A 144,179-nucleotide genomic window follows, 5' to 3' on the forward strand; every position below is an offset into this window, starting at 1 on the left:
CTTGATACAGTATATAAAGCAGAGAGAGTCTCTTTCTATCATTCCCTCAGTGAAATCTGCTGGTGGTGAAAGTTTTACCTCAGCCATTGATATTAATAATGCCTTTAAAGTGTTCTATCTTGATCTTTATAGTTCCACGTCTTCGTCTACTGATGAAGATATTAGAAACTTTGTGGAACCATTAGATCTTCCTAAACTGACGATTAAGCAAAAAACCTTTTTTTATGAGATAACCTTGGAGGAGCTTGACGAGGCAATTAAGTCCCTACCTACTGGCAAGGCTCCGGGGACAGATGGTTTTGCTGCAGAATTATTTAGATCCTATGCTACAGAACTGGCTCCACTTCTGTTAAAAGTTTATACTGAATCATTAAAGAATGGAAAGCTTCCTCCAACCATGACACAAGCCCGGATCAGTCTGATTCTTAAAAAGGACAAAGATCCAAGCGAGTGTAAAAGTTACCGTCCAATCTCCCTGATCCAACTAGATGTAAAAATATTGTCAAAAATTTTGGCTAACCGATTAAGTAAGGTTATGACATCTCTTATGCATATAGATCAGGTGGGATTTATTCGGGGGCGTAGCTCTTCTGATAACATCAGGCGTCTCATCAATATCATGTGGTCAGTAGTGAATGATCAATCTCCGGTCGCTGCCATCTCATTTGACGCCAAAAAGGCATTTGATATGGTAGAATGGGATTATCTTTTCAAGATTTTGGAAATGTATGGGTTCGGGAGTACATTTATTGTTTGGATTAAGTTACTTTATAGACACCCTGTAGCAGCGGTACAAACAAATGGATTAATTTCATATTATTTTACTCTGGATAGGGGCACTTGGCAGGGCTGCCCTCTTTCCCCTTTATTGTTCTGTCTTGCCCTGGAACCATTAGCAGCTGCGATAAGTGGGGAGGATGGTTTTCCAGGGGTGGTGGCGGGAGGTGTGGCACATAAGCTTCTGCTTTACACAGATGATATTTTATTATTTGTCTCTGAACATTCTAGATCTATGCCTTGCCTCCACAGAATTATTAATTCCTTTTCCAAGTTCTCAGGATACAAAGTTAATTGGGCTAAATCCAAAGCTTTGGCTCTGACAGCGTACTGTCCAGTAACGGCTTTCCAGCTGGACGCCTTCCAATGGCCCAAACAGGGCATTAAGTATTTGGGGATTTTATTCCCAGCAAATTTGTCTGATTTAGTTATTGTTCATTTTGACCCTTTAATAAAAATATTTTCGAGCGATGTGGGCAGGTAGGCTTCATTACATTTATCGATGATTGGGAAGGTTAATGTTATTAAAATGAATTGTATTCCAAAATGTAATCTGCTACAACCTCTCCCTGTAGATGTCCTCCTCTCTTATTTCAAGCAATTTGATAGCATAGCAAAGTCCTTCATTTGGAATGGTAAGCGTCCCAGATTGCATTTTAATAAGTTACATAGGCCGATTGACAAAGGAGGGCTAGGCCTACCCAAGATTTTGTTTTATTACTATGCGTTCAGTCTCAGACATTTGGCTCATTGGTCACTTTCACCTGAGAGAGCCCCTCCAAGGTTTGTTATTGAACAGGCAGTTCTTGCCCCTATTTCACCATTAGAAAGCATCTCTGTCAAACTAATTGGAAAAGTTAAGTTAAACCCCGTTATTTCGCATTTACACTCGGAATGGACTAAAGTGTCCAGATTGTTTAAATTGTACACTTATTTAAATGTTGCCTTGAGCATATTGCAGAACCCGAGATTATGTATTGGCAAGTCCCCTTTCTGTTGGCCAGAGTGGATTGTGAGGTGGGTTGCTACACTCGGTGACCTATATGAAAATGGAGTGTTGAGATCGTTTGAAAACTTGGTCCAACATTTTGGGATCCCCAGACCTCAGTTTTATAGGTATTTACAATTGCACCACCTGCTTTGTACTATTTTTGGAAGTAGCACACACCCCACTAAGGAGGCAGATGCTTTGGGAGAGGTGATTGTGGCTTTTGGAAAAGGTCATGAGGCATCAGTGTACTACTCCCTGTTAATTCAGAGTATGGGGGATGGAGCTTTAACTTCTATTAAGAGATTATGGGAGAAAGATTTGAATTTGGTATTGGAGGATGGAGTGTGGACTAAGATTCTGAAAAATGTCAAGTCTGTATCTAGAGATGCAAGGGTTCATCTTATGTAATTTATGATTTTACAAAGATTTTATTGGACCCCCTCTAGATTATATAGGCTTGGTCTTAAAGACACACCCACCTGCTGGCGATGCCAATCAGAAGTTGGAGACACAACCCATGTTTTTTGCGGATGCGTTAAGATCCAAGATTTTTGGTTAAAGATTCAGAATTATTTGCGTGACATTCTGGGCACTCAAATTTTACTTTGCCCCAGACTTTGCATTTTGGGCAATGGGAAAGTTATAAATTCGGGGGACAAATATATAAAAAATTGGGTTCTGACTGACATGATGATTGGCAGACAAATTTTTTTAAGGGGATGGAAGTCAGACGGAGCACCACCATTTCTGGAGTGGTGCGCGGAGATGGGGAGGGTGGCGGCTTATGAGAAGATGATAGATGGAAGGCTGGGGCAGGAGGACTTATTTTTCAGGAAGTGGAGTAGGTATTTGGCAGTTTTGGAGGACTCTAGGGTAAGGGATGAGGAGGGAGACGTTTAGTTTAATTATGCAGTTTATTATATATTTTATTTATTTTTATTTATTTATTTTTTATTTTATTGTTTGTGTGTATTATTTTATGTGACCACAGGGGTGTTCTTTGGGGTAGGGTGGGGTTGTTGTTTGGGGAGGGATGTTAATGAGGGTTAAAAGTTAAATGTTGATTCGGTGTGTATATGCTGTGTTTTTCTCTGTTGTGTTTTTTCTTTTAATCAATGAAAAATGTTAATTACAAAAAAAGAAAACCTCTTCCAGAACTTTCAACCTTCTTCTATCAGTTACTTCAGCTAGTAACTAGAACCTTCAAATCTTTAATAAAACACAAACTTTGCCTTTCTTTTTCGACATTCTCTTTACATTCAATAAAACTTACTTTAGCCTTCTGTTCAAGCAGAGCTTTAAATTTACAACACCTATCTTGTACACCTGCCATCTTATTATTAATATAATCCCCTCTTTTTTTCTTTTTTTTTAAGTTGAATAACTCTCTTATGATTACTTTCTCCCTTTCCTTACTCTTTCTCAGGAGAAGGAACTTCCATTCTATCAAATGAAACAACATAAATCACCTTTTTTAAACTAACAGAAAAGTAAGTAAAAGTTTAAACAGAAGAAAGTAGTAAAGAGGCACAATGGAAATTCAAACAAATCTCTTTTCTTGTGTTTTGAAATAACTGATCAGTAAAATACACTATGACCTTTTAATTTCTCATGTCTCTTATTTTTTTTTAATATCCTAATGTTTCAGCATCTTTTAACAATAAGATTTCTTTTTTCAGTTATTATTCTCTTATATTTATCAGAATTTCCTGACAAATTATTCAGTTAAATAGCAAAACCATACGTCACAGTGCAGAAACGGTATACCTCTAAATTGAGACTTTTATGGATTAATATCAAACTTGAAATAGTAGTACTAGAAAAGACACCCAGTCCTTCTTTGTAGCACCCACTAACCTTTATTTAAAGTGAGGGTACTCTCTGGAAAATTTGGGGGAGTAACCAATCCAATAGGTAACTCTAACTTTGCCATCAAGCTTGCAATATTTACTCTTCAAATCAATAAATCAGCAGTAAGATGCTGGATTTAAATTTAGACCCTCAGAACAATTTAGACATGGGTATTGAACCCCTGGATGGCAGTCTGGAAAATTATAAACCCAATTGGTGGTATAAGACTGAAATCAACTTATCCAGAGAAATTTGAATCCACAATAGAAATGGCAAATCAGTAATGATTACCAGCAGTAATGAGAGTGGGAGGACCAGAGTCTGGACTTCCTCCTGCAGTATTAGCAGCTTCAATAAATCATCTGGTCCAGCCATCTGCAATGGTGAGAGACTGGTTCCAGAATGAGTTAATGAAACAACATACACACAATGATGACAAAAGAAAGGGTAAAACATAGTTAGTATCAAAGACACACACAGAATAGATGCATGAATAAGTTGAAGAAGTAATGATGTTCAATTTAATCTTAATGTTTCTCCATGGGTTTCACTTACTACCAATGACCAATTTTTCCTTAGCATTATCAATAATTTATTACAATCAAATACGTCCAAGATATTTCTTAAATCTTCAAATCAGAGCTTCTAGCATGAATAACATTTTCTGTTTTATGCACTTCCAAAAGAAGAAAACTTAAATTTTATTAGATATCAGAGCATATGAGCAAAACTGTTTACAACGTTTGCTTAGTTCTGCCTCCTTATTGGAGGTTGGGACTTTATTTTCCATTTTATGTGGCATGATTGGTCACAGATCAAACCCAAGGAAAAAGCATCATAATAATGGCAAGGCTGCAACATAAAAATCAGAAAACCAGATATTAAAAGCACAACTTCAGCAAATTGGAATGGCAGAGAACATGAAATGATCCAAATCATTCTTAAATTATTTTCCTTTCATTTTAGTCTCAAAGGCAGATCTCAGTGTACCCATGATCAACCAATGCCTACACTGTGTATATAAAACAAGAAAATAAAATAAAAATAAACATCTATCTAAACTAAAAGAATCTGCTATCTATCCTTCCAAAATTTGGGGCGTCCCAGTCTGAGTGGAGACACCAAGTGAGACGAGTTCTCCCACAAGTCTGCAGACTATCATTTGCGCACCATCCTCACAGAGTACGGGATGTAACCCCTCCCGCTCATTCTCCTTACAGGGCACGGGGTGTCTTAGCTCTCTTTTTATTCAGGGCACTATAAGTGTCTCACTTAATTGATCAAGTTTACACTGATAAAGTTGCAACTCACATGTAAATTTGTTCTCCAGACATACTTAAACACATAGGAAATCAAAAACAAAACTAATAATCATGGGTTCTTTCATTTAGATATCAAGACTTGACAGTGTTTAATTTAATATTGTTCAAAATTGTATTCTCTCATAAACTGGACCAGACAAAACTTAAAACAGACACATGAATGTGAAGTTTTCACATTTAAGGTTTGCTTTTCATACTTAAGGTACAAAATAGAATTTGGTTTTGGAAACATTTTCCTTATTAGTCAGTATCACCTTTTTTTCTTTTTTTTAAACTAATTTCTCTTTCCCATTTCTTTGAGATTTTATCAATCAATTCTCTACACAGTGGATTTCTAGATTTTAGTATTTCCACTGTAGTTTTTGCTATGATTATACCTTATCATAACAATTATCTTTAATAAAACCTTTGTTTAAAATCCAATTATTTAGTTGACTTTAGTTTGAAGTAATACACTGGACTCAAAGCTTTATTGTTTGTCCAAATAATGTGATTTCCCAAATGAAATTCAATCACTTTAAAGTTCTTTATAATTTCAATATAATTACTTGTCACTGTGATATGAACTTTAACTCTAAGCACTGTTATACAAATTGAATGTATAAATTCTCTGTATGTAGTCAAATACATTTCTATGCTACAGTCTAGTTTAGGAGTTATGATCTGGCTCACGTCCAAAAATCACAACAGCTGCTCTTTCTCAGTTTAGTTAATCTTATATCACGCTTCCTTCATGGCATGAAAAGAACAGCCCAAGGCTAAATTTTGTCCAGCCAGCTAAGTTAACTTTTTGCTTTCCTGCACATTTAGTTTCATGGGATACAGCTGTGTTGTCTCACTGTTTTTATTCTTTTTCCTATTGTCAATTTATACTGTATTACATTTACCCATCCGTATTCTCCACTATTATACAACCAAGATTTTTTAAGTGCCCTCTTTGCCACTAATGATCGGATTTCTTCTACCTCATATATTGATGGAAGGTCGAGAATAGGTCTAAATAAATTTTCATATATACTCCTTATTAGTTACACAGCAAAGGTTGAGTATCTCTATCTGTAACACAAATCCTAGTCAGGAAAATGTCCAAACAACTTACAAAGCCAATATCTCAGAAAGTTTTTAGTTTTCGCTGTGTTTACAAAGAAAGTACCTTTCCAAATTTTCAGACAGGCTTTCATTCCCAACATCCGTTCAACATATAAAAGCTAACTTTGTTAGACAACATTTACTCCATTCAGTGTGTCCCTCATGAAAAATGCACTCTGTGTTCCTTATTTTTAAGGACTCATCATACATTTGATCTTCTTCTTTTGTCCCTTTATTTTTTAGGGCTCATATTTGTACTCCATACACAATCGCACTTCAGTCACACTTCACACACATTCAGACACAGATACATATACTCTCACAAACACAGAAATGTTCACACTTTTTTACAAACACAAGGCCTTTTTACACACAGAGCTCTAAATAAAAAAACTACAATAAAATTCTAAAACAAAACCATTCTACTGCCTCACTTAGATGACCTACCAAGCAGCCCTTCTCACCGATTCACTTCCTCGACACGACGAAAAGCGGAATTAGTAGGATTTTTGCCTACCCGTGCAGCACTCTTGCTAATATAGCAGAGCGGTATCCGAAGGACTTTTTTTTCCTGCCTACCCGTGCAGACCTCTTATCACTACGCAATAGAGCAGTATCCATAGGACTTTCTTTTCCTGTCTACACGTGCAGACCTCTTATCGCTACGCAATAGAGCGGTAGCCGTAGGACTTTCTTTTTCTGCCAACCTGTGCAGACCTCTTATCACTACGCAATAGAGCGGTATCCATAGGACTTTCTACACATTAATTTATCTTAAATTTTCACTGTTATCCATCAAGGCCCACTTAACAGTAAAACACTTAATTTATCTTAAATTTTCACTGTTATCCATCAAGGCCCACTTAACAGTAAAAAGAAATTTTTGCATGCAAGTAAATTCTTTTTGAATCAGAAATGTGTCTGTTCTTTAATTTGGAGAAGCCTTTTTAAGAATTCTCTTACCACTACAGGTAGACCTGTGGTGAACTACATAAACAATTTATACTAAAAGCAAAATTGCTTACCTCAAGTGGCCATCTGTTTATGCAGCTCGGCCCCCGCCAGCCCAACATAGCAGCCTGCATACCGCTCCTGTTCCAATCCCACTTCTCCGACACCAAGTAATTATGTCGTGGCAGATTCCCCAAAACAGCCATCAAAGCTCAGTCGATGGCTGTTCAATTTCTCAGAGGCGCCAAGTTCTGATTCCAAAAATAGACTTTTATTACTGAGTAACAAAGCTGAGGTGTTCCATGGAGCATGTGAAATTACACTTTTGAACATGCCTTTTTATACAGTTTCTGTTCTCTTTGAGGATGGCCTCTTCGTCCAATAAAATGAACCCATAATATCATCCAATAATATCATCCAATGAAATCTTATGCCTCGATTATTTACGTCATCACTCCTTCTAACAGAACATCCTGGCTTAACTTACTTCAGTGGTGGCAAAAGCATAGCTATTGCATTTTATTGCATAAAACACACTGTAATCACTTCATATGGTTACATATTTTATATTAACTTACATTCATTACTTTCTGCATTCATTTAATTAGTATATTTAATGATTTCCCTTATTTCAGTTTATTGGTCACACACAACACATCCCTGTGAGATGGAGAAGTGTGTGTGCTGCCACAGGTGTTCTTTTTTATCCTTGAGACTCCCTATTCCTCTTGACACATGCATTCCGATTCATCCCAATACTCCCTATTCCACATATTGTCTGCATCAAATCATGCATTGTCTGATTCTATTCTGTTAAAAGCATTCACAGAAAGGGCCTTACAAGGAGACACAGAGAGAGACTGTGACTCTCTAAACTGTATTTTTCCATTGTTCTGCACCTGGATTATCAAAATAATAAAAAAGTAAATAATAATTAAATCAATAAACAAATGATTAAATATGTAACATATTGAATAACATTCATAATGCAGTTTATCATAGTACATGATTATACATTGTCATTTTTAGATCATTGTATATTGCATACATGTTAATGCAATCATCAAAATGGATTAACTGAATGATTAAATGAAAATATACCATACCAGCAGCCACCTTTGGCAGATGTCATGGAGCTGTTGAGCGAATGTGAATGGGTGGCTGAGCGTTGTAGAGCATCAGCGAGAGGAAGTGTTGGCATTGTTACTCTGGGCTTCGGCCGACCTGTTGCAGGATGGCTTTCTTCAGATCTTTGTACACCAGCAGGTTGGACACAGGTAATTGGTGGGCCACGAGTTGGGCTTCCCCGGACAACAGCGGCACAAGGCGGGCCCTAACTGAGTGCTGGGCCAGTTCCATGCTCCCACCATCCGCTCAAAGAGCTCAAGGAATTGAGGGCCCATCTTCGTCAGCATGACATGCGGTATGGCCATAGGTGGGTCTGGGGTCACAGCGGAAGACCCCTCCTGGAAGCTCCGTAGCACCTGCCGGTCCTCCGCTTGAGCCTGGAAGAGCGCCTGGAACTGCTGCTCCTGTTCCAGACACAGCTCAAGCAGAGACTGATGTTGGGCTTGGTGGTTACTGGCGAGGGTCTTGAATACTTCGGTCAGCGGTGAGGACTCCATGACAGTGTTTTCTTCCTCCTAATTCATGGGTTTCAGCACCACTGTGAAAGATCTCTTGCTGGGTTGTGAAGGAGGAAGCGGGAGTCGGTCAAACAATTCACCATGAGTCTTTCATTCACACACTTTTCAGTATATACACACACAGATGGCTTTTCAGCACAACCGATCACACACACAGTCAGGTTTGTGTGTCACTCTCTCTCCCCTCTGGTGATCTGGATTGCCATTTTATCCCTCTCCACTCCAACTGCAAACACAAAACAGCTGTAAGAGGTGATTTCCCACAGGTGTCAATCATTAACGTTCTGTCTCTCCCAGCCTTGCTCTCTGCAAACGTCGCTCAGCCACGCCCCCATCACCACAACATGTATTCAAAACATGAAAACATGAACAAAAACCACACAAATGCGTGACATAATCCCCCCTCTAAGGGCGGCTTCCGACACCCAACAAAAAACAAATCAGGAGTTCAGTTGGGAGCTGGGTGGGGGGGAGACTAGAGGACGCTGGAGAACGCTGCTGTCCAGGCGACCGGGGTGGAGCTGGCGGAGGACCCGGAGACCAGGGCGGAGCAGGCAGAGGACCCAGAGACCAGAGCGGTTTGGGTGACCAGGGCAGAGCTTTCAGAGGGCCTGGAGACTGCTGTGGACCAGGAGAACAGGGTGGAGCTGGTGAGAGGCCAAGAGACCAGGGCGGGTCCGACAGATGGCCAGGAGCATGGCCAGACAAGACATACATTGGCCGGGGAGTAGGGCCTGAAGAGGTAGTGTGGCATGGTGAGGCAGCATGGCCATGGCAACTCAGAGTTAAAGGCGGCAGGGGACTTAGAGGGCTTGGAGGTCAAGGTGGCCAGGAACTCATGCGCTGACTCTGGGACAGACGAGGCTTCAGGCGCGGGCTCTGGGACGGGCGAGGCTTCAGGCGCAGGCTCTGGGATGGACGAGGCTTCAGGCATGGGCTCTGGGACGGATGTGACTTCAGGCACGGACTCTAGGACGGAAGAGGCTTCAGGCATGGACTCTGAGACGGGCAAGGCTTCAGGCGTGGGCTCTGGGATGGACGAGGCTTCAGGCACGGGCTCTGGGATGGACGAGGCTTCAGGCGCAGGCTCTGGGACAGACAAGGCTTCAGTTGCGGGCTCTGGGAAGGACGAGGCTTCAGATGCAGGCTCTGGGACAGACGAGGCTTCAGGCACGGGCTCTAGGACAGATGAGGCTTCAGACTCTAGTTCTTTGACCGTGACAGGTGTGGGTGCTGGCTCGTTGACCGTGACATGCGTGGGCGCTGGCTCGTTGACCGTGGCAGGCGTGGCCACTGGCTCGTGGACCGTGGCAGCCATGACAGGGGACTCAGGCGTGGAGGCCATGAAGGTGGACTCAGGCGTGGCGGCCGTGACGGTGGACTCAGGCGTGGCGGCCGTGACGGTGGACTCAGGCGTGGCGGCCGTGACGGTGGACTCAGGCGTGGCGGCCGTGACGGTGGACTCAGGCGTGCGGCCATGACGGGGGACTCAGGCATGGTGGCTACAGAAGGAGAGTTGGCATCCTCATCTGCCACTCCCACAGTAAACGGTGAACCACTAAGACAAAGGGCAAAGTCAATGTACTGTTCCAAAGTCCAAGAAAGTCCAGCTCCTGGTAGAATGAAATATAAAGACTCATTTATGCCCACATGGAAAAAGTCCTTCAGAGCCACATCATTAAAATCCACCTTTCTGGCCAGTCTTCCACATATTCCTCTATGGAACGGTTTCCCTGGCGTAATCACATGAGGCAAACTGCTGGGTTCATGTTGTGGTTGAGTATTCTGTAACGTGTAGGCAGGCAGGACAGGCAGACAGGAACAAGCAAGGACGAGACGATGATGTGTGAGAACCCAAGTACAGTTATTTTACTGAATCCAAAGTGAAAACAAAAAGAAACCAAAAACTAAAAGATTAAAAATCTAGACTAGATTTGACTTGACTAAAAAATAATACAGACTGGGCTAGATTACAATGTCACAATAACAATAATTGACAAAGGACAATGGCAAACATGAGGGCTTAAATACACAGAGTAAGGGGTAACAACATTACAAAACAACCAATGTCAAGACTGAACTGATAACAATATAACCAATGACCAAATAGATAACAAGACTATAAATAAGAACCAATCAAAAGACAAGACTAATAAACATGGTGGAACATGAGGGTCACATGACAAACAGGGAAATCACATGACAAACAAGGAACAGGAACAAGGATGAGAATCTAAACTTTCAAAATAAAAGACATGTAATCAAAACCTGAAAACATGAACAAAAACACACCGATGCGTGACAATACATCCCAGTGCTACAGAGAACGGTCTGGAAGAGATGAGTATGCTCGCATCACACATTTCTGTGCTCCCTCAACAAACTCTGTGCAACCGCTCCCACGACAGCAGCTTTACTCAGTTGTATGATGCAAGGTATCAGGACATTTTAACAAGTACATGAGTAAAGTATCTAACCTGATACCAATCCTTTAATAAATGCATCATTCTTTCTGCGTGGCACTTCACCCTTGGAAATAAGGAGTATTCCAAACTCCTGTTGAACTCTGCCAATGGATAAAGCTAATGGCGATAGCACAGAACGCACTAGTGGAGATGATGTGCTGTCCAATGTCCAGAATATGAATTTCATATAATTAACCATAGCAGCCCTAATTCTGTTCTATTTCTAAAATCTCTCGCGCTGCATCAGAGCAGTAGGAGGGCCGCAGATGGCCCTCGGGCCGGACTTTGGACACCCTTGTTGTAGTAAGTTGCCAGTGTGATGACTGACTTCTACAGGTGCTATCTTTCCAATGTGTCTAATCAAAAGCCATTCTAAAAGCCTTTAGAATGTGAGAATGTTATTTAGGTGAATTTTAGTGACCTTTTTCCTTAATAAAAAACTCCGGCCATGGCAGAGGAAAACACAGGAGGAGAACGAAAACACACAGTCACACAGAAATAAGCCTGTAACCCGGCGGAGTCAGTGACACTAATAAACTAATAAAATCATTTTGGTGAAATTTTGTGATTTTTTTATGCATGATATTTTCAAACTGTATCCGTATATTTGAACATGCTGGCAAAATTTTACCTATAGTAAGTAAGTCATGCCACTGGGAGCCTATATTCAGAATCTGACAAAAAATAAAATAAAAATAATAATAATAATTTAAAAAAATAAAATAAATTGGGTGAATTTTAGGTTAAAAAAAAAAAAACTAAAATAATTGAGTACTGTATTGAGTACATATAATTTGACATGCTGGAAATATAGCAACTGAAGTAATTCATGCATGCTACTAGAAGCCTACTACCACCTTTGGAAAGTGAAAGTAACATTTTGATAAAATTCTGTTATTTTCATTTAATACTGTATGTGTATGGTTACACATAATTTAAAAATGGCACCTGTAGTAAGTCCACTGGGAACCTTCTACAATTTTTGGAATAAGAAAATAAAAACGTATCGGTGAATTTTAGTTTATTTTTTCTTAAATAATGTAATACTTTATACGTATAATTACACATATTGAGAAAATTACACCTGCAGGAAGTCATGCATCGCACAAGGAGCCTCCTACAACCTTTGAAACATGAAAACATAATTTTGCCGAATTTTAGTGTGTGTGTGTGTGTGTGTGTGTGTGTGTGTGTGTTTAACTAATTGAACATTGCATATCTCGATCTCATGTTGTCAGTCAGCAGAATTACTGCAGCACAAATTGCGCATGCGTGATCCATTCTGAGCCGTGCGAGCTGATCTCAAGAAGCTTGTGTGTGCTGCGTGTGTCTCTTTTCATTTCATCTCTTCTACAATACGAAACACAGAAGGGCTCTCGGCTACAGTAGGATATGCGCGATTCCTCACCGCGGTCACCGGTGCCCCACCTGTGGATGTCGGCTTTGCATCTCTCCGGCGTATGAATGGACCCGGCATGGAGGAAACGCCGTTTCAGAAAGTCAAGACGCGGCGCAAGAGGAACCACTGTCCGCCCGGGGTCATCGCGTGCGAGGATGAGTTCGATTGCAAGGAGCTCGAGTGCCTCTTCCACAATTATAACCTGAAGCTGGACCAGACCTCCACATTGAAAGCGCTGGCAGTGCTGCTGCTGCTCTCCTCCGGTCTCAGTCTGCTCGAGCTGCTGTCCGGACCGAGCCTCACCGTCTCCAAGGGCTCTTACCCCGTGCATTTCATCATCTTCATCTCGCTCTTCATCGTCACCAATGTCAAGTACCTGCAGGTATTTAAGTGTAGTTCTATAAAACAATCTTAATGAAATACCCAATATGTTGTCGTACACACAACATATGTGGGGTATATATCCAAAAACATGGGATTATGTTAATAATCAATATTTAAAATGCCACCTATATACATTTGTATTAAATTTATATATACAGTGGAGTCCAAAAGTCTGAGACCTTAATTAGACACCAAAATCAACAAGTTTTGATTTATTATTTTTTTTTTTTTTTTGGATTTTGAACATTTGAAACAAATAAACATTGCTTAAATAAGAAATATTTTAGATTTTGTCTACTATTTTTTTTTAGGTCACCAATCATGCTTGATAAAATAGGTCATTGACAAATGGGTCATTGTTAAATAAAGTTGTTTGAAGTGATAAAAATTAGAAATCTTTAAAAAATCTAGCTTAAAACATGCATGTCAAGTTTGTAGAAATGTAATCTTTGTGTCCATGTTTGTTTCACAAAGTAAAAACAACAAAAAAAAACCACATTTATAGCATTTTAAAAATAAAATTGACTTGAAAACATCATGTAGTGTAACCATCAAGTAAAAGGCATTAAAATACTTTCCTTGCACCTGAATAGAGTGTATGCAATTTAATCATTATTTTCAAAAAGGTTTTCAAACATATAAAAATTATATATATTTTTAGAAATATTAGTATTTTTTGACAAGCATATCAAGAATTTTGACATGACCTGAACAAAATGTACCTGCTCATAACAATGTCAAAATATTAATATTTAATTATGTTTTTTATTTTTTATATATATCACATTCGTGAGGGTCAAAAGGGCTCCTCTCTGTTTAGTTGGCTACTTTTCTTGTTACATGGGAACAAAATTGCCACATACTTGTTGGTTACACCACATGTCTTTGATCTGGTGGACCAAAGTTTTTATAATATTAATAGTCTTATTTTAAAGTGAAATTGTTTCACCACTTATTTTCTAAATAATGTTTATATATTATTCTGTACAACTCATGCCAACATTTATTTTTTCAAGAATTTCAGCTTTTAGTGTGACTAATTATCTTTTACTTTCTCTGGAAGGTTACACCACATAACATTTTGGACTCCGTAATTGGCCAATTCAGGTCAATTTCATACTTGAGGCAACTGTTAAGTTCAGAATTTTGCCAATTACTCCTGCAGGTGACGCAGCTGCAGCAGATCGTTCACCTGACCCTGCTCTTCAGCTTTACCTTCTCCATCCTCTGCTGTCCGTTCCCTCTCGTCTCTGGCACTTCTGGTCCCAATCAGGGTGTGTGGCAGCTTGTTCTGCTCACGTTTGTAGCCTATTCCCTCCTGCCCGTCCGGACGCTGCTGGCGCTGCTGTTCGGGATCATGGTCAGCATATCGCACATGATCATCACTGCAACGTCAGTCACTGTTAAAACGCACAAACTGTGGAGAACGGTAAGAGTTTCATGGTTAATTGCTTTTTTTATTGAGGTTTAAGAGATGTGCTCAAACGTTCAGTCCTTTATTGTGTTTGCTGTTCCATTTCAGAACCAGAGTGATGGACAGCGGCACACGCTCTGAGTCAGCGTTGATTAATTCATGCATGTTTACTCTCAGAATTAGTTGTAGTGAATTACACTCAAACAATTAGCCTACTTCTGCTGCTTGCTCAATTTACTTAATGGAATGATTTAATGCAACATGCAATTTCTGAAAATTTTTTCATAACTTAATTTCATTGTGTGATATCCATTTTAAATGTGTAGAATTTAGGAAGTTTACTTAATTAATTTGCACTGGCACTGTATGAATAATTATCATTGTGTTGGGGTTTCTAGTTCTCAGATTGGATTGAGAGAGTAAATGTTGAAATTAAGTATTATTTGTGTTTAGGAGCTAGGATGAGACTTTTTAAGCTCATTGAACTATGTAATCAGTTTATGTCGCTAGTCCCTGTACTGTATGTCGCTGCTAGTGAAACATTAAAATTGTTCACAGAAACTTTAACTTCTCGATCTTCGCTGCACTCGACACCATTATCTCACAGGGAACCTATGACAGGAGGTCCACTGACTCCACCTTTATTAAAAGTCGCTGGACACGCCCACATCTAGTCGCCAATGTTCGCTGTCGCCAGAAGTCCCCAGCTCCCATTGAAAATTAATGAGATCATACCACTTTGTCGCTTTGCTTTTTTCTACCCAATTTATCTCAGTAAATATCAGTAAATTATCGGACACTTTCACTCATGGAACAAATGAATTGTATCTGACTTAGAGTAGTGCATTTTTTTTATGACGTCAGTCATCAAAAACTATTGTTTTTACATGATGCTGCATCCACGCTGATGATTGTTAGTGTAAATATCCTTAGAAAGTAAGGCCATGTCCACACTAATCTGTTTTAGTTTGAGAACACGTTTTTGCTATGTTTACGCCTCTCGTCCAAACTGGAACATCATTTTCCTCCACTGAATACAGAGGCTCCACATGAAAACACTCTCCATAACCATATATTTTGGAAATCAATGATGTAAGGAAACTGAAAACAGAGACAGAAAAGTGTGGACATGGCCTTAATCATTCAGGTTTGGAACTCGCAATCGTTTTTGAGTGAACTATTTCTTTAATTTTTTTAATCTGGTCCTCCTTTTTGCACATTATATAGTAGGTAAGTATGCATATTTGGATGCGGAGCGAACCAACCCTGTTCTTGGAAGAACCCTCTGCCCATTTGGGATGTGTCCTCAATTTAACACACCTGATTCAACTCATCAGCACATTACTATAAACTACATGACTAGAAAAATTGGGGCATATATTATGTGGAGTGTTGAAAAGAAAGAAAGTTCAAGTCATTTATAGAGGTGTTTACGGTCAGCAATTCTGTCAGGTGGACACTGACAAGCTTACAGCAGACTGCTTGTTTCATGGTGCTGTACACCCAGTATAATGGACAAATTTGTTTAAAATGTTCTTGCTCTATGGAAACAGTTCTTCTGGATGTTCAGATTTCTACACCAGGGGTCTTCAAACATTTTCAGGCCAAAGACCCCTTGGTATGTAGAGAGACAGAGCAGGGACCCCAACTGAATATTGTCTGACAATTGAGTGTTGCATTTTATGCCTATAAAAACGTGTATCACTTCACTTCACTTTTATTGTCACACAACCATATACACAAGAGCAATAGTGGGTGAAAGTCTTGGGTGCAGTTCCGAGAAACATAGCAGTCATGACAGTGATGAGACATAGATGGGAAGCTCACCTCCCATGATGTGTCTGGCCGTACCAGGCAGTGATACAGCCAGTCAGGATGCTCTCTACAATGCTGGTGTAGAACCGTGTGAGGATGTGGCGGTTCATTCCAAACTTCCTCAGCTGTCTCAGGAAGAAGAGGTGCTGATGAGCCTTCTTCACAATGGCCACAGCTTGGACGGACCATGTGAGTTCCTCAGTGATGTGGACACCGAGGAACTTGAAGCTGCTGACTCTCTCCACCGGTGTTCCATTGATGGTGATGGGACTGTGTTCTCTGTCTTTTCTCCTGAAGTCCACCACAAGCTCCTTTGTCTTGCTGACGTTGAGGGAGAGGTTGTGCTCCTGACACCAGCGTGTCAGAGTGAGCACATCCTCTCTGTAGGCCGTTTCATCATTGTCAGTGATCAGACCTACCACCGTTGTATCATCTGCAAACTTAATGATGGCATTGGAGCTATGTGTTGCCACACAGTCATGTGTACAGGGAATACAGGAGTGGGCTGAGAACACAGCCCTGCGGGGCTCCAGTGTTGAGGGTCAGTGATGAGATGTTGCTGCCCATTCTAACCACCTGGCGTCTGCTTGACAGGAAGTCCAGGATCCAGCTGCACAGCGAGCTGTTTAAGCCCAGAGCCCGGAGTTTCACATAAAGCTTGGAGGGCACTATGGTGTTGAATGCTGAGCTGTAGTCTACAAACAACATTCTCACATAAGTGTTCCTTTTTTCCAGGTGGGAGAGAGCAGTGTGTATTGTAGATGGAATGGCATCATCAGTGGTGCGGTTGTTGTGGTAAGCAGACTGCAATGGGTCCAGTGATGGAGGCAGCACAGAGCAGATGTAATCTCTGATTAGTCTCTCAAAGCATTTGCTGATGATGGGGGTCAGAGCAACAGGATGCCAGTCATTTAAGCAAGTGATTTTGGATTGCTTTGGTACAGGCACAATGGTGGACATTTTAAAGCATGTGGGGACCACAGACAAGGAGAAGGAAAGGTTGAAAATTTCTGTAAAAACACCAGCCAGTTGGTTCGCGCATGCTCTGAAGATGCGGCCCAGAATGCCGTCTGGACCCGCGGCTTTACAGATATTCACCCATCGGAAGGATCAGGTTACATCCGCTACAGAGATGGAGAGTGAACTAACCTCTGTAGCTTCGGCCGCGAGCGCTCTCTCCATGAGGGCGGTGTTATTTCCCTCGAAACGAGCAAAAAAAGTATTTCGCTCATCCGGGAGAGAGGCAGCGGTGTTCATGACGGTAGTCCGTGATGGTATTAATTCCCTGCCACATGCTTCTAGAGTTGGTGGTGTTAAACTGTACTTCAATCTCGTCCCTGTACTGGCTGCTCTGATAGTTTTGCGGAGTGCATAACTGGCTTGTTTATGCTCCTCCGCATTCCCGGAATTAAAAGTGGATGTCCGTGCATCAGTTGCAGCGCGAACATCGCTATTTATCCATGGCTTCTGGTTGGGGTAGATCCGTATTGTTTTGATCGGAACAACATCCTCTACGCAATTTCTGATGAAACACGTAACGCTATTAGCGTACACCTCAATGTTGTCATCAGAGGCAGACCGGAACATCTCCCAGTCCGCATGATCAAAACAGTCTTGTAGCATAGAATCTGATTGGTCCGACCAGCACTGGATCATTCTGAGGGTGGGTGCTTCCTGTTTCAGTTTCTGCCTGTAAGCGGGCAGAGGCAGAATGGAAGAGTGGTCTGATTTGCCAAATGGTGGGCAGGGGAGGGATTTGTAGCCATCCCGGAAGGGAGAGTAGCAATGGTCCAAAACCCGGTCCCCTCGTGTGTTGAAACTGATATGTTGATGGTATTTTGGTGCGATTGATTTAAAATTGGCTTTGTTAAAGTCCCCGGTCACAATGAATGCGCCTCAGGGTGCATGGTTTCCTGCTTGCTTATAATCCTGTACAGTTCCTTGAGTGCCCGGTCTGTGTCGGCTTGTGGGGGGATGTACACAGCTGTGATAATGACCGCTGTGATTTCCCTCAGTAGCCAGCATGGTCGACACAGAGGCATGAGAAATTCCAGATCAGGAGAGCAGAAAGACTTGATAGAATGAACGTTCCTCTGATCACACCAGGATTTGTTGACCATAAAACATACTCCACCACCTCTGCTTTTACCTGAGAGGTCTTTCGCTCTGTCTGCTCGGTGCACGGAGAACCCCGCGGGTTCGATGGCTGAATCTGGAATCTCAGCAGACATCCAAGTTTCTGTAAGGCAGATAATGTAGCAGTCCCTCGTCTCTTGTTGGAAAGAGATCCGCACTTTCAGCTCACAGAGCTTGTTGTCCAGAGACTGAACATTTGCCAGTAGAATACTGGGTAGTGGGGGTCGATTTGCACGACGTCTTACTCTGATGAGAACGCCGGCTCTATTTCCCCTTCTGCGTTTCTGCGGCCGGGCTGCCCAGACAAAAGGCTCCGCTGGCGTGTTTGTAAACAGCGGGTCGGCATTGAGGAATTTAAAGTCCGGGTTTCAGTATGCTATTGCAGAACCAATGTCCAAAAGTGTTTGTCTGTCTTAGACAATAAGGCAGACAACATCCAAGATAAAAAAACATAGAATTGTGAACAAAACAAACAAAAAACTGCAGTGTTGTGTCGGAGCTCGCAATGCAGCAGCCATACTCGGCACCATCTTGAGTCAACAATGATACCTTATTATTGTATGTACATATTTAATGATGTTTACATTGCAAAGCTATTAAAATAAGAATTAAATTAACTATAGCAGAGGTCTGCAACCTTTTTGACATGAAGTGCTATTTTTTTATTTCCCTTTTTAATCACTGTGCCACACCCCCTCCAAAAAATAGACAGACAGACCCTGTCCATGCAGAATAATAAAACTTTTATTAGGTTACTGATAGGCCTATACCTGGAGTCTTCATCTCATTTTAGTGATCAATTTTATACATACTATGTTTCAAAATTACTGTTAATTTCTGTAGGAGTAAAACTTTGTAATGAGGAAAAAATTACTGCAGCATGTTATCCGCACACCACGAAAAACGCAAAGCAGATGTAAATGTAAACTTACTTATGCAACCCTCTACTTCAGCGCTGCTTAACCTGATATGCATTGTGTTATAAGCGGCTCGTAATGAGCATGGGCGATGGGCTAATTTCATCAAACTTTAACAATGTTCAGCATTCCATTTTAGTTCATAACTAAATAAAACGGAATGCATGAAAATGAGGAAGGATTACTGCAAGAGGAAGTCTTGGCATCCCGTTTCGAGTGCTCTCGCCAGGGACGTGCGAGCATGAGGAGAAAGCGCAAGTGCGAGGCGGTCGTCTGTGTTCCGTGACTGCTACTGGGTGCTTGAATAACTTATAACGTGCGATTAAGGGCAGTGGTTAAGTATCTGGTTCCCCCCTACGGTAAGATAGTGCCCCCTTGGGAGTTGATGCCCTACGCAGACTGCATAATATGCGTATAGAGAGCGGTGGTACTGTCTCTTGCTCACGCGTGAGTGATTATTACGAGTGACGGTAATAATAATTTGCGGACCCCCTGCGGTACCACCGTGGACCCCCTAAGGGACCCCATGTTGAAGACCCTTGTTCTGAGTTCATATTTATAGATTTTCTTTGATCAGCTTAAAAATAAAAGCAAAACTGGTGTTTTGTATGCATATTGTTATAATTTTGATAGATTAGAATGAATGTATTTTGTGATTTAAAGAGGTCATGAAGTGGAAAATCTAATTTTCCTTGATATTTAGACATGTAAGAGGTAACTGTACTATAAAAACATACTGTAAATTTCGGAACTCAAAGCTTCCTCCCCAGTCTAAAAAGAGCATTTGTAGTTCCCACTCTATTGAAGTGTCTAATTTTCAAAATTGTGTGTTCGTGATGTCACGAGACATTGCTCAACTGTATTTACACACCCACAACATGTTATCGCATCCTTGGCCCCGCCCACTGGTGTTCAGTTCGTATCGTAAACAGAGAAGGAGAGAGACAGGTCTAGTGTGACCAATTTTTCTTGTCATGTTTATCGTGCCACTTTTAAAAGACACAGTGTCAAGTTACAGTTCAGAAATGGAGATGCCATTCAGTTCCATTCAGCTGCTCTGCATCTTGCTGTTCTTGCTCCTATCTGTGCTATTTTTAATCAATGGTGTATGTAAACAAGTACTAGCTGCACTGTAAAAAATAATCTTGTAAAAAAACAGTAAACTACTGGCAGCTGTGGTTGCCAGCATTATACTGTAAAAATATGGTGTTACCGTTCTTGAAATTAACAGCAAGATACTGTTTTTGACAGCTACAGTATACAACTGCAATTTAGCAGCATATTGCTGTTAAATTACATACTGTCTACTGTTGTTGAAATTAACAGCTATGTTCCCAGCATGCACTGCGGCATGAAGAATTTACTTCGATTTTTTTTTTTTTTTTTACTATTTGCTGGTTTATTTTGACATTGTTTTTGTTGTAGTCTAAGTTATTTGTATTTTAATGTTCTGCTTTTACTTTTTTCGTAAAAGTATGTTTGTTAATTGCCACCATTGTTGCGTTTTGTATGCCGAGAGTTGATTTCTGTGTGTGACTTGCAGTGGCGCAAAAAAAGTTATGCAATGCATAGGGGCGCACCAGCAACTCACTAAAGGTGGTGCAATCGTCCTCCTTGACCCATCCAACATCAACCCCCCTCAAACACAAAATATGCTGATATCATTTTGCTCTAATATCCTTTAGTGTTATTGCTTTTGTGTGTAATGCATTACTATTACCACATATAGTGCCATTTATAAGGTAGGATCAGATATTCAGTCTGACCTTATGTTTTGTCTTCCAAGTAGCACAGTGCAACAACTTGTGTTTTACTTGTGTAACTGACTGGCTGGAAGAACATAATATAATAATAAAGAAGGTCCAAGGTGCCAGCTCAAGAGAACCCTAATCACCATAATGGTGACTTCAAACAAAACACAACTACTGATAACAAAGACTTCTGTTAAGTCTGAATAAAAACTTTTGTAAATTTTGTTTTTTCATAGCCCCAATGCATTGCCAAAGCATACATACTTATTCGAGCGCAAAGGCTTATGGGTATTTCACCATTATAACCCACAATGCAGTGCTATACTGTTATTTTACTGTATACAGCTTGTAGTTTTTTCATAAAAATAAAAATAAAAATACACTGTTCAATCCTGGCAAAATTGTACATTTAAAATGTACATTGCTTCAAAGGTTGATTATTTTTTTTATTTATTTATTTTTTATTTGACTTCTCATTAGACAGACAAGTGAAGGCTGATGTGAGATGATAAAAAACAGAGGTGTTGGTCAGAAACATCATGAACACTAACCATGTGCCACAAACAAAAATTTTCATTGGGGGATAAAATATATGTTTCAAAATGTCACTATAGCTTTCACCAAGATGATATCATGATTTTAAATGTTCATTTTCCCTTAATGCCTTGCATAGAACAGCTATTTACCATAAAACTAGTCACTTCACAGTGAGCCTGCTCTTGATCTCCCAGAATGCAACATTTTTAACAGCAAACTACTGTATTTAAGAATCACAGTAGATTGCTGTAGGAATTTGGCCGTAAATTTACAGTAATTATTTACAATGTGGACGTCTTTGACCGTTTGTATGTGTTTATGGCAATCTGCGCCTGTGTGTGCATATTTTTCACCGTGCTATGGACTGTGTATGTGCAAATATCAGCGTGGACTGCTTGTGAACCAGTCATAATATGATTCAAGTGTTGCAAAAGAACTGTTATTGAAGAATTGGACAGTTAAAAACACTTGGACTTGACTGCAAAATTGTGAGTAAACAGTTTCGTTCATGGATATTTTACATGTCATGAATGTTTGAGAGTTATGGTGCTGATGTGCTTGAGTGAACATTTTATATATATATAATATACAGTTGTGCTCAAAAGTTTGCATACCCTGGCAGAAATTGTGAAATTTTGGCATTGATTTTGAAAATATGTCTTTTATTTAAGGATAGTGATCATATGAAGCCATTTATCATCACATAGTTGTTTGGCTCCTTTTTAAATCATAATGATAACAGAAATCACCCAAATGGCCCTGATCAAAAGTTTACATACCCTTGAATGTTTGGCCTTGTTACAGATACACAAGGTGACACACACAGGTTTAAATGTCAATTAAAGGTTAGTTTCCCACACCTGTGGCTTTTTAAATTGCAATTAGTGTGTGTATAAATAGTCAATGAGTTTGTTAGCTCTCACATGGATGCACTAAGCAGGCTAGATACTGAGCCACGGGGAGCAGAAAAGAACTGTCAAAAGACCTGCGGAACAAGGTAATGGAACTTTATAAAGATGGAAAAGGATATAAAAAGATATCCAAAGCCTTGAATATGCCAGTCAGTACTGTTCAATCACTTATTAAGCAGTGGAAAATTCGGGGATCTCTTGATACCAAGCCAAGGTCAGGTAGACCAAGAAAGATTTCAGCCACAACTGCCAGAAGAATTGTTCGGGATACAAAGAAAAACCCACAGGTCACATCTGAAAAAAGACAGTGTGGTTGTTTCAAGGAGCACAATACGACGATACTTGAACAAAAATGAGCTGCATGGTCGAGTTGCCAGAAAGAAGCCTTTACTGCGCCAATGCCACAAAAAAGCCCGGTTACAATATGCCCAACAACACCTTGACACGCCTCACAGCTTCTGGCACACTGTAATTTGGAGTGACGAGACCAAAATAGAGCTTTATGGTCACAACCATAAGCGCTATGTTTGGAGAAGGGTCAACAAGTCCTATAGTGAAAAGAATACCATCCCCACTGTGAAGCATGGTGGCTGCTCACTGATGTTTTGGGGGTGTGTGAGCTCTAAAGGCATGGGGAATCTTGTGAAAATTGATGGCAAGATGAATGCAGCATGTTATCAGAAAATACTGGCAGACAATTTGCATTCTTCTGCACGAAAGCTGCGCATGGGACGCTCTTGGACTTTCCAGCACGACAATGACCCTAAGCACAAGGCCAAGTTGACCCTCCAGTGGTTATAGCAGAAAAAGGTGAAGGTCCTGGAGTGGCCATCAGTCACCTGACCTTAATATCATCGAGTCACTCTGGGGAGATCTCAAACTTGCGGTTCATGCAAGACGACCAAAGACTTTGCATGACCTGGAGGCATTTTGCCAAGACGAATGGGCAGCTATACCACCTGCAAGAATTTGGGGCCACATAGACAACTATTATAAAAGACTGCAAGCTGTCATTGATGCTAAAGGGGGCAATACACAGTATTAAGAACTAAAGGTATGCAGACTTTTGAACTGGTCATTTAAATTTTTTTCTTTGTTGCCATGTTTTGTTTTATGATTGTGCCATTCTGTTATAACCTACAGTTGAATATGAATCCCATAAGAAATAAAATAAATGTGTTTTAAATGCTCACTCATGTTTTCTTTAAAAATGGTACATATATTACCAATTCTCCAAGAGTATGCAAACTTTTGAGCACAACTGTATAGAGTCTCTTCTGTGAATTCTGAAAGACCTGAAACTCCACACATGATCTGCCTTTACTGGAAAATACAGATAGACTTGGTCAATTACAACACTCTCTCTCGTGGTTTCTCTGGTGTGGGTGTTTGTGTGTGTGTGTATACTGACAATCTCTCTGATTTAAGCAATAAGGAGATGTTTTAATGAATATTTGTGTCCTTAATATTTTCATTTTATAAAAACAATAAGGCACTGGAGACTATGCTATGGATTGTGAATGTAGTCACTTTGCTGGGTGTAGTCTTTCAACACTCTAGCTGTAACTGTGTTCACAAGGCAGAATGGCCTCAAGTGTTTTATTTTTTTTAATCATTTTGTTACTACACAATACAAATATTAAGGGCATACTGTACATTATCATTAAAGCGGTACTACTAATAATTTCTTGGTTAAAAATTAAGAAAAGTCCATTATTGAGGGAGGACAAAAACCCTGTCCTTGCCTTACCCCGATTCACTACGGTAAGCCTAAAAAAGCTGTCAGGTCAGAATTTGCGAGGAATTTCAGGATTTTGTCATTTGTCCTTGCGTGTTTCCGTCATGTCCATAAGCACAGAAAAGATGGCCCGGCTGCTGTGTTGCAGCAGTTTCAGCAGCAGCATGGCAGAAGTTTCCAGATGGATGTTCAACTGTTAACTGTTTGGCGAAGTTGTTGACCTGCTATAATGCATGTGTAACAGGAGCCAGCTGGTAGGTAGCTGTGCAAGGTGTAACCTCACTCCCCTGGCCTCAAGAGGCACACTAGCGACTGCCGCTAGAGGCTGTAGCCTTTAGCCTCCTTGTTAGCGCACCCGCCTCCCATGCTGGAGACGCCGGTTCGAGTCCCGTACGGAGCGGGTAGAACAGGAGTGTCACAGTGGTATGGCACCAGGATAGGACCAGGATAGGAGTGAGGTTTAGGTGGGTGAGTGTAACAGTAGCCAGCTGGTAGGTTGCTGTGCAAGGTGTAAACCTCACTCCCCTGGCCTCAAGAGGTGCACTAGCGGCTGACATAAAGGCTGTAGCCTTTAGAGTCCTTGTTAGCGCACCCCCCCCCCCCCCCCCATGCCGGAGATGCCGGTTCGAGTCCCGTACGGAGCATGTAGAACAGGAGTGTCACACTTGGATGTTTTCTAGTAGGGTTGTTGAAGCTCATATTGGTTGTCATGCTTTATAAATAAAACATTACTTAATGTCTGGTAAACAAAGTATCCCTTAAGTGTTTAATAGGCTACATTTCCTGTGACGTTGCTGTAACATTTTTGCTAATATTTATTACGTAGGAGTATTTTATAACATCGCTGCAGTATCAAGGTTTTGAGGACACTTCCATAAGTCTTTGTGTGCCATTTATTTTCTCATTTCTTTTATCCCAGTCATAGAAATGCAAAGGTTGTTGTCACTTTCCATTCAAAAAATCAAATCAAATCACTTTGTCACACAGCCATATACACAAGTGCAATGGTGTGTATACGGCTGCAGTTCCGATCAACATAGCAGTCGTGACAGTGATGAGACATATACCAATTTACAATAACATCAAATTAACACAACACAATTTAAACATCTGTTATACACATAATTACACTCAACAATATACAAATAATAACATACACTGTACAGTATACAATTTTTTAAATTTTTTTTTTACTATACACATTATTCAATAAAATTAAAAATAAAAATATATAAAAAAAAGTGTGTATATATATATATATATATATATATATATATATATATATATATATATATAGAATGTACAGTATTGTACTGTATTGACATTCAGGCTGTCGATTGATAGTCAGTTGTTAAGAGAGAACATAATATAATAATAATAATAATATAATTTATGACAGTCCGGTGTGAGATATAAGAGTAAGGGTAATAAAGTGCAGTGCTGATGTATTTGATCGTGGGAGATCAAGAGTTCAGAAGTCTGATTGCTTGGGGGAAGAAGCTGTCATGGAGTCGGCTGGTGCGGGTCCTGATGCTGCGATACCGCCTACCTGATGGTAGCAGTGAGAACAGCCCATGGCTCGGGTGGCTGGAGTCTCTGACGATCCTCCGAGCTTTTTTCACACACCGCCTTGTATATATGTCCTGGAGGGAGGGAAGCTCACCTCCGATGATGTGTCTGGCAGTTCGCACCACCCTTTGCAGTGCTTTGCGGTTGTGGGCGGTGCTATTGCCGTACCAGGCGGAGATACAGCCAGTCAGGATGCTCTCCACAGTGCAGGTGTAGAACCGTGTGAGGATGTGGCGGCTCATTCCAAACTTCCTCAGCCGTCTCAGGAAGAAGAGGCGCTGATGAGCCTTCTTCACAACGACTTCAGTGTGGACGGACCATGTGAGTTCCTCAGTGATGTGGACACCCAGGAACTTGAAGCTGCTGACTCTCTCCACTGGTGCTCCATTGATGGTGATGGGACTGTGTTCTCTGTCTTTTCTTCTGAAGTCCACCACAAGCTCCTTTGTCTTACTGACGTTGAGGGAGAGGTTGTGCTCCTGACACCAGTGTGTCAGAGTGTGCACCTCCTCTCTGTAGGCTGTTTCATCATTGTCAGTGATCAGACCTACCACCGTCGTGTCATCAGCAAACTTAATGATGGCATTGGAGCTATGTGTTGCCACACAGTCATGTGTGTACAAGGAATACAGTAGTGGGCTGAGAACACAGCCCTGCGGGGCTCCAGTGTTGAGGGTTAGTGATGAGGAGATGTTGCTGCCTATTCTAACCACCTGGCGTCTGCTTGACAGGAAGTCCAGGATCCAGCTGCACAGCGAGCTGTTTAAGCCCAGAGCCCGGAGTTTCTCATCTAGCTTGGAGGGCACTATGGTGTTGAATGCTGAGCTGTAGTCTACAAACAGAATTCTCACATAAGTGTTCTTTTTTTCCAGGTGGGAGAGAGCAGTGTGTATTGTAGATGCAATGGCATCATCAGTGGAGCGGTTGTTGCGGTAAGCAAACTGCAGCGGGTCAAGATTGAGTGGCAATACAGAGCAGATGTAATCTCTGATTAGTCTCTTAAAACATTTGCTGATGATGGGGGTCAGAGCAACAGGACGCCAGTCATTTAAACAAGTTATTTTTGATTGTTTTGGTACAGGCACAATGCTGGATGTTTTAAAGCATGTGGGGACTACAGACAAAGAGAGGGAAAGGTTGAAAATGTCCGTAAAAACACCAGCTAGTTGGTTCGCACACGCTCTGATGACGCGGCCCGGAATGCCGTCTGGGCCAGTGCTTTGCGGATATTCACCCGTCGGAAGGATCGGGTTACATCCGCTACAGAGACGGAGAGTGAACTAACCTCTGTAGCTTCGGCCGCGAGAGCTCTCTCCACGAGGGCGGTGTTATTTCCCTCGAAACGAGCATAAAAAGTATTTAGCTCATCCGGTAGAGAGGCAGCGGTGTTCATGGCGGAGTTTTTATTCCCTTTAAAGTCCGTGATGATGTTAATTCCCTGCCACATGCTTCTAGAGTTGGTGGTGTTAAACTCTCCTTCAATTTTGCTCCTGTACTGGCGTTTTGCTGTTTTGATAGTTTTTCGGAGGGCATGACTTGCTTGTTTATGCTCCTCCGTGTTCCTGGAATTAAAAGCGGAGGTCCGCACATTAAGTGCCGCGCGAACATCGCTATTGATCCATGGCTTCTGATTTGGATAGATTTGTACAGTTCTGGTCGGAATCACTTTCTCTACGCACGTTCTGATGAAACTCATTACGCTATCAGCATAAAGATTGATGTCATCATCAGAGGCGGACCGGAACATCTCCCAGTCCGTGTGATCAAAACAGTCTTGTAGCATAGAGTCTGATTGGTCTGACCAGCACTGGATCGTTCTGAGGGTGGGTGCTTCCTGTTTCAATTTCTGCCTGTAAGCGGGCAGAAGCAGAATGGAAGAGTGGTCCAATTTGCCAAATGGTGGGCGGGGGAGGGATTTGTAGCCATCCCGGAACGGAGAGTAGCAATGGTCCAAAACCCGGTCCCCTCGTGTGTTGAAACTAATGTGCTGGTGATATTTTGGTGCGACTGATTTTAAACTGGCTTTATTAAAGTCCCCGGTCACAATGAACGCGGCCTCAGGGTGCGCGGTTTCCTGCTCACTTATAATCCCATACAGTTCCTTGAGTGCCCGGTCTGTGTCGGCTTGTGGGGGAATGTACACAGCAGTGATAATGACCGCTGTGAATTCCCTCGGTAGCCAGAATGGTCGACACAGAAGCATAAGAAATTCCAGATCAGGAGAACAGAAAGACTTGATGGAATGTATGTTCCTCTGATCACACCAGGATTTGTTGATCATAAAACATACACCGCCTCCTCTAGTTTTACCTGAGAGGTCTTTCGCTCTGTCCGCACGGAGAACCCCGCGGGTTCAATGGCTGAGTCTGGAATCTCCGCAGACATCCAAGTTTCTGCTAGGCAGATAATGCAGCAGTCCCTCGTCTCTCGTTGGAAAGAGATCCGCGCTTTCAGCTCGCAGAGCTTGTTATCCAGAGACTGAACATTTGCCAGTAGAATAGTGGGTAGCGGGGGTCGATTTGCGCGGCGTCTTACTCTGATGAGAACACCGGCTGTTTCCCCTTTTCCTCCTGCGTTTCCGCGGCCGTGCTGCCCAGACAAAGGGCTCCGCTTGCGTGTTTGTAAACAGCGGGTCGGCACTGAGGAATGTGAAGTCCGGTTTTCGGTGTGAGATCACTGAACCAATGTCCAAAAGTGTTTGTCTGTCGTAGACAATAAGGCAGACAACATCCAAGACAAAAAACATAAGAATTGTGAACAAAACAAACAAAACATTGCTATGTTGTGTCGGAGCTCGCAACGCAGCAGCCATACTTGGCGCCATCTTGAGTCCTAAATATGCCCTTTTAGCAGATAGTCTGTTTAAACAGAGTTGACATTTTAAAATTACATCTAAAAGTCTAGATACAAGATACTACAAAGGTAGTTTCCCATGAATGTAAACTCATCTTAAGTTGTTTACAATGTACGTATTTCATAGCACAGTAATGTTATGACTGTGGCTATGTCTGTTATAAATATGATCCTGTCTTTTATGACTGTGCCCTTGTTTGTTTTGACACTTAGTCTGTCTGTTTATGACCTTGACTCTGTCTGTTATGACTGTGACTCTGTACTGTATGTTGTGACTGTCTTTTATGACTGTGACCTTGTCTGTTCTGAAATGACCCCGTCTGTTATGACTCTGATCCTGTCTGTTATGACCATGACTTAGGGCTGGGCGATTAATCGAATTTTATTTTCAATTTACGATTTTGGCTTCTAACTATTATGAAAACAAGATAATCAAGATAAAACTATTATTGTGCCGCATTCCGTTTCGCAATGAAACACCCCAGTGTTATATCTTTAAAGAATCCTTCAAATAATAAGGAAGCGGGTTATGAAAATAAACTCTGAAACTAGCATTTCTTTGTGCGGCCAGCAGTCTATGATTTGCGTGAAGTGACCGGGGGAAGAGACTGAATCTTCTCCTGGCTGATGCACACTCTGGCATGGGGACGCTCATCACTCGTGCACGTTTGCTGCAGCTAGATTATAACGTGATGGCTCATGACAAAGTGAATCATAATATATTGTATGTGTCACGTTCATTCTTTCAAAATTACGCCAAAATGCCCATCTTGGTGAGGTATTCATATAAACACAGAGTGATGTCTAAAGTGAATTTAAATAGCGGAGAAAAAAGCAGATTTGTATTAACGTCAGACTTGAAATTATAAATGTAAGCTAATAGACCTGCTGCCATCTAGTATGTCATTATAATAATCAAACAACCATAACAAGAAAATTAGAAAACCACTCACTGCTCTTGATTATTAATGTAGTATTAGTAGTAATCTAGTATTAATGTATTATAATCATACAGTGCAGACCAGTAGTAGTTTTATGTTGCATTTCATTCTGAATGTTTACTTGAATACTTGATACTGCTGTAAAAAACTTTTAAAGCTGTTAAAAAAAAAAAAGCACTGAATTTTCTTAATTTGTATTTTTTGTTCTGTTATTTTTAATCCATTTCTATTCATTGCTGTTTTTTATTGTTATTTTATTACTTACTGTTTAGTGGTCTTGAATAATTACTTAACTTGAAACCATTGGTATTGAAAATCGTCAAATTTCACTACCGACTACTGAAATTTTGGTATTGTGATCAGGGCCGGCCCAGGCTCTGTTGCGCCCTAGGTGAGATTTTAGATTGGCGCCCCCCCAACCCCAGTCCGGTTCCAGATCAAAATCACTGAGGATGCTTCTGAAAATAGTGGGGGTGCTCTGTATAAAGTGGAGATGTATCATAATTGCAAATTTTTTAATAGATTAAATCATGTTTAAATGCTACTAAAACAACATAAAGAACCGTTTTTCATGTACAGAACATTTATTGCTTGTTTTTTTTTTTTTTACATGATCTGTTGCTGAAAATGACAGCAAAATGCTGCACCTGCAGATTAGAACATGCATTGATGCAGCATTTTGTGTGTTCACAAAATACAGGGATTTTTGTATGTTTGCTGGGATTCAAGGAAATCTGCTTGCTAATTTACAGTATTAGTCTTACATATTTTATTGAGCAGGTGTGTGTGATTATTTTGGTACAGGGGCCATATCAGCCGTTAAGTAGAAAATAGAAGAGAGAAGATGAAAAGTTCTACATAGTTGTATCTTTTAAGCCCAGAAGTGCACTCATGTACTCATTCACCGGTTTAATAGTAAAATAAAATATTCAGAAATTTTAGATTCGAAAAGCTTATTTTACCGTTTACTTGTTTTATTCTGAAAACATCAACCCTTTTACACACTCATGGGTCATTATGTGGGTCTCGTCAATGGTTTGTTTGGCACCCCATTCAGCACACCACTGAATAAAACAGGCTTCACAACACTGATAAATGATTACTGCCAGAGTGTAACGAACTGGCCATGGAGACGGTGTTAGGATCCATGTGCAGGAAGTTTATTAAAAGAGACACAAGCAAACAATCCAAAACAGCAGACAGAGAGACGTAGTCGTAAAGCAGGCAGATAAATCCAATAAACCAAATAGACAGTCCAACCATGGAAGCAAAACAAAGGGTAATCCAAAAAGCAGTAAATCCAAAAAAACAGGCAATGGTCATAACATGAATCAATAAACAATGGCAATGGAAAAACGCTCGGTAAGGCAGGGTAAACTGCCAATACTTCACAATGAACAATGAAACCGCGTGGCTATATACATGTGGTAAACAGGAAATGAGCATTGAAGAAATAGGTGAAGATCAGTATTCGGGAGAGGGCTCCCTCTGGTGGTTGGTAGGATGGGTAACAACCTCAGATGTTACACAGTAACATTCGCATACAGGTGTGAGGGACTTCAGCATTTTACAAATAACACAAAGAATAAATATATTCCTCTCTCACTTGGTTTTGCTCGCGTGTCCCCTCCGTGTGCAAATGATGCAAATATCTATTGGGATTTTACTAATGTTTATCACTGAAAAGGTTTGCTCGCAGACTTGGCACTAAACAGCACATGCAGCCTCACGAATAGACACGGAGTGGCTGAATCACACTTTTCTTTGAGCAAAATATTGCACTATTGAGCGCTGTTTTTCATTTTATTTTATTTTCAAAAAGAGAGAAAGCGCACGCTCGCATGCATGGTTGCCATGTTGCATAAATTAAGTATGATATAAGGCGAAATATTTCCTATTTGTGCATGTATAAATTAAAAGCACATTAAAAGCATGTGGATGCGCGATAAGTCCCAAAGCCAGATAAATGAAAGATATAATAAAAAACATTCATGATAAATCGACCCGTGGGCAGTAGTTTGCCCTGGTCTGCAATTGATGGTGCTCTAAAAGTCCGTTTGAGGGCGCTTAGCATGAATGCTTTAGACTACAGTCCTAATCATGGTCTCTTTTAAAAGAAGACACTTAGGATTTTTTTGGTGAAGTGAAAGCAAGCAGCAATATAACTGAAATTAAAACAACATTATAGAAGCTCAAGTTTATTTTAAAGAAAATACACTGCACTTAACATGCACTAAACTTCAATAAAACAAGCAAAATGGCCACAGTATTTGTGCCAGTTAAGAGGTTCTAAATAAGGTATTTCAAAGTAGTAAATAAACATCAGTGGCTGACATGAACAGTCATTAACTTGTGATTCTTACCTTTATATTGCTCTTTTTTTTTCTGTCCCTCTTCTTTGTACCGCTTCCTGCCTTGTGCACCTGATAATTTGGTTCTTTTTTTCACTCATTTTGTCCACATATGATAAAGATTCGATTATAATATAATCGTGTAGCGCTAGTGCTCAATATATGGGTAGAGAGGCGCACAGTCATCACGAGAGGGTGCACTTCCGACAAAAAACAAAAAAAAAATCTTGTGCGGCACCTCTCCGTCATTTTGCGCCCTAGGTAACCGCCTATGTCTCCTGTGCCACGGGCTGGCCCTGATTGTGATAATGTATAGCCTTTATTGTACATGGTAGATCTTGCTGCAATAACATGATGAAAAAGTAGATCTCATTCCACAGAATTGTGAGCATCCCTGCTGTAAATGATGGTGATGGAGGCTTTCCTTTATTTGATAACCATGCGTAACATAAAATAATTATCATATGACAATAGCCTCCTCCCCTAACCAGTGTAGTTTGCTTTTCAAGTTCAAGGAAATCCAATGTTAAAAAGACAAGTTTAAAAAAAAAAAAGTTCAGTAAATGTGAGTAATCGTGTTAATGAATTGTGATCTCAATATTAACCAAAATAATTGTGATTATGATTTTTGCCATAATCGAGCAGCCCTAACATGACTGTCTGTTATAGCTGTGACTGTGTCTGTTGTGACTGTGATCCTGTCTGTTATGACTGTGACTCTCTGTTATGAATGTGATCTGCACTGTTATGACTGTGTCTATGACTGTTAAGACTGTTATCCTTTCTGTTATGATTGAGATCCTGTCTGTTATGACAGTGACTCTTTCTGTTGGGACAGCGAGCCTGTCTTTTATTACTGTGACCCCATCTGTTATGACAGTGACCCTGTCTGTTATGACTGTGACTCTGTACTCTATGTTGTGATTGTGACTGTGTTTTATGACCATGACCTTGTCTGTTCTGACAGTGACCCCAGTGTGATTCTTTTATAAAATTCCTCTTATTACAACAACTCTCATGTAGCTTTAATTATACATTGTCATACTAGTCAGTAACTGCACTGCTTGACTTAAGTCTCACAGCTGATCATTAAATATACAGTCACAGTTCCAGAGACAGTTTAGACTGTGTTTTGTAGCCTAATGTTGTACTTCAGGCTTGTGAGATTTCAACAGTTCTTATTTAATTTCGAGTTGGACATTCATGACTTGCACATTAGTATAAAGATTACTTGTATACTGGACTATAAATAGAAGCGCTGTATGTTTTGCGCTGTAGATTCAAAAGAACCGGCTCATTAGCAGGGAAGGATTAACCACCGGGCTGATTGTCCTTCATGCATTTAATGTTTAATGATAAAGCAAAAGATGCCTTAATACCCTAAATATGTGCATGGTAACCTTTTGTAATATTTGGTTAACCGCAAGAGTTCACGAATGGTTATTCTGTTATTTTTCAGGAGTTGGGACTCTGGAATAAAGAACGTTTATTGCCATGGATGCATCAAACACAATCTCAGATTAGCAGGGAATAAAGTGCACAGTGAGTTAAGAGCCTAAATAGCACAATACATAGATCTTCAAATGATAAAATCACATTAAAGTCGAACAAAAATAATCTCTCTCTCTCTGCCTGCAACATAGTAGGCCTATTCATAATCAATGGAAAATGCGTAATTCTGCCTGGGCAGGTTCACTTTCCATGAGGCAGCGCACACTACAGTTTATAAACCTCTTCAGGATGCTTTGACTTTTAAATGATTCAGCATTTAACTTGTGTAATTATTGGCTGCACACCAGAGCAAAAAGGGGGAAAAACATTGGCTCACCGTTTATCAAGCGCTGAAACTTTGCCAGGTGAAAAACTTATCTGGAATCATGTGTAACAGTCACATTAAGTCCTCTTTCCAAACTGAAATTCATCAGAATGACGATTTGTGACACCTGAGTTGAAAAAGCTTGATGTAGCAGGACAAAGGTGTCTTGGGGTGCGTTTTATAAATATTGAAATTATTTTTAAGTTAACAGTGTCTAAAAAAAACACGATGGTCCTGCACAACAAATTGTAAAACAGAACACAGGTGACTTGAGATGCGTTTATAAACATTAAAGTTCTTTTAAACTTAACACAGTGTCTAAGAAAATGCAACCATCCCGTTAGGTAGCCTATGGTACAACGATCAAAAATGTTTGTCCAGTGCGTGTATACATGGCATCGACACACGTGACACGTGTTTACATGACACTCGCCCTATAGCTTTCTTGAAAAACTGACCTGAACCTGGCCCAAAACCTGTAGGCTTGTCAGGTACCGTTGGACTCAGATCGGGTTGAAGACCTCTAAACACGTGCAGAATAACAGAATAGTGATTTTGGTAGGCTATTTGAATACCGTGCACATCCCTATTAATAACGCATGATTTTGGATCGGTTCATAATTAAAAAGTACATATAATTGGCTGTGAAAGACATTGCTCCAAACTTTTCTTCCGTCAATTTGAAAAATCCAACCAAATCTGGCAAGTGTCCTGCAGCACATAAAGGTGAACATAGTCACGTGACACGTCATGGGGGGCCTCCATGGTCTCTCAGTTCTTAATCCGTCCTTGATGATTCTTTTGGGAATGAAATTATACCAGAAGCACTGTATGTTTTGGGCTGTAGATTCAAAAGAACTGGCTCGAGATCAGGAATCAAATCAGTCTGGTTGTGTGCGTTCATATGCCTTTTAATCAGATATCATCTTGTGAGTTATTGAATATATTTTTAGACCGTGCACTAGTGTGTCTCGTGTCGCTTTTCACCTGTTCTGTTTCTGACAAGCTCGCTGCACCACACGCAACAACAAACCCAGCGCGAGAGAGTCATGGACAAATTACATTTGAACTGGGACTTTTTCATGAATCACCCGAAAAGAACTGAGGATTTGAATTCAGGTTAGCAGTTTGAATCAGATTCACTTTCTCAGCAAATCAGTCGTCAGTGAGCTCAAAAATGGGAGTGCAGACATTTCAAAATAAGGGTGCTTTCAACTTGGTCCAATCACTTGAACCGAACCCGAGTTCATTTCCTCCCCCTCCCGCTGTCCACGCTGGTCTGTCTGTGTTCACATCATATTATTTGTGTCCGAACCGCGGTCCGATTACATCATCAACGTGAGTACAAGCAGCAGCTGTTTACCACTGTAACTAGGTAACAACTTGAAAAGACGTCACTCTGTTAAGTGCAGTATTAAATTTTGTCTCTTTGGATTTACCTCGAAAACTTGACATGCACAGATCAACACTTGTGTTTGCCTCTGGCTGATGCATTGAATGTGCAATGATGTGATGAGTATTAGCTTTTGTCTGCTGCGATCACACGAATGCGTTGCAAGAGATGTGAAGAATGTGAGCTGCTCTCTGAAGGCGGTGTATTTGGACACAAGCAGGCAGGAGAAATGCAGTTGTAGAAGATTCAACAATAAGGAAGCGGGAAGCGGGGTGGCAGTCCAGGTAAATCAAGCTTTAATGGTCTTTCCCAGTCTAACAAACAGTTGTTGGCTTTTCAGCTTCACAGCAGGGCATTTACTCTTCAGCTTCACAACAAGGTATCTACTTTAGCTTTAGGCATAAGGGACAACATGAACTCCTAAATATTTAAGTTCAGCTGCTTTGCAGCGTTTAGTTTCACGGAATGTAAGGTCTGTGTGACTGGGACTCTCTCTCCCTCACTGGCCTCTCGGCGGCCTTTTCAAGCCCATCTCCGTCATCACTGTAACGAGACACAGGTGTTACGCATCATTAATCACCAGGTGATGGCCCTTACCGCTTCCTCTCTCCCCAGTGACAGACAAATGACCACGTCCCGCTCCACAGCAGTATACCATAATTGCGATCGTGAGCCTGCAAAGATTCTAATTATTCCCTAAGGGTGCTTTCACACTAGCATTTTTGGTGCACACCCGGGGTCGAATAACATCAAAGTTAGGTTTGTTTGGATAATGTGAACACTGTTTTCTGAACTCTGGTGCTCACTCGAGAACCGCACCCGAGTCCGCTTGAAAAGGTGGTCTGGGGTACGTTTCATTTGAACTCTGGTACGGTTCACTGCTAATATGAACGCAATCGTACCAAACTGCGGAAGTAAACCGCTTGTGATGACGTATAATTTGCGTCTTTGCAGGCTTGCGATAGCAATTATTATGGTATAATGCAGTTCTCATTCTTGCATGTGTCCAGATACACCGCCTTCAGAGAGCAGCTCACATTCTTCACATCTCTTGCAACGCATCCGCAGGCTCGTGGCAGACAAACGCTAATTCATCACATACTTGCACATTCAATGTATCTGCGAGAGACAAACACAAGTATTGTTTGTGCATGGCCAGTTTTTGTGGTAAATCCAAAGAGATAAAATTTAATACTGCACCTAACTCAGTGACATCTTCGAGTTGTTACCTAGTTACAGTGGTAAACAGCTGCCGCTTGTACTTACATTGATTATGTAATCGGACCGCAGTTCGGACACAAATAAAATGATGTGAACACAGACCAACGTGGGCAGCGGGAGGGGGAGGAAACAAACTCTGGTTCGGTTCAAGCAATTGAACCAAGTATGAAAGCACCCTAAGATTCCCATTTGTATTTCGGGCTTCTTTATAATTAAAAGTCCTGTATTGTGTTTAATATATATATAATCAAGCTTTTGACACGTAGGACAATTGAGGGACAACTATTACACAAGGTTCAAACATTCATTGATGCTCAAGAAGAAAACACACTACTATATACATACCATACTTTATGTAAATATCTGTAATGTAGATTCTGAAGAGCAGTACTAAATAAAAAAAAATATTTTATCTCTTATATTTGTATAAATTATGAAAGGGTTGTGAACATTTATGAGACAAAAGGGAATGCAAACTGATCTTGTCAACTATATATACTGTTTATTAAACCTTCAATGAATGGGTAATCACCTGACTTCCTTTTCTTTGGCTATCTATCTTGTTTCTGAACAGCAGTCTCAATCGAGTGATTTGGCTACTAAAAACAGCCATTTGGCTCCTTAATGTTTCAGTTTAGCAACCAGTTGCTCCTAAGTAATTTTTTTTTGTCTGGAGCCCTGTACATACATTTGATATATTTTAAATTAGTTGGCCGATATTAGCCTTTCACAGATATATCGGTATCTGCGTATTTATTTACTGATATGCACAAATATTTTTTCAGAACATTCAGAACACAATGCAGAAACAATGCTTTAGAATTGGGGTCATAACGTAGTTTGTCCAGCATTGCGCGCTCCGACTCCATTGTTTACAGAGCTGAGCTGACGGTGGTTCTGGTGATTGTGGTTCTGCAGACAGTGCAGAGTTAAGCGGTGTGTTTACGGTAAGGTGCTAACTAGTTTGTTTATTAACTTTCCAGTATGTATTTCACAATGACCCCATCATTTTCCCTTTTCAATATAACTAATATAACATTAACCCTGTCCCTGACAACCATGTCACTCATGTTTATCACATATGTTTGCTATGTTAGCCAGCTATAGTTTGTCAGAGCATCTTTTTGCAGCTTAGCAGACAATGGTGCAGTGGTGGATTGTGTCTGTTGAGTGTTGATTTCACACTACGTTGTTACCTAGTTGGTGAGATGCAATGACGGAAAGTAAATTTTTTACTCTCCGTGACAATGAGCTTTTAGCTAACTAGCTAACCACGTAGCTACTTTCATACCTGGTCAGCTGAGTGGAAGCTAATGTGTAAATATGTATTCACCGAACTGTTTTGTTCAGGATTCACAGTTTGGTACCCCCTTCAACCGAAAAATTCCAGTCGTTGCATTTACAAAATGTAATATTTAAAAGTCTGGTTTTCCACCGTTGAAAGTTTCCCCTGAACTTGTATAGCAGAATATGGTGTAACACCGCTGCCTCTGTTTATCTCTTGACTTGGCAGGTGTAAATGCTTGTTTTACAACCTGCCCCTAATTGACTGGCAGTGTTAAAATAATCAGCATTAGACTGATACTAAACAGTACTATTAATGTTTATTTAGCTATTTATTGTATTTTTATTTATTCTTTATTTAAATGGTCAGCCATTGACTGATACTAAACTTACAGTACTGATTTTTATTTAGCTATTTATTGTATTTTTATTCTTTTATTTTCTCAGTGTTCATTTCTAGAATTTGTTGACAATGTATAAAAATAATGTCAAATATTATTTGATAAAAATATTTGTTTAAGAAAGCAGCCTTCTGAGTACCTTTGCATAGTCATATCGGTGCAAAATCAGTGCACAATCCACATAGAAAAGGTCTGTTTTTATTCCAGCTTAACAATTAGCTATATCGGCCACCATATTGGTAATCTGTGAATTTTCCCCTCTAAAATCGATATCGTCTCAAAAATCCCATATCGGTCGGGCTCTATTTTTAATTAAAACAGGATTTTTTAAAATATTATTGTCTCTGATTACATCTTAATATTGTTTTTCAAAAATGCATAATGGAAGTTTCCCGGTCCTGTCACCTTGTCAAGTTGGGTTTCTGTCTGACAGGACCGTAGCATCATCGTCCCAGTCTGTCTCATGTTTCGTGTATGTTCTTTGTGTGAGCACACCGGTCTGGTTGTGAGGTAACCACCGTGCGCGAGTTACCGCTGTGCGCTCTCCGGTGATGTCAAGGTCCTGTCACCTTGTCAGGTTGGGTTTTTGTCTGACGAGGACCGTGGCATCATCGTTCCCTGTCTGTCTTGTGTTTCGTATCCGGGGCATGGTGTCTGGATCCTGACTTTCTGCCTGGTTTGATTTTGGTCTGTGTCGGGATCCGGACACTCATACTCCATGTTCTGTTTGTTTTGTTCCAAGCATGTTGACGTTTTCGTCCTCATTTGTTTCAGGTGACGCTGGCACTTGGAATCAGCGTTTCCATGGGAACCCTGATTGTTTCCATGGGAACACTGATCATGCCAACCTTTATCTGCGAGCGGCACCTGCCCCTTGTTTGTTCATGCCTATATTATTCCCCTCGTGTGTCATGTCCTTGGCTGGATTGTCTGATTTAATGTTAAATGTAGTTCAGTGTTGACTGAATGTCTCGCTAGATTGTTGTTTGGTGTGAAGTAACTAACCTCACTCTCTCTGCCTAGTTGGTCCTGTCTCATGTATCTGTTGGTTGCCCGTGTGTCGGGTGTGTGGTTGCCTTCCAGTTTGCTGCCTGTCAGCTGGGTTTACACGGAGGATACCTCGTCTTTGCCTGTGTGTCGGGAGTTAGACCATCTTACGCTGCTGGCCGTCATTCTGCACCTCACTTCCCTCACTTCACTCACACCTGACTTCCACAATGCACACACTCATTCTACGAACACTCCACAGCACACACGCTTCTCTGTCGTCTCTCACGAGCCGGTGCCGGGATTCTAGATATCCAAAGTGACTGCTCACATTTGTTGTAAATAAATCCTTTGAACTGGTGATTAAAATCATTACGATACTTACAATATTGCTTAATTTTATATCGTCAGCAAAATCATCACGTTTATATTGTGAAAATTATTAAAGTTATGAATGTGATCCTGTGTGTTATGACTGTGATTGTTATGACTGAAGACCCCATCTATTATGACTATGGATACACCTGTCACGCTTCAGTTTAGTGAAGTTTAGCGTGGATCCAGATGCAGTAGATTTATTCACAAAGAAAACGAGAGAAGATTATGAAACAAACACTTCGCTAAGGAAGAACACTATACGTCACAGCAGTAAGCTGGAGAAATAACATAACTTGTAGACTCACAACCATACAAACATGAACCGACAAGAGGAAAGAGAACAAGAGGACTATATATACCCATGGGGACTGAAGACATTACAATGAACAGCTGGGAACAATGATCAGAGGGAATGGGGAACAGGTGTGTGTGATGATGTCTGGAAGGTGCATGATGGGAAATGTAGTTGGGGGGAAAAACTTCAAGTCTCAGAACACAAAAGGATGATGACAACTTGATAGCACCTATATGGAATTTCTGGGCCGATATGATAACCGATAATTCACTGCTTATTTTGGCCGATACCAATATGGATATTTAAAAAAAATAAATACAAAAAAGTTTTGATTTTTAATCCTTTAACATGGAACTGCTAGCTAATTCATTAAAAGCTTCTCATTTGAAAAATAGGTGTCATGTAAACTTGGAATTTACATTTGCTGCTCTTTAGCCTAAGGTTTGGCGGATGTAACATAAACCAGAAATGTGCCTATATTACAGATGTATGCTGATTTGAATGAGATATAAATGGCAAAACACTTGCATACATTATATGGTGCTCAATCATGTGAGTATTTATGGTAATCCTGATGGATCACTAACAGAGAGAGAATAATGAATTTCTAACAGCTGTTATAATGCATTAAACCTAAATGAGGCGATAAATTAACAGCATTTAACGAACTGTATACATGGTGTAATATTTATGCTAGCAGCCAGACTGGCGGCACTGGTTTGTGTTATGTATGTGCGCACATTGTGGACATGCGCGTCTCATTCACAAACGCTTGTTACAGTGCTCATCTGTGACAGTTCCATTGTATCACTTATGAAATGTGAACAGCAATCATAATTGGAGTGGGTAACATCAGATAGATCGAATAATCATGAGTCACAAGTCTCAACTTGTAAAATAAAACAAGCACATTAGTTTCACTCACAAACTAGTGTCTTTAGCCACCTCACTTCACTGTGAGGATTATTTCAAGATCTATGCACTGGCTTATTTTAATTGCGATGCTGAGCTGCAAATATTGATGTGCTATTCTCCATATTCTGTTCATGTTTCATGAAGTAATGAGCGAAAATGATTGCCCCCAAGTAACATACATTGATTCATACGTTTCGTTTATTGCCCCATTAAACATAAACAGAATATGGGAAATGGCATGTCGTTACCTACAGTAGATGATCTCGATTAAAACCGGACCCAAAGCAACGCAACAAGGTGCAGAGATGTTGTTGTAATCCTAACTGAAGGATCTGAGTTTAGCTTGCAACACCAGCCTGGCTCTCACTGACACTGACACAAGCTGTGTGTGCATACATGCACTGTTGCTTGAGAATGCCTGAGTCTCTGCCTGAAGGAGAGAAGTCGCAGGCAGTCTGAAATTCTCTGCCACAAGCAAATAAACCGCAACAAATTATCTGCGAAAATGTCGCTATAGCTGCTATAATAATATTTTGATTTTCCCGGTTATCGGCCAATAATGTATCGGCCACCAATAAATAATGCATCCCTAGTTATGACTGTGACCCTGTCTTATATGACCATTAGTCTGTCTGATATGACTGTGTCCCCATCTGTTAAGACTGTGACTATGACTGTTATGAATGTGATCCTGTCTGTTATGACTGTGAGTGTCTGTTATGAGTTATGACTGTGATCTTGTCTGTTTTAACCGAGGTCCTGTCTGTTATGACCGTGACTCTGTCTGTAATGAACGTGACCCTGTCTGATGAATGTGATACTGTCTGTTTTGACCTTGACCCTGTCTGTAATGACCTTGAGGGCTAGGGCTGGGAATTGCCACAGACCACCCGATTCAATATTACAATGATATTTACTTGCCGATTCGATATGTATTGCATTTTTTAAGTATTGCGATTTTTATGTTTTGATATATTTAGCTGAGTTAACTCCTTTTTCTCGGAAAGAAATGTGTATTGAAGAACAGCTGTGTTTAAAATGACATTTGTTTCACCTTGTAATACAGAATTTGCAGGTAAAAGGTAGGGATGTGCAAAACTACTAATTTAAAACTACTAATTGACAGTCAATGCATTGTCTGAGCTATTAGTCGATTTATCAGTGTTAAGGATCCCATATATAAGGCTGCATTATGTCAATCAGTTGTGTTTCATAGGGAAATATAAATGCAAAACACAGCCATTTAAAAGGGTAATTAACAGATATTCAACAATTAAATAGGCTAAATAACTATAACCTCATCCCACAATACTAATAAAGAAAAGTAAGAAACACGAAAAGCTCCAATACAGAGCAGCACAAAACTGCTTATGCGCATATCAGACTCTGAATGACGCGCTTCAATGCGCTTTTGCGCATCTTGGAGACAGATGACGCGCTTCAAGTAATCAGAGTGCTTGAAGTCACATGCCGAACGGCTACGCATTCAGAAGTACACAACTGTTAGATTATAAATATTGTGAGGGCGCAACATGTAGTTCACGGCATCCAACAGTTTGATGATACTTTTTACAGCTAAGCTATTTATTAAAGCTGTGTCAGACAGAGTCTGTAGAATGACTCTTCACAACACCTCACAAATAAACCTGTGGATTATGCATAGTAACAGGGACATTACCCAAAGCAGAGGATTTGACGTCCAACAGTTAATAACAAGCGGCGCTTTGATGGCTGCAACAGCAGTGAATTAAAGGACTGAACATAAAGGATTAGAGACGAAACGTCTCAGAGAGAAAACCTGTTAGTGTTGAACTCTGCACAAATATAGCTTCCTATATTTATCTATCAATCATTGTATTAATATTAAGCTAAATGTGTAATTTTTTAAAATTCAATTAGAAATCGATTTTTCATCAGTGAGATGATTTTAAAATCGTTTGTTTCAAGAATCAAGATTTGTAACAATAGTTTTTTTTCCACATCCCTAGTGTGTTATGACTGTGACTCTGTCTGTTGTGACTATGACTTTGTCTGTTGTACCTGTGATCTTGTCTGTTATGACTGTGACTTTGTCTGTTATGAATGTGGACCTGTCTGTTATGACCATGACTCTGTCTGTTATAACAGTGACCCTTTCTGTTATGACTGTGACTCCGCCTGTTATGAATGTGATCCCATCTGTTATGACTGTAACCCTGTCTGTTATGACCATGACCCTGACGTCATCCTGTCTTACGACTGTGACCCTGTCTGTTATGACTGTGACTCTTTCTGTTATGACTTTGATCCTGTTTGTTATGTTGGTGACACTGTTTGTTATGATCATGACTTTGTCTGTTATGACTGTGACCCTGTCGTGATCCTGTCTGTTATGACTGTGACCCTGACCGTGACCGTGACCATGTCTTTTATTACTGTGACCCTTTCTGTTATACTTTTGACACTTTCTGTTATGAATTTGACTCTGTCTGTTATGAATGTGATCTTGTCTGGTATGACTGTGACACTGTCTGGTATGACTGTGACTCTGTCTAGTATGACTGTGACTCTGTCTATTGTAACTGTGACCTTGTCTGTTTTGATTGTGATTCTGTCTGTTATGAAGGTGAATGTCTGTTTTGAATGTAATCCTGTCTGTTATGACTGTGACCCCATCTGTTTTGACTGTTACTCTGTCTGTAATGACTGTAACTATGTCTGTTATAACTAGTGGTCGACCGATATATCGCAGAGTCCGATAAATTGTCCCGTTTGGCCGATTTGTTTCTTGAGGGCGCCGAGAATCACCTGCTTGCATGTGAAGCGACTGAGATATGTAAACAACCAGTCACGGTTTGTTTTCTTGTTACGTGCCATCGTGTTACTACAGTAACAGACCAGTGTGCAACACCGTGTCATTCAAACTGTCCGCATATCAGAGCCGCAACAAATGCATTTGAGCTCATAATGTTAAAGGGCTCGCCTTTTTCATTCTCCCTCTTTCTTCTCAACAGTTCCCTGTAACTTTTCTGTCTTGTCTAATGATAAAAAGGCAAATATTAATAAAAATAATATCATATCATCTGCAAATATGCACATATTTCATTTAAACAGATGTAATAAACCAACCTCACAACTTGAGCAGATCCAGTGTGGAGTGCTCATTTATTTCCTCTAAAGCTCGTATTCTAACAGCCTCTCCTCAACAGTTCCCCCTCACTTTTAACTTTTCTTATGATAAAAGGCAAACATCAATAAAACTTGTATTATATACTGTTTGCAAATATGCAGATATCTCATTTAAATCAAAATCAATCAAATCAAATCGCTTTATTGTCACACAGCCATATACACAAGTGCAATGGTGTGTGAAATTCTTGGGTGCAGTTCCGATCAACATAGCAGTCGTGACAGTGACGAGACAGTACCAATTTACAATAACATCAAATTAACACAACACAATTTAAACATCTGATATACACATAATTACGCTCAACAATATACAAATAATAACATACACTGTACAGTATACAATACGCACTATATAGATACACATTATTCAATAAAAATACAAAATAAAAATATATAAAAAAGTATATATAGTATATATAGAATGTACAATATTGTACTGTATTGACATTCAGCTGTCGGTTGATAGTCAGTTGTTAATAGAGAATATAATATAATAATAATATAATTTATGACAGTCCGGTGTGAGATATAAGAGTGAGGGTAATAAAGTGCAGTAAACGGATGTCATTCACGAACCTCACGAAAATCCAGCGTTTTCTTCCCATCGAGTGCTCATCTAATATCTTCCTCTGAAGCGCGTATTCTATCAGCCAGAATCAAAACTTCAGTTCCTCTGATTCACAAATCATGATGGTCAGTGGTCACAATCCAAGCAGGCAATCCAGGCCATTTAAACTGTCAGGATATTGCTACTGCTCGCTGGATCCGCACGAGCGTGTGAGTGCAACCAAAGTCTTTCTAGCAAGTCAATCCACTGTCGGCCATGTTTGGAACTCTCTCGGCAGGCTATTTCCAGTCATGACAGTACAGCTCCTATCTACTTAAATGGGGAAAGACCGAAATCTCCAAAACGGTTGGTCAAGATTACAATCAAAGAACATATTTCAAATCAACAGTAAAATTTGACAACACTGGTATTTTAAATGGTGCTTCTTTACCTCAGATTATGCTAAAAAAAAATACATTTTCCCAGCTTTTATAGCTAATGCGCATGAACGTTCTCGAGTTGATTGACAAGTGATGTCTGTATCTAAAAGGTGATTGGCTCTTTTACCTGTAAGGCGGGACTTCCTATCTACATCCGTTGACCGTTGGGTGCGAGAGCTTCCTGGTTGAGCGTTCCAATTTCTCCCATTAATTTTAATACAAGTGGCCCATCTCTGCTTAATAGTCTCTGGTGCAACTTCAAGGTAAAAGCACGTCACGTGTGCTATAAGTAAATGTCTTATTCACTGTGCACTATATGGTTTGATTCAGTATTTTTTGAGGAAATGCGATTGCTAACATGGACATGCCATCCATGGTTGCTGGACTACTGTGTGTGCTGTTGTTTCCTTCATCCTACTATATTAACAATTTCTTCATGTGCAAATAATGACTAAAATTTGATGACTAAACAGAAATCAGAAGAAACTGCTATCTACCATTTAAAATACAATATTATTTTTTTTAGATTCTTTTTTTACAAAGTTTTGTGTGAAATTGAGTATAGTGCTAAATAAGAGTTTATAATTTTTTTTAATAAGTTTTATGTTTATGTTATTTACTATATTAAATTGTGATATATCGGCCTATCAGCCACCCTGCTCTCTTGATGTCTGCATCGGCCATTAAAAAATCCATATCGGTCGACCACTAGTTATGACTGTGACTTTGTCTTTTATGACATTGTCTCTGTCTGTAATGACAAGAGCCTATCTGTTATGACTGTGATCATGTATTTTATGACTGTAGTCCTGTCTTTTTTTACTGTGACCCTGTCTGTTATGACCATGACTCTATCTATGACTGTGACCCTGTCTGTTTTGAATGTGACCCTGTGTTTTATGAGTATGATCCTGTCTGTTGTGAATGTGACCCAGTCTGTTATGATTGTGACAGTAGCTGGGTTTCCATCGAAATCTTTCACTTTTTTTTTTTTTAAGCACATTTAAAAAAAAAAATGGACTTAAGAAAATATGAATCATTGTACGTTTCCATCCGTAATGCGCATTAACTTGAGGGATCTTGCCTTGTCATGATGGAGCAGCTGAATGTCCTCCCTTTTATTTACAGCATTGGAGCAATTGTACCTCATTTTATTAAATGCTGCCAGGAGACGTTGCAGAATAGGTGTAATAGCTGATGTAATGGGGCTGAAATAGGTGTGATGCCCATACGCCGCCAGTCTCCGCATTCCTAATGGTGCCCGCTCTCAAAACTGTTCTGGTGGATTGTGAGGACTCACTTCCTGTGAAGTCTGTGGGTTAAACACTTCCGAAAGTCGAACTCTGTGTTCAAAGAATTGTGTACCAAGGTCGGACTTTTCGTTGGGCCAGTCACGTCAAGCTATCGCACACTCATAACACATGCATGTATGGTCAAAATATGTCATTGTTTTGCGAATAAACATAATCATCTTAATGCACATTTTAACTAATGCGAAACTCTAGAAAATTGACCTCCTCCTAGCGCATTACATTTTTATGCAAATTTAGAAAGTTTATTAGCATATCAAGCGTTTTCATTCAGGATTACTTATGCGCAATTTCAAAATGCGCATAAAAATAGGATGGAAACCCAGCTTAAGTCTGTTATGAATGTGCTCCTGTCTGTTATTACTGTGACTTTGTCTGTTATGACTGTGGCCTTGTTTGTTATGACTGTAGCTCTGTCTGTTATAGGGATGTTACCGTATGAGGTTTTTTGGTATGATACCATCACAAAAATGCCACGGTATTACAGTATCACGGTATTTAGGTACAGGAAACTGCTAATATTAGCAGTTTAATGGTTAGTTTTATATTACATGGCGCTCTGGAATACTCTATTCTGATTGGTCAGTGGTGCCATTTACTGGTCTGATATCTCTGACAACCACATATCTGGGGATTAAGACGTATCTGACCGGTCATCCAGGTATTGCGAGTCATTTTTCCTGCTTCTCGGATCACTGTGCGATCTCGACAAGTAAGCTAATAAAACTATTTCAAGTCAAATCAATGTTTCACATCCCTTTATTTATGTATTTGGCAAGTAGTCTTAATAAGATGCATAATGAGCAGTCAGATGGCCATTACTTGTATGAAAAAAAAAACATCAACTGAACTCCGACACAAACCAGAGGTGGATTTCATCTGTTCAGCGATTTATGACTGCTTACATAATTTCAAAGCAAATCAATCTTTTATGTCCATTTATTTGTTTAGTAGCCATGTAATAAGCAGCAAAATGTACAGTCAGCTGGATGTTATCGCAAAATAAACCCAGATAGGGTGTTCGGGGTCTTGATCAGCCTTTATGGGTTTATTTTAGGATAACAACCAACTGATTTTACATTTTCCCTTACATAGCTAAATGTAGATTAGAAAAAAAGACATTCCCTTATGCAATTTAATTGTATGCCATGCTGTCAATCATAATTTTTGAATTCTTATTTTAAGATTTATAAAATTTAATTTAGCAAAAACAAACAAACAAACAAAATGCATATAGGCGCTTAAATCCGTTTGCTGCATTAGTGAGTGTCAGAAAGCACAAACATTTCATTAGTCTACCTAAAAAGCCTACCAATGTCTCATTGCAAATCATGTAAAACTGTACATGTAAAAATCTGGTGTTTTTTAAAAGAAGGTCTAGAATTTATTATTATATATAGGCCTAATGTATTTTCACTTACATTCCTCTCCATAAATTCTGTGGGATGATGCTCACGGAGATGGTGGCTTAGGTTTGAAGTGTTTCCTGCCTGAGACGACGCTTTCTTGAAACAAACCTTACGAACTGGGTAACTGAGAAACATTGATGGTGCCTCGTAGGTCTTTAACAACTGAAGTATTCCCACACCACCGATTTCAACTGCTTTGGTCGAGGAAATAAAGGTTCAGGCTCAGACATGAATGTGTGCTGCTGTTTAAAATAGAGTGACGGTTGAATGTTAAATGAGGAAGTCAGTCTTATTTTATCCTAAATTTAGAAAAATGTCAGTGAGAATTTTTTATTAATCATTTCAGTGTTAAAATTTACCCACAGGTTTTATGCACAAATAATTGTGTACACACAGTCAGTGAATGAAACCCAATGTCTTTCTCTCAGAAAAGCGGAAATGTAAATAAAAAATAGGCTTACGTAATTTTCACTTGTAATGTAATAATTAAATACTGTTTAATATTTAGTTTCCTTTGTGATGTTACACTTTTCATTTAATTTAAAATGTTTGTGTGTGTGTTTGTGTGTGTGTGACAGCTGGTTGCGAACACAGTGCTCTTCACTGGTATGAATCTGTCGGGTCTGTTTGTGCGGATCCTGACGGAGCGAGCGCAGAGGAAAGCTTTTCTACAGGCCAGAAACTGCATTGAGGAGAGACTGCATATGGAGGACGAGAACGAGAAACAGGCACTAACCTTGCATTATATCTTATTATATAACAATAATCAATAAATACTGTCTATAAAAAAATAACAAACTTAATTTGCATATAATTATAATATTAATTAATAAAGAGTCTTGTTGTAAATATTGTAATATTAAAATTGAGAAAAAATACATTTTACAGTTGAAGTGTTTCATTTTTTGGATGTTAAAACAATCGGCTTCCTGTAGCATCTGCCAAATGCATAAATGTAAATGTAATGTAATTTCTTGTATACCAGAGTCAACTATTAGTATGCCATTTCAAAGGTAGATTTCACAGAAAAGTTGAAACTCTGTGGTACTATGAAATCACTGCTCTTGACTCAACCAGTGACCTGAGTTTGGGGTGGGGCTCTCTGTTTGTAACCAACCAATGGCAACATAGACAGTGTTCAAGAAACCTGTTTGAAAATGATAATTATTTTTTTGGTTCCGTTGGGTGACACTAGTGGCACAGAAATGATACACGTCTCCTTTAAAGATAAAAACCAACACTCTCCTTTATCGCTCTCGTATCATGTCTCTCCCATCAACACTCAATAAATACAACATGCAAACCCATCTTCCACATACACAGGAGCGTCTCTTGATGAGTCTGTTGCCGAGGAATGTTGCAATGGAAATGAAGGAAGATTTTCTTAAACCGCCAGAGAGGATCTTTCACAAGATTTACATCCAACGGCATGACAACGTAAGGTAAGACTGCAGGTGACAGCTTATGCTTTTTAGTCCAGCATTTTGTTTCTGAGCAGCTGTGTGTAAGCTGTGCATATGTGGGTCAAAAATGTCCTTGCGTGTAGTTTTTAGGACATTGTTATATGAAGTGGTCTTTTGATCTGCTACTCCAGGTATTCCTCATTTAAGGTGTCTTCTATCATGTAAAGTGACTTTTTTTTAACATTTTAGTTGAACATTTTTTTCACCAGATTTCACCTGAGTTTTTTTTTTTTACCCACATATGCATTGAATGGGGGTGAAGTTACATATGCATTCTTGGGTTAAACCGTCCTAATGTAGTATCTCAAGGCTTTGATGGACTTAGCACTGTTTATCTCAAGCAAGAATGACTGATTCACAGATGTCACAGTAGATCAGTTGTTTTCAGTCTGTGGACTTCAGAGGTACTGTACTGAAACAAAGTGCAAATAATCCTTAAAATGTATTAGTCACAGCTAAATAGATATGTTTTAGTGTGCACTTGAGCTTGACTGAGCCTGTTTTCTCCTGTTTGTGGGGGCCACAAACAGGAGAAAGGTGATGTTTACATTTTTCGATGTTAAAATACTTTCTTTTATTGCCGCTCAATATGCAGAGACAACTATAATTTAATAATTTGTAGGCTGAATTTGGGATTTTTGTCATTCAATAGTATATAGTATAGTCTTTAAAAATCCATGTTATAAAAGTTGCTTTGTGATTTGCCAGACGAACACATTTAATTTCAGTGGGTTAGGGTCAAACACATGAAAGGCAGTTTCTGGCAGAGAACTAAATCCAAGTGGCATTACATTGATCATCTTCAGATGCTTTCTTGTCATATGCAGTGAAAAGTATTTTATGAACTAACTCCTTCAAAATGTCATTGATGCCTAGCACAGCCATGCTGCATCAATCAGAAAATATTCACTTTCCATCACCTGATGCACTGCACTGTAAAACCCTCTTTGCAAAATTATATTACATGGTTCTTGACACGCATCGCGGCAGTTCTGATGTGAAATGTCCACTGTATGGCACTAAAAGCAAAAGAAATGTTCTCTCAAGAAGGGCTACATTTCCCAAAATCATCGTTAGCCAACTATGGTCGCAAGTTCCATCGTTACCAACATAGTTAAACTATTTGGTGTTTCCCGAAACCGTAGTTCTGATGAACATTTGCATACAGCATGGCAAAGTTGTGAGGTTGGAACTATAGCTCTTTACCTGTAGCATAGTTTCTTGTTAGTTTGCTGTATGGACATCATTTGACTTTGAGGCTTCAATATATTTTTTTATGTGTTCATGTTAACGCATAAGTGCTGTATATGTTTTTGAAGAGCGCGCATGTGCTCAAGTGCTTTAGGGGAACCCCAAAGTGTAATGTAGAGGCAAACCCATCTCTTGCAGCGTATGTATCTGTCGCATTACGCAGAGCTTTCCTTTCTTCAGCAGCTTTCTCGCATTAAACGGCTTTCTGGTATACGTGTAAACTGAGATTTTATATTTAATATTCGCAGAAGTTATTACTCCACCCCCTGTGTAATGTCATTAACGACTGCTCTATGTTGTTGAACCAACGTGATACGAACGATGGATGTGTGACAGTTACTACAGTTTCAGAAAACAATCTTGACTAGCTAGTTAATGTCTCCAACTATGCATCATACTATGGTGGTTAAGCATGAGTGAGTTGCATCGTTGTACAGGAAACGCACCCCAGATGTGAATGGTTTTTAAGGTTCATGCTCTATCAAGTTTTAAATCAACAAAACTGACCCCCCTACCCTCAACCTTAAACCTAAATAGTGTCAGAAAAACAAATGTGACATAAAAAATGCAATTGCTAAAGCCTCAACGTAATTTTTGGCGCTTCTATGACACTTTGGACTCACATGTTTCCCCTGGTCCTTTGTATCACAAGTGCAATGCTCTATCACTCCTTACAAATCATGTGCTATAGTAGAAGTGTGGAACAGGGCGAAAAGTACATGTTTTAAAGTTATGAATCGTTCATCAATGTTCTTAAAATTATAATTTTTTTTTTTTTTCAGAGGAACACAACCATTGGTGTTAGCCCTGCTCTCGCAACCTTCATGTGTGACTTACATTTCATAGCATGTTTTGATTTCAAGGCATATTTCATGTCACATTTCCGATACTATGTTTAAATATTGATATATTTATTTAATTTTGTCTGTTACATCCCCCTTTAATTGTATTGAACTCTTAGTCATATGTACACCACTGCATTGTGAGTATTTATTAGGCATCTTTAGTTTCCACTAAAAAGAAGCTTGTATTCATCCGTTTTGACTGACTGAAATCATCATTGTGATTTTGAAAGCTGCAGTGTTGAATGCTGTGTGTGTTGTTAAGGAAATAAAAATGCTGTGGTTTATTGCAGGCAGAGCAACACTGATGAACAGTTCATCAGTGTACCTTCTCTAAAGAGGAAAATGCTTGTCTTCATAATCTTGTATCAAAATGTAGTAACTTGCTCTGCTTTTGGAACGACTTTTCTTTTTTTGGCTGACATCACCAAGCCTTCATATTTTCCGACAACTTGTCATATGCTCCACCAGTTTTCACCACCCAATAATTTTTCATGGATGAAATCAAGTCCTTGTGACTGCTGTCTGGTTTCACTCTGAAATATGCCAGAATATGTTTGTATAATGGGCTGTGAACACTGTTTCATGTTGACTTTGTGGATATATGACTGATTAAGGATAGTTCTTGTGAGATGTCTCAGACGGGTACGGAAGTTATTGCATCATCATTGTAATGAACTGTAATACTTTCTCATCGGTGATAGATTTAATAATACGCAATACTACAGGAGTGTTGAGTTCTGGTGGAGGTGAAGCACTGACGCTGCCATCGTTTCATTCTCAAAGTAGGTTAAGATGCCCTCAGAGTTCAATGAAATGAGAGGAGGACCTGGAGAATAATTTGCCTGAGATTGTGAAGTAGAAATTAAATCTGACATCAGAGAGTGTATGAAGTGTCAATGAGAATTTCAGTTATTTAACCATAAAACATTGGTGGAATCTGATTGTCGACTGTGTGGGTTTGATTTTAAATTAGTGCGAAGGCTACTGTGACCGTCCACTACATGCGTGAACTACGTATGTTAAAACATGGTGTAAAACACAAAACACTCATGAACACTCAAGTTATTCAAGTAAAGCTGCATTTTAAAACATGGGTCATAACAGATTATATTTAAAACTGTATTGATTTTATTGATTCAGTCAAAGTAGTGCCTTCCAGCCTATCTACACTCTACGCAAGCGATGCTTCTAAAGTAAATGACACCAATTATAATCAATGGGGAAAGTGTACCAGAGGGTGGAACAACAGAAATGAATGAATTCTTCAATACAAAATGTGTTTTATTTGTAGCTGTAAAGTTTTCGAAATCCTCCTTTTGTGGTGGGACTACTGTTCTAGGTGGATGCACTTCTGGTTATGTGCTACTGATCATCATGTGAGTGAATTTTACTAAACTGCTCAGCATACTTGCACGTACTGTAACGATACATTACTCAACATGCAATACACACAAATAATGGATTAAACTTTTATGGTCTTTTCTTTTGTCTCACATCCTGATTCTGATCCATAGTACGCAGAAGACAATTCTTTTTTTTTTTTTTTTATCATTACTCGTATTTGAAACCCAGCAGATATTTGTTTACATTATGCTTTCTTAATTCAAGCATTTTGATTTAAATTTAATTTTTAATATTTTAGTTTTAATTTAAATTATTTTTATGATAGCCTACACTTGCATTTAAACCTCTTAAATTGACAGTTCATTTGCACCATAATTTGTATGCGCAAGATCTGTCAATTGTCCTGTCATTACAATATTGATCACATTACTAAAAGCAACATAGACTTACATTTCTGATTAAAGTAAGAAACCAATGCCTACCTTACAGTGAAAAGTTCAACCTCCTGGTCCCTGACACAACAAATTAATTTAGAACTCGCTCTGTTTATTCCAAAGTCTTTGTTAATGTTCATTAGTGCCAATGTGAGGAGCGTCTCCAGTATGCAGGTCCGTAAATATGCAGGATTTATGTATGCTAAAAAGGTCAGAAATTGTATGCTGCTTGCTTTTATTATGTTTTTAAACACCAGTTGGGTTTCAGTCCAACTATTTGTATAAAAATTTTTAAATTGTGCATAATAAATGCTGAATGGAAACGCTTGATATGGGAATGAACTCTCAAAATCCGCTTTAAATTTAGTGTGTTAGGCAGAGGTGGATTTTCTAGAGTTTGGCATTAGTTAAAATGTGCATTAAGGTAATGGAAACAGTTCATTCACAAAACGATGACATGCTTTGACCATTTGTGCACATGATATGAGTGTGCGATTGCTTGATGTGACTGGCCCAACGAAATGTCCGACCTTGGCACACAATTCTTTGAACAAAGCTCTTGACATTTGGAAACGTTTAACCCAAAATGGGTTCTCACAATGAAAAGTTTTCCGTAGTGCAGCTGACTCAAAGCAGACAATTTTACTTAGCTGACTCAATGAAAGTGAAGCGGTTGCTCTTCTGTTGACTATCGCAGTTTTATCTAAATTTAATAGCTCATAACTACATAAAACCCGCAGCATGATTGTGAGGAAGGATTACGATGTAGATTGGCATGCAGGTGCAAGGGACTTCATATAAATAAAATACAAAATCCTCTCACTCACTGTTGCTTGCCTGCCATCGATTACCACTTTGCATGCAACCCATGGTGCCATAGGTTGCAGACCCCTAGAGTATATACTGTATTTCCCTCTATATCGCTCATCTTTCTGTGCTGGTGAACTATTGAGACGCGCAGGCTTTACTTGCCTTCAGATCAAACCGCTGCAGGGATTTACTGCAATGGACAATGAAGACTCTTGCGTAATGCTCACAGTGCTTAAAGATGGACACACAGAGCTTTCCCTTCAGTCTACAGGCTGCCAGAGATATTTATAAAGCAGAGTTACAGTAACTGTCGGCCAGGTTCTATATAGTTGCCACTGCTCCATCAGTGAAACTGTGTTTTGCGTGGTTGTTGTATTGAAAGATGAATCATCACAATGTCGATTGCATTTTTTTCTCCATCAGTTTTTTCAAAGGTTTTGGTCTTGATGTGGATTGGATTGGAAACCAGATGAGATATGATTTGTGTTTTTCTCTTGCCACCCTTCTGTGCAGTCAGATCCATGAAGCTTCTTCTGCAGTTTCCGTCATGTACTTGGGCACTTCAGTATGTTCATAACAGCATACCATACTACATTACTGCAGTATACTGTATGTGTACTGTACGCAGTATGTGAATTGTCTGTATGTCTGGAATACCCAGATGACCTACTACTGTTTAAAATGCTTATTGTTGTATAATGCAGACTGTTTTATATACTATTTTGAAACAATAGTAGGGAGTAATCAGTGTAATGCTAACAACAGTTTTTAGTAGTACTAGTTTTCTAAAGTAGTGTTTTTACTATAGTGAATGACTATCAGTGTTGGGTAAGTTACTCAAAAAGTAATCCACAACAGCTTACTTCTCTAAAAATTTTAATGAGGTAACTTTACTGATTACTTCATAGAAAAATTTATCACATTACTATTTACTTTGTTACTTTCTAAAAGACTTTTCACAGACAATATTAGTTTTTCCTTGTTTTCTTCCATTGTGTTGCACACCTTTCAACTGTCACAAAAACACAAACGGACGTACATACAGTATGAACATGCACAAATGTGCAAGTATTATTTTTGAAGTGTAAACAAAGTAATGTACTGAAACGTAATACCTAAATTGAAAGTTGGTAATTGTAATTTGATTACAAGAATTTAAAATGTAATGTGTTAAGGCCTGTTCACGTCAAATCTGTGACAATTTTGCGAGACGAACCTCTGACAGAAGGTCTATTAATACCGAGTCCATAAAAAATGTAATGAAAAACTTCTTCACCCCTGTACAGTAGGCGGCGCTGTTGCTGTTCTACAAACATTTATACCAGTCTCCTGGTCACACCTTCAACTGTTAGAGATTAATATATTGAATGCTGTTAAAGCATTTATTTACCTTATTTGGTATAACTGTTTCATTATGTTCTTTTCATGGTGTTGATGCATTTTTAGGAGTATATTACCTGTGCTTATGCAAATGAGATGAGAAAAGAGCATTGTTGGATATGTATTTGCACATGTATTTTGCTATGAGTATACTCCACTGAACCATATTCTCTTTTTATAATGCCTGGGTAATATAACACAAGGTACAGTGATATTAATACAAGTGGAATAATGTATGTTGAGAGACAGGTATATTATAAAATATGATGCATAATATTAAAAATATAAGAAAACATTGGCTCACAGTCTTTATTTAAATTATTGCAATACTTGGTTATATTATCCTTGCAATAAAAATAACAGTTTATCTGCAGTAAAGTATTGCATTTAAAGAGTCTTTTTATGGGATTTTACTACGAGCTTAGTGCAAACAAATTGCCAGACCTCGCTGGTATTTTTAATGCCATGAGAATATAACAGGCACTTTGATATATGTTACATATTAAATAATGTACATAAAGACAAAACACCACAAGCAGACTTTAAGAAACAGACCAGGTTTATGTTTGCAGTACAAAGGCTCATCGTTCATGAACTGCAACTATTTTTAAGCATATAATTTACCAGCTGCACGTCCAGTGCCGGTGTTTGCCAGTTGATTGGCGCCACCAACGCGCTGGATTGAGCAGCTGCAATGACTCTGGAAAAATTTCAAAAAGCTCTTATCTCATTGTTCCGTCAGTTTTCATTGCATTCTGAAGAAAAAAAATCTGACCACTTTCTGTAAAAAAAAAAAAGCAAAAAAAAAAACTTTGGATTGTCGGCGGAAGATTTGTCGGACTCGATGTGAATAGCGCCATAGGAATGCATTGTTGCCATTCAAAAGCTTGTATGGAACGAACAATGTGAAAAGGCCTGTACACTACTTTTTGACTTAATGTATTCGATTACAGTAACTGATTACATTGTAATCAGATTACACCAACACTGATTACCATAGCACATAATTTGTAAGGTGATATATTTTAACATTTGCATTACTTCACCAACTACATTTACAAGCTTGTTCGAGTGCAATCAAATTGCGTGTTAGTTCAACTGATCAAGCATTGCACTTGCGATGTAAAGGACTGCATGCGTGTCTTAAAGAGCACGTGAGTCAACACGTGAACCGAAAGTGCCACAATATGATTTGGTTGCTTCATAAATTGTGTTTTCAACTCACATTTGCTTTGTATGATGCTATCGGTAGGTTTAGGTTTAGGGTAGGGAGGTTGGTTTTGTTGATTTAAAAATTGTTTGAGCATTAACCTTAAAAACCTCATCTGTTTGGGAGAACATTTAACTCAGCTTTAGTGCCACACAGTGGACATTTCACCTCAGAACTGTAATAAACAACATAATTAAATTTTGCAAACATTTTGCCAAGTAGTTTTCATAAGATCAGGCTGATCATGGTTGTATGGTGTAATGTGATCAAATCTGAATTAATTGTTTGATGAAGTGTACTAGTTTGTGATAACAAAATATCATGTTTTCAAGTTACTCTTCCCTAAAAGGCCTGAATTGATGTATCATCCAGTATTCTCTACATTGGTTATGTGCTTGAGAATCTCTGGTGTTTAGTGAAATGGTCTCTCCCCTTGTTTTCATGTCACAGATGGACTTGCTTTTAAAATATTCACAGCAAACTGAATTTATCACACCCATCTTATGCTGACATCTGCGATATGACAAAATGGCATTTTAGCCACAGTGTTCTACAGCACACACACATACGCCACGGGACGCTCAAACTCCTCTTTCTCAGAGTGTTTGCGTGGTTGTGTTTGAGAAATGTCAGGTCACAGTCCAGATGTATATGTACGTCAGTGTTAATGTGTTTCTGGACTGCTGGTGTATGTACATACAGTATATCATCATCAGTTATTGACAGTGGGTGAAACGGGGATGTTTTATTGGTTCCAGATTTATTAACAGAGTGTCCTTGATGGATTCAAAAGAACCAGCAAGACTGGAGTTTCAGCTTTTTCATCTGAAGGAATAGTGCCGATTCAGATTTGATGTCTTTAACTGGCACCACAGTAGCTGATTTTTCCAGTGATTTTCAGGTGTGAGCTTCATTTACATACAGTTGAAATCAGAAGTTTATATACACCTTAGTCAAATACATACAAGTCAGTTAGGACCACTACTTTATTTAAAGAATGTGAAATGTCAGAATAATAGTAGAGAGTGATTTATTTCAGCTTTTATTTCTTTCATCACATTCCCAGTGGGTCAGAAGTTTACTTGCACTTTGTTACTATTTGGTAGCATTGTCTTTAAATTGTTTAACTTGGGTCAAACTTTTTGGGTAGTTTTAATGACTTCAACCTAATTGTATATAAACTTCTGACTTCAACTGTAATTAACGGTCAGGCGGAGGGAGAAGTGATGTTGGGGACATTGGTGAAAAAAAACAACTAAAATTGATTACAGATGAAAATAATAGTTCTGAGAAGGAAAAGTTCTCATTTGATTAGACAAAGGAAAGCAAATAGATCACCAGTTAAATCACCAGTTATTTTAGACATGAGCAGCAAAAGTGACAACATCCACTTAAAGTAGTGAAATTAATTAACTTTCACTCCTGTGATCACTTAAGTGTTAGATTATGATAAAAGAAACTAATGATTTCCATCTTGACAAAATTGGGAGTTTAATATTTTATCTAATATATTATTAAGACATATATGATGAGGGCATGAAAGTGTACTGCATATCAGGAATAACCCATCTAGCACATCTCACCTGTTTTTGCTCAGTGTTTGGCATTAGCCCCATATGAATTCTCTCTGTCATGTTATTTCAAGTAAAGATGCAGGTGGACAGATACAAGCTATAATCCCTCTGTGCATTAACTGTAAACACACCATAGCTCAAATTTTCTGCCACCTGATATGCAATAATTTGACAACATCTGGATGGGACTGAACAGTCCATAAAACTGTGTCACCCAGGAAGTAACATTATACATTTTTACACAAATATTAGGCTAGATGGTATTTGTCAAGCTAAAAAATTCATCCCCGTTACAAATGTTGGTTTAAGTTAAAAGATTTTCTTAACTTATGGGAAACATATGTTTATCAATAACTAAATACATACGTTCTGTCCCAGACTAGCTAACCCCTACTAAGTGATTGCTTAATTTGGGTTAAATCTGCCACCCTGTTACTTGCAGCCCTGTTACATATTTACGTATTTATTAAAAAAATAATTATATTGTGTAAATTTTGTGTAAACATAGGGAATTTAAACTCTGTATAGTACATCATAAATTGTAGCAACAGGGTTGAAAAATGGTGAACATCATAAAATATTTGAGTTTGAGTAGGATGAAATCTTTTTTTCTAAAGGTTAATCGTCTCCTTTTCCTCTCCATTTGTTGAAAAAGGGCAAATCTCTGACTTAGTGTTTTATGCCCTGTTTTTTTATCCTATACATGGAAAGTGTGAATAATAATAATCAATATTTAGATACTGTAATTATTAAATACTCCCCTTCCTCTCTTTTCTAGCATCCTGTTTGCGGATATAGTGGGCTTCACGAGTCTGGCATCACAGTGCACGGCTCAGGAGTTGGTGAAACTGCTTAATGAGCTCTTCGGCAAGTTTGATGAGTTGGCCACGGTGAGTCACACCTCAAACTCTCTTATGATTGGTCTATTTCTGTTGCTACAGTAACTTCACACCGCTACAATAGCAACAGGAGGACAGGTGGCAAAGTTATCCAAGTTATATATTCATTAAAATGTGGTATACGTGAAATTAGAAAGGTGTTGGCCATGTGTCTTGACTATACAGTATACTGTGTTTTGCTCTTTCTAGCACACACACTGGTTAAATGTCTGTCATCATTAGCTTTGTGATGTTAATTAGGTTTATGTAAAGGTAGGTTTTTATTGTGAAGGTTATATGCCACAAAGTATTTTCATTCTCTTTAATTTGCAATCCTTTCAAATACTGTAAACACTTACATGTATCTGATTTAAGTGTAATCTAGGCACAATTACTTGAATTCGCATGTGCCTATGAAATCCTTTAATCCAGGGATTACACTAACATGTTTTTTTTCCAGCTTCAGAAAGTCTTGCAGGGGAACATTCTCTGGAAATGCTTTTTAGTAACAGCAGTGTGGAGTAGACTCTGCAGTTTACACTTACATTTATTCATTTAGCAGATTCCTTTATCAAAAACTATTTATAAATGAGGAGAAACATAAGGCATAACATTTCATTTATTACAAAGTAGCCAACAACATTAATAGTGCAGAAAATCCGAATTCCAACTGTAAACCAGAATAGCACAAAGCTAACGGGAGATTGCAGAATGGAAGTAGAGAAAAGGAAATGCCCGAAGGAGTGCCTTTATTTATGGTTATTAATCGGTTAACATGCTACACTCTGCGGGCCCGGCGCACAGTTGGAGTGATTATCAAAGAATCAAGAAGTAAAATATGATCTCTGTAAAACAACAAAGAAAAGAAATTATAATATCTGCTTCGATCACTGCTTCTGTAAGCTCTAAGCTGCAAACTCTTATTTCAGGTCTTACTATAGGCTGTTTTCTTCAAAATGAGACATTTTCTACATGACTGTGAGCTTGATGGGTAAATACAGTTGTCTATGTCACAGATGTCCAGAACAAAATATGCAGGCCAGTAGAAAAATCATGATAAGCAAATAATTTGCAAAAGATCTTCTCAACTATTGATGATAGAATAATATATATCTGGAGGATCTCAGCTTTCTAGCAACATCTAAATTAAGTGTCTAGTCCACTCAGAGGCCGAGATATTCAATAAAACTGAGGCAAAGGTGCGTGGGATCACAAAATAGACTAATGCTGCGTTCCATTCAAATTCGGATGTGGGATATTCCTTCTCCGATATCCAATCTCAGACCATAAAGGCATTCCATTGCCAGATGCCTGGAAGATGATGTTAAAGGAAACAAAACTGCAACACTCCCGTTAGCTTAGCAGCTGTTCCAACTGTCACCAGAGACATCTCCTAGCAACCCACTTGATAAACAGTGCTACAACGCTAGCATTGTGCTACTGGTGTACGATGATCAAAAGGGAGTAAAATGTAAAAAAATGTGTACATCTGTCCTTGCATTATCACTAACTATGTATATCTCCCTGGGTGCCGACTTGTTTGTGTGACGTAACGCGCCTGCATCTCAGCGAAATCGTAGTTGAAGATTTCTACACTAGTTTATAAATTGGAATTCCGAATTCTGGTGGCCTTCCACTAGCATATGGTGCGTTAGTGCGCCACCTGCATTTCAGATTTGTATATTGTATTGGAATGTGATAAGTTATGCCCCTGGATTTACAGTATCTTGTGTGTGTGTACTGTGTGTGCCCCTGGTTCCTCTTTCTTTCCTCATAGAATGCCCTCAGCCACTGCTAACGACTTTTAATCATTCTTCTTTGTTATAATATAATTTCTCTTTCTGAGTACTTGCTGCCATTTAGTAGAATGGGGGAGAGGGGAATGTTCTGTAAAATTAGAACTAGTATTATGCAATTAGTCTGCTGTGTGTGTTGTGTGTAAGATGAACTTTCAAATTTGGGTGTGAAGAATTGCAGGCAGCAGCCAAAATAGTCGTCATTTTTATTTGTATAGCGCTTTTCACAACATGCATCCTTTTAAAGCAGCTTTACAGAAAGTTATACTTTAAAAGAAATTGAAGCTGTAATGTATGTAGTGTCTTAAAGTCTTCGTTCTTTGGTTTGATAAAAAAAAAAAAAAAAAAAAAATGATTGTAGATTATGCCTTAAAAAAAGAAAAAATTGCGGAAGTGCACGTAGATGCATCCTTGTGTCCTTCATAATTTGGCTGATGAAGGCTTTGGTTGCCAATTTATTTATTGTCTTTGTATTGCATTTTAGAGATTGTAGTCCATCCTATGACCAGAATGATGTAGGCAGAGGTCAGTGAGGGGCATCGCTGTCTGGCTGGAAGCTTGTGGCAGTTCATTTCCGGTGACGTCCAAGGTTCAGGCAGTGGCATGTGAAGTATCCCATGTTTTACGGTTGGAGTTGGCAGCAGTTATCCTCTGTGAAGTCCATCATCGTAGACTGAAGTGATGTCTGGCTTGCATTAGCTGCAGTTTGTCATAAACGAATTAATTACATTTCAGCATCAGAAACAAAGAGCATGTGTCATAGCTTAGCAATATTTCTGAGGTGGAAGAATGCTGTTCTACAAACATTGGAAATGTGATTTTCAAAGGACAGATTGCTATCAAATATAACACCAACAGATGACGTCTTCTACGTCTATCGAGAGTCAAATTATATTTTAGCAGCTCTCAATTGGTCAGAATTGTGTAGAAGGAAATTTCTAGTCATCCAATCTTTGACATCATTGATACACTCCGCCAACTTGGAGAATTGGGAAATTTTATCAGGTTTCATGGAAATATACATTTGGGTATTATCGCAGTAACAGTGAAAATTAATTCCATGGTTTCTGATAATGTATCCCAGGGGAAGCATAATGTATTTAAAGAGAAAAGTAGAGACCCTATAACTGATTACTGTGGCACTCCATACTTAACTTTAGGTTGATCTGAGATTTCCTCGTTTACACAAGCAAAGTGGTAGCGGTCAGATAAATAGGGCCTAAACCAAGCTAATGCCTATCTAAGACAATGTTGTGATCTGTGGTGTCGAAAGCAGCACTAAGATCTAAATGCAGCCATGATCAGATGATGAGAGAAAGTCATTTGTAACTGATAAGTGCACTCTCTGTATTTTCAGATACCATTTGATATGATAACAATGGTTAGGAAGACACTACCTTTTCTAGTATTTTCAACAAATAGGAGATTTGAAATCAGTCTTTAATTCGCAAACTCTCCAGGATCAAACTGTGGTTTCTTGATAAGGGGTTTGATAACTGCCTGCTTAAAATTTCTTGGGACATGCTCTAAGGTTATGGAGGAGTTAATAATATTAAGAAAAGGGGCTAAGATTACAGGAAACACCTCTTTCAGGAGCTTAGTAGATATGGGGTCTAACATACTGTACATGCTGTAGCTTTTGATGTTTTAATAAGTTTTGTTAGCTCTTCTTGACCTATAACAGAGAAGGACTGAAGTTGCTTGTAGGGAATACTATGAGACACTGTCTTCTAAGGTGCTGTGGGCGACGTTGCATAATTGTAATTTTGTTTCTGATGGTTTCAATTTTATCAATAAAGAAATTCATAAAGTTATTACTACTGTGCTACGATCGAATATCTGTTTCGGTTGAAGCTTTGTTTCTTGTCAATATAGCCACTGTAATGATAAAAACATAGGATTGTTGTGGTTATTTTCTATGAGTTCAAATATGCAGACCTGGCAGCTTTTAGAGCCTGTCTGGAGCTAGGACACTGTCATTCCATGCACTGCAAAATATGTCTAATTTTGAACTCTACCCCTTGCGTTCCATTTTCCAAGCTACTCTCTGAAGAGCACGAGTATAATCATTGTACCATGGGGGATTTTCTCTTTAAATTTCTTTAATCGAAGGCGGGAGAGAAGATTGTATCCATATTTTCTGTGAATACATCAAGTTCTTAACTGTTTCACATACTGTGTATTTGAGACAGATCTGGAAGATTATTAGTGAAGCTGATTTGATTAGTTGAAAGAATAGTCCTACCTGATCGATAATGCAATGAAGATTGAGTGACCTTAGCTAAGCGCATTATACAAGAGACAAGGAAATTATCTGAGATGTCATCGCTCTGCAGCAGAATTGCTATATTATCAACATCCATATGACAGAATTAAGTCTAGCATATGATTATGGCGATGATTTGGTCCTTTCACATTTTGTCTGATTACAACAGAGTTGAGAAAATCCATAAATGCTAATCCCAGTGTATCATTTCCATTATCTACAGTATGTGAATGTTGAAGTCAACAACAATTAAATCTCTATCCACAGTAACTAATAGATCTGACAGAAAATCTGCAATTTCATTAAGGAAATCAGAATATGGGTTGTCAGTATACTGTAAGAACAAAAGATGGCCATGATTTTTTTTATTTATATCATAAAATACTGTATGTTGCATAGTTTAAGGGATTAATCAGATCTGGTTGAGGCTGGAAGCCTCCTGGAAAGGATCTACCCTTGAGGTAGGACTCGAGCTAGCGACATGCAATTCCCCTGAGGCCCAGTTTTGTGAAAGAAAGGAATGTCGATTTAAAAACATTTCACTTGAAGGTTTTGGAAGAAATGTTAGAAGAGAGATTGGTCTGTACTTTCCTATTGATGTACAGCTAAGTGTAGGATTTTTTCAGCAGTGGGGTTACCCAGCCAGCTTTAGAGTGGTGGGAAAGATAAGGCCTGTCACGATATTTACGTTATCGACTTATCGTACGATATATGGACATGACCTTGATAATTTTTGCTGACCTCGATATTGCCCATTGTGTTTACATGCGTGTTTGTTTACATAGGAATTGACGTCATCAACATTTTAGCCAGTCGCTCTGCTTTTGTCCTCTCGTCCGCTCTCTGTGTCGGAGGCGGGGCTCAGGCAGCTCCTCCACACACACACACAGAGCGGACAGCAACAGGAGAAAATTACTAAAATTAATTAGTGTTACTCGAGGCTAATAGGTGTTTTAATTGGTGTTTTTCCCGACAACTGCATAATTCCAGCCAAAAGTGACAAGAATATGTTTGGAAGAATAAGGTTTCAAATCTGCATTCCACAGCTCCGGTGAGGGAACATTTTGGCTTTAAGCCGAATGAGAGAGGAGAGCCCATTAACGTGAATGAGCTGGTATGAAGAATTTGTTTAAAAACAGTGGCAACGAAAAGTGGCAATACAACTAACTAGGGCTGGGCGACGCATCGAGTACCCACAATATAATCTTGATGATTTTGCTGACGATATAAAATTCAACAATATCGTGAATATTGCGATGATTTTAAGGAGCCATTTATTTGGCCATTAAGTTTCATAGAGTGCATCAGTAGACTAATTTAATGATCCTTCAGGGCTGTATAATTAATCAAAATAAAATAAAAATGGAGATGCAGTATGATCATATGTGATTATTTAACAGCCAAAGTCTGCAATTAAAGACAGATAAACATGGTCTGTGAGCACTTCAGTATGAACCGGTGACGCGCTGATCTGTGTGCACGCGCGGGGGCTTGTGTATGTAGTGCAGTTCACGTGCTTTGTGAAGTACTGCAGGTTCAAGCATTCGAGCAATTCCAAACATTAGTAACCGCTATAAAGTTATTATACAAATCTACATACGCGGAACAGTAAAGGAGAGTTTGACAGCGGTTCACAAGATGCGAAACTCATAACTGTCAAAAACACTGAACTTCCTGTTTCATAATAAAAGCTCCTGGTGAATGTGAAATAAACATAACTGCACATGCATTGTCAAAATAAAAACCCCAGTTCAGGGTGAATTGGACAGAAATATATTAATTTATCTTTAACAAATCTTATCCTGAAAATAATAATAATTCAGTATTATATTATAATAATAAACTTGACTGTTCCACAGTAATAATTTAGTATGATACAATAATTATCTGGTTTAAAACAAATAAGTAGTTTTTGCACACCTTGTTCATTCACAAAGAAAAATGTTTTAGGAAAAATATATGAAGGTAAATAAGATTTTTATTAAGGTTCCATGTATGATTGTTTGTTAAACATAAGTATAAACATGCAAATCAATGAAAATGATTACATTTTACTCTTCCTTGTGTTAATTTAGTAAAAAACTGTGGAAAAAAAAAAAAAAAAAAAAATGTATTTAATACCTTTGAAATATGAATTCTACTTGGCTACAATGGTTTAGATGAAATGATGGTTCCTCTGATTGAAAAAAAAAAACACATGCTATTTCAGAGCAAAAACATTATTATCGAAATATATATTGAATTTCACCAATTTGCTGTAAAATATCGAGTTATAATTTCTAAAGCCATATCGCCCAGCCCTACAACTAACCTAAAAGCTCATCTAAAACATAACCATCCCAGCCAGTTTTCCGAGCTGGGAACAAAAAAATGCAGCTGGAGATGGATTTTTTTCTTTTTTGGACATTCGAATTCCAATGTCTGAATATTCTTAAGAATTAAAAGTTAATTGCTCTTTGAAAGGGTGTACTTGCATTAGTATGCTGTTATATTATCATTATATCAGTGGCATAAAATGGTCTTAAAATGACAATGATATCGCAATTATTTTTGGGACAATATATCATCCAACAAAAGTAGTTATCATGACAGGCCTAGGAAAGATGACAGTAGCAAGAGTTTTGAGAGGATTATAGTAAGGAGTGCTTCTCATGGGGCAAACCAACTTGTTTAGTTTAATCCAATTAAGTGTTTATATAGTGTGAAGTGCAGCCTCACTGGCTCAGCACTGTGAAAAAGTCATTTTGATTGTAGCTGACCTTGGATCAGTTATGCTTTCTTGATCACAGTGGTTTGGATAAGGATTATAGTGAGGATGCGTTTAATGAGAGCAGTTTAGTAAGGCATGTATTACCATGATAAATAGTGAATGTTTAGTTGAGTGGCCATGTGTTGTGCCTTTAATTGGACTCCGACATATGAGTTCACAATACTGCAGTTTCTTGTAATCTTACAGTCTCAGAGTCTTTTATTATCAGAATATTTTCAGACAGACACTTCCTGGTTCTATTTTATATTTTGCATTGATGTAGGGTGACCTGATCCTATATTAGCATTTCTCAGTGATATATAGAGCTATGGGCCCAGTTGCAAGCCCTTAATCATAATTGAATGGCAATCCTAAGAGTTTTCTTAACTTCTTGCAAACAGATGCTGGCCCGTATCTGTGAATTTTATGCTCACATTTCTCTTTTAAATCTTTTGTGTATTTTGTGCTGGAAATTAATCCTGGACTAGACTAGTAACTAACAGTTAACTAACTGGTAACTAGACAAGTAAAAATGTAATGAGGAGTTAAATTGATATTTGAGGAGATGGAACCCCAAAATCAGGTGGTTCTAGTGTCTTAAGCTTGATATGTTGTGACATAACATCTAAGGCCTTGTACTGTGGTTTGAATGGTGTCACTGTACAATGGCACCATCCATGACCCTCAGCTCCTGCATTAGAGCAGATTAGGATAACGTGAATCTATGAAGATTAGAGGAAGGTGGCATTCATTACGAGTGGATACTACAGGTATTTAATGATGCCCTAAGGGTCGACAAATGCAACAGTTGATGAATTGATGACATTCTGCTCAATTTAGTTAGTCTTGAACTAGGGCTGCATTTTGATTATCAATTAATCTTTGATTATTCGGATAAAAAAAAAAAAAGACATTTTATTTCATGTATTTTATTAAAATATGATTTATTTTAAAAACAGAAATGATAAAGGGCATAAGAATTTGGTTCAATTTACAGTACTGAATTCATGATTCTATACTCTGACAAAATGTTTAACAAATCCTGAATCATGAAAAGTTAAGTTTGAATTTATTATTATTATTACTTTCAGGACATATGCAAAGCAGTTCCTTTCATTACTTGTATAACTTTGTAGAACAAAAAGTACTGTTCATTAAAGAGTAAAATTATCCATCAGCGATGGAGTGGGACAAAATATCAACCCTGCAGAGGGCAATGGTGACACCAGAATAGAAATATTAATAATTCTGCCCAGCTGAAAAATTCATAATTATGTTAAATACATATGCTTGAACACTGTCACTGATTACATACATTTTAAGTATTTTAAATGAATATTGTTGGTTTTAAAATAGTATTGTTGCTGATTACATTTTTCTAAACTATTCTTTTCAAAAATGTGTATGTTTATCCAGTAAAATAATGTTTGCCAAGGTATAAATTCACTGGTGGAATCAGACATTACATTTGGCATTACCAGGAGGACTATCAAATATCAGGACCTTTAGCATTATTATACATTATATTCAGCATTTATATACAGTTTAACATAGTACAATCATCTGTAAATGCAGTGCAGATTCACTCTTGCGCTGAAAGTCTCATCCCGATGCTCATTGTATTACATGCACTTGCATGATGAGAAACTATCTAGCACACTTTGACCTCTGAGACATCAGCGTGACATCAATGAACGCTGCACAAATGATTACCTTGAAACTGAAAGCACGGCATGATGTTGCACGAGTTTAATCAAAATGATTGCGCTCCCTTTCTCCATTGCGATTGGTTTGATTGAAGTGGACGTGCGCGCGCGCTTGCTCAGTGAAGTTTAACGGAGACTCGCATGTGTAGGGTGACAATACGTCCTCTTTTTCCCGGACATGTCCTCTTTTTCGGACCTTAAAAAAGTGTCCGGCCGGGATTTCTACATTTGCGAAAATGTCCGGGATTCGGCTTTAGTTGCATTATGATGTGCATCTGGTCTAATACTTCATTGTGTGCGCGCACATATTTGCATTGCTTTTACCCCTCTTTGTAAGTCCCGCCTTCTCGCACACCAATTGGTCGATTATAAGATGCTTGCAGCAACTATTGGCCAAATTCCTACCTGTTGATCTCTCCGCGAACGCGTGAAGTGCTGTTGTGTTCGGCATCAAACAGTTTCTTGACAGTAGCAGCAAATGACAGCTGAGTGGAAACAATGCCCAAACGAAAGTGCAAATTTACAGAAGATTTCATCCAGGTCGAGATTCGTGGGAAGCAGAATGTAAATGTAAAGCAGACATGTAAAGCTGGCACTTATGTGTCAGTTGCTAATAAAGGTGCAAGTGATTTAGAAGCACACATTAGCTCTGCGAAGCATAAAAGGTCAGCAAAAGGTGAAAGTTCATCAGGTAAATGAACGGACTACTTTTTGCGACCAGGTAAAATTATCACATTGCTTCATTTTCTATGGCCATTCAAAATAATAGTAATAGTAAATGAAGGTACACTCATGGCATCAAATATTTTCTTTTAGTACATGGACATTCAAAAGAATGTTGGAAATTGTATTTATTTATATATATTTATGTTATGCTAACAGAGTGTCTTTTTCACTGTATTAAAGTTTTCATTCATAGTACAACTGTTTTGAACCCTATTCAAACAAGTTTTATCATGCAACACATTTTTCACTGGGATGTAAAAAGTGATGTCACTGATGGAGCTTCTCCGTGCTTGCGGCATATATCCAAATAATCGATAATGAAATTCGTTGTCGATGATTTCCATTATCGATAATAATCTATTTTATCAATTAGTTGTTTCAGCCCTATCTTGAACGCATCCACCATTCTTGTCATGTCTGAATGCACAGAAATACATTTTTTTTTTAAATACCACAAGTTTAAATCTTGTTTCTTGTATCTGATAAGGAATCAAAATACGTCACGTGTGAGAGCTATAGTGATTTTTTTTTGTTTTTTTGTTCTGCCAGTGGTTCATATAAGATTTTGAGACAGTTGTAGCACCACATACTACCTTCCTGAGCCTGAACAGTTGGAGTTTGGCTGGACCTTCAACAGGTCATTCATGCAGGTCAATCAACAGGTATGTGCTCTCCGAGAGTTTGTGGAGTTCTTCAGAGTTCTTGTAGAACTCCTGCTAGTTTTTCACCAACAAAGGTATCTTAAGCCAAGCAAACACCACAAGACTCGATGTTGTCTCCCTGCGCACACTTAAAACTCAGTTTTGTGTTTTGTCGTGTTGGTGTGCACACCCTGACTGAAGCTACGATCCCAAAATTGTTTTAACACAAAGTCTCGCACATAGCTATTGGAGAGTTTATTCATGATAACATAAACGGTCAACATGGAATGAGGGCTTGTGGTCATTTTCTGCACTCAAAACATATCATAATCTCTTTTTTTTGTTTTTTGTTATATAAATGGACTCTCTCTTGGGTTCAGTTGGAACACTTTGTCTCCTAAAGTGGAAAGAATGTAAAGTTATACAGTGTTTGTCATGGTGATATACTTTTAATGTGATTAGTGCTTTTTGTGTTCCTCTGTTTTCATGGCACACACACTGTCTCTCTCTGTTCATCTGCCTTTCATGCTTCTTTTTTTCACCTGCACTCTTACACACTTTCCCTGCATTTGCTTTGACTCACAGTAGTTTTAGTTTTTGCACACCTTCTATCTCTGATCTTCTCTTTCTTTTCTTTTTTTCTTTAATCATCAATTCAAAAAAATTTTTTATTTAAAATATATATTCTCTGAAAATGAATAAAAAACATTGACGAAGAAGGTGATTATTTGCGGTGTAGGCTGTCTTGGAATACTGTCTAGGAAGTGTGCTCCTCTCCAGGCAGTCAGGGTTTGACAGACGGACATTGACAGTTAGGTGCAGAATACAGAGAGAGCGGCTCAAGGCTTACTGTGCTGATGATGGAGTCTGTCAAGACATCAATTAATCTAGTAAGCTCGCCTCATCCATTATGTCTGAGCTGTATTCATCTGTGGCTTTGCTTTAATGCACTTTGTGTTATCGTAGGCACGGGGGACTGAGGGTTTTCAACATGTGTGATTTAATTTGTCATATAATGGACACTTCAGTGGAGGGTTATTTAAGGGAGAAGAGAAAAAGTTGTGCCACTAGACCATAATGTACGTCAAACTGTCAACATCCATGTTATTTTGTGCATTAAGAAAGTGTGTCCAGTTTGTTTTCGAGCCTTACAATATAATTTATGCAAAAAAAAAAAAAAACATTTTCTATATTATTTATTGTTCTTGAGGTGTTAATGTTTTGTTTTTTCTATAGACTTTGTCCATTCTCTTCCTCAGTCTTTGCCATGATCGTGTCCTACTTGGCAAAATCATGGCCACTTTACAAACTTACACTTGTAGTTGTTTTTGTTGGTTTGTCGCAATAACATTGTGGTTATTCCTGCAACACACTCTACAACACAGAGCTTTAACCCTCAAAAATCTAGGGTAGCAGAATTACAGTGTTTGTGCACCCACATGCATGGACCTTGTATTTTGGCTTCGCTATATGCAGCACATAATTTAAATAAATTTAAACCAACTGAATACTGTTCACAACACTTAAGTCTGTCAATTAAGGGTTAAAATTCTCGTGACGTTGATTTCTGTGATGTGATTTTACAGGCACAGAGCCAACCAATGTGCCTCTGATAAGAAACCTCTTTAATTTTTTTAAGAGGTTTGAACAGTTTAGTTGTAAAGAGTAGCATCTCTAGTTTCATTTGATATGCCACTAATAAAATCCATTCATTTTTCACACGTCAGCAAGCTGATAAACGTGATGCCCACATATGTGGATTTTAGGACATTATTCCCTCAAAAGTTTAAATACATATTAGTTATTTTGAATAACTTTCAACATTAACACATCTGTGGGTCATTTTGCTTCTTTTTAATTTAAATGTGGTTATATTTTATTATAACTGTACAATATGGTTCTATTCATTAACATTAGTAGTAGATGCATTCCTAAATATTTTCACATTGAAAATCAATGGGTTCATCCAAAAGCTGAAAAATGTTGCTTTCAGAGGCTTTATATGGAGTTAGGATAAAAATAAGGTGCATTTCTAACTGTTCTGAGACCAGTGCAGACAGACAGCACACTGGAGGTTAAGTCATTCACTCAACAGGGAGTGAGGGAGCATTGGATAACTTTCTATGCGGCCAAGTGTATTCACTCCAAAAATCCGACGAAAAGTTCAGTTTCAGGCTGCAGATGATTTTTGGACCACTTAACATGTTTGGTAGACATGGGACAATGATAATCAGTACATAGATTCAGAATTTATAATGCAAAATGTGATTTTAGCATGGTTGCCAGTGATCGGATGATGTTGGCCATTACTTTTAATTAGAATTATTTTTTCAGCTTTACAGAATATCAGTTGTAATGTATATAACATCTCAAAAACATGAATAACCAACATTCCTGGAAACATAATAAAAAAAATTGCTGAAAAAAACGGACTTTCGATAGCTTGGTATTACTTAAAATTTCACAACTTAGTCCCGCTGTCCACATATGTGGACATACGTTTTTAGGAAACCTATTTGCTCTGATTTTTATTTATTTTTTCTTGTTTATTAGGTGCTTCTAGTTACCAGTGTTGGGGAGTAGATAACTACATGTAGCGACACTACTAACTTAAGTAAATTTTTCAGTAGCTTGACAGTAGCTCAGCTGCTTTTAAAACAGTGTAGATTTTCCAGTAGCGAACTACTTTTTCCAGCAAGTAGCGGTGTAGCGTGACTAAACGCTACATTATGTTGGTCATATTATAACTAATAGCCGTCTTTATTGCGAAGAAGCCAAACTTCTACCGGCAAAACATCTGATGAACTTGAAGTGCATTCTGGCTACTGCTCAGAATCAGGCAGCATCTTTCTTCTTCTTTTGTAACGACAGATAACAAACTAAAATAGTGCATTACTGCCATCTCTGTCACTTTATTACGGCTCACTTGGATAAGAAGAGGCTCTCTGATACTTTATTAATAGACAACACAACAGCATATTTACCTTTATTTTTTAAATAAAATAATTCAATGAGTCATTGCCTTTTGAGGGATTTATTTTCTGTTCTAAATATTTTTATTTCATTTCTAATTATCTGTGCATTATTGGGAGCAGTGACAGAAATAATTCCTATCATGCATAACTATTTCTTAGCATTTAATGAACTATGATGTTTATGTTAAATACATAAAATTACTGGTAAAAGAAATGTGGCATGGAAAATCATGGCATATTATTGCTAGCATGTATTCTATTTCTATCTATCTATAGGGTGACCATATGTCCTCTTTTTCCCAGAAATGTCCTCCTTTTTGTGGACCTGAAAAAAAAACATCCGGCCAGGATTTCAACCTTTAAATGACCGGCTTCATCTTCATATTAATGTGCCCTCTACAATTAGGACTATCATAAATTCTATATTTTTGATATGCATACCAGTTTTCATGCATATATATGTCCTTATGTAATTATTATGGCATGGAGCGTATAAAAAACAATTCACTATTGTTTTTTTTATACATTGGTCGAATACGTTGCCTTTGTGAGTATAATTTTCTGAACGCAAACGAATAGGAACGCGTTCGACGCACGCGCACTACAACTGCTTTGTGATCAGTGTTGGGTGTAATGCATTACTAATTAATACATTTCTGTAATTAAATTACTTTTTCCTTGAAAAAAGGGATTACTCTTCATTAGTAATTTAATTAGTTACTTCTGATGTAATTGCATTAAATACTGTACAGTCTATAGAACAATTCCATTAAAAAACAATAGTGAATTTAAAATTGGAATTTAAAGTCTAATGTTAAAATGTATGTTTTCTAATTTAACGCTGCCCCCTTAAATTCTTTGGCCAGTTCAAGAATAATTTATTTGATTTTAAATTATTTATTTGAAAGAATTAAAAGAACAATACAAGGATAGACATGAAACTGTTCATCTGGTCGAGGTTGATTTGGGATTTAGAAAGTAATTAGTAATACTTCATGAAATTACGTTTCAGACAGAATAATTAGTACAGTACAATTACACTGTAAAAGATGTAATTAGTAGTTAGTAATTAATTACTTTTTTAGAGTAACTTACCCAACACTGTTTGTGACACTCTTTTAATACAGTCAATGGCCAGCGCATCCGGTCCCGTCTGTGCAAGGTAAGAAAATCTAGGTGCCGTGTGGTCAAGCTGCGTGGCTGTGCTGATGATGGAATTTGCGTCACACATACTGTACACATACGCACACTTGAAGTATACTTTGGCCTTTAAGGAACATCAATAACCTAAGTACTCTTTTAAAAGTACGTTCCCCAACTCTGCAAATTATTAAATAGAGCACCAGACTCACGCTTACTACACAAAGCCATTTTATCTGAAAATGTTGACTATTTCGAGACAACATCAAATATACTACCAAATATTAGGGATATTTAAATTAATATGACCATGATGGAAATTTTAAATTTGTAGGCAATCTCAATGCTGTGCTATTTCAATTTCCCTATTTCAATATATTTATTGATTTTAATTATTATATGTATTAATTAATAAATGTTATTTGTGTATAATAAATTATTATTGGTTTGATAGTAACATTGTAAAAACATATTGACTAATTAAGTAGCTTCAAAGTAGCTAGCTACTTTTTGAAAGTAGCTTGTAGTGTAGCTAACTACTTTTTCAAATGAGTAGCTTGACTGTAGCTTAACTACTTTAAATTATGAGTAGCTTGTAACTTGTCAAACTACAGTTTCAAAGTAGCTTTCCCAACACTGTACAAATCAAAAAGGGAAATGGAAAATGAACAAAGCATTAGCACTTGGTCTCAGGAGGTTAAAGAAACTAAATAATATCTCATTTTCATTCAGTTTGGGTAAAAACTACACAAAACAACTGTTTTGGGACAAAATTTGCATGTTAACTGTTACAGCTTGCTGAATTCACACCAAAAGGTTACGGCTAGTTGTTAGCACAATTGCTTTCATTAGGAAAATTGCTAAATTTGTTCCAAAAGTAAGCATTTGACTTTCCAACATGTTTACTGATTGAAAAATTATTACACGATTACCCCTGAAAATATCAACATAAATTTTAGACAATTTTTTTTAAGGGCATTAGTGCTCAAACTGTTTCTTTATTCACACAATGGAGTCTGTTCAGTAAATCATAGATAAATTATTCAAAATGATTTTCAGCTGTTTTCTGTCATTCTGTCATAAAAATCTGTTTTATGGTGTTTATTGTATATTAGATGTACTTCATTACATAGAGATTGGTATTTTATTTTTTTTATACACATTTATTAACGGTTCTTGAATTTACCATTACTACTTGCATGAATTCATTTTTACTTTTATGTTTATTTGTGTTGTGAATTCAGTACTTCTGCTTATTGTCTAAAACAACAATGCTGAAATTTTGCAACCCAAATTCACCCCGAATCAAAATATGCATGAAAATATATAATTTTCATGCATATTTTGATTTGGGGTGAATTTGGGTTGCAAAATTTCAGCATTGTTGTTTTAGACAATTAGGCAGGTGGTTTTATTGTTGTGGTATATACTGTATGTGTGTGTGTATAATAATATATATATATAATATATCTCAGTATATCCCACAACAATAAAACCACCTGCCTAATATTGTGTAGGTCCCCCTTGTGCCGCCAAACTCTAAAGAAACTCTAGAGACTGTTCTGCATGAAAATCCCAGGAGATCAGCAGTTACAGAAATACTCAAACCAGCCCATCTGGCCCAACAATCGTGCCACGGTCCAAATCACTGAGATCACATTTTTCCCCATTCTGATGGTTGATGTGAACATTAACTGAAGCTCCTGACCCATATCTGCATGATTTTATGCACTGCACTGCTGCCACACGATTGGCTGATTACATTATCGCATGGATGATTGTTGGCACCAGTATTTCTGTAACTGCTGATCTCCTGAGATTTTCACGCAGTCTCTAGAATTTACTCCAAATAGTGCCAAAAACAAAAAACATCCAGTGAGTGGCAGTTCTGTGGACGGATTGCCTTGTTGATGAGAGAGGTCAACAGAGCATGGCCAGACTGATTCGAACTGACAAAGTCTACGGTAACTCAGATAACTGCTCTGTACAATTGTGGTGAGAAGAATAGCATCTCAGAATGCTATTCTGAGTGTGTGAATGCTATTTAGTGTACTGTTACAGTCAGAAGATGTTTGACTGAAGCTAAGCTATCAGCAAGAAGCCCCCTTAAAGCACCATTGTTGAAAAAAATGGCATGTGCAGAATCGGTTAAAATTTGCCAAAGAACACATCGATTGGCCCAAAGAGAAATGGCGTAACATTCTGTGGACTGATGAGACTTTTCGGGTCTAGTGGTCATCGACGGTACGTCAGGCGACCCCCCGGGTACTGAATTCAAGCCACAGTACTCTGTGAAGACAGTGAAGCATGGTGGCGCAAAAATCATGGTATGGGGATGTTTTTCATACTACAGAGTTTGGCCTATTTATCATATACCAGGGATCATGGATCAGTTTGAATACATCAGAATACTTGAAGAGATTATGTTGCCCTATGCCGAAGAGGAAATGCCCCTAAAATGGGTGTTTCAATAAGACAATGACCCCAAACACACAAGTAAGTGAGCAACATCTTGGTTCCAGACAAAAAGGATTGAGGTAATGGAGTGGCCAGCTCAATCCCCTGACCTCAGCCCCATTGAAAACTTGTGGGGTGACATTAAAAATGCAGTTTCTGAAGCAAAACCCAAAAATTCACAGGAACTGTGGAATGTAGTTTGTTCATCCTGGGCTAAAATACTTGTTTCTAGGTGCCAGAAGTTGGTTGACTCGATGCAATGCAGATGCTCAGCAGTTATCAAAAACAATGGTTATGCAAATAAATATTGAGTTTGAAGAGAAAAATGTCAACACTGCTATTTTTTTGAACAGATTAATATTCATTTTCTTTGCTTCCTGTAAAAGAATAACGCAGACTTGATCAAATTTGTTAATGCTTTGATTTGGAATTGAATATGTAATGTTTCCACTACATTTGAAATATGTAATATGTAAAAGCTATTAAGAAATATTTGCACTTTATTCACTCTTATTAACACACTGCTATTTATTTGAACACACACAGTATGTATAACCAGTAGCTTTTAAGGAGGAGCACAATTTTCAGAATCAGTGCTTGGGTATGAGAGGTTAAGTTTGTTCTTGATTTAGTGTTAGTGTTTACCTCTTAAAACTGTTGTAGGTTCCTGAAGTGACTGTGCTAGTTCAGAAGTGTCCCAGCCCAGCTGCCTAGTGTAGAGGAAGATCAGTGTGATCTGCTGCACATTTGGGCCTGTATCCCCTGAATCGCATATGAAGGGTTTCTTCTAACGGTTTATCTTTTTTTTTTTGATAGTATAAGAAATACACACAAGATTTTTACATTTTCAGAAGAAAATATGAATGGTTTTACCTTTGCAAAAAACACTGGTTGCCTGGGTGTTTTGGGTGGTTGCAATGCAGCTGCTAAGGTGTTCTGAGTGGTTTTTAGCTTAATTGGAGCTATAATAAAAGTTACATAGTGATGGTCAAGATTTACGGTTAGAAGTTTGTTAAATAAATTACGTTTTTTAAAAAGGTATTTAGATGTGAGAACGTTTATTAAATGCTTTGTGTAGTTGCAATGGAAAAACTTTTGGGAAGTTGACGCATGCTCCTCCTTAAAATATTTTAAGCAGCATTTGGCTAATTCTTGGTGAAAATATTAGTGAGTGCACCTTCAATTGTTTACCCTTCTCTCCTCTTTTCATTGGTAGGAGAATCACTGTAGGCGAATCAAGATTCTTGGCGACTGCTACTACTGTGTTTCAGGACTAACTCAACCCAAAACTGACCACGCTCATTGCTGTGTGGAGATGGGTCTGGACATGATCGACACCATCACGTGAGTCCTATCTTAAAATAAGGCCAAGACTAAACTGCAAAAGGTCTGGTCCTTATTGCAGCTTATTCTAGCCTAGACCCGCCCACTCCGGTTGCCTTTTCACTGCATCCGACAGATAATAGACAGGGAAGTCATTTATTTCCAATGGAGAGTTGCACTGAGGCTACACGGAGTTCCGATCATATGCAGAAGTGGACTTTTCTGATCGATTTGAGCTTCAGATGCATTTAAATGTTTCAATTCGTGTGACTAGACCGTATGCGATCCGAAGTAAGAAATATCAACGTTTTTCTAAACTTCATTCTGTATGTCTGCTACTCTGGCAGATTGGACAGTTATGAATGAGGAAGTCAGAAATTATTATTTACGTTGCAAATATATCACAAAACGCTTTTGTAATTAAATGTGTACATGTGTCACATTTGATGAAGTAATATCATAATTATATCATAACAACACAAGTGATGACATTCAGTCTTTTGTAGTGTGCACTAGGCTTTACAGTGGTTATGAATGAGACACCAGGAGCGAAGGGGTTTTATAACCTCTGGAGTTACCTGTGCTGAAGTGTCGAGCTCAACAGCTCTGTGATGATGACTTTCCTCTATAAATCTACACTTCACTCACAGGCGGATTAAATCCGCAGTATTGCATTCCCAGTCCAGAGTCTGAACTATACTACAGCCAGCATTATTTTAGCTGTTTCTCAAGTGTATCTCAAAGCAGTTCACTATTGCTTCCTACCGATGTTCGTGTCTTTCTTGTGCACAAACTGATCGGAACAGCACTGTGTCTGCCGAAGACAGGTCTGGCTTATTTTCTTCTCTTAAATTGACGGTAAGGATTTGCTGATGACAAAAGAGAACCTGTTGCCCTTCCTTAAGGTTAGAATGCCTCCCAAAGATCTCATCCTAGTACCTGCCTTGGATCTGAGTGAGTTTTTTAAAGCATAATTTAAATGATTATACTTCAAATTGTAAAGGCAAGAAAAATAAATCAAAATGTAAGGACAATGTGCGGGGGGTTCCTAATCTGGGTCATTTCCTACATATATTAAACATACAGTATATAGATTAGTTTTGCATCATTGTTAGGGAGTTGCTACATTTTTCAGTAGCTTGACAGTAGCACAGCTATATTCGGTGTAGTATAGCTTTTCCAGTAATGAGCTAATTATTCCAACGAGCAGCGCTGTAGCATCACAAAATGCTTCACTTGTCACATTGTATTGTGAAAGCAGTAATGGAACCGAGGGAGAAATCAAACTCACTCACCTGAAACATCATCTCTGTCTCATGTAGCGCTGGGAAAACCAAATAATTTAAGTGACAGTTCATGTAAATAAACCGGTTAAAACAAACAATTATATGTAGCGTACTAGCGTGGGGAACTTTGATTCATTTTTTTGAATGGTTTATGTAAATGAAATAGTTCACATAAATGATTAACTGATTTACTATAGCCCTACGTAGCCTTAAAGGGAATTTGCCATCTTTTTTTAGGTTTATGTATTGCTGCTATTTATCACAATATTTGGACTCAGTTTTATTTAATAGGGTGCTTTCTAGTTTTATTAGTTATTCACCCTACTTGAAATACATCAGGTGATATTGATGAATTATATTGAATTAACCTCCTGAGACCCGAGCGCGACTGCTGTTTGCATTTTTTATTTCCCTTTTTGATTTGTAACTAATAGCACCTAATAAACATGCAAAAAGAAAAACACATTTAAGAGCAAATAGTTTTCTTTAAAAATGTATGTCTTCAAATGGGGGCAGGGGGCCTAAATTTTAAATAATAACAAGCTATAAAAGTAGAGGTTGACCGATTAATTGGGCAGATAGTTGTGTTTTTTAACCATCGGCTAAAAACTGGAGTTTGTTTTGTGGAGTATTTCTTGCAAGATATTGGAGTGATTAGGTCATTCGTTGCACTCATGTAGCAGCCAAATGAGCCGGCTCACTGAACATTTGTTTGACTGTTCAAGGAAACTGAGTGTTTTTTAATTTTTGTGTGTGCTGGTTCCGCCTAATGGAAAAAATAAACTGATAATTTCCGATAGATATTTTTAGTTTCATTTCTTTGTGGCCGACGCTGGAGGGTTCTACAGTCTGTACAGTCTACAGTTTGGTTCAACAATATAATTGCGCCCTCTAGAGATAAAAAAAAATAAATAATAATCACTGACTCCGCATGGAGTATGTTGTGCAATGTGACTACACTATTTATAGAGATGGACACTTCAAAAGCAGATTTAAAACATCTACAGAGAAATGCCAAGGTATGAATATAACTCACTTTATTATTATTGTCATTTTACAAAGAAATCTGTCATTTAACACAACCATAATTAATTTGTTTATAACTAATCACTGCACTGAAGAGCTGCATTGCCGACAAGGTGGAGAGGGCACTAGCTGTTTGAATGGTTAGAACAATGTTACAAATTCAAGCATGGTAACTGCTTACCCTTCCCCTTAATTTGCTGTTTTGAAAAAAAAAAAAATTGTCTTATGAATTTGTGCAGATCCGTTGAGATTTTATTTTCCGGGGTTGACTGGCATCCAATTTGTTCCAGTCAGATTATAAGAGGTTTTGTTGCCAAGTAGATTAATAAATTAATCATCAGTAATAAATCAATTTCATGTTAATGAAAACCTTATGTGAAATGCTGCCTGAGTTTTTGCTTTTGCTAAGCCATTTTCTTGCTTGAGAAGGTCAAGCACGAGCATGGTCCATCGCGTGAATGCACACAGGAACAGTTTTATAGCTTTCCGTTTTATAGTTTTTTGACTGTAAAGTTTCCTGAACTTTTCTCTGTTCTGACAAAATAAACTTCAGTTCTTCAAAAAGAATGCTCAAAAGAAACAGAGCATGGTCTAATATATAAATCTAAATTATAAATTTGATGTTCATGTGAGGGCACATGGATATATAATTGTATGTAGCAGAGGTTGAGGATTTGGATCCAAGTGCAGATTTATTACACAAAAGGAAAAATACAAAACATAACAAAGCAAGGTACAGACTAGGCAAAAACCAGAACTGAAAACACGCTACAAAACATCCAGTAAAACGACAAGAACCGACAAAGACTAACAAGGCTAACAAGACACACCAGGGATAAATCAAGGGGTGCACAGAGAACAGAGACAAGACCAGGAGCTAAAACAATTTCAAAATAAGAGTTCATAAACAGTACTATGAAAAATTGAGTTTGTAAACATAAGACAGCATATACATTACCAAGCCCCCCTTCCTCCCCCTTAATGGTGGCTCCTGATGCCCAAAACATGAACTTGAGAGAGTCTGGATAGGCAAGAAGCAGGAGACCATGGGTGGGTCAATAGAGGAGCGGGAAACAACTAAGGGTCAGGACTGGGCAGAGACCACAGGGAACAAGAGTGGGCAGAGGCCACAGGGAATCAGGACATGCCTGCGGGTGACCAGGAAGCCAAAGTGGAGTAGACGAGTGACCAGGAGACCAGGGTGGCATAGATGAACTAGGCGGTCAGCCAGGAGGTGAGGGATGACCAGGCAGATGGTCCTGATGTGTGGAACAATCAGGCGGATGGCCAGGAGACCAGGGCGGACCAGGCGGACGGCCAGGAGACCAGAGCGGACCAGGCGGACGGCCAGGAAACTAGGGCGGACCAGGCGAAGCTACTGGGGTCTCAGAGGGCGAAGCCACTGGGGACACAGAGGTCAAGGCAGCTGGGGACGCTGAGGGCTCAATGGTCAAGTCAGCTGGGGATGAAGTGGTCAAGGCAGAGATCAAAGTACCAGGAGACTCAGAGGTCAGGGCAGCTGGGGGCTTGGAGATCAAGGCAGCTGGGATCTCAGTGGGCTCAGAGGCCAGGGCAGCTGTCAGAGCAGCTGGGGACTCATAGGGGTCAGAGGCTTGGGCAGCTGGGGACTCGGAGGGTTCAGAGGTCAGGGCAGCTGGGGACTCATAAGGCTCAGAGGCCAGGGCAGCTGGGGACTTAGAAGGCTTAGAGGTAAGGGTAACAAGAAACTCAGAGGTCAGGGTAACAGGAAGCTCAGAGGATTCAGAGAGCAAGGCACCTGGGGACCCAGAGAGCAAGGTACCTGGGGACCCAGAGAGCAAGGCACCTGGAGACTCTGGTGGCAGAGCCTCAGGGGTTGAGGCAGGGGATGCTAGCTCATGGTCCGTGGCAGGCGTGGATGCTGGCTTGTGGTTTGTGGCTGGCATGGATGCTGGCTCGTGATCCGTGGCAGAGCTGCCGGTGACACGAAGGGCGTGGTCCTTTGGATTACCGACGCCAGGACCACCGAGGTTGAAACCACAGAGGCTGGGAACCCTGGGACTTCCATTGTGGGAATCTCTGAGGAGAGAGCATTGAGAGCTGCATTGAGAATGGAGCAGTACTCCACTGTGTAGGGGGAGGAGCTTAGCAGTAGAGCATGATCTATGTACTGTTCCAAAGTACAGTTAAAACTGCCATGGCAGCCATGACTTGATGGGCTCATTGACGCAAAAATGGAAGAGGTCCTTCAAAGTAAGATCCTCCCAATCTAAACAATTTGCAACTGCTCAAAATACTCCCCAATGGGGTTTCATCTTGCCTGAGACACTGGAATTCTACTGCTGGATCCATTTCTTTTGAGTTAGTTCTTCTATAATGTAGCAGAGGCTGAGTATGTGGATCCAAGTGCAGATTTATTACACAAAAGGAAAAATACAAAGCAAAGCAAAGTAAGGTAGAGATTAGGAGAAAACCAGAACTGAAAACATGCTACAAAACATCCAGTAAAGGACAAGAACCACCAAAGACAGAGGGCACATGAGGGCAATATATACACAGAGATTTACAAGGCTAACAAGACACACCTGTGGCCTGTACCATGCCGGTTTCGGTGGCTAGCCTGGTAAGTTTTAGTTTAGTTTGCCTCAACCCCAGGTTTTTAGTACCATGAAAGTTGGTCGGCTTTTAGCGGTGTTCATCTCCATGGCAACTTAAGCTACATGGCTAACCTGCTCCGTAGCAGGTTTCGTTCTGGATTACAGATCGCTAACAGATGCTGAACAAATCAGCTGTGAGTAAAATGACATCTCTGAAACGTGTCTCTTAAAGCACACTTTACAAATAAAATCTTAAAAATCCACAAAATCGACTCTTCATGATAAATTATTTATTTGAGAATCTAAATGTAGATTTTCAGCAGATAGTGTTGTATTTTATTTAAAATTTAATTGCTTTTCATTTACCTCTTTAGCCATAGCAAAATATATCTTTGAAAATATAAACATAATATATTAGTCTATCTATATAATAGCCAGTAAAATGGATTAATATGATACCTGCAAAAAATAAATTTTAAAACATTAAAAGCTCAAGATTGCTATGGAAAGGGGTGAACTCGAGATGAACACATTATTTTACTTGAAGTTATAATAATATAAGCAATATAAGCAGTACACAAAATGTCTATTTTAGAGGGGCAGTGGTAGCTCAGCGGTTAAGGCTCTGGGTTACTGATCAGAAGGTCAGGGGTTCAAGGCCCAGCACCGCCAATATGCCACTGTTGGGCCCTTGAGCAAGGCCCTTGACCCTATCTGCTCCAGGGGTGCTGTATCATGGCTGACCCTGCATTCTGACCCCAGCCTAGCTGGGATATGTGAAAAAGAAGAATTTCACTGTATATGTGCAAAATGTATAATGTGTGATAAATAAAGAAAATTATTATTATAATTATGTCTTTTATAAAAAGAACAAATACATCTTAATTATTGCATAACATTGTTTTTTTGCATACAGTATTCCAAATCACATTTTAATTAATCAAAAGTAGCCTTTTTTATGCTTTTAAATTTTTTTTCTTTCTTTTTTTTTTACAATTTTTTTTTACTAAAGACAGTGTACAAATTGTACATCAAGAAAGAGAAATACAAAAAACACAATGTTATTTTGAATAACCATATTAAATAACCATTCACAGCATATTCTATAAATAACGTGTAATTCATTCATTTACATGTTATATTTTGTTTCAAATAAATTGGAAAGTTAAGGCATCAACTCCTTATATATATATATATATATATATATATATATATATATATATATATATATATATATATATATATTAAATGAAATAGGACATCATACCTCATATTTTAACTAATTTTGTGGAAAAATTAAGAATCTGAAGGAAATAATCTATCTAAATTAATTTATAATATTTTTAAGCAAATCTCATTTATGTTCACATCCCAGACTTTTATTATTAATTTTAAAAGTTACTTTCTCCATTCTGTATATTTCCAAAATTGTTTCTCTCCATCTTTGAAATTGTGGGGGTTCTGGTTTAAACCAAATTTTTGTAATCTGTTTCAAATCTGCTATTCTGATTACCCTAAATATATTTTGTTCAGTTTTATTTCTTAAGGACAATGGCATTTTACCCAAAACAAGTTTTTCTGTATGTATTTCTATCGTGCAGTCAAATATTAAATTAACCTGTCTAATCACTTCAATTCAATAAGTTGTCAATTTAGAGCACTCGTATAGAATTTGACTGTAAAAAAAATCTCATTTGTATCTTCCAAGCATATTCCCTCCAAACACTGGATTGAGTAGTATGGAATGTATTATATGATATTTCTTCCCAGTCTTGCTGACTAATTTTTATTTTTAATTCATCCTCCCACATACATCTAATTTTATTCAGAGTGTCCTGTATATCTCTTTCAAGGGCACTCTTTAAAATTCCTAAAATGTTTATTGGATTAGTTATACAGTGCATCCGGAAAGTATTCTCAGCGCTTCACTTTTTCCGCATTTTGTTATGTGACAGCCCTATTCCAAAATGGATTAAATCCATTATTTTCCTCAAAATTCTACAAACAATACCCCATAATGACAACATGAAAGAAGTTTGTTTGAAATCTTTGCAAATTTATAAAAAAAAAAAAAAAAAATGAAAAACAAAATTACATGTACAACCTTTCACAGCCTTTGCCATGACACTCAAAATTGAGCTCAGCTGCATCCTGTTTCTACTGATCATCCTTGAGATGTTTCTACAACTTGATTGGAGTCCACCTGTGGTAAATTCAGTTGATTGGACATGATTTGGAAAGGCACACACCTGTCTATATAAGGTCCCACAGTTAACAGTGCATGTCAGAGCACAAACCAAGCCATGAAGTCCAAGGAATTGTCTGTAGACCTCCAAGACAGGATTGTCCCAATGAGCACAGTGGCCTCCATCATCCGTAAATGGAAGAAGTTTGGAACCACCAGGACTCTTCCTAGAGCTGGCCGCCCGGCCAAACTGAGCGATTGGGGGAGAAGGGCCTTAGTCAGGGAGGTGACCAGTAACCCGATGGCAGGAACTGGGAGACTAGTCAGGATCGAGGGAAAGATGAATGCAGCAATGTACAGAGACATCCTTGATGTCCAGAGCGCTCTGGACCTCAGACTAGGGCGAAGGTTCATCTTCCAACAGGACAACGACCCTAAGCACACAGCCAAGATAACAAAGGAGTGGCTACGGGACAACTCTGTGAATGTCCTTGAGTGGCCCAGCCAGAGCCCAGACTTGAACCTGATTGAACATCTCTGGAGAGATCTGAAAATGGCTGTGCACTGACACTCTCCATCCATCCTGATGGAGCTTGAGAGGTCCTGCAAAGAAGAATGGGAGAAACTGCCCAAAAATAGGTGTGCCAAGCTTGTAGCATCATACTCAAAAAGACTTGATGCTGTAATGGTGCCAAAGGTGCTTCAACAAAGTATTGAGCAAAGGCTGTGAATACTCATGTACATGTGTTTTTTTTTTTTTTTTTTTTTTTTTTTTTTTATAAATTAGCAAAGATTTCAAACAAACTTCTTTCATGTTGTCATTAATATAATTTTGAGGAAAATAATGAATTTAATCCATTTTGGAATAAGGCTGTAACATAACAAAATGTGGAAAAAGTGAAGCGCTGTGAATACTTTCCGGATGCACTGTATGTATCAGTTATATAATTTATTAATGGATGCATTTCCTTTTTTATTTCTTTTACATTAACTTCTGTTAATAAATATCTACTTACCTGTAAATAATAATAATTTAAAAAATGAATTTGGAAGCTCATATTTTTTGCTAGGTTTGAAAAGATATCCATTCCTTTATCAGTGAACAGTTGGTGATATCTTCTCAGACCTCTATCTGCCCAAAACTTAAATGTATTATCTAATCTGTTTGGCATGAAATCAGGATCTTTAGCAATTTCTTGTAAATTAACTATATCTGTCTTAATTTTACAATTTGTATTTTTTTCTAACCAAATTCTAAAAGTACTATTAATACAAATATTATCTATTGATTTAAATTTGTTGCTTTGTTTGGGTAAGAAAAGGGATATACTAATAGGTTCCCCCATTTGATAAAGTTCCGTCTTCCTCCATTTCACTTTAGATTCATCCAAATCAATATAGTTGAATTTGGGCAGATTTATAATAATTTATTAAATCTGGGAATTCTAGTCCTCCAAGCCTTTTTGACAACTTAAGAAGACTAATTCTAGGTTTCCTATTATCCCATATATATGTATAAAGTAGTTTATTCCATTGTCTAAAAACACTTTTTGATATACTAACTGGTAGATTTTGAAAAAGGAAAATATACTTAGGGAGAAAATTCATCTTTATAGTCTCTATTCGTTTTGTAATCAATAGTAGCCTATATTTATTTGTAATAGTTTTGAATGATAAAGTTTAATTCATATAAATATAAAAGCTTTTATATTTTAAATAATTTAAGCTTTTAAAATTAATAAGCCTGTGTTTTCTTGTTGTGGGCCTATATGTTCACTTACGCATTGATATACCAGCTGTTTTATATATTTTTTTTATCACATTAAGAATTTGTTTGCAGCAGTCCTCTTGAGCTCTCATAGCAGCCGCTGTTTCTTCTTGTTGTGTAAATGTCTTTAATTGCTTCATAGTTTTACAGTTATCCCTTGTACTGTGTATTGTACTGACATAGTCACTGAGGAGAAGTGCATCCGGGTATTTTCAAACCAGAAACCCTGGATGACGTCAGAAGTCTATACTCGGAGCTCGTGATATGGCCTTCAAATCAGGTGATAGGGCTCTTTACAGTACTGCAAGAGCAAACCTAAAAAGAGGCATCAAAGATGCTAAGCTGGTCTACAAGAGGAAGATAGAGAACAATTTTACTGGAAACAACACTAGGAGGGTGTGGCAGGGAGTGCAGCATATTACAAACTTCAAGGGCAGCGCCACTACTGGCTGCAACACCAGCACATCACTGGCAGAGGAGCTAAATTGTTTCTTTGCATGTTTTGATACAAAGTCTCCACTCCAACATACATCTCCTCCTGATACAGGAACCCAGACACTGACTGTACAGGAACACGAGGTGAGACAGGTGTTCAAGTCAGTGAATCCGAGAAAGGCTGCAGGACCTGATGGATTGCTTGGAAAGGTACTCAGGGCTTGTGCCTACGGACTTGCTGCTGTCTTTACAAACATCTTCAATCTGTCCCTGTCACAAGCCATCGTCCCACCCTGCCTTAAATCAGCCATTATCATCCCGGCCCCAAAGAAGCCTGTTGTAGACAGTTTAAATGACTGTCTCCATTGCCCTTACTTCTATTGTCACAATGTGTATAGAGAGACTAGTATTGAGGCATATTAAAGCTAGTCTCCCTCCCACTTTTGACCCCCATCAATTTGCTTACAGGGCCAACAGGTCGACAGAAGATGCCATTGCCACAGCCCTCCACAAGGCTCTGGAGCACCTGGAACACAGAGGAACACATATGTCCAGATGCTCTTTATTGATTATAGTTCTGCTTTCAATACTATCATACCGGACATACTCATCAGGAAACTCCTCCACCTGGGCCTCTCTGCACAACTCTGCACCTGGATTATGGATTTTCTCACTAACCAACCTCAGTCTGTCAGGCTCAGTCTCCACCTCTCTTCCACCCTCACTCTCAGCACCGGTTCCCCACAGGGATGTGTGCTGAGTCCACTACTCTACTGCCTCTATACATATGATTGTATCTCCATATACTCCTCCAAACACATTATAAAATTCGCAGATGACACTACAGATGAGTGATTGGACTCATTTCTGGAGGCGATGAGTCTGCCTATCATGACAAGGTCCGAAAACTGACGTTGTGGTGCTCTGAAAACAACCTGTCGCTAAACACAAAGAAAATTAAAGAACTGACAGGCTAATGCCATCACAATGTCTAGTGTGATTCGGAGGTCAGCATGGCAAAATAAGGTTCTGTTACACTGCTAGATATCATATGTTTTGTAGTGACATCAGTGCCCTCTGGTGGTGAACATATATGTGGTCTTGTCTGGCAAGATGGCAGCTGCCAGTCGGGTCGTGCAGGTTGTGCGACAGCATGCACCTTTAATTAAATTCCCAGATCTAAAAGGTTTCCCCAGGCCAAATGTACAAGAGGCACTAAATCTGCTTGCAGCAAGTATCCCAGAGATTTTTGCATCTGCACCTCTACCCTCAACATCTATGTCACCTCCCCAGACCACCAGGACCTGTCACCCGACTCCCTGGCACCCCTGACAGCATTGCTGTAGTTAGAGATCTCCCTCAGAGATACCGCAGAAGAACCCTTGCATTAGAAGAAATGGACTTCATCCAGCGTGGTGGACCTGAGTGACTGTTGTCTGATTCATTCAGTCAGAGTCCTTATTTGTGGAAATCTGTTTTTGTTGCCTGATATTTTCTTTGTACAAGAGTAATTCTCAATATGTCATACAACACAACAAATGTACTTGGAGATTATTATTTAACAGTTGTACAGCATCTGATCGGTTGTTGCACTTATTCAGGTGCTCTGTATTTACAGGACAGAAGTTAAGTTTTACAAATTAAAAGTATATTGCCATATATAGCCTTTTTTGTAGTTCTCAAATAACTAATTTCCTGTTCTCAAGTTGTTCTCCAGCTGCTCTGTACTCTGTTATTAGCCACCATTTCTAACCATCATTAACAAAGCTGATGGTAAATTTCCTCTTTCTTTCATATTATCTGTTCTGGCTTCAGAGCAAATCATTGAATTGAGTGCCATCATATAATACCAGGTCTGTGTTGAACAAAATGGATCACTACAAGTATTGTTGATCTGAACTATTAAATGTTTACTCATTTAAAAAAAAAAAAAAAAAAGAAAGAAAATTAAAGAACTCATCTTGGACTTCAGGAAGTGCAGAGCTGACCCCCCTCCTATCTTTATAAATGGAAACTGTGTGGAAAGAGTTTGCAGTTTTAAATTTCTGGGAATCCATATATCTGACAGTCTCTCCTGGTCCACAAACACGACAGCTGCTGTTAAAAATTCATTTTTGGGATCTTTTAAAGGATCCTTTATTTAAGCTGTTTAGAGATTGTATTAAAAAAAAAAAAAAGAGAGAAATGACGTCTACAATGAAGCAGGGACTTATCTCTTTGATTCCCAAACCTGATAAAGACCCACAATTAATTGAGAATTTGAGACCAATAACACTGTTAAATATAGATTATAAATTACTTGCTATTCGCTTAAAATCGGACCTTGATAATATAATTGGCGAAACACAAAACTAGACACATTAGTTGCAATATAAGATTAGTTCTTGACTTAATTGACTTCTGAATATATTGATTCGGACGCTATTATGTTGTTCTTAGATTTTTATAAAGCATTCGACTCATTAGAGCACCAGTTCTTGATAAAATCTCTTGACTTCTTGGTTTTGGGCGGCCTTTTATTAACATGGTGGAAATGCTTTATAAAGACATTAATAGTTCAGTTTTGGTTGGCTTGTCAGCTACTAAACACTTTAATTGTGACAGAGGTGTGCGTCAAGGTTGCCCCATTTTCCCTTTTTCTTTTAGCTTTGGAATTACTGTCAATTAATATTTTACAAAATCCCAACATAAGAGGTGTATCTATATTTGGTAAAGAAAATAAAATATCTACTAGCTGATGATACTACCATATTCCTTAGAGACAAAAGTCAAATTCCCGTGTATTAATATTATTAAGTTCTTCTCGGAAGCCTCAGGATTATTAGAACTATTTTCTCTTTATGATACTCAGCAATGTTTATACAACATTTACCTGTGAAAGATTGTGTCAAGTACTTGGGACCTTTCTCACCAAAGATAGATTAATGCGCAATCAACTTAATTTTTACCCCAAAATAGTGAAAACCAAAACTAATTTTAACAATTGGCTACAGCGTGACTTATCGATTTATGGCAGAGTTCTTCTCTCTAAAGTCGAAGGCTTATCTTGTTGTGTCTATCCTTCATTATCTTTATTTGTCAGTGACAAAATTTGCATAGACATTAACAAAATATTATTGAATTTTATTTGGAAAAATAAATCCCACAAAATTAGAAAATCTGTCTTATCTAATAAATGTTTTGAAGGTGGGATTGAAGTCTTAGATTTCAGTGAACTAGTTAGCTCCTTCAGAATTAACTGGTTAAAAAAATGCTTAAGTAACTACAGCTCATTGTGGTATTTTATCCCTAACTCCATATTCATTAGATTTGGAGGCTTAGACTTTTTTTAAAATGCAGTTTTACTCCATCTAAGAGACCCGTATCTCTCTCTAAATTTCACCAACATGCTCTGCTTGCGTGGAAATTGTTACATACACAACTTTTCTCCCCACAAAGAAATTCTATAGAATAACTCGAACATTGTAATCCGAAGCAAATCCCTTTTCATGGACAAATGGTTTGATAGAGGTATTATTTTTGTTTTGGATTTATTTAAAAATAATGGCAGTATTCTTGAATATGAAGAATTTATTACTTTAATTTTCCTCTGCCGGCAAGGACTTATAATTCTGTCATCAAAGCTTTGTCACCAAGCTACATACATTTATTTAAAACATACCTTTGCTTTAATGAGAGAAAAACAATTATGCCCAAACTTTTACTGGATGGCGTTAACCTTCTTGACAAAAAATTTCATAGTAAACATGTAAAGCAAATATTACATAATAGAACTCATACATCCCCTAGAATAAATAAATGTTAAAATATTACATAATATCTATCCAACAAACTCCCAGGTTTCTATTTTTGCTGATATTTATAATTTACGTGTCTTCTGTAAGAAGAAACCTTGCTTCACTTATTTTATCAATGTAATCAGATACATCCTTTTTGGGAGAGTTTAAGTAGCTATCCATCACCTTTTCTAAAATGTGTTTTATGTTTTTCATTGAAAGATGTGTTTATTTTTCTGGTGGTAACCATGCGGTTGAACTTATTGTTAATTTCTTTATTTTGCATTGCAAATATTTTATCCACAAAAGCAAGTTTCTCAATACTGTGCCTAGATTTGAAGCATTTCTTGCTGACATGTCTCTTATGGTAAAATCTCTTAAACTTAAGTTATAACAAGAATAACTGAATGATTTTTTTTTAATTATTATTATTATTGACTGATGTTCCCCTTGTTGATCTGTTTGTATATTTTATATCTTTCTTTGCTTTTTCCCTTTAGTTATGTACTCTTGTATGTGTGTTCAGTGCTGTTATCGTTTACTTTATTGCAATAAAAAACTCGGTAAAAAAAATAAAAAATCTAATCTTAAAATCAGGATCGAAGCCTGAGTTTGACAGAGAAAGTTGATGAGCTGCATCATGGTACCAATTAAGCCTGATTGGATTGGTTTGAATTTGTCAACCTGAAACCAATCCTGAAACCCTGAGTTCATTCAGCGACCTTCATGGTATGGGCGGATCGATCCTAAAGTAGCGATACTTCCGATCCTGATATTTTGTCAGAAATATCGATCCTCACACAAAAATACCGATTCTAAATAATTTAGTTTTGAACTAGGGACATTATTATTTGGTTACCACAAACAATAATCATAAGCTTCAAAGTGAAATAAAATGGATTAGGCTATATTAGCAAATACTTGTGCAGGATGGGAACTATTTCTTCTTCCGCTCATCTTAACATGCATGCTGAAAGACACAAGCAGATGATAGCTTGCGCCATCACAAGACTCGTTCAAACGAGAGGGATTAGTGCCTTGTAGAGGTAATGATAGAAAATCAGAGAAACAGCTTCTGGTCGTGTAGTCTAGGGCATACGCACGCATATGCCGTATGCCCACCTGTCTTTTTTAGGATTTTGCGTATGCCCACCTGAAATAAGTGATGATACGTGTGGCCGCCAGAGCAACAAGTAGGCTTTTGACCCGGAACTTTTTCAGTCTAATAACGCGATAATAACGCAAGCACCCTTGAGTGAATTGTGTTTTATTTTTATTATTTAAAAAAATGTACAGAGATTCTCTCTAAATGCGCACGGAGATGTACTGGGTCGGGTTGCACCAGCTGTGCGTAATCTCACGTAAGTTAGGATGTAAAGATCACACTAAGGGCTTAGTAACTACTAGTTAGTTTGTAACTAAGTCAATGCTGAATTTGGTTGCACCACCTGTTCTTAAGGCAAGACTTAGCTAGTAGGTCGTAAGCTTTCCGTAAAGTAATGCGTATTCGCATATTCTGACGTTTACCTGTATTGATCCAATAAGCAGCCTTCAAATGTACAGGTGCATCTCAATAAATTAGAATGTCGTGGAAAAGTTCATTTATTTCAGTAATTCAACTCAAATTGTGAAACTCGTGTATTAAATAAATTCAGTGCACACAGACTGAAGTAGTTTAAGTCTTTGGTTCTTTTAATTGTGATAATTTTGGCTCACATTTAACAAAAACCCACCAATTCACTATCTCAAAAAATTAGAATATGGTGACATGCCAATCAGCTAATCAACTCAAAACACCTGCAAAGGTTTCTTGAGCCTTCAAAATGGTCTCTCAGTTTGGTTCACTAGGCTACACAATCATGGGGAAGACTGCTGATCTGACAGTTGTCCAGAAGACAATCATTGACACCCTTCACAAGGAGGGTAAGCCACAAACATTCATTGCCAAAGAAGCTGGCTGTTCACAGAGTGCTGTATCCAAGCATGTTAACAGAAAGTTGAGTGGAAGGAAAAAGTGTAGAAGAAAAAGATGCACAACCAACCGAGAGAACCGCAGCCTTATGAGGATTGTCAAGCAAAATCGATTCAAGAATTTGGGTGAACTTCACAAGGAATGGACTGAGGCTGGGGTCAAGGGATCAAGAGCCACCACACACAGACGTGTCAAGGAATTTGGCTACAGTTGTCGTATTCCTCTGGTTAAGCCACTCCTGAACCACAGACAACATCAGAGGCGTCTTACCTGGGCTAAGGAGAAGAAGAACTGGACTATTACCCAGTGGTCCAAAGTCCTCTTTTCAGATGAGAGCAAGTTTTGTATTTCATTTGGAAACCAAGGTCCTAGAGTCTGGAGGAAGGGTGGAGAAGCTCATAGCCCAAGTTGCTTGAAGTCCAGTGTTAAGTTTCCACAGTCTGTGACGATTTGGGGTGCAATGTCATCTGCTGGCGTTGGTCCATTGTGTTTTTTGAAAACCAAAGTCACTGCACCCGTTTACCAAGAAATTTTGGAGCACTTCATGCTTCCTTCTGCTGACCAGCTTTTTAAAGATGCTGATTTCATTTTCCAGCAGGATTTGGCACCTGCCCACACTGCCAAAAGCACCAAAAGTTGGTTAAATGACCATGGTCTTGGTGTGCTTGACTGGCCAGCAAACTCACCAGACCTGAACCCCATAGAGAATCTGTGGGGTATTGTCAAGAGGAAAATGAGAAACAAGAGCCAAAAAATGCAGATGAGCTGAAGGCCACTGTCAAAGAAACCTGGGCTTCCATACCACCTCAGCAGTGCCACAAACTGATCACCTCCATGCCACGCTGAATTGAGGCAGTAATTAAAGCAAAAGGAGCCCCTACCAAGTATTGAGTACATATACAGTAAATGAACATACTTTCCAGAAGGCCAAGAATTCACTAAAAATGTTTTTTTTATTGGTCTTATGATGTATTCTAATTTTTTGAGATAGTGAATTGGTGGGTTTTTGTTAAATGTGAGCCAAAATCATCACAATTAAAAGAATCAAAGACTTAAACTACTTCAGTCTGTGTGCATTGAATTTATTTAATACACGATTTTCACAATTTGAGTTGAATTACTGAAATAAATGAACTTTTCCACGACATTCTAATTTATTGAGATGCACCTGTATATACAGAAGTGTTAAAAAGCCGTGAACTTCTATGTGATCTTGTTAAGGTTGATGTTCAACCTTGTTTTCTCACATAACTGTCAGCTGTAATAAATTATATTCCCATTAAAATATGATACGTAATAAAAGTAGATTTAATAAATAGTATATTTGCCCTGTGTAATAACAATATTACAGAAACTGTATCTAAAATAAATGAGGGGTGATAAATAAATACTAATACAACAGGCTGGAAAAACAGACATTTGTTCATTTTAATATCCTATATATATTTTGAATGTGTTGAAACTTGACACCGGGAGTCACACCCTGAAAACTGCACCGTTAGAACGGTTTCATCCTGAAGAGCCGCTTAAAAGTATGTTTTCTCTCTCTCTCTCTCTCGTAAATGTCAACATAATGTATGTCGAAATGATTGATGCCTGTCACGCAAAACATGAGCTCACTGATGTGTTAAAATATCATTCTACTTTTTTATTCCATCAGTTACTCATGGTCGGAGTCTGCCGTAAATATTTATTTTATACGTAGGGTTACGTCCTACCTAAGTTTAATGGTGCAACGCTCAAATAATTAATAGTGCGTAAATTGTGACTTAGTGCCCATTTACGCCACAACTAGGCTAAGTTTGAACTTACGCACAGCTGGTGCAACAAGCCCCTGGAGAGCACTGGCAAGATAGCCAGTCGGACTAAGCTGATCCACCAATCAGAACGTTCATTTCAGACGCGATTGGATATTTGCTAACCAATCATATTTTCCGTTTTAGTAAGGGGCGGGACATTTCTAGCGTCTGATACACAAGCATCCCTGGAGAAACTGCATATTTATTTCCCTGCTAAACGTAAATGTATGTATATACATTTAAATTGAACTTATGCAAGTAAGCTGTGTGAAAATACTGCATGTTATTGCACCCCTTATAGTTTTTGATGCTGTTTTTTTTCTTTTACTGCTGTCAGTGGTGCCTTTTTCTCGTGATATTAAATAAGTTAAATGTATATTTCTAAGTAGGAAAACAATTTCACTCTAGACAGAAAAGCACATAATAGTACACAAATACAAAAAAAAAAATAAAAAAATAACCATTCATTTTTATGTAGGCTATATATGGTAATACAAGATAACGTGTTAACGTGAACATTAATACTCATATTAGCTACAATGCTTAGTTTATTGCGTATTATGAATTAGTTCATTAGTTAGAATGGTTTGAAATTAAACCTATTAATTTAAATATATATTTAACATGAAGTTACCATACCATTGTTCTTAGCAGTGTACACCATGCCAGCAAGAAACTTACCCTGATATACATATTGTAAGTTTATGTGGGACTATAATTACAATTAGTCCCAATTTTAATGGAAAAAAATTGTATTATACATTTTACATGAACGGTATATAAATGTAAATTAATTTTAGAGATCGGATGCATACGCATGCATATTATTTTTCATAAATTCACAGTATGCCCACCTCTTCAGGCACTACTACACCACTGCTTCTTGAGTAAATTCACACTAAAATAACAACATATCTAAAGGTGACATTTCTTATTTCTTATAATTGTGTGTAATCGTTGTTAATATATAATTAAAAAAATAATTAACCATGGTTTTACTAAAGTAATATTGTAGTAGTAACCATGGTTAATTATGTGGTAACTGTGGTTTAACTAAATACCATGGTTAAACTATAGTTACGGTAGTGAAATGGTTTATTTTTGTTAGGTTAATCAAAATAAAAGTCTGAACATTTTCTGTTTAGGCTAAAAAAAAAAAAAAAAAAAAAATACTAATGTCTTGAATTATGACTAAAAATATTATTTTAAATTACCCATTTTATCCCAAGTAATCAAAAAAAAAAAAAAAAAATGTAATGGAAGTATCAGTATTGGTATCGGTATTGACGATATTGGACTTGAAATTATTGGTATTGGATCGAAAAGAAAATAAGTGGTATTGTCCATCCCTATCAAGGGGAGCACAGAGAACAGAGACAAGACCAAGAACTAAAACAATTTCAAAATAAGAGTTCATAAACAGTTTTATTAAAAAATAAGAGTTTGTAAACATAAAATACAGCATATACATTACAATAATATTCTAAAATTACATTTAAAATGTTTGCAAACATAAAAGACAGCATATATATTACAATAATATTCTAAAACTACATTTAAAAAGACGAGACTTGAGTTTCATTCATTTCTGATTCAAAGGCTTTGAAGAAGGTACCAGTGTGGGAGAAATTTGTTAAACTATTGCCAAGGAAAGTGATACTTACTCAAGTTCAGCATTATATTTTACATTTAAGTGTAAAGTTTTAATTCATATTATTGATTTTAAAAACTATCGGCTGATAGCTACCTTAGTTAACGGTATCTGCAAAACCTACCATTGGTTGACCTTTTTTTTAACAAATTGTTTATTATGTTTCCTGGAGTGTTGTTTATTCATGTTTTTGAGACATTACAGACATTACAGCTGATTTTCTGTAAAGCTGCTTTGGAACAATGTGTATTGGGAAAAGCACAAATAAAAAACTATTTGACTTGATTTGACTTTTACATTACAATGTTTTTTTTTCTACTTTGGCAACAAAATCTCAATGCTCTCTCTTTGCACTGTCAAACAAACAAGTGATAACTAGTACTGAAGCATTTTACCAATCAGAAATTAGCATAATTAATTCTGATTAAATGTAATAGCCAGCATCGTCCAATCACTGCCTATCATGTTAAAATAAAATTTTACATTTATAAATTCTGAATCTATGTACTGATTACCATTATCCCATGTCTGCCAAACATGTTGAGTGGTCCAACCATCATCTGCAGCCTGAAACTGAACTTTTGACCGGAAGTTTGGAGTGAATGCACTTGGCTGCATAGGAAAGTTATAGGATGCTCCCTAGCTTCCTATTTAGTGGTTGATTTAACCACGAGTGTGCTGTGACTGCACTGGTCTCAGAACGGTTCAAAATCGTATTTTCATCCTAACTCCATATAAAGCCTCTGAAAGCAACATTTTCAGCTTTTGGATGAACCCACTGATTCTCAATGTTTTAATGCACAGTGAATACAGGATTTCTGTGGTGAGGCTCTTTCTCCTTACAAGAGGTCATTGATAAATCGCTGGCAGTATACGAATGGCATATTGGATGAAACTAGAGATGTTACTCTTTTGATACAAACAGGTTTCAATATAAAAACTTAATTCGCTTTCTTACTAGATGTAATTTTTTTGGCGTTTCTCCCACAGACAAACTTTACTGAGATCAGCAACATGTTGTTTGTAACATGACTCCATGCTTTGAAATTGTAACCTTTTAATAACAGCCCAGAGTGTCCTGAACTGAGATCAGTCGTTTTAAATTAAATTATGCATACCAGATAAGGAAGCCAAACCATAATGTACCTGCATGAGGATGTGGGGTGGCTCTAGGTTAAATAATATCATCCAATTGACCCTTCGCTAAGCTCGGCCCACCTTGGCTACGGTTGCGCGTTCTGACAAGCTCTGCAGAACTCCCCATTGGAATGAATGGGAGAATGCCATGAACGACGTGGTTTTTGGCTAAATATTCTCATAAACGGAATAGATAATATTTTTACAATTATTACAGTCACTTGAAAGGAGAAAAACTTAAACTACACATCTAATAACATCAGCGTAAGTGAACAGAGCTGTTTATAACGTCTCATAACACACTCAGTTTGATGCTGTGAACTGTTTAGTTACTATCGATTTTACTATGACTTCAATACATATATGAATTAACATTCAGTTATTAGCTTTAGTTTACCATGGAGTAAATGTAGGTGTCTTTGCAGATGTTATATGTTCATTTGGGAATGAGGGCTGACACAGTTTAATCCAAATCATGCTCTTCTCCAGATTTATTTAAAGATTATTTCGAAAAAAGAAAGAAAAACCCTGCGGGTATCCTCTCTGGCTAGCTCGTGTCACTATTACAAATGACCTGCAACAACGTGTTTTAATTTTTTTTAATTATTTGATAAAATCCCGCTTAAAAGTACTCAAACACACATTACTCCCATAGGCTGTCATTGTAAAATAGCTATCGCATGTCAGATGGTGGCAGGGCAACAGTTGTTAACACAGGATTGGTCAGAAGTGCATAGCAAAGGGTCACTTGTTCTGTATCTAAATACAATATCTAAATGTTGTGAGCTACTTTTTGTTAGTAACTTGTACTTGTAACTTGTTTAAGTTTAGTACTTAAGGGTTTTTCAAATCACTAACTGGAAATATGAGTCATAGTAATAGCAAAATGAATGCAAGTAAAATCTATGTTGCCATCTGGTGTGTGATGGAGTTTGTGCAAAAGATCAGCTTTATCCTTTTATCATGCAGAACAGAAGTCAGTGTGCTCTCTTCAATAAAAAATGAGAAAAGAAATACGATTTCAGCAGTGGAAGATACAAGAGATCCACACAAACCGTCTGAGTTGTTAACTGTACATGCAACAAAACATAAATCTCTGCTAACAGACAATGTTTATCATAGTCCACTCTTTTAATGATTGAAATTATGTTTTATTTTATTATGCCTAAAGACATTGTGACCTGCTGAACAGGTCAGTGGCTGAAGCTACAGAGGTGGATCTGAACATGCGTGTGGGACTGCACACTGGTCGTGTGCTCTGTGGGGTGTTGGGTCTACGAAAGTGGCAGTATGACGTGTGGTCAAATGATGTGACGCTGGCCAATATGATGGAAGCAGGCGGACTGCCCGGGTGAGTATTTTCCCCAACCAAACTCAATAGAATGCTTTTACCAGCTCTTATTTAATTATCTAACTTGTCATATCAATTAACTCAAATACACTGGCCCCAAAAAGTATCTTTTCACTTAAAGGGGCACTCAGTAATTCTTTTTAAAATGTAGTCTTGGACTTACTCGGTATGTGAGTCTTACTTAGTGGTGTGGATGCAGCATCATTCAAATGCAAATGTTTTCAGTTAAAGATGCCATTGTAGAAATTCACTATTCACAATCAGCCATGATTAATTTAATCCATGAGTGAAAGTGTCCAATAACATGCCGGTTACTGAAATAAATCAAGTAGTGTTTGGCTGGTCATGTGATCCTAACATGGCAGGCCCCACGTGTAGAATAAAACAGCTTTTATAAGGTTACTGATATGACAAGTGTCCTCATCTCATGTGAGTCATCATAATTGTATACATATGTTTCAAAATTACAGTTAATTTCTTTAGGAGTAAAACGTAAAAAACGTTAAAAAAAATTACTGAGTGCACCTTTAAGTCACACATTTGTGACTGTCGTTTCTGACGAACCAAAAAAGCAAGTGGCATCTGTAAAGAAATGCTGCTAGAGCTTCTCTCAGAACTAACTTCACTTTCTGAGCCCTTTTTGCCATGACATGCGTATGATTTCAGGCCTAATGGTGGTCATGTATTCCTCTCATCTGACTGGTTGAGGCTCTTAATGAAGCGGGGCTTTGTTTGCAGGAAAGTTCACATCACACGCTCAACGCTGGAGTGTCTGAGTGGAGATTATGAGGTGGAACCAGGAAACGGTCGAGAAAGACACTCCTTTCTGCTCAAACATGACATAGAGACCTTCTTCATAGTACCATCTCACCGCAGGAAGGTGTGTGTTATTATTTACGACTGTTAATCATTACAACACACAATCACAAGACTACACAGTACGACATACATAATTATTTTTTTATGTAAAAAACATGCATAAAATTAGAAGACAGCATGACATGCAACTGGAGAAGACAGCAGGTCTAAAACTATAGCAATACTACTGGATATTTGTTGTATTACTGTATTGTAAATGTGAAGTTGTGTTGAATGTGTCAAAGATTTGTTCAGAATGATGGCATTATAATCTACTTATTGAACATGATTAAAATTATCTCATAAGGATTTTAACATTATCACATATTCTGAAATGTTTATAAGCCCATAATGCATACAACAACGTTTTAAGCAGCCATCTTTAGTCAGAATAGACTGATTTATTGGATGAATTTGCTCTAATTCAGTTTGTTTTTTGTGTGTATCTAGATTTTTCCGGGTCTGATACTATCAGACATCAAACCTGCAAAAAAGATGAAGTTTAAGACGGTGTGTTATTTACTGGTACAGCTTATGCACTGCAGAAAGATGTTTAAAGCTGAGATCCCATTCTCCAATGTCATGAACCTCGAAGATGGAGATAAGGTACACTTCACTCTCAAACACACACACACACACCAAAGTGGGTTTCCATTCACACCCTGTGTGTCAAAGCGTGGTGAAAATCAGGACACATCTCTGGCATGTTCTCTTTGTTTTTATTGATTTGAGATCTTCACAGTGAACACTGACCCATTTTCTCAAAGCTCCAGTTCCCAAGCATTTATTCTGTATTTTTGTAAAATTATTACACAAGTGTTTTAATGCAGCCTGTGAAATAATGACACACACTTTAATGAATATTGAAATTACTGGTTATACTTTATATTAGGTATCCTTAAGTACTATGTACTAACATTAAATACATACAATATAATGTATTTACTGTTTGACCCCATACAAAAAAAACTAGAGTTCTGGCAAACTAGCCGCAAATTTGGCGCATATTTGCCACACATTATTTACACATGCAAATTAGCTTGTGATTCGCTGCAGATGTTTTCCAGAATTTTCAGTTCTTCACCGGTAATGGTGAACCTGCAGCAAACCTTTGGCAACAATGGACAATTTACCGCAAGTTTGCCATAAAGCTCAAATGATCAGTGGCAAATTTACAGCAAATTTAACATGAACTCTCAACAACTACGTGTTGTTCTGTAAAATTCTCACAAGATTCACATTTGCTGTCACTGAGGTTGAGGTACTGGTAGGTTTAGGAGTAGGGTTATGGATTGGGGTATGGGTTGAGTGAGGGTTAGGAGTAAGGTTAGGGTAAGGGTAAGGGTTGGGCTAGGTTTAGGGGTTAGGGTAAGGATTGGGCTAGGTTTAGGGGTTAGGGCAGGGGTAAGGGTTGGATTAGGGTTAGGCTTAGGGGTAAAGTTAACAGTTTAACTACAAATGTAATTAAATGCAGGTACTGTAAATCTAAGTACAAAGCAACAACTCAAATGCTTAAGTACATAGTAGTTAAAGACACCTAATATAAAGTGGGATCAAATTGCATTAATATAATTTGCATATCGGGGCCTGGGTAGCTCAGTGGTAAATACGCTGGCTACCACCCCTGGAGTTCGCTAGTTCGCTAGTTCGAATCCCAGGGCGTGCTGAGTGACTCCAGCCAGGTCTCCTAAGCAACCAAATTGGCCCGGTTGCTAGGGAGGGTAGAGTCACATGGGGTAATTATCACTATGCGACCACGAGGACTTAGAGCGCATTGGGAATTGGGCATTCCAAATTGGGAGAAAAAGGGGAAAAATCCCCCCCCCCCCCCAAAAATAATTAAATACCATTTGCATATCCAGTAAAAATATAATAAAAATGCTAAATGTTTTAATGCCAAAAAAGCTGAATTTTATTCCTAATATTTATTAGAGCTTTATATAAAATCTAAATTAGATGTAAATACTACTTAATCTAGGATTGTTGTAACAGATTTTTACTAACAACAAACTTTGAGCCAATTTATATGGTAATTAGGGATTTTGCTAATTAATTGCAAATGACTTGATAATAAGAAAGGAAATTCTAATTGTATTTATTGCCCTCATTTTAATTTTCAACAGAGCAGATATAACAAAAAATAAATGTAATACAATTCTTGTAAAATCAGAGATGCTTTAGAGGCAAAAACGCAGTCCAATAATGGATCTTATCTATATATTAAATGAAAACTCAAAACCAACAATAAATGTTAGAATGTAAACTGCCATTCGAAAGTTTGGAATTACCATAATATTTTTGTTTTTTAAAGAAAATTATTATTTTCTTGACTAAGTATGCTTTAAATTGATCAAGGATTACAGTATCCTCGTGCGACCCTGCATCCATATGTATGGACGTTGTATTTTGGCTTCGCTATATGCAACACATAATTTAAATAAATTAAAACAGACTGAATACTGTTCACATGACTCTACACTGACATTTAAGGATTAAACTTCTGGTGCACCGCGTCATGTGACAAAACAGCATGACGTTGATTTCCGTGAAGTGCTTTTACAGGCGCAGAACTAAAATAAAGTGCCTCTGGTAAAAAAAAAAAACTATGTTTTTCATTTAAACCTTTTTGGTTGTAAAGAGTAGCATTTCTAGTTTCGTTTGAAATGTTGCTTTAAAAAATCCATAAATTTTTCACGCATCAGTGCACTGATAAACATGATGTCCACATATGTGGATTTTAGGACATTATTCCCTCAAAAGTTGAAAAAACAGGTTATTTTGAATAACTTTCAACATAAACACATCTGTGGGTCATTTCGCTTCATTTTAATATACATTTTATATTTTATTTTGTTATCACTGTACAATATGGTTCTATTCATTAACATTAGTAGTAGATGCTTTCCTATATATTTACTTGCATTTTTCATTCATAATTCTTAAAACTATTGCTTTTAGAGGCTCTGTATGGAGTTAGGATGAAAATAAGGTGCATTTCAAACTGTTCTGAGACCAGTAAGGCAGACAGCACACTGGAGGTTAAGTCATTCACTAAATAGGGAGCAAGGGAGCAATTGTGCCTCCTATAGCTTTCTATGCAGCTAAGTGCATTCACTCCTAAAATCTGACCAAAAGTTCAGTTTCAGGTTGCAGATGATGTTTGGACCACTTAACATGTTTGGCAGACATGGGACAATGATAATCAGTACATAGTACATGGAATAGCTTTCATCACTCAAAAAAACAACAACATACGGTTAAGTTTTTAGAGAAATTAGTTTCTTTTTGGCCATTTTTAAAACCAAAATTTGACTTGGAAGTGACTTGCAGGAAATGAAAGTGTACTCAATAGTTTAGCTTATAATATATCATTATCAGAGAGGAAAGCAACAACAATTAACTTACGTTGGTCAAATGCTCTGAGCAATACTCACTTGAGTAAAAAGTGTGACAAATAGCCCCGATCTCCCCTATACTGTAGATAAAATATATATCGGAATCTAACGTGTCATGTATAGTAGCAGTGATCACTGATTATTGAACTGGTTCTCTTGTTGTTGAATGAGCTTGTGTACATGTGAATCTGTATCTGTGATTGGCAGAGACGCGTCCTTCGCTCCGCACCAGAGAAGCTGAGGAACCGAACGTCAATGTCAGCGAACGCCACTCAGAGCAGTCCAGGAACACGCGTGAACCGCTACATCAGCCGTCTGATCGAAGCGCGACAGACAGAGTCCGACACGGCCGACGTGCACTTCCTCACGCTCATGTATAAAGACTCTGAGCGTGAGCATAGGGTGAGAAACAACCACAAAGTACACACCATGTGCCATTCCTGTTGATGAAAATATGACGTAAAATTAAGAAAAAATGTATCGAAATAATCCAGTCAGAGTGTGTTGAAAGAGCTGTGAACTTTACTAATAGGTTAATTACCTCATTCAAACACATCATATATATGTGACATTAATCACTATATCCACAACATAAACATAATATTGCAACTTACACCTGCACAGACAATGAAGCCAACAAGCAGGTGAACTTCAACAAAGTTACACGCTAGTCAGAATGTGTAACTTACGTTATGAATATGCTGTTTCCTTAAAAACATGCTACATGTAAAGTTAAATACCTTATACTGTCTAAACATGAGGAATTCACTACAGATTAACATCTAAAAAGTAGCTGATACTTCAGTATATATATTATATGCTATTATTTTAGGTGCTCAGGTTTTCAGGACAGTTTTTTCATGTGGTTTAATCTTTAGTATGTTTGATGTAAGTATAAATAATTGTATGTAGTTTCTATATATTTCAAGATATTTCAGCAATGAAAATATGTTTAGTTACAGTTTGATACGTGTATTTGTCATTTTGAACATTATCGTGAAGTAAATGTTGTTGTTGTTGTTGTCTTAAATTGCTATTTTAGTCAAAGTAAAATTGCCTAAAATGAACAAATGACATGATGAAACACTGACTAAATATAAATGACATTTTCATCAAAAGACCAAAATTAAAATTAAAAATGTGTTAAATACTGTACAAGCTGTGCACTAAATTCTAGCCATATGTGTGAGTTGTTATTCAATGAAAATCCCATCGGACATCTGAAGTGTCATTCACATCCATGTTCAAATTGTAAATAGTGTGCAAGCTGCTATAGATGTCTTTTCATACAAAAATCATGCTAAATTGCACTAATTAAAAATAAACGGATTTCATTAACAGTGCTTGCGTTTGTGGGGGCTGCTATTTAACATGGTTGTATATTTAAGCTGTGCATATTTCATTTAAAAGCATGTTGCATAAAATGCATCATCAATAAAAATGCAACAATAAAAATAAAACATTTAATATTTTGGAACTGAACTTTGGAAGATGAATATTTATTATGATTTTTTTATGATCAGATGTTTTGCAAAATGATTTCAGTTGTACAATTCTCAGCCTATATATACCATGTTCAATTGCAGCCCACAAAAATGCAAGCGCTGTTAATGCAATTCTTTTATTTTTCAATCTTTTTGTATCAAAGACATTTGTCACTAATATACTTCCATATGCTATGTTTTACATCATTGACACCAAACATGTGGTCACTATATAAACTGTTGAATGGAAAAAGAGCTGCGTAAAGACTCTTAAAGGGATAGTTCACCCAAAAATTAAAATTCTCTCATCATTTACTCACCCTCATACCATCCCAGATGTGTGTGACTTTCTTTCTTCTGCAGAACACAAATTAAGATTTTTAGAAAAGTATCTCAGCTCTGTAGGTCCATACAATGCAAGTGAATTGTGATCAGACCTTTGTAGCTCCAACAATCACATAATGGTAACATAAAAGTAATCCATAAGACTCCAGTGGTTAAATCCATATCTTCAGAAGCAATATAATAGGTGTGGGTGAGAAACAGAACAATATTTAAACCCTTTTTTTATTATAAATCTTCACTTTAACTTTCACTTTCAGATGTGAAAGTAAAATTAAACAGGCACCACATGTGACTTCCAGATGTAAAAGTGAAAGTGGAGATTTAGAGTAAAAGAAGGTCTTAAATTTAAGTCTTAAGTCTTATGGATTACTTCTGTGTTTCCTTTATGTAATTTTTGGAGCTTCAAAATTCTAGTCACCATTCACTTTCATTTTATGGATCTACACAGCTGAGATTTTCTTCTAAAAATCTTTGTGTTGTGCAGAAGAAAGAAGGTCATACAAATCTGGGATGGCATGAAAGTGAGTAAATCATGAGAATTTAAATTTTAGGTGAACTATTCCTTTAAAACAATTATCCTTTTGTGTTCCACTGAAAAAAATGACCGCAAACAGTTTTGGAATGACATGAAAGTGAATAAACAATTACATAATTGAAATTTTAGGGTAAATTAGTCCTTTAAACTTTCAATCTCAGTCTGGGTTGTGTCACAGTTTCAGCAGTTTTATATTGTGTGTTATGTTATGATTGGTCTGTCGCCTGTAGTATCATCAGCTGAATGATGAGTATTTCACTGGTGCTGTGGTGCTGGCTCTCATTCTCGCTGCTCTGTTCGGCATCATCTATCTACTCCTCATACCACAGTACGTAAACAGCCTCAGCACTCACAAAACATTTTAACTATATTTCATGTGATTGATCGTTTTATTTGGAATTGATTCTGGATGTTTCTTTTCATTGTTTTATGTTGTTTTCTCAGGGGGACTGTCGTGCTGACGTTGTTAGTTTTCTGCATCTGTTTTCTAGTTGCATGTACCATGTATCTGCACATCACTAGAGTTCAGGTAATTAACTGAATTGAATGTTTTAAAATTCATAATCTTTAAGTCATGAACTGTTTTCTGAAGATACCAAATTTAGCTATTTCAAATATTAATTTGGAGCCATTATTTAATATTTATAATTGTTGAAAATATTAATATAAATATTGTAATGTTGAATTCTATTAAATGTATATTATGGAATATTTAAAATATAAATATGTAAATATTTAACAATATTATTTAGTATTATAATATGACTATACAAATTATTAATATTTTATATTTACAATTTGTAACTATTTAAATACGTATAATATTTAGAATTTGAATAATTTTATAATACTTACAATTTATTTAATATTTCATGTATCATTAAATTAAAAAGTTAATATTATCATTAAAAATTCTAAATTCTCTCCTTGCAAAATTCACCTCTTCACCTTTGCAACCTAGTCTCATAGAATAAACGTTACTATAACAAAATTTTTGCAAACAGACTTTTATGTGCCGCGTTCTAGATTTAGCTGCAGTTTCCTGATGAAATTAACACTAGAGGCGCTACAACTATGCGTTTTATTCACTTTCACAAAAATTGTTTTACTTATGATTTTTGTGATAGTGATTAAAACGCACTGTTGTTCAAGTCCAGTCAAGCACGCAAACTGACACCCGCTTTGGAAAATGTGCTTTTCAGTTCTCATTTTGTTTTTGGACACTATTGGTTAGGTTTAAGAGTTTAGGGTAAGGATGTTTGTTTTTTGTAACTCTCATTTGAATTTATATAACTATTCCTAAGGTTTAGGTAAAAGTTTTAGGTTAGGGAGAAATGATTTACTCATTTAAAACTCCATTTAATATTCACATTAAAAACCTTGTCTGACTACGACACCATTTTACTTGCTTGTGGTCTCCCCCCCCCCCCCCATTTTTCACTGGTTAACTGCAGCCAAATCTGTAATGAAGCACATTTTTGCAAAAATGTTGCCACGGTCACGTAATGTTCATGAGACCAGGCTGAACGTTTGCCCATGCTGTAACTCTCTCTCTCTCAGTGTTTTCCAGGGTGCCTCACCATACAGATCCGCACAGTTCTGTGTGTGTTTATAGTGCTCTTAATATATGCTGTGGCTCAAGCCTGTGTGGTAAATATTCACAATTTTTACAGTCCATCATGTGCACATCTCACTGTGCCTATTACTAAAGCTATGGCGTGGGCTCATTATCTCAGTGTTGATATGGCATCGAGTACACAAAAAGTTTCGTCATAACAGTGTGTGTGGCAACTTTTAAATTGTGTGTTACAACTAGCCCTGTGTTAGTTTGTGCTCCATTCTCCCCATCACATTGTTAGCTTAGCAACATGCTAACACCAAACTCTGTGTTTGTTAGTCAGTTTAACAGAACAGAACACATACTGTGCTGAGCATTATTTTATTGTTTTAGTCAACTAAAACATAGTAGACATGCATTTTGTGTTTATTAAGCAGCTCTGTGTCATATTCAGGACAGGAAAAAATTTCCTTTTGCCTCTTTCAGGTGGGCTGCATGCCGTGGCTTTGGCCCACCAATTCCACCCGCTCCATCGTGATCATTGACGCAGTCAGCGGGATGAACCACACCATGGCCGAGCTTCCATGTGAGGGAGCGCAGTACGCCTTCATATCCTGCATGGTGGGCACGCTGACCATGGCGCTGTTCCTTCGAGTGTCCTGGGTGCCCAAAATTGTTTTATTATTAGTGCTGGTGGTGCTGTACGTTACCATACTGGAGCTGAGCGGATTCAGACACACTGAAGGGTATGGGACATTTTTCACACTAGATTCTTGCAAACTGGCCAAATTATTAGCATTTTTGAGGAGAGAAATATAATATTTAGTGTTGCTCATACATGGGATTAGCTCTTTCAACATGTAACCCATCCAGCACTGTTTGAGGCATGAATGATTCCTCAAATCACATTTTGCCCCAGGATGAAGTATATAACTGATATGTAAGGAGACAAACATTTCAGTTATTTCAATCAATTGTCACTATAACCTAATTACATAAAATGCTGATAAAATGAGTGCGTGTTCTTTTGTTGCCATCTGAAGGACAATTCACAGCTTTTTTAGATGTGCTAATACCTAAAAGTACACCAAACGTTCAAAATAAATTAAATGCGCCTTGCTACAAAACACACTAAATTAAACCATTAACTAATTAAGAATCAAAGGCAAATAGAATTGATGCATCTTAAATGCATCTTATGTAGCTTGTTGAGGAGAGGTGTGCTGGTACTGTTCTACGTGATGACACTTACGGTCCTTGCCTGGTGGAAGAAAAACAGGTGAGAATTGATGGCAGGCTTTTTTGACATGAGCAAGTGAGCAACCACCCAGAATACCCTAGCAACCAGTCAGAACACCTTAGCAACAGCATTACAGTATCCTGGCAAACATCCAAAACACCTTAATATCATTGTAGCATGTTTTGCACAGTCAAGCACCACTCACATTTTTTCAGTTGTAATTTTTAATGATTTTCTCTTGTGAAGTGTCTAATGTTACTAATGAAGTGGATGGTTTTGTATTTGTGGAGAGCAGGTCTGGCTCGATCAGTGTTCGCAGTTTGGAGCCCATCCTGTCTCTACTACTTTTCTCCACCGCACTGGCCCTGCACTCCAGACAGCTGGATCTTAAACTTCGCCTCGACTTCCTCTGGGCCACACAGGTACACGAAGACAACTTCAATTACCCTAGGACAGACACAGATTGTATTAGTGGAGGAAATTGACCACTTGTAAAAATGTGGAGGTGCTCGGGTGGAGCTCACCACATTCACTATGAACGTGTTCCATCATGTGTTTAGGCAGAGGAGGAGAGAGACGGCATGGAGAAAGTGAAATTGGACAACAAGAGAATTCTCTTTAATTTGCTGCCTGTGCACGTGGCACAACACTTCTTACTGTCAAACCCCAGGAATATGGTGAGATCTCACACAGGACATGTATAAGGATGATCTATTTACCTACATCAGCACAACGTTACTGAAAGAAAATCAATAGAAAGCATACTATTTAAAACAGCTCTGTCTTTGTTTTTGTTTTTCAAATATGACCTGCTGGACTGGCATAGCTATGCTATCAGCATACAAACGTCTGTCACGCGGAACTTTTGTAACTTGCGCATTACACATCCAGGGGATTTGCACGTCTACAATTCGTGCAAATTCATACAAACGATTTCATACGATTTTGACAACTTTTTTTTTTTTTTTTTTTATTTATTTATTTGGAATGCCCAATTCCAATGCGCTCTTAAGTCCTCATGGTGGCGTAGTGACTCACCTCAATCTGGGTTGCAGAGGACGAATCTCAGTTGCCTCCGTGTATCTTATCATGTGGCTTGTTGAGCACGTTACCGTAGAGACGTAGCGCGTGTGGAGGCCCACGCTATTCTCCATTGCATATATGCACAACTCACCATGTGCCCCACCGAGAGCGAGAACCACACATTATTGCGACCTCGAGGAAGTGACTCTACCCTCCCTGGCAACCGGGTCAATTTGGTTGCTTAGGAGACCTGGCTGGAGTCACTCAGCACGCCCTGGATTCGAACTCGTGACTCCAGGGGTGGTAGTCATCGTCAATACTCGCTGAGCTACCCAGGCCCCGATTTTGACAACTTTTCATGAGGTCGGGTGGCACAAAAACACTTTATTCACAAAAGTCTGCATTATTTGCCCACCACAATTAAAACTGTATTATTAACACCCATAGAAAGCAGGCAGTAAACTGAATTTCACAATATTTTATAGTAATTCATCAAATAATAGAGAAGAGCATTATAACTGGGCATTTTATCCTCATGCGCAGTGTAGTGTAAATACAAAGTAGCCAGAATCACAGTAAAGTATGCTAGATATAATCGGAAAACTATAAATGAGTGCAATAGAGCGCAACAGTCTCGTTTCGGGAGTAAAAATGTCATTACTTTTCTCAGCAGGCAAATTTATAATCTTTTAAAGACAGACCTACCATGAGCTCCGAGGTTGTTAATCGATGGTAGAAGCTACTTTTGAGGCCATCAGTCTGTGTTATTTTAAGTTAATAAAAAATAAAGATAGTGGAATTACACTAGAACTACACTACCCATGATCCTGAAGAGAAAGATCCACCAATCAGAGAATCGCTGCTAACAAACCATGTCAAGAGTTCTGCAGTGATCGTCCACTCCCAATATGCACTGTAAATGACATAATTGGGTCGCTCTCCCTACACTCTACTTATGTAATTGTATATATTTTACAGTAAACTTCAAATATATTGTTTATACACTTATAATCAATGATTTTAAATTAATAGTCCAATAGTATCAATATTTTTCCATTGTTTTGATTTTGATTACACCATTCAGAATGCTTCATGGGTTTGTTGTTTATTCCCTCATGAAAGAGGTTAAGTACACAGTCTTGTAGTTTTGTATTTTGTTCGATTTTCAAAAATGTTTTTAGCTTCAAATCAAAGTTTGTAATGTTGTGATTCACCTCAGAGCAAGTTGGTTTGGTTTATGGCTTAGAACTCTTTTATGAAGGATTTTATGAAATAATTAAGGAAGAAATGAATGGGAAAAATACCTACAGGGCCAAGACGGCCAAAAAAGTAGACCGACACTGGTGCGCTCTATTAAATCTTAGTGAATTCCCTCCACTATGTGCTGGTGGTCAGCAAGACTGGTCATATCAAAGTGGTATTTGATTCTAATACATGAGAACAGTGCTCATAGTCTGTTTGACTGATTTCTCTTTGTCACAGGATCTCTATTATCAGTCCTACGCTCAGGTCGGTGTACTGTTTGCATCCATACCAAACTTTAATGACTTCTACATTGAGCTGGATGGTAATAACATGGGCGTAGAGTGTTTGAGACTGCTGAATGAGATCATCGCTGACTTTGACGAGGTCAGTTTCCTGCTTTCCTTTATTATAAAATATAATAAGTACCTGTCAAAAGTTTGAACATGCTTGGCTAAATTTCTGTTTCTCATAATCCTGAAAAAAATGTTGGTCTAAAAGCTTATGTTTAAATGCTTGACATTGCTTTCTAGGCAAATATAAATTGTGCCAAGACATGAATTTTTTTAAAAAGCTAAAACTTTAGTTTACATTTTTTATTTTATTTTGCAGCTCATGGACAAAGAATGTTACAAAGATATCGAGAAAATCAAAACTATCGGCAGCACATATATGGCAGCAGTTGGATTGGTGCCTACCATTGGAACCAAGGTCATTATAATAGTTTATACAGTAAATATAATACAGTACATGTTCAAAATGTAAAAAAAAAATGTGTAACTGTTCACTTTATAGGCAAAGAAATCCAATGCAACCCACTTGAGCACCATAGCAGATTTTGCCATTGAAATGTTTGATGTCCTTGATGAAATCAACTATCAGTCATATAATGATTTTGTCTTGAGAGTGGGTAAGTTGTGGAAACACACCATATCTTTAAAAAAACTGTGATGTGTTGTGCTTATAAAGAATTCCTCCATTAAATGCACATCTTCCAATCCATTTTCTTTAACAGATGAATTAAGTAGTTTGTCCCATCATTTTTTTATACTTCTGCTTGCATGGTAATACTAAAGACACAACATTGACCAAATACACAAAACAAATCAATTTCCAAGAAAATCAATCACTTTTGTCTTGAGGTCTCTGAAATCTTATTTATTTAGCAGTTTACAAAAAAATCAAGATTAGAGGTTGACGGATATTGGATTTTGCCGATACGATAACTAACTTTACAAGAGTCAAAATTGAGTGAATTCCCAAATGCAGTTTATTGTGCAACCAACATCCCAATCATAACCAGAAAGAAATTATTATTTGGTGTATAACACAGGACTTTTAACCATAAACAAAACCAAAATGGCCACTGCCCATGGGGAAAAAACAAAAAACCAGTGAACTATCCGTATCAATTTCTGCCGATAACCGATAGTTACAAAAGTAGCTATCGACACCGATTAATCCGTAAAACCAATATATTGGTCGACCACTAATCAAGATACTTTTGAAAGGATCACAAACTTTTCTTCTGGCTGGATATTTTCATGTCTTCATTCACAGATAAAGGTAGAAAACACCTGTTCATATTTTCTGTTGCATAATTAGGTATTAATGTAGGTCCAGTAGTCGCAGGGGTGATTGGTGCTCGGAGGCCACAGTATGACATTTGGGGGAACACTGTAAACGTCGCCAGTCGCATGGACAGCACTGGAGTACCGGGGAAGATCCAGGTACTTGTTCATGACAGAAACTGAGATATCCAATATATCTTTAATGGGTGAATCTCACAAAGCCTGTGAAAAACATGTCCAGGTCACATTTCTTCCAAAAATCAAAAGAGAGAGAGAAAAGAGACAATTTTAGGACAATTAAGGCTGCTTTTCATTTAAATATTTACCATTTTAGCATTTTCTCAGGTGACGGAGGATGTCTACCGGATGCTTCAGAACAACTATGATCTGGTGTGTCGAGGTAACATCAGTGTGAAGGGCAAAGGTCAGATGCTCACCTACTTCCTGGAGGGCAAAGCTCAGGATGCAGGGAACAGAGCACCACACCTCACCGGCGGTCTGGAGCGGCGCATTCACGCCATCGCTCGCACCAGCAGCACACAAACCAAGACTGGCAGCACATCATCACTCGCCTCAGGCCTCACTGCAAGGGCTGGTGGGAGTCACAGTCACAGTGCAGCTGCTATCAATGTGCCTACTGTCGGAGAAGAGGACGACACCAAAGAGGACATGGAGGAAGTATAGTGGAAAGATCTGAATATTACCTGACGTAAACAAATCAAAAACTATTTTCAATAAAATAACCAGCAAACCCCCACTACGCTCTGGCTTCTCTGAAAGACTTGCAATAGCAGTTTAAAGAGGAGACACTAAACATCAAAGTATCAAGCACTAACATGATACAGAAAACATATTTGGTTTGCCGACTGCAGGGAGAATCCATGAAGCTCCCAGACGCGCAGCCCAAATCTGAGGCGAGCTCCCCATTTCCAACGACACCTAGATTGAGCTTCTAGTCTAGAATGAATGTCTATGGATGAGCCCATGGCGAGTGCTCAGCTGCGTTAGAGCGCCACCTACATTTCAGGTCTGTATATTGTGATGGAAAGGAAGTTGCTGCCATCTAATGGAATGAACTAACACTGTTTTGCAGGGACAGAGAGCAAACAGAGCCCGAATCACAGGTTTTCAAAGACAGGATAAAAAAATGTCTGTTCATCATCAAGATTGTAAACATATGCAATATTATGGGGGGGGGGCAGTTCTGTAAAACAAGACCAATTTTTTTAAATTAGTCCACTTTGTACGTGTATGGAGTGCTTATAGTTCACCCAAAAAATGAAACCGGTCAAAAAGCCTCCTCAAAAGTGGGTGCCAGGTGTTTCAGGAGTGGAGCAGTCCTCCACAATCCACTGCAAACTCACATTAAACACCTACTTCTCACCATTCAGTCTGATGGTTTCATGTTGACTTTAAATGCCAAACACTATAAACCACACTCACTATATACAGATTCAAAATGCATATGTGTACTCCATTAAAGGGTAGCACAGGATAGAAAGACGGCAAACATCCGCTTTAAAGGATGACTTGTCTCTTACACTGCAGGAATGTTTAAAAGCCTCAAAACTGATCTTTCTCAAGGCATCATTTATCATATTTATGCATCAAAAGTCAACATCTTATTTGAGTCTGTAAATATTAGATGTTCTTACAATAAAAATGTGTGTACTTTTTATATATTCCTCATTTGAGGGAAGTGTTTGCATGTAATACATTTATAATATTTAATGAAATGGCAATAGGACAAGCATATGCCTGAATTTAAACAAATGCACTAGATTTGAACTTGTAAGACATGACGTGTATTTGTAATTGTTTTTATTAAACATAAGCAAAGGTTTATCAGACCTTTAAAACAGCTCAGTCAGGGCTTGAATTAGTGATGTGGAAAGAAACGCATACATTAAAGGAATGTTCCAGATTCAATACAAGTTAAGCTCAATCAACAGCATTTGTGGCATAATGTTTATTGTCACAAAAATCTGGGTTACAGCGAGGCACTTACAATGGAAGTGAATGGGGGCCAATACATAAAAGTTAAAATACTCACTGTTTCAGAAGTATAGCCACAAGACGTAAACAATATGCATGTTAACATAATTTTAGTGTGATAAAATCACTTACTAACCTTTTCTGAGTTAAGATATATGCAGTTATACAACTTTGTTGCCATGACGATGCTGTAAACCGTAAAAACGACATTTTAGACAACTTTACTGCTCAAATAACACAAGTTTTAACAGACGAATTAATGTAAGAGCTTTTATAAAATTATAAGCTTTACATTTCTCCTTTAATACCTTTGAAAAATTTGCCACATTCACTTCAATTGTAAGTGCCTCAATGTAACATTGATTTTTGCTTTTGTTAAAGAAAAGGAGGGATGAGTCTAAATAGATTTTTGTGGTAATCAATATTGTTACAAATGCTGTCAATTGATCTTAACTTGTATTGAATCCAGAATATTCCTTTAATGATATCTGTACAATCTTTAAAACTTTAAAGGTTGCTTTCAGCTTTCAAGTATTGCTCAGGTGTCACTGTTCTCATTTTACACTCTACTTACAGTGGAAGTCAGAGGTTTACATACACCTTAGCCAAATACATTTAAACTCAGTTTTTCACAATTCCTGACATGTAATCATAGAAAACATTCCCTGTTTTAGGTCAGTTAGGATCACTACTTTATTTTAAGAATTTGAAATGTCAGAATAATAGTAGAGAGAATGATTTCTTTCAGCTTTTATTTCTTTCATCACATTCCCAGTGGGTCAGAAGTTTACATACACTTTGTTAGTCTTTGGTAGCATTGCCTTTCAATTGTTTAACTTGGGTCAAATGTTTTTTGTAGCCTTCCACAAGCTTCTCACAATAAGTTGCTGGAATTTTGGCCCATTCCTCCGGACAGAACTGATGTAACTGAGTCAGGTTTGTAGGCCTCCTTGCTTGCACACACTTTTTCAGTTCTGCCCACAAATTTGATCAGATTGAGGTCAGGGCTTTGTGATGGCCACTCCAGTACCTTGACTTTGTTGTCTTTAAGCAATTTTTCCACAACTTTGGAGGTATGCTTGGGGTCACTGTCCATTTGGAAGACACTTCATGGCTTATGTCTTGATGTTGCTTAAATATATATCCACATATATTTCCTTCCTCATGATGCCATCTATTTTGTGAAGTGCACCAGTCCCTCCTGCAGCAAAGCACCACCACAACATGATGCTGCCACCCCCATGCTTCACGGCTTCAGGTTTTCCTCCAAACATAACAATGGTCATTATGGCCAAAAAGTTAAATATTTGTTTCATCAGACCAGAGGAAATTCCCCCAAAATTATGATTTTTGTCCCTATGTACACTTGCAAACTGTCGTCTGGCTTTTTTATGGTGGTTTTGGAGCATTGGCTTCCTTGCTGAGCAGCCTTTCAGGTTATGTCGATATAGGACTCGTTTTACTGTGGATATAGATACTTGTCTATCTGTTTCCTCCAGCATCTTCACAAGGTACTTTGCTGTTGTTCTGGAATTGATTTGCACTTTTTGCACCAAACTACGTTCATCTCTAGGAGACAGAATGCGTCTCCTTCCTGAGCAGTATGATGGCTGCATGGTCCCATGGTGTTTATACTTGCATACTATTGTTTGTACAAGTGGTACCTTCAGGCATTTAGAAATTGCTCCCAAGGATGAACCAGACATGTGGAGGTCCACAATTTTTTTTCTGAGGTCTTGGCTGATTTCTTTTGATTTTCCCATGATGTCAAGCAAAGAGGCACTGAGTTTGAAGGGGGGCATTAAAAGACATCCACAGGTACACCTCCAATTCAGGACACCTCCTATCAGAAGCTAATTGGTTAATTGTCTAAAGGCTTGACATCATTTTCTGGAATTTTCCAAGCTGCTTAAAGGCACAGTTAACTTGTATGTGAAACTGTGATATAGTCAATTAAAAGTGAAACAATATGTCTGTAAAAAATAGTTGGAAAAATTACTCATGTCTTGCACAAAGTAGATGTCCTAAACAACTTGCCAAAACTATAGTTTGCTAATATGAAATCTGTGGCGTGGTTAAAAAAATTAGTTTTAATGACTTCAACCTAAGTGTATGTAAACTTCTGACTTCAACTGTATATCTTTCTCTGTGTAATAATTTCTTGTTTTTCTTGACAATTCATGAAGTTTAGACTGTTAAAATCAATGCACTGCAGAATTCAAAATGAAAGGGTCTCTAATTTTTCAATGTGCATCTTTGACACATTCATGGCTGTACTCAGAAAATGATGATGATAATAATAATACAATAAAAATTAAGTAATAGAATGTTTCCAAAGCCTTAGTGCACAGCAAGTGCATTGATTTTCAGGATATAAATACAGTATAGAGCATTCAGAATGTTTTCATTTCATTGAGGTTTTTTGCATGATGTTTGTTCCAAACATTTAAACATAAAATTATATCCTCGTTTAAAAACAATAAATTCAATACAAAGAGTATAAAAATGTGAAACATATTTACAATATTAAATTTTACTAGAATAATTTAATTTATTAAAATGCTCAAATTAATAATTTGGGAAGGTATTTGTGTTTGGGTGTCAAACTGAAATCAGGTCACTTACTGCAGTTGTAATAAAAGCATCATTATGCTGCGATGGGACTGACATACTGTTCTACACATGTTAGAATGTAACGCTATAAACTAATCTGACATTTAGTCATATTGATATAGATTTAAACATGATTATAATTTATAAAGATGTAGAGTGATTTCCATGGATAAAACTTGACATGCTGAATCCATGCTGAACATGTGCCAATTATACTGTATGAAATAATAATCTGAAGTGTAACGATTGACACAATTATGTCATTAATGAGACCACAAGTGTGATAATAATATTCACATAATATGAACATTTCACATCTTTATATTTAAACTCTTGTTGTGTAAATGCAGATGACACATTACAGGAAAATGAAAGATCGAAACTGTGTATCTTTTGTTTCATACTGTGTTTGCAGACTGCAGACTGTTTATAAATGAGTGATACGTGTTTAAGGTGATATTGATGTGTGGTTTAATGTGAATGAGGTCGAATTAAGACAGGTTTACGGGGACATCAGGGTACAGTGACCATTTATTGACATGGAGGGCAACAACCTGTCCAAGAGAGATCTGTGTCACACACCCACACCGTACACACATTATCTCTCTGCATGTTCACAAGCACAAAACTCATTGTCAAGTTCTGTTTATAAACATTCACTATATTTCTATACTAAATGTTTATTTTCATGCTGATGTTTTAAATGACTATGCTTCTCTTCAGGGTACAGTTGGATCAACCTCTTTTTAAATTGTGTCTAAATTTGAATGTACTGTCAAAACGATATTCTTGCCTTATTGGACACGTTTGTGGTGATTAAGTAATTTGCCTTTTAGCAAACCTCTTTGATATACACATGTGGATTTTGTAAATAAAGTGATGTATGGATTACTGTCCTTTGTACAGTGTAAACTTGGGCAATATAAGATTTTGTAATAAAGACAGCATTGAAGTACAAAGGTTATATGCTGATATTTGTTATTGTAAGTGTTTCAGAGAAGTCCTAGTGTTTGATGGTCGTGTCATAAATTACATGAGTAATACATAATAAATGTAATAAATGTAGCCAACACAACCAGTCCAAAAGGACACTGACTGTTTTTTGTTTTGTTTTTTTTTTCTCATAAGCTTATAACCTTTTGATCTTATAGCTTATGGTCAAATGTTTGGTATTATTTCTGTACTCAAAAATAAATTATGCCTAATTTTAGACATCTATACAAACCTTTTATTTATTTGTTTCATTTATTTAATATTATTTTTTAAATCAAAGTAGCCAACAAGTGTCCAGCATATGAAATCATTCAGTGCTGTTTAAAAAGCATCCCAGAGTGCACCTGAAGTTGATTGAGAAAATGAACTGATTGTCCAGGGCTGGAATAGACGAAAGGCTACACTGAAGAAGTTCAAATATAAGATGTGTCTTAACATCCTAACATTTATTTCAAACATTGTGCTGCAATTTCAACAAATATTTTGAATATTAGCTAACATATTGGACTATGCAATTATGCATACACTGTCAACGCAAGTCGCGCCAGCTTCTAGAAGAATTAAAACAAATAAAAGCAAATTCAGAGCTGAATACTGTGGCTGTTTGTGAAAAAATCCGGAATAATTACCTTATATAAACATGATGTACAGCTTTCTTTAGCAATGTCACATATAGCCTATAAACAAATAAAAATTTGCTGTTGCATTTGGAGTTTGATGGGGTGAAGGATTAATCTTTTTATTTTTATATTTTTACAGAAAAACAATACAAAAATGATCAAGAATACGATTTTTTGACCTAATATCAAAGGTCTTACTAGAAAAAAAGAAATAATGATCCGACATAAATTTCCTTGATAAAAAAATATGATCATTCTGCAACGATTAAGACAGTGTATTTACATGCATTCTAATAGTATGCAGGGTACCTTTAAGACACTGACCATCTCATTTGCATATGCGTGTACTGTGTGATCAGAGAGTTACTACAAAGTCTGTGTGCAGGTGCAGGAGGATGATGACCGATCTGTTCTCCCTGACCTTTATTATACTTTTATGTTTTGTGATGCTAATGGTTTGTTAATTTTCTCATGTGCTAATGGTTTGTTAATTTTCTCAGGCTCTTGCGTGCAGCCTGTGTATCTGCCATTAAATGTGTGGAATACAGACTTTTGCTGTTTGGCTCCATGATTTGTCAGACTAAACCATTTATCTCCGGGGAAAAGCATTACAGTGTCTGGTAAAGTGCATGTAAAATGGCTAGAAACAGCATTTTAGCTTAGCGTAAAGCTGACAATTTACACAAGGTTTATTTCTATTTCTTCTGCTCCAAACTTATTTCAAACTTACTTCTCTGTCTGCTCGTATGAATGTAACACATCATGAGAAAGTGTTTCACCGCTGTTCAAATGCACTTTGGATCGCATCATTTATATGTATAAATGTTTTCCATCTGAAAGGACTAAATATTAAATGAAACAAATGACAATAAAATGCAAAGTAATCTCTTAAGTAATCAAAATGCTTTTTGAATGTAACTGTATTCTAATTACCAGTGATTTAAATTGTAACTGTAGTGGAATACAGTTACTTATATTTTGTATTTTAAATACGTATTCCCGTTACATGTATTCCGTTACTCCACAACACTGTATACACAGCAGGTTGGTGTGGAAAATATATATATTTTGTAATTTTCATTTGAAAGAGTCACTTTCATAATACATATAATTAATACTCAACATTAGTTTAAACACTACCATTTGTTCGACAAAAGTGTGCTTGATTGCCTTCTCTGTATCATCACCTGACAGTCATTCCAAGAATCTGCCTTTTCTCCATCCTACACATGCAATTGTATGTGCCCTTGCTCACCTCCGTCGCATTTCAGTTCGGGCTGCAGGTCGGGAGGCTGGTTCTGTTGACAGTATCACGATTACCAGCTCCCATCCTGGACACATGTCACTGTGCACGCTCAGGTAGTGCTGTGTTCAGCATTTCACAGCAACAGTGAACTAGCCATCATTAACTTCTGATATGCTTTGCATCCGTATCTTAAGCGCGGGATTCACAGATCCAATAATATCACATAAACTGCTCGTACCATCGTCCAATGACAGGCCGTCTTACATTCTCTTCAAGTGGCATGTGGGAGAGAGGGTGTGTCTTATAACTGAGTCAAAATTTCATTGGTTGCTCCCATGAGTCAACAGTCCAATGGCATTTTTTTAACTCGATTCACAATTGGAGAAAGAAAAGGAAAAGAAAAAGAAAAGGAAAAGCAAAATAAAAAAGGAAATCCACTGGCAAATGGATGAGGAAAAGCAATTGCCAAATAAAAGGTCCTTTTAAAGTGCATTTAAAAGACTTATTAATGTACTCATTTATTGCTACATTTAATGACAATTTAAACATGAAATAAATATGATTTATTAATGCACATTTTTATTGTTTTTTTTTTCTCCCCAATTTGGAATGCCCAATTCCCAATGCACTCTAAGTCCTCGTGGTGGCGTAATGACTCGCCTCAATCCGGGTGACAGAGGATGAATCTCAGTTGCCCCCGTGTCTGAGACCATCAATCCGTGCATCTTATCACGTTAGAAGAATATCTCAGTTCTGTAGGTCTATACAATGCAAGTGAATGGTGACCAGGCCTTGAGGCTCAAAAGGCAGATGAAGGCATCATAAAAGTAATCCATAAAACCAAGGTTATAATAGTTTTTATTTTTGAATGTATTTTTTATTTCTATTTCATTTTCAATTTTTCACAACAATTTAGTTTTTTGTTTTCTTTTCTTTGTTAGTTTTAGTTTTGTTTGTTAGTTATTTTGTAGTTTTTTGTTTTTCCAGTACATTTTGTTTTTATTTTAGTTTAAGTATTTATATTAAGGGATATTGGTGAATGGGGAAAACAGGCATTTGTGTAATGTAGGTCATATTGCTGGACTCCACAATGCCCAATTTGTAAATAATATTATTGCGGGTGGCCTCCAAGTAGGATTTAGCTTATGAACCCCACATGCTTAGAAACGGCCCAGCTGAAAGTACACTTATGCAATCAACTCGATTCTCTGCGACAGAAATGTAAACTGCACTGGGTAGGAGTGGAAGCTATTGTCATATGGTAGTTATATTATGTTACATGTTGTAGTCAAAGAAAGAAAAGCCTCCATCTCCATGTAGTTCATTCCATTATCTACAGCAGGGGTGCTCACACTTCAGTGGAATGAGATCTACTTTTTCATGTTATTGCAGCAAGATCTACCATGTACAATATACAGTATATACATTGTCACAATACCAAAATGTATGTAGTTGTTAGTGAAATTTTAAAATTCTCGATACCAGCTTATCACAACAAATAATAACAATAACTACTTTGTTATGTAAGAAGTGTACTCAAATAATTATTCAAGACTACTAAACAGTCAGTAATAAAAATAACAATACAACAATGAATAGAAATAAAAGCAATAGAACAAAAATACTAAATTAATAAAACAGTGCTTTTGTTAACAGCTTTAAATGTTTTTAACAGCAGTATCAAGTATTCAAGTAAACATTAAGAATGAAATGCTAAATAAAACTAATTCTGGTCTTCAATATACTGTATAATACATTAATCCTTTTTTTTTTTTTTTTTTTTTTTTATAAAGCTAATAAAGTTATCCAGCCAAGAACAGTGAGTCGTTTTCTTGTTATGGTTGTTTGAAATGAACAACACACAGACAACAGCAGATCTATTAGGTTACATTAACACTTACAAATCTGATGCTTTGATACAAATCAGCTTTTCCCCACTGTTAAGGTTCACTTTAGACATCACTGAGTTTACATGAATATGTCACCAAGACGGGCATTTTGTCGGAATTTAGGCGCGTATCCGCATTTCTCGGAGCACACGCGCATGTAAGCACACAAAAAGCCGCCTGTCAGTGAAAGCATGCAGCTATTATTAGATCGCTAGCGAATTATAAAATTACGCACTCTGGTTTATTTTTAACATCAGTATAAGTATAAGAACTTTGTAATAAGGCCTTGGCTATCTCACAAATATAGCAGGTTATTTTTTCGTTACTGCCATTCCGGCTATTTTTCTCTTTTACTTGCCCCTTCACAAATCCACTTGTCCCAAGAGTCACGTGACGTCATGCGAGGAGCGGATGTGTAAACTGCGAGCTCTGTGCACTTTGCTAGTTTTTATTATTTTTCTGTCATAAACCGGTGATAATCGATATACCCTGCTACATATCTGTTCTTTGAAGTCAACATGGCAAAGAATTCAAAATCATCGGGCTCTGGAGATATGAAAAGACACTTACATGCTCAAGCTGAAACCTCAGACAGGCCCGCAGATCAGGGACTCGGTTTGGACGGTGCGGTGGGAGAAATCCAGCGGCAAATGGCGAGCATTTCTGGCGGCTGGAGGTTGTTTCGTATAGTAACATTCCTTCAAGAATCTCTTGCATCGACAGAGGATCGCTTTTGCACTGATGTTTCGGCCAAATTGAGAATGGATACTAAGGATGGACGCAAAATATTTACATGCCCATAACAAGCGATGTTTTTTTATAAAATCGATGGACTGAGGGAGTCATAGTGTGTCTCTCACATGGCCTCCAAGTGAACTGACTCACTGAACATACAATTGATCGTCTGAGGAAGCTGGGCGCCTGTTATGTTTCTTTTTGTGCTGGTTCCACCTGGCGGCTGGAGTTTGTTTTGTGGAATAACACTCCTTCGGGACAGTTGTGGATGAATCTGCTCGTTCTTTGTGCTTATGCCTCCTGTTGGCTGGAGTTTGTTTTGTGAAGTATTTTATGCAGGACGTTGGAATGATTAAGTCATCTGCTGCACTTGTGAAACTGCCGACTCACTGAACATTTGTTTGACTGCCCGAGGAAACTGAACAGATTTTTTTGTTTGTTTTTTTGTTTTTTGTGCTGGTTCCGCTAGTGGCTGGAATTTGTTTTGTGGAGGAGCACACCTTCGAGACAGTTTTGTGAAGGAATCTACACGTTCTTTGTGTTTATTCTGCATATTGGCTGGAGTTTGTTGTATAGATTATTTTCTTTTATGTAATTCTGTCTCACAAAATTTGTATAGAAGCACCAGACTTGAGCAATCCGACGGCAAAATTGTTGCGGGGGCTCTCGTAGGCGTACATGGACTTTTTGAGTTTAGAGGGATTGATGCCGGTTGACGCTGTCGTGCGCAGGGTTAATGCACAATTTCACTAATGCACAATTTTTTTTTTTTTTTTTTTTTTTTTTTGTACTGGGGGATGTTCGGGGTTTCTTCAAGAAATGCATCTTTCCCCGCAGGAAGCTGAAAAATTTGGGAAGATATGGGGTGGACATGTTTTCTTTAGTGCTGGCTCAAGTTAGAGCAGGGGAGTCATTATATTGAAAAGTAAGCATCTACAATTCAAATGTCTCAAACAGATTAAAGATAAATTAGGAAGAGTCATTATTGTTTTAGCAGAAATTCAGGGGCAAAGGTTGATTTTGGCTTATATTTACGCACCGAACGCTGATGATCAGGGCTTTTTTATAGATCTTGAAGGGATGTTGCAAGCTGCTGGCACCCCTCATGATATAATATTGGGAGGAGACTTTAATCTTTTGATGGATTCAGTCCTTGACCATAGTGAAGCAAAAGTGTGTAAGCCTCCTAGAGCAACACTGACGCTCCACAGGATGTGTAAAAATCTTAGTCTTACAGATATTTGGAGACTTTTGAACCCATCTGGGAGGGACTATAAATTTTTTTCATCAGTCCATAAGATTTATTCTAAAATATATTTTTTTATATATATATCTAAGTCCCTCATTTCATCTGTTTTTGATTGCTTATTTGGAAACATTTTAGTCTCAGATCACGCCCTGGTGCTGTCACATATGGAGAAAAAGAAATCATATACAGGTGCATCTCAATAAATTAGAATGTCATGGAAAAGTTCATTTATTTCAGTAATTCAACTCAAATTGTGAAACTCGTGTATTAAATAAATTCAATGCACACAGACTGAAGTAGTTTAAGTCTTTGGTTCTTTTAATTGTGATGATTTTGGCTCACATTTAATAAAAACCAAGTGAGTGTAAGTGTTGCCATCCAACTTCCCTGATCCAGCTAGACGTTAAAATGTTGTCAAAAAATTTGGTTTACCGATTAAGTAAAGTTATGACATCTCTTGTACATCAGGCGGCTAATTAATATCATGTGGTCAGTGGCGAATGAGCAGACTCTGGTCACTGCCATCTCACTTGACGCTGAAAAAGCATTTGATATGGTAGAATGGGATTATCTTTATCTAAGATTTTGGAAATATACGGGTTCAGGAAGACTTTTATTGGATGTATTAAGTTACTTTATAGACACCTGGTAGCGGTGGTACAAACAAGTGGATTAAAAAACCTGGCAGGGTTATCCTCTTTCCCCATTATTGTTCTGTCTTGCCCTGGAACCATTAGCAGCCGCTATAAGAAGGGAAGATGATATTCCAGGGGTGATGGCAGGTGGCATTGCACATAAGCTTTGCTTTACGCATATGATATTTTATTATTCGTCTCCGACCCCACTAAATCTATGCCTTGCCTCCACAAAATTGTTAATTCATTTCTAAATTCTCAGGATCCAGAGTCAGTTGGTCTAAATCCGAAGCTTTGTGTCTGATGGCGTACTGCCCAGTAACGGCTTTTCAGCCCGGTGCTTTCCAGTGGCCCAAACAGGGCATTTATACAGGGCATAAATATTTGGGCATTTTATTCCCAGCAAATTTGTGTAATTTGGTTAGAGTTAATCTTGACCCCTTAATAAAAATGTTTTCAAGCGATGTGGGCAGGTGGGCTTCATTACATTTATCTATGATTTTAATGTTATTAAAATGAATTGTATTCCAAAATTCAACTACCTACGGTCTCTCCTTGTAGATGTCCCCCTCTCTTACTTTAAGCAATTTGATAGCATAGCGAAGTCCTTCATCTGGAATGAAAAATGCCCCAGATTTACATACACCCCCCTAAAGGGGCAGATACTCTAGAAGTGGTGATTACTGCTTTTGGAAAGGGTCATGAGGCATCAGTGTATTACTCCCTGTTAATTTAGAGTCTGGGGGACAGAGCTTCAACTTCTCTCAAGAGATTATGGGAGAGAGATTTAAACTTGTTACTGGAGGAGGGAGTGTGGACTAGGATTCTAAAAAAACGTCAAGTCTGCATCTAGAGATTCAAGGGTGCATCTGATGCAATTTAAGATTTTGCATCGATTATATTGGACACCCTCTAGATTGTATAGACTTGGTCTTAAAGACTCACCCACCTGCTGGCGATGCAATTCAGAAGATGGGGACACAACCCATGTTTTTTGGGGATGTATTAAGATACAAGAATTTTGGTTGAGGGTACAGAGATTTATGTGTGACATTTTGGGCACTTAATTTCAATATTGCCCCAGACTATGCATATTAGGTGATGGAGCAGCTATTAATTTTGGGGATAGCCACTTAAAAAGTTGGGTCCTAGCCAGGGTTATAGTTGGAAGGCAAATTATTCTTAGGGGGTGGAAGATGGTTGGGGCACCCTTGTTTCAGGAGTGGTGTGGGGTGATGGGCAGGGAGGCAGCACTGGAAGAGGGGTTTAATTTATTTAACTGATTCTGTATTTTATGTTGTGTTTATTTGTCTTGCAGATGGAATCAATAAATGCCTATATGCTTACATAAAATACAGCCTATTGCAACAGTACTTGCTAGGAGAAGAAATTAGATAGTAAGCGATTTCGGGTTCGGGTCAGATTTGGGTTTACAATCTGATGGTAGGGTCGGGTCACACGGTCTCAGGTACAGGTTGGGTTCGGGTTTCACTTTAAGGCCTGTGCAGACCTCTAGCCTAGAGACTACAATGGCCAGATGTACAGTGAAAAAGGAGTTACATTTTGGTCTGTTCTTACCCAAAACCAAGGCCGTAACCATGTCTTGAACATTGGGGTACCCCAAAACATTTTGAAGGGTGTGGGGTCACGGGTGTTGAAGTCATAAAACCAATGGTACTCTTTGGTCTCGACTAAAAATGTTAAATGCAATAAAGGCCCAAAATTTGATCATTTTTTTGGTTTTAAAAGATATGTTTTTTTTTTTTTTAAGTTCACACAGTACAAGACTAACACTGTGTCTGCATTGCTAGCAATTCACCTTTTTCAGTCATCTTTTCTTTCTTTTTTGTCTCAAAGAAAAGATTAATATAATTTGAATTTCTTTTCATTACTGATGTATCTGTAAAATCACATGACTGTGTCAGCTGGCTAGCAAAAAGAAAATACGCAAAATTATTTACTATCCTCAAGTTGTCCCTCATTGATTTTTCCTCCCAGAAGAATCATTTTCAAGAATGCTAACACTGCTCTTTTCCATACAAAAACATATTGTATGGAAGTATTGAAAAAGTTCATATTTACAAGTAACAGCATATGGTTTTGAACAGCATAGGGGTGAGTAAATGTGTGAGTAAAAGTAAATTTTTCATTTTTAGGTGAACTACTTTAACTGGTGGTTCATTTTTTGAGCACAGACCTGACAAGGACATACTCAAAATAAAATGGTCTATTTTACAAAATTTTGAATTAATTAAAGACAAAGAAATTATTTAGAAAATCTTAAATTGATTGTAAATTATTACCTAATAATATTTGCATTAAAAATATATGACACTGTCTCTGCCACAACCTAAAAACTCAATGGAAGCCAGAAGTCACAGGTCTTATGTTCTAGTTCTAATCGTGTTTTATAAATCATTTTCTTAGACAATGTCAAGTGAATTTTCTAAAAAGCTTCTTCAAAGCCTGCCAGATTACTCTGCATTCCATTCAGCTCGGAAAGTTGAATTTTCCAACTTCCTACTTGGAAAAGTGCAATGGAACGCCACTTAAAGTCATTATTCCAACTTGGAAAGTCGTGTGGAAATTTTAAACTCCGATTTCGCCGAGATGCAGGTGCATGATGTCACACAAACATGTTGGCACCCAGGAACATATACAAAATATTTGATAAACATTCACTCGATAAATGAATCAAAGTTCCTACATTACATGATATTTAAGCGTGTTTAACAAATGTTAGCAGAGTAGCAGGTGTTGGTAAATTATACTCTCTTTTGATAATTGTACTACACCTGTAGCACGAATGCTAGCGTTGCAGATTGTTTATAAATTGAGTTGTAAGGAGACATCTCTGGTGACAGTCAAACACCTGCTAAACTAACGGGAGCATTGTTTTTTTCTCTTTAAACATCAACTTCTGAGTATCTGGCAATGGAATGCATTTATGGTTGGAGATCGGAGATATCAAGTAGGAATATCCCACATCCAATTTGAATGGAACGCAGCAAGCCTAATATGCTGAAAACTGCTTTGCTAATGTTTTCACATTCACAATTATGAATGACATACAAATCACATACTGTAATAACATATTTTCAATTAAATAAATCTGATTATTGGAGTATATATAATTCAATGTGTATTGTGGATTGGACTGACTAGATCACTTTACAAGACATTGATTTAAACAATGGAGTTGAATGGATTAGTTTAAAGTTGGAGCTTCAAATGTCTGATCACCATTCACTTGCATTGTATGGACCTACAGAGCTGAGATATTCTTCTAAAAATCTTAATTTGTATTCTGTAGAGCAAAAAAGAAGAAAGAAAGTCATACACACCTGAGATGGTATAAGGGTGAATAAATGATGAGAGAATTTTCACTTCTGGGTGAACTGTCCCTTAAAGGCTGTTCTGTACCTGCTCAAAAGTCGCAATGCCGCATAAAAGCCAGACTAAATGATGCCCGCTCTAACCCACCTCGGCCTCTAGTATCAAAGGCAGTTTTGATGCTGCTTTGATTCTGTGAAATGGAGCATCAGAGCAGCCTTAAACTTTGCTGTTGCCATGATCATAGAGCATATATTTCATAATTTAGTGTCATATTTAAAAGTATAAATTCATATTTTTATATTTAAAAAAAATACATTTAACATATTAAATTTATGACATTATTTAAGCAACTGTAATTAAATCTTCTCTGGATGAGCTTGCATTTATTCTGAATGTGAATGGCTAGTGTGACTGCACCTTTTGGCCAGTATAATATGTAATAAAAAAAGAAGAAAAGAAAAGAAAAGGCTAATTTGAAATTGTTAGTAAAAGTCATAAGCTTCTTGAATACAGAACGGTTGAATAAATTACTATTTATTTTTTACCACATTATTTTTGAAAAAATAAAGTTCAGTTGTAGCCTTCTCTATGGGGCAATCATATTACAAAAATAATCAGGCACGCACAATTAAAACCTACACTAAAAATAATAATAATAATATCTCTAGTTTTCCCGAGAAACAAAGTCTTAACAGCCAGGGCTGCATTTCCCTAAAGCATCGTTAGCCAAGTAGATCGTAGAAACCATTGGTGCCAATGGTCTCTACGATCAACTTAAGCTTGCGATGCTTTTTGGGAAACGCAGCCCAGGATGTTTTTCATGTTCTTTATTCCAATAATAAGGTGGGTTTCAAAACAGCTCTCTTTCATTTGTTCAACTGCTCTTGATTACATTACATCCCACAGGTGATGCCAATCACCTTTAGCTTGAGCCGTTCCAATATCCAAACTGCAGTGTCTCGGGGATCACGATGCGCATTATTTGTAACAGGTGAGATTACTTGAATAAACTATGCACGATATGTTGGTATAGTATGTTTACGTAAGGCACTGTAAAACAAACACGACTTTTAAAGTCACTTGCTCTGAAAATGTTTAAATCCAAAGAAAGCTTGTAAGGGCTGTTTTGAGGATCTGAACAGTTAAACAATGCGGGACTCAGGGTTACATTAAGCCATCTCATCTTCAATGATGCATGTGAAAAAAATTATAGTGATTTGTTTCCCCCACCACGTGATTTAACTGAACTTGTTGAAGTGAGGTTATGTGGAATCTATAATGGAGTTGTCATGTCATTTTTATTTGTATAGCGCCTTTCACAACACACATCGTTTCAAAGCAGCTTTACAGAAGATCAGGCATTAACAGAAAATGAAACTGTAATATCTATAATGTCTTAGATTCATCATTGTGTAGTTTGATAAAATACGATTGTATATTATTTAAAAATAATTAATTAAATAATAGTTGTATTTATAACCCCAGTGAGCAAGCCGAAGTCTACTGTGGCAAGGAACACAAAACTCCATAAGATGTTGGTTAATGGAGAAAAATAACCATGGGAGAAACCAGGCTCACTGTGGGGGCCAGTTCCCCTCTGGCTAACATCATGAATATAATGCCAATATTATGTATAGTGCAAGTCGTGGTTTAAATTATTAAACTAAGTGTTAAGGGTCAGTGTTTAAAACAAAGATTTTGTAAGAACTGTAAGATTAATGACTAATGTCTTTGAAGTTCATCCTGTATTAACTGCACACAGATCATAAAGCATTTAATGGTGGAGTATTTTTAAATGTTTGGATCATGGAGCGTGGATGCATTTAAAGAGGAATAGCCAATTTATGCAAAGATTATGCAAACTTCACCATGGCAAAAAGTCTTTATGTTGGTCTGATGCACTTTATATTTTTTTATTTTATTATTTTTTAATAAAAGCATCATTTCAAATTCTCAAGCTCTTGCTTTCATAGGTTTCCAATTGCCATGTTAAACCTGGAGATAGCAGGGGATTTTAAAATTCCAGGTTTGTTGTTGCGGTGTACATCCATTCATTCTTTCGTTGTGGTGTTGGGATTTTGAGGAGAGCGTGTATGATTTCATATGGACATACATCAATCACTATATCAGTGTGTTACTGAACAATGATAAACTGCAAAAAAGTCATAAAGACAAAAAGCGCGAACAAAACCGCCGCGCTGTTTCTCCCAGATGCAGTTGAGATTTAAGCACAAACGCAACATTTCGAGCAAAATTATTGGTTGTTTTAGTGGAGTACCTGTGTTAGTTCAGCTTCAGATGTGTGTGCTTGTCATCTTGTCACCCTGCATGTTCAAGTCAGACAGTCACACTGAGGAAGAGCTGTGAAGTTCTCATACTTGGGTATGTAATCACTTTTCAAGTTTTCTGATCGGACTGTTATCTCCTTTTAAATCCGCATGTAATTTTAAAAATTTCATTTCGTTTCCCCAGTAAGACCCCCTAGAAAAAGGTGGATAGTGACAATTTTTCAAGTGAGTCTCAGCTCTAAAATGTGTCATGGGCTAGAAATAGCTCTTTTTAAGTGCAAATCTGTACTCAACTACATTTAAAAATCCTAATCTAGTAAAATCATGAATGACTAATAAAAAGGATGCTAAATGCAACCTGGTCTCACAGAATCACATTACTATACCTACATTTTTGCTAAATTATTTTTACATGGCTCGTTGTATGTATTGCGGCAGTTTCCTGGTAAAACACTAGGGGCTCATCAACAACAATTACTTTTATTCACTTTCACACACATTGAGTAAAATAGCAGATTATCAGTTCATATGTAATTTTTGGCCCGTGTTCATTACACAATGCTATCTTATGACATTAAACACTTTTACTGTAGCACATGACTGTAAGATGGTACATGTTAATGTTTGCATTACTTCACCAATTACATTTACAAGCTTGTTCAGGTGCATTTAAATGTGCAGTAGCTCAACTGATAGAGGGTTGCACTTGCGATGTAACGGACAGGGGTATGAGTCTTGAAGTCGATACGTGAGCCAAAAGTGTCATAGAAGCATCACAAAATGACATGGTTGCTTTTAGCAGTTTTTTTTTTTTTTTTTTTTTAAATATATATACACTATATTGCCAAAAGTATTCGCTCATCTGCCTTTAGACGCATATGAACTTAAGTGACATCCCATTCTTAATCCATAGGGTTTAATATGACGTCGGCCCACCCTTTGCCGCTATAACAGCTTCAACTCTTCTGGGAAGGCTTTCCACAAGGTTTAGGAGTGTGTTTATGGGAATTTTTGACCATTCTTCCAGAAGCGCATTTGTGAGGTCAGACACTGATGTTGGATGAGAAGGCCTGGCTGGCAGTCTTCCCTCTAATTCATCCCAAAGGTGCTCTGTCGGGTTGAGGTCAGGACTCTGTGCAGGCCAGTCAAGTTCTTCCACACCAAACTTGCTCATCCATGTCTTTATGGACCTTGCTTTGTGCACTGGTGCGCAGTCATGTTGGAACAGGAAGGGGCCATCCCCAAACTGTTCCCACAAATTTGGGAGCATGGAATTGTCCAAAATCTCTTGGTATGCTGAAGCATTCAGTGTTCCTTTCACTGGAACTAAGGGGCCAAGCCCAGCTCCTGAAAAACAACCCCACACCATAATCCCCCTCCACCAAACTTCACAGTTGGCACAATGCAGTCAGACAAGTACCGTTCTCCTAGCAACCGCCAAACCCAGACTCGTCCATCAGATTGCCAGATGGAGAAGCTTGATTCGTCACTCAAGAGAACGCGTCTCCACTGCTCTAGAGTCCAGTGGCGGTGTGCTTTACACCACTGCATCAGACGCTTTGCATTGCACTTGGTGATGTATGGCTTGGATGCAGCTGCTCGGCCATGGAAACCCATTCCATGAAGCTCTCTACGCACTGTTCTTGAGCTAATCTGAAGGCCACATGAACTTTAGAGGTCTGTAGCGATTGACTCTGCAGAAAGTTGGCGACCTCTGCGCACTATGCGCCTCAGCATCCGCTGACCCCGCTCTGTCATTTTACGTGGCCTACCACTTCGTGACTGAGTTGCTGTCATTCCCAATCGCTTCCACTTTGTTATAATACCACTGACAGTTGACTGTGGAATATTTAGTAGCGAGGAAATTTCACGACTGGACTTGTTGCACAGGTGGCATTCTATCACAGTACCACGCTGGAATTCACTGAGCTCCTGAGAGCGGCCCATTCTTTCACAAATGTTTGTAGAAGCAGTCCGCATGCCTAGGTGCTTCATTTTATACACCTGTGGCCATGGAAGTGATTGGAACTCCTGAATTCAATTATTTGGATGGGTGAGCGAATACTTTTGGCAATATAGTGTATATATATATCTCACATTTGTTATATGACATTATCTGTTAGGTTTAGGGTAGGGAGGTAGGTTTTTTGTTTTATTTAAAACAATCTGTTTGGGAGAACATTTAACTACTTTTTAGTGGAGATTTCACCTCGAACCTGCTGCAATACATTTAATAAACCACGTAATATCAGTTTGCAAAACACACTGCTGCCACTTTGATCTTTAGAGATATGAGCTCTCTACACACCATCCTGGAGCATGTGGAGCCTGATGAGCTCAGCTCTGAAGCATCAAACAGCCGTCAAACAAGTGAGGATTTGAGTTCAACCCTCAAAGAGTTTCACATGACTGGAGAACATCCTGATGACGGACAGACGTCAAGCCGCAGCCCCGCTGAAAAGAGCATCTCAGCCTCCAAACAAACGGCTGCTTATTCTGAACTGGATATCTCTGATGCTGTGAGCAGGGTAGATAATGCACTTCAGGTACAGAAGTTTAATGGTTGTAATCAGCTTATACACTCACTGAGCACTTTATTAGGAACACTATGGTCCTAGGAATATGGTCGAAATCACTGAGATCAAATTTTTTTTCCCCCCATTCTGATGGTTGAGGTGAACATTAACTGAAGCTTCTGACCCATATCTGCCTGATTTTATGCCTTGCATTGCTGCCACAAGATTGGCTGATTAGATAATCGCATGAATTACAGGTGTACCTAAAAAAGTGCTCACTGAGTGTGTTTTTTCCACTGTGTAGTACTACCACAAATTCAAGTTGATTTGTTTAAATCAATGCCTGCATTAAAATAATTTTATATCCATTTCACCCTCTCCAAGTTCCACAGGAATGTAGAAAAAAAGCATTTGTCCTACACTACCAGAAAACTGTCCATGTATTCCACTGATGACAAACCATCGCGCACACCAAAGCAGAAAGAAATGAAGACGAAACTGAGACGACCACAACATGTAACACAAAATAACATCACCCAAATGTTTTTGAAAATGGTATTATGGTAATACCATGTTTTTTGAACAAGTGTTAATGAATAATATAATTGATAGATTTTGAGCATGTTAAAAGGCATTCAACCTGATCTCATGGAAATTACAGGTGCATCTCAATAAATTAGAATGTCGTGGAAAAGTTCATTTATTTCAGTAATTCAACTCAAATTGTGAAACTTGTGTATTAAATAAATTCAGTGCACACAGACTGAAGTAGTTTAAGTCTTTGGTTCTTTTAATTGTGATGATTTTGGCTCACATTTAACAAAAACCCACCAATTCACTATCTCAAAAAATTAGAATACATCATAAGACCAATAAAAAAAAACATTTTTAGTGAATTGTTGGCCTTCAGGAAAGCATGTTCATTTACTGTATATGTACTCAATACTTGGTAGGGGCTCCTTTTGCTTTAATTACTGCTTCAATTTGGCGTGGCATAGAGGTGATCAGTTTGTGGCACTGCTGAGGTGGTATGGAAGCCCAGGTTTCTTTGACAGTGGCCTTCAGCTCATCTGCATTTTTTGGTCTCTTGTTTCTCATTTTCCTCTTGACAATACCTCATAGATTCCCTATGGGGTTCAGGTCTGGTGAGTTTGCTGGCCAGTCAAGCACACCAACACCATGGTCATTTAACCAACTTTTGGTGCTTTTGGCAGTGTGGGCAGGTGCCAAATCCTGCTGGAAAATGAAATCTGCATCTTTAAAAAGCTGGTCAGCAGAAGGAAGCATGAAGTGCTCCAAAATTTCTTGGTAAACGGGTGCAGTGACTTTGGTTTTCAAAAAACACAATGGACCAACACCAGCAGATGACATTGCACCCCAAATCATCACAGACTGTGGAAACTTAACACTGGACTTCAAGCAACTTGGGCTATGAGCTTCTCCACCCTTCCTCCAGACTCTAGGACCTTGGTTTCGAAATGAAATACAAAACTTGCTCTCATCTGAAAAGAGGACTTTGGAACACTGGGCAACAGTCCAGTTCTTCTTCTCCTTAGCCCAGGTAAGACGCCTCTGATGTTGTCTGTGGTTCAGGAGTGGCTTATCAAGAGGAATACGACAACTGTAGCCAAATTCCTTGACATGTCTGTGTGTGGTGGCTCTTGATGCCTTGACCCCAGCCTCAGTCCATTCCTTGTGAAGTTCACCCAAATTCTTGAATCGATTTTGCTTGACAATCATAAGGCTGCAGTTCTCTCGGTTGGTTGTGCATCTTTTTCTTCCACACTTTTTCCTTCCACTCAACTTTCTGTTAACATGCTTGGATACAGCACTCTGTGAACAGCCAGCTTCTTTGGCAATGGATGTTTGTGGCTTACCCTCCTTGTGAAGGGTGTCAATGATTGTCTTCTGGACAACTGTCAGAACAGCAGTCTTCCCCATGATTGTGTAGCCTAGTGAACCAAACTGAGAGACCATTTTGAAGGCTCAGGAAACCTTTGCAGGTGTTTTGAGCTGATTAGCTGATTGGCATGTCACCATATTCTAATTTTTTGAGATAGTGAATTGGTGGGTTTTTGTTAAATGTGAGCCAAAATCATCACAATTAAAAGAACCAAAGACTTAAACTACTTCAGTTTGTGTGCATTGAATTTATTTAATACACGAGTTTATTTAATTCACAATTTGAGTTGAATTACTGAAATAAATGAACTTTTCCACGACATTCTAATTTATTGAGATGCACCTGTATATGACTGTGACAACAATTTAGCAAAATTACATGCGGCTCAGAGTTAAATGCGAGTTAAATGTTCTCCCAAACAGATGAGGTTTTACAGTTAATGTTTTATCGAGTTTTAAATAAACAAAACCGACCTCCCTACCCTAAACCTTAAACCTAACCGATAGTTTTATAAAAAGCAGATGTGAGGTAGATAAACACTTTTTTTGCTGAAGCAACCATGCCATTTTGTGGTGCTTCTATTACACTTTTGGCTCATGTGTCGACTCGCGTTCAGGACTCGTACACCGGTCCTTTGCATCGCAAGTGCAACACTCTATCAGTTGACCTTTGGGACAACGCAGAGCAAAACTTGTGTGATTCAGTCAGGCTTCACTAGATTTTATTTTTTATTTAAATTTTTTTTTAACCACAGTAATGAGGAACCATCCATGGTAGTACCTGTGGTTTTTGCCTTATTGTTACAAATGCAGGTTCCGGTTCCGGTTGAGTGAACGCTGGCATGTTTGTGTTGACGCAGCCATCCAGATTCTTTCTTTTTTGATGTTTTAAGTTGTTTTAGCACAATGGCTTTTTGATAGCAACCTTATTTTCCTAAGTCATATACTTCTCTTTCATGGACTATTTTATTAACCATTTACTTTTTTATGGGATCTACGCTACACTCCTACTAGACCAGTTCGAGCCCTTATCTCAATGCCTTTCTCTCCACGTTTTCCTCTCATCTGTCTGGATTACTCTGGAGTAAATGAATAAGGCTGTACTTATCATTGGTTTTCGCCATCATGTTAATGGGTCATTAAGGATGTTCTGTCTTTTATTGTTCCCTTTGGCATGCTGGAGTTTTACTATCGGTTCACACCAGTCTCAGCGGGGAATTCGCTGCTCATTTTTATGCTGCTATTTTTCTTCCGACATGGTGTTTAATTACTCATCCGTGGATCTACAGCATCTGAATTCCACAGCCCACCTTCCCGATGACATTTACAACGATTTTGCTGTCCTTGGAATTACACGTTGCCCTCGGTATGTCCATCGAGGGTCACACCAACATTCCTGCAAGGGGATCCCGGCAGATTCCCTTGACAACCACCATATAACGGCCATCTGGTCTTCACGACATTGTCCACTGACTGGTGCAACTGACGTGAAACGTGATGCTAATCTCAATAATCTCAGTTTGCTGAAGTCTTCATCTTTTAGCCCTCTGAAAAATGCAGACCCAATCACTATCAATATGGCCCTAATAAACACAAGATCAATATTCAATAAGTCTTTTATCCTGAATGACTTTTTTATATCTCGCTCTCTGGAGACCTAGCAGAACCCTGGCGACCTAATGTCTCTGAGGGATCTAACACCTCCAGGCTGTGACTTTTTAAATTCTCCACAGACTACAGTATCTTCAGAAACTCTTTAAAATGCAGAACTTTGCCTACAAACATGTATTCCAGTTTTGATGTCCAACTATTAAGGATTGATATCCTGGGTCCTGCACTGTGGGATAGCCACTGTGGAATAGTGTACAGACCTACCAGATTTAATAAGGATTTCATACATCAATTTGCGGACTTCCTCTCTGGACTGGTGTCTCGTGGCGATCGACTCCTGATTCTTGGGGATTTTAATATTCGCGTATGCTGTCCATCAAAACCACTGGTAAAAGAAATCCTTTCCCTCACTGAGTCTCTAATCTATTACTGGTCCTACTCATAACGTGGGCCATACTTTAGATTTTGTGTTATCTTATGGCTTCTCTGTATCTAATGTAGAGGTGTTAGATACTGGTATTTCTGATCATTACTCAATTGTATTTGAGTCTGTTTGCCCTTGTCCTCCCCTTATTTTTTTATCAGCCTGTACGTCAGTCCCGGACCATTCATTCTTCTACTGCTAATCTCTTTTCATAATTCTATCTATCACATTTTAAAGATGATGTTCCAAGTGGAGCTGACACTGAACTTCTGGTTGAAGCTTTTTATAAATCCTGTATTATTGCTCTTGATAATGTTGTCCCGCTTAAGCCAAGGAGAGTTAAGGGTTCCTCCCAGCCTTGGCTAAATGACATCACCCGCGTGCTCAGACAAAAGTGTAGAAAAGCTGGTGAAAAAGAAATAAGCTTCAGGTCTCATTTGACATTTTAAAGGTGCGTTTAACAATCCAAAGGTCAGTAAAGGAGGTGAAAGCTATCTTTTTCTATTTTTTGCATTTTCGGATGCCTCACAAGTGACTTGTGAGAAATGTTTTAGCACAGCTCTATTCCTATCTGAACACGTTTAACATTTTAGACACATTTTAGTCTGGCTTTAGAACCTTCCACAGCACCGAATCGGCTTTGTGGAAGGTCACTAATGATATTTTTTTCTCCTTGGATTCAGACTCATACATTGTTTTAGTTTTACTGGAGCTTAGTGCCGCATTTGACACCAGTGACCACCACATTCTCCTCAACCACATGTGGTTGGCATCCAGGGTGTGGCCCTTCAGTGGTCCAAGAGCGTCCCATGCGCAGCTTTCGTGCAGAAGAATGCAAACTGTCTGCCAGTATATTCTGATAACATGCTGCATTCATCTTGCCATCAATTTTCACAAGATTCCCCGTGCCTTTAGAGCTCACACACCCCCAAAATCAGTGAGCTACCACCATGCTTCACAGTGGGGATGGTATTCTTTTCACTATAGGCCTTATTGACCCCTTTCCAAACATAGCGCTTATGGTTGTGACCATAAAGTTCTATTTTGGTCTCATCACTCCAAATTACAGTGTGCCAGAAGCTGTGAGGCATGTCAAGGTGTTGTCGGGCATATTGTAAGTTGTTGTCGGTATAAGTGTAAGCATCTTGTTGTCGGGCTTTTTTGTGGCATTGGTGCATTAAAGGCTTCTTTCTGGCAACTCGACCATGCAGCTCATTTTTGTTCAAGTATTGTTGTATTGTGCTCCTTGAAACAACCACACTGTCTTTTTCCAGAGCAGCCTGTATTTCTCCTGAGGTTACCTGTGGGTTTTTCTTTGTATCCCGAACAGTTCTTCTGGCAGTTGTGGCTGAAATCTTTCTTGGTCTACCTGACCTTGGCTTGGTATCATGAGATCCCTGAATTTTACACTTCTTAATAAGTGATTGAACAATACTGACTGGCATTTTCAATGCTTTGGATATCTTTTTATATCCTTTTCCAACTTTATAAAGTTCCATTACCTTGTTACGCAGGTCTTTTGACAGTTCTTTTCTGCTCCCCATGGCTCAGTATCTAGCCTGCTCAGTGCATCCACGTGAGAGCTAACAAACTCAATGACTATTTATACACAGGCACTAATTGCAATTTAAAAAGCCACAGGTGTGGGAAATTAACCTTTAATTGCCATTTAAACCTGTGTGTGTCACCTTGTGTGTCTGTAACAAGGCCAAACATTCAAGGGTATGTAAACTTTTGATCAGGGCCATTTGGGTGATTTCTGTTATCATTATGATTTAAAAAGGAGCCAAACAACTATGTGATAATAAATGGCTTCATATGATCATTATCCTTAAATAAAAGACAGTTGTTTTTTTTTGTTTTTTGCATGATCAGTCATTTTCAAAATCAATGCCAAAATTTCACAATTTCTGCCAGGGTATGCAAACTTTTGAGCACAATTGTACATTGGTCTCCCTTAAACTGCTTTATCCTGGTTACAGCTAGTTCAAAACGCAGCAGCCAGGCTGTTACCGGGTCAAAAAATAGGGATCACATCTCACATTTTTGGCATCTCTTCACTGGCTTTCTGTGAAGATGTGTACAATCAGAAGTGGACTGGCCATTGGGAGAACCGGGACTTTTCCCAGTGGGCCAGTCACAAAATGGGGCCACGATATGGCAAAGTGGGCGACAATATGATCTGAAAGGGCCCACGAAACATGATATGCTGAAGGGCCTGTGATATGCAGAAGGGGCCCGCTATATGCAGAGAGGACAGTGAAATACATACATCGGTTGACATCTTGGCAATACATTTGTGATGACCTTACCCCCCCCCCCCCCCAGAGCACTCAGGTCTTCTGATCAGCTTCTCTTGAGTGTCCCCTGTTGTCATTGTAAATCAAAGGGAAATCGAGCCTTTTCTGTGGTCCCAAACTCTGGAATAGTCTCCCTTTCCATGTGAGATCAGCTTAATCACTAGCCATTTTTAAATCATCCTTGAAAACGTATTTTTATTCATTTAGTTTTTGAAAAAGTTAGTATGTGATGTTGTATTTGTATTTTGATCTGTACAGCACTTTGGGTCAACTGTTGTTTTTAAATGAACCCCGACCCCCAACAAACATCCCTGTGACCAAAGTCAGAGTACACACTCAGCTAAAAAAAATAAAAAAAATAATAATAAATTATATATATATATATATAAAATAAATAAAAATAATAATAATAATAATAATAGATATTTACTTATCAATGTAATGACTCCCCTGCTCTTACTTGATAATCTTCCCATATCTACCATATCTTCCCAAATTTTCCAGCTTCCTGCGGGGAATGATGCATTTATTGAAGAAACACTATATCATATATCTTGCGTTTAAGAAAATAAATAACTATCCTTCTTTTTACGGGCTGCCCCAGCCCATTCACATTCCACATGAAGAGAGACAATCCACTCATATTAACATTTTACATTTTGGCATAATAGAAAAAATAGATTGTGTGTCAAAACAAAAATGATAAAGACCACATTAGTGCAACAGTCAAACCCCGAACTTCCCCCAGAACCAAACAAACAGAAAAAAGAAAAACGTGCGCATTAACCCCACGCACGACAGGGCCAACTGGCGTCCATCTCTCTAAACTCAAACAGTTAATGTACGCCTACGAGAGCCCCCGCAATAACTTTGCTGTCGGATTGCTCGAGTCTGGTGCTTCTATACAAAAATTTGTAAAACAGAATTACACAACAGAAGATAATCTAAAAAACAAACTTCAGCCTATAAGCGGAATAAAATAATAATAATAAAACAAAAAAACGTACATTCTTCCACTTAATTGTCTCTGGTGTGTTCCTCCACAAAACAAGCTCCAGCCGCTAGTGGAACCAGCACAAATACAATAACAGGCCGTTCAGTTCTTCGGGCAGTCAAACTCACTCCAATGTCCTGCAAGAAATATTCAACAAAACCATCCAGCCAACAGGAGGCATAAGCACCCAAAACGAGCAGATTCATCCACAAGCTGTCCCGAAGAAATTATATTACACAAAACAAACTCCAGCCGCTAGGCGGAACCAGCACAAAGAGAAATGAAAAGGCGCCCAGCTTCCTCGGGCAGTCGAATGTATGTTTAATGAGTCAGTCCACTAGGCGGCCACATGAAAATCACCAAATGGCTTACTCCAATGTTTTTATGAAGGACAGTGCTTGCTGTGGGCATGTAAATTCTCTACGTCCATCCTTAGCATCTATTCTAAATTTGGCCGGAAACATCAGAGCAAAAGCAACCTTCCGCTGATGTAGAAGTTTATTGTATTCCTTGAATTTATCCCGTTTCTCTCTTGTCGAATTCGCAAAGTCTGGGAACAAGAAAATGCTGTGGTTCTTCCAAGAAAGCCTTCCTTTACTCTTCGCCTCACGTAACACAAGATCTTTATCGAATGATCTCAGAAATTTGGCCAGAATTGATCGAGGCCTGTCTCCCTCAGCCGGAACTGTGAGCTCACTTGATTTCCAGCTTATGGGAAGAACCTGTCTAGGAATTTCACCATATCTCTGCCTTCCTCATGCTCAGGAATTCCAACAATTCGGACGTTGTTTCATCGATTATGATTCTCCAAATCCTCCAGTTTTTCACAAAAGCATTGCAAGTCTGTCTTGGTCGCTAACAGATTAGCAGCTAATTCCCTCTTCGATGACTCCAGATAATCGATCCGTTTTTTGATGTCCGACAATCTTGTAACTAACTCAGAGAATTTCGTCTCCATGGAAGTAATCGATTGACGTATTACAGCCAAATCCTCCAAGTCTGCAACAACCTTCGTCAGCATTGCCGACACATTCATCAATTCACGCCGGATTTCTTTCAGTTCACCGTCCGAATTGAATCCGGAGCTTCCGGCCTGCCGCTGTGGGGAATCCGCTTGAGCACATAAGTGTCTTTTAATGTCTCCAGAGCCCAAGGATTTTGAATTTTTTTACATATTGTCTTCCTAGAACAGTTAAGAATCAGGGTGTATCGAATCTCACCGGTTTATGTCACAAATAGCATTAAAACTAGCAAAGTGCGCAGAGCTCGACGCGCACACGTCCTCTCCTCGCACGGTGCCATGCGTCTCTGCAAATTGTCTGTCTTAAAGAAAATGTCTTGGCAAAAATAATAGTTTAACAGTTAAATGCATGGGCATTTTCAACAAATATTATTGCATACCTCAAGACTTTAACGACCCAACACATATATCTATCACAAATGGATTTACAAAATGCCCAGATAGTGTAAAATGTTAATTTTTAAGCATTCAAGCATTTCCAAGACAATTATAAAATAATTCTAGTATAAAAATTCTGTTATATTTTTGTTTCATTGTTTGGTAATACTTTACAATACAATAAGGTTCCATTTGTTCACATTAGTTAACAACATTAGTTGACATGATCTAACAATGAACAATACATTTATTAAGCTTCGTTAATGTTAATCTCAAAATATACTAATACATTTTTAAATCAAAGGTTGTATTTGTTAACATTAGTTAATGCACTATAAACTAACGAACTAACAATGAACAATTGTGTTTTATTAACTTGTATTAACAAAGATTAATAAACTGTAACAAATATATTGTTAATTTTTAATTCATGATACCTAATGCATTAACTAATGTTAACGAATGGAACCTTATTGTAAAGAGTTATTCATTGTTTATATATCAAATAAATGTAATTTTATAAGATGCAACTGGCTGCCAACACATGGAGCTACACATAACACATTAGCTACAATGAGTCTAAAAAGACATACAACTTACAGAATTTCAGTAGTATACCTAAATGGCACTCTTATAATGTTCATATTTTAAACTTTCTACAGTTTACTTCCACGTTACTACTTCCTCAAATAGCAAGTCAATCATGCATGTATGTGTACACGCATTTGGGATAATTCAATCGTTGAGCAGAAAATCAATACGATATTGAGTAATTTCTATAAATATAGCACTCATTTGTCTTATAATAAACAAAGAAACGTATATAGACATGATATTATAATAACATTATTTTTGGTAGCGCAATATATATTGCGACTCTATTTAATATCTATGGTCACTAATGACCCAATACACTTCTGGTAATCAAGCAATTAGATAACTTTTTTTGTGCAATTTTGGTATTTTATTTATATTGTTACACTATTCATTAGATAATTATAATGGTCAAGACAAGTATTTCTCAAATCTTAATTGGTAGTGAACATATATTGGAATGTTTATATTTTTTTCTCTCTTTTGAAGAAAATGAAAAGTTCCAGGTAACACAATGAGCATATTCCATGCACATTACAGGTTATATATATATATATATATATATATATATATATATATATATATATATATATATATATATATATATAGGCTTAATCAGGTAGACACATTTATATACATAATCAGAATATGATCAGTTTGAATTTTATGTGCATTTAGACACAAAAATTCAAGTTAAGCTTAAGAAATTCTATATAAATAATCCACTTAAATCTGTTTCTGCAGGTGAATTTGCCCCTGTGGCTGGTGAATTTGATGTGTGAAATTGAGGACGCCACAACTCATGAGCTCACAATTGAATAATGAACCCAGACACAACAGATTTAATTTATAAAGTGGACACATCCAACACCTGTTCCTCTGTTGCAATGGACTTTTCTCATCTGGCTTAATATCTGAAGTCATTATTTGTATTTTTCTTTTGTCTTTTTTACTTTTCCTTGTCCTTCGGTTCATTCTCAGGAGCTAGGAATAAAAACAAAGATGTAGAGGCAGGGTGTAACAAGAAAGAATTTTAATTCTTCATTGTTAGTTAACTGTTTTCTTTCTTACACAATCTATGGCCAAAACTTGTGTGGATGGAATGTTAATCATTTGCTCATTGTGTGTTCATATAGACATTGATACACTCCCAAACCTACATTAAGTCTGAACTCATTTAATTTAATTTCTGCATTATTGCAAGAAGCAAACAAATAAGTGTTTTGAGTTTGGCTTTTGAGAGAACATATGATGTATGTCATTAAAACTTTTAAATGTTTTGTTAATGTTATCTATTTTTAATACAAGTCGGGTTGCATTATATTTGCAAATTCAAGAATGAAATGCATGTAGATTTTCAAATGATTAGTAAGTGTTATTTTAAATATGCTTGAACTGTGGATTGACCTCACTTTCATCTTGCGAATGCTACTGAAGTGTCCAAAGTTTGCTGTAGATCGGTGTGTGACTAATACTACACCAGGAAACTCTTAATTACCGCACAGCACCTTATGACAAACATGTTATGATTGCTGAAGGCTTAAAGGTATCCATCCTGTTATGCAATGACCAGATGACCTTGTTTTTGTGACCCAACTCAAACTGCAGTCAAAACAGCTTTGAGATATGTTTGCTAAAGTAACTCCAGTTGTGTGATGAACAAAATGGTGGACAGTGTTTTAAATCTCCATTATGTCACTAATTTAGGAGTTATATAAATAGCAGTATCAAGATCAAAGTGTTGATTGGTGTAATTGGACGATGTTTTGGGACGTGAGGCAAACAATGGCATGTAATAACATGGAATACCATATTGTGGAAAAATCACTGTAGCACACTCCGTTCTAGGGTAAATATTGACGTCCACTTCAAGTATACGCAATCAGAGCGAAAACAGAATAATTAATACAGATGGCGAGTGTGTCAATGATTAACTTCTCTGAGGTCATGTTACAGCATAAAAACTCAACACACATCCACAGAGAACCAGATCTGATCAACACAAGGCCAAACATTTAGTTCGACACTAAGAAGTAGTTGCTTTCTTTGGCTATGTGAGGACTGTGTTTGTTGGTGTTGTTCGTGAGCATCATCTGGCCGGCAGAGCTTTCATCTGTGCTCCATGCTCCCAAGAGCAGCTCGTCGCTTGTACCGCGGTATCCTCGGACTGTCCGGAAGTGCTGAGAGAGCCGGGCTGCGGATGCTGCTTAGCTTGTGCTCTGAAGAAAGGCAAGTCCTGTGGAGTCTACATGGCTCATTGCGGCACAGGATTGCGCTGCATGCTGAGGCCTGATGACCCACGCCCACTTCATGCTCTGACGTATGGACAAGCCGTCTGCACTGAATACGACGAGACCAAAGATGCGTCTCTATACGACATCAATAAATTAGTAGAGCTTTGAGCATTTGCAAAAGAGCATATTCAAAATCTGCTTTTTTTTCTACCTGTTTTTCCCACAATAAATCCACATAGCCTGTATGTAAATTCATAGTCAGTACTTGTACTATTTGTTGAAGTGTTTTTATTTGTTGGTCACATCTGCTTGAAGTTGTTGTCTGCATATTCTTATCCATTTTCCAATATGTATCATTCCAATATGTCCAATGGGGGGGGGGGGGGTTTGTTAAATGTGAGCCAAAATCATCACAATTAAAAGAACCAAAGACTTAAACTACTTCAGTCTGTGTGCATTGAATTTATTTAATACACGAGTTTCACAATTTGAGTTGAATTACTGAAATAAATGAACTTTTCCACGACATTCTAATTTATTGAGATGCACCTGTATATCAAGATAATCCTGTAAGAACCTTATCTTTAGTCTACATTACATTTTTAATTGGTTGCGTTCTGTAAGCTTAATTTTAATTGTCTTTTATTTCAGTTGAAATATTCGTAAATGTGTTATGTTAGGCTTTACACTAGAGGTGAAAAAAATCTAGCCTGATCGTAAAGATATCACATATCTCTTTATGGATTCCTGGAATACTTTTAATGCAATGTAAAGTGTTTTGACCTACTGTGCTGCTGTATTTATTCTGAAAACCATTATTGTATTGATTACAAAAATGTCTGTATGGTCTCAAATGTTTCTTTCAATAAAACTTTAGAAATTGTACAGACTGCACAGATATTTTTCAGAAGACTAGAACATTTTAGACATTTTTTTATTACACAAGAATTAAGAAAATGGATAAGTGAAGATGGATTGTGTGACCTCAATAACGTTGTGTAACTACTGCAATTCTTGTTCCCTTTTATGTTGGTCACTTTGACACTGCGTCAGTTCACTATGGGGATCTCCGCAGGGATAACCGATTTCTGAAGCCCTTTAGAATCACAGCAATATCAATTGACAGATATAACTTATTGCTCCTCCCCCTTTGCACACATCATTGCACATATATACAGTGGAGCATAGTGCTAATCTGATCAAAATGTTCTCCTTTCTTCCTATCATATATATTTGTTCTCTGGAGTGAATCGTCTGTCTGCTTTCTTGTGGTGCAACTGCGCAAAATTGACAGCACATGGATTATTACATCTCCTGTGTGTCAGCGAACAGACAAGATATTTCACTGCTTCAACAGCGAGGATTATTGTCTACAGCCTGTTGTGATATTGAGATACTGAAGCATTTTCATAAACGCTATCTCTTCAAGACTGTGATGACGCGTTTCTGCCTTATTTAGTAAAATAAATCTAGCAAACTTTTTTATAATAGCAATTTTTTAATGACCTTGTATACATTTTATTTATAACATTATACTTTTCATTATATTACCCTGCAATTAGTTAAAAAAAAAAAAAGTTTTCCCACAGTTGCAATGACATTTCTAATGCAGCTGCTGAAAGAGTCACAGTAAATTTTGCCACTTTTTCCTCTTCTGACTGCTGTAATCTACTGTTCTCTATTTTTTCTTCTTTTGGAATGCACTGGAAGCGTAATAGTGAATGTGTCCTTTTGCTCTTGGGGCAAACGGATAAGCAAAACATTCACACAACTTTTCTGATGTCTTCATTGAAAAATTCACAGGACTGACTTGTCAAAGTCTCAGATGTGTCATCACCCAGTGTACAGAAGTGTTGAATGACAGATGCTTGTAAAACAAACATAAGAAACTCTTAGCCAAGCCCTAGTCTTAACCCCAACACTACCTTGGAAGAGGTTATTGTCAGACAACTGTCAAATGGTAAGAGTAATTTCAGGCATGTACATTGAGTCAGAGGTAGAACTGCCTGCATGCCTGGCTAGCTCAGTCGATAGAGAATGAGACTTTTAA

The 144,179-nt window shown here is 37.9% G+C and overlaps 1 protein-coding gene across 2 annotated transcripts; it reads left to right on the top strand.

Moving 5' to 3' along the window:
* The first annotated feature begins 12,552 nt into the window (after positions 1 to 12,552).
* On the top strand, positions 12,553 to 112,890 carry adcy1b (adenylate cyclase 1b). 2 transcript variants are annotated; one of them, XM_051697471.1, is made up of 21 exons: positions 12,553 to 12,873; positions 14,041 to 14,304; positions 47,954 to 48,103; positions 48,699 to 48,817; positions 58,465 to 58,576; positions 76,237 to 76,364; positions 97,147 to 97,305; positions 98,044 to 98,185; positions 98,614 to 98,769; positions 101,766 to 101,960; positions 104,153 to 104,250; positions 104,367 to 104,451; positions 105,483 to 105,572; positions 105,967 to 106,226; positions 107,013 to 107,142; positions 107,281 to 107,397; positions 109,226 to 109,372; positions 109,598 to 109,696; positions 109,781 to 109,895; positions 110,591 to 110,715; positions 110,902 to 112,890. In XM_051697471.1, exons 1-21 carry the CDS (start codon positions 12,553 to 12,555, stop codon positions 111,238 to 111,240), a joined length of 3,351 nt encoding a protein of 1,116 aa, XP_051553431.1. In that variant the 3' UTR covers positions 111,241 to 112,890. The 2 variants fall into 2 exon arrangements, with proteins under 2 accessions (XP_051553431.1, XP_051553430.1); XM_051697470.1 differs by having other exon boundaries at positions 107,016 to 107,142.
* Positions 112,891 to 144,179: the final 31,289 nt, after the last annotated feature.

This window comes from Myxocyprinus asiaticus, chromosome 5, assembly GCF_019703515.2.
Source record: "Myxocyprinus asiaticus isolate MX2 ecotype Aquarium Trade chromosome 5, UBuf_Myxa_2, whole genome shotgun sequence".
NCBI lineage: Eukaryota > Metazoa > Chordata > Actinopteri > Cypriniformes > Catostomidae > Myxocyprinus > Myxocyprinus asiaticus.

Excerpts from the sequence above, each read along its gene's own strand:
- adcy1b (XM_051697471.1), top strand. The coding sequence starts at position 12,553 with ATGAATGGACCCGGCATGGAGGAAACGCCGTTTCAGAAAGTCAAGACG. Across the intron at positions 98,770-101,765 it reads ACCTCGAAGATGGAGATAAG|AGACGCGTCCTTCGCTCCGC; the intron begins GTACACTTCACT and ends TGTGATTGGCAG. Across the intron at positions 110,716-110,901 it reads GAGTACCGGGGAAGATCCAG|GTGACGGAGGATGTCTACCG; the intron begins GTACTTGTTCAT and ends GCATTTTCTCAG.